Raw genomic sequence first — 144179 nt, forward strand, 5'->3', positions numbered from 1 at the left:
TCTGGCAGACTTCTAAGGAGACAGCTATATCAGGCTCTTGTCAGCATGCACTTCCTGACATCCACATCAGCGTCTACCTTTGGTGACTGTACATGGGATGGATACCCAGGTGGAATCTTCTTCCAACGGCCCCTCCTTTCAGTTTCTGTTTCACACCTTGTCTCCATATTTGCTCTCTTGAGTATTTTGTTACTCCTTCAAAGAAAAACCAAAGCATCCACACTTGGTCTTCCTTCTTCATGGGCTTCATGTGGTCTGTGAGTTGTATCTTGGGTATTGCAAGCTTCTGGGCTAATAATATCAGTGAGTGAATACCGTGTGTGTTCTTTTGTGATTGGATTACCTTACTCGGGATGAATTCAGTCCACTATGTTCATAGCAGCCTTATTTATAATAGCCAGAAGCTGGAAAGAACCCAGATGTCCTTCAACAGAGGAATGGATACAAAAAATGTGGTACATTTACACAATGGAATATTACTCAGCTATTAAAAACAATGAATTTGAGAAATTCTTAGGTAAATGGATGGAACTAGAAAATATCATCCTGAGTGAGGTAACCCAATCACAAAAGGACAGACATTGTTATATCAAACATCTACTGCCATGACAGTCGGGGATAGATGTCACTTAGCAGACAACTGGTATTATAATGAAATTACAAGCTACAGTAGCCACTCTGGCAGCTTATTACACTCTCTAGTTTGTGCCAGCCAACCTGAAGAGGAATTTCTAGTTAACATGTATAGCCAAGCATGGTTGAACTTATTTCCTGCTCTCAACAGGATAAACTTAAGGGATAGAAACAGAATAGATAGAAGAATCAGAGGTTCAGAATAAGCCTGAGACATAACTAATTTTGTGTCATTCCGGGCTACACAAAACCTGTCTCAAAAAAATATATAGGCATTCTGTTCTCAAAGACAAATAAAATCATGGCATAAAATATAATTGTAACACGGTTACCTGGGCAATAAAAGACTGGAGAAGGCCTTTATACCAGCCCCACTTCATTCAGTCATTAGAAATTGTAAGGAGCGGGTGCGCTCGAGGCCGCATGAACGCGACTTTCCCTAACTGAGCCACAACTGCAGAACTACTGCGCAGACTTGCTGCCATGCAGAATCAGGCTGTTTGAGGTGCACCAATGAGGCATGCCCACGTGGCAGGTGGTGATTGGGACAGGCAGGAGTATAAAAGGATGGCCATTAAGGGGCTGAGACAGAAGGGCTTCCAGAGAGAGGGGAGAGAGGGGCTTCCAGAGAGAGAGAGGACAGAAGAGCTTCCAGAGAGAAAGGACAGAAGGGCGTCCAGAGAGAGAGAGGACAGAAAGGCTTCCAGAGAGAGAGAGGACAGAAAGGCTTCCAGAGAGAGAGGAGAGAGGGGCTTCCAGAGAGAGAGGACAGAAGTGCTTCCAGAGAGAGAGGACAAAAGGGCTTCCAGAGAGAGAGGACAGAAGGGCTTCCAGAGAGAGAGGACAGAATGGCTTCTAGAGAGAGAGGAGAGTGGGGTTTTGAGAAAGAGAGGATGGTTAAGGATCCTGAATAAACTGCTTTGAGAAGAACTCCAAGTTGTGTCATTCCTGTCTGCTGGTCGGATAGAGAAGCGACAAGAAATGGGCTGGATAGTGAAGATATGGCCCTGCGCAAGAGCATCATCTGCTCCCATGACAGCTCTGAAAACTCTGGCAACAGAAGATGTTACTAACTATATATAGCCTTTCTCTTCACAGAAAGTCCCTAGAAGACTGCTCCTAAGAAGGGATGTCTACATTGGTGAATTTCAGCCTCTTGTCAGGGCCAAATATACAAAGACAAATAGTTACCCTTACTTACAATCTTTTTGGAAGAATATCATTTTCTTAAGTGATGCTGACCACAGCTCACTGTTGGTGAAGGGATTTAGGGCAATCAGAATCAAACATCTAAATATCAGAATCAGAAAACTCACAACACTGATACACAATGAAACAGGTGGGTCTCAGCTCTTCTGGGTGGTCTATGAACTTGGTTGTGAAAGACCCTTCCCAGTTAGCATGAATGGGGTCTAGAGAGGTAACTTGCTGATTCAGAGCACCAAATCATGCTAGAGGGCAGAGACTGAAGGGACAGTAACTGAGAGGATGAGTGCTCAGAGCAGCCAAGCCGGGGGAGGGATGATGAGGAATAAGTGGTAAGGACAACCTTCAATCTAAAACATCTACAATCTACATCCTGCTCTGAGAACTTCCCTGCTTGAGCTTCACTCCCTCTACTACAAAATCTTGAAGCCCTGCAAAAAAAAAAAAATGTACCTGTGTGAAGATTCTGGGAACTGATTTACTGATTGGGATTCACTGTGGAGAACTAAAATGTTACAGAGCCAAAGTTATCTTGAGCTGTTTTTAGTCCTTTTAATAGCCTTTTATCACTGTGCTCTGCATCGTACCTAAGACTTCCTATGACTATCAAGGAAGACCTTTGAAATATGCTCTCAACAGAAACTAATATCCACCAAGCCAAGAGTTAAGAATGTCATCAGATAGGCTCTAAAGCTCTAAATCTAAGGCAGAGATTTCCCGCACTTTGCTGTAACATGTTTACCTAATGTGCCTACCAATGTATTTGGTACATACATTGGTCTTTGACGTCTGACTTTTATTTGTTCTGTGACTAACAAAAGCTCATGGTAACCACTTACAGATTTATAAGAAAAAGAAACTTACGTAGTTGTTTCTGGCCCGGGATCTCTCATATTTGCTCAAAGTAAACACTTCTATTTCCTTTGAAGCAAGAACTGTTTTCTCACTGAAAACCTCATGCCAGTGTACTCTGACCCAGGTAACTAGAATAGAAGCTAAATGTTACACATATATGATAAGTGCTTGTAGTTGCCTGCAGTCGTGATGAAAGAAGTTTTGTACTATAAAACTAGGAAACTAGATAGACACGTACCACCAGTATTTTCTAACCTTTGATACCTGGTCCCTGAGAAGAGAATAGTGAATGAAACAAGTCCTACTGCCACCTCAACTTAGTGTTAAGATCAATGCATAAAAGGTTGGAATAGCTGTATAGACATCTCAGTGAACAATGGAAACAAGGATTCAAGTATGATGAGGCTGACCTGTCTGGAAGTGGTACTGCCGAATACTAGAGAGAAAGAAACAATACCAAAAGAGAGATCCAGTGGCCTGTATAGTGCTGTCTTGGATATTTTTTTTCTTTTGAGACATTTATTGAGACAGTATCATGAAGCCCAGGATATCCTGAAACCCAATATGTAGAAAAAGATTAGCTTGCACTTCTCTTTATTCTATCTCTTCATCCCAAATGCTGGAATTACATGTGTAAGACACCATAAAATAAATTTTAAAAAGAGAGAATACTGCATTATTGTGAGTGACAGACATAGTAGATTAGACTAGGTTGGTAGCAGTGAATGGTTAGCAGTGAAAAGTTAGAGGCCATGAATGGTGAAAATTTTTGAGATGATAAATGAACAGAATATGTTTATGTTTTCAATTTAAAACTAAGAGTGCTGCCTATGTCTGTACATGTATCTTTCAGCCACTTCTTAGGGCCAAAACCTAGGTGTCACTTAGCACAGAATTTTATGTACTGCAGAATTGCATGCATTTATCTGTTTCGTATATCTGGTTAGACCAAGGCTCATCAGTTTCTCATCACTCAACTGGACACCTCATGAAAGGCAACTTTAGGGATGAAGAATTGGATTTGCTCCTGTTTCATGGAGATGAACGACACCTGGGGTGTTATCAGTGGTGACAGGACTTTGCAGCTTGATGTGTACATCTCAACCTATCAGACAACAGAGATGCAGAGAGGAGCCAGACGTGGGCTATAACTCTCTAACCCTGTGTTATAACCTTGAGTCTCTGTGGCCCTACATCTGTCAGGCTTCATGTCCAAAAGGGTTCACAATCAGCTTCATCACTGAGGACCAAATAAGCACATGAGCCTATGAACATTCAAACCACCTTGTCAACTTCCACAAATGATTTCTTTCCCCATTTACCTTGTCTTTTCTAGTCTCAAGCTTGATGCTGTACTTCCACATGTAATGTCAGTTCCCAAGTCAGCAGAAACAGCAAAGGGACAAAACAAGTCAGGCCAGTTAACTGTGTTTTTACCCAAAACACAAAAAGTTTTCTGAAAGCTACAACCAGTTTAAATTCCATTATATTACACAAAAAACTCAGAAGAAAGATGTTAACATGTTTATTTAAAATTACAGTATTCCAGAATAGTGTGGTGGTACACACCTTAACTTCCAGCACTTAGCAGGCAGAGGCAGGTGGATCACTGTGAGTTAAAAGCCAGCCTATTCTACATAGTGAGTTCTAGGTCAGCCAGGGTTAGATAGTGATGTCCCGTCTCAAAACAAACAAATATACAAATAGATAAATAAAATTACAGTATTCCATAAATTCAACTAAAATACAGGCCCTAATAAAACAGTATAAAAATCAAAATGAATCACTCATAATAAAATTCCAAAGGAACCTGAGCTTTTTACCAAACTTCTAAGAAATCAGAAGAGAAAGGCATTAGATGCAAATCCTCAAACGTGTTAGCTTCTTTTTTCACAGCAATAAAGTCTCTCTGCCTTAAGAATTACATAAAATGACAACCAAAGTCACTAATGGTAATACAGTCAGGTATTTTGGTACTGTTATGTCTTGTTCACCCTGTCTTGTAAGGAAAATAACGCTGAAATGGCCAATTCTCTTTTTGTTCCTTTTCTGCTTTATGCTTCTGGCTTTAAAAGTAGTCTCTTCTGCCAGCCCTTCTGTTTATTAAAATGAAGTACTTCTGGATTCTAAACTGAAAATGAAGCCAACTAGGATCTATCCACATAAACTATTAGCCATGCTTTACAAGAAATAAGACTATTATTCTGTGCCAATATAAGTGACATGGCCTAGAAACTACCATAAAGATCAGCATTCTATTGTAAAAGAGATGATTCAAATTGTTGAAACCACAAAACAAAATAAAGTCATAAATGCATGTATTTACAGAATATATCAGGAGAGTCACCAGGTAGATAAGCTACAATTTAGGATAATCTCTCCTATTAGATTCAGGTGTTTTTAACATTCTTAGCTTTAGGGCTCATGGAATCTGGATGTCTTTCAGGCTTAGCTTTGTAAATGTCAGTTAAGAGGAACTAAGGTATGTTTGGAGACACATTAAGAGCCTGGGCAGCAGACAGTTATTATGAAATAGTGTTTTCCACCTACAACAGGGCAGTTGCATAGATGAGTTCACTGCTATTGAGATAACATCAACAAGACCTTTGCAAATACAAGGTCAAGCAGATAATATCCCAGCCTGGAGAGTGATTTCTATCATTGGTTAATTTCTTTAGTCTATTACAAAGTATCTCCTCCACCCCACATGTTCACAGGTATGTTTGTTGGATATTGGCATAATGGCATCTTTGTAATTATCCTAATGTTGTGAATTAGGTCTGTTCAACATGCCACCTAAAGGCTACACACATCCCAGGGCAGCTATAAATGTGTCCAACACATTTGAAGATGGCAACATCATGTGGCAGTGTAAATAAGAAAAACTGAGAGTTGTAAAGAGACAGTTGTGCCCCTCCTTTAGGCTATCACATTAATGAAACAAGAGACCTTAAGGAACTGGAATTTCCTCACGAATATTTTTGTTTCTTTTTTTTTAATTTATTTTTATTGGATATATTTACATTTCAGAATTTATTCCCTTACCCCCATTCCCCCCACCACCCAGGGACCTCTTATCCCATCCCCCCTCCTTATGCTGCTATAAGAATGTGTCCCCACCTACCCCCCCCACTCCCACCTCCTCACCCTCGAATTCCCACTCAGTGTTCATTCTTCATGGGACCAAAAATCTCCTCTCCCACCAATGCCCCACAAGGCCATCCTCCCCTTCATGTACAGATGGAGTCATGGGTCCCTCCCTATGTGCTCCCAGCCTGGTGGTTTAGACCTTGGGGAGCTCTGGTTGGTTAGTATTGTTGCTCTCCTCATGGGGCCACAAACCCTTTCTGCTCCTTCAGTCTTCTCTCTAGCTTCTCCATTGGAGGACCCTTGATCAGATCAGTGGTTAGCTGAGAGCATTGGCCTCTGAATGTGTCAGCCTTTGGCAGACCTTTAAGGAGACAGCTATATCAGGCTCTTGTCAGCATGCACTTCCTGCCATCCACATCACTGTCTACCTTTGGTGATTGCACATGAGATGGATACCCAAGTGGAATGGTCTCCAGATGGCCGCTCCTTAATATTTTTGTTTCAAGAAGGGAAAAGCTGATGCCCTGGTGCCAGCCAGAAAAAAAAAAAAGAAAAGAAAAGAAAAGAATTCGTGTTTCAGGAAAACAGTTCACAGGGTTCTGCAATTTGCCAGACCTGTTAGGAAACTGGAGCTGAGAAACAATGAAGGTCAATAGTGGGTGAGACCAAACTTGGATCATGTTTGCTTAGCTATGCATGTCTCTGGCCTTCAATTTAAACGAAACTTCATATCAGGACCCTGGGGATGACTTTGAAGGACTTCTCTGTTCCTCCTCCAATGTGTCCACAGTGACTAAATCTCCTTTTTTACTTACAGTATTACTCACTGTTCTCTTTAATTGGCCCATTTAGGACAGGAGGTTGAATCTAGGTTGTGAGGGCTGCCAGGACCCAGCCAACAACTCTGTAAGTCTAGAAGATTTCATAAATAAGCTGATAGAAATACTTTGGGAGGGACATGGAGAGGCACACCATTTCAAGTTAGAATGCAGTGGCATTATAACTATGGAAAGGGCAGTCTGCTGTCCTTATCACTCTCTGATCCACGTAGAAGATGGTAGGCCAGTTTAGTTATCCAAAGAGACAAGAAAAGTACAAAGTGAATAATGTATATAAACTGGTGGGAAATGGTGTGTATTTCAAAGCTGAAAGGAGAACCCATCTCCTCATACCCCCTCTCTGTCTCTGTCTCTCTCTGTGTCTCTGTGTCTCTGTCTCTGTCTCTGTCTCTGTCTCTCTCTCTCTCTCTCTCTCTCTCTCTCTCTCTCTCTCTCTCTCTCTCTCTCTCTCTCTCTCTCTCTCTGTGTGTGTGTGTGTGTGTGTGTGCGCGCACACACACATACATGCATTTGGAAAAACATTTGAGAGATCACTTAAATTCTGATTAGGTATCAGAATCTGATTTTGAAAAGAGAAAAAAAGACAAGAAACACAATCAGAATTTTAAGTTTTGTTTGGAAACAGGAATACCAGAGGAAGGATAAAGCAATCCTGGAAACTGGAAAAATGGCAGAAATTAAAATGAGGATGTTATGACACCCTTACAGTCAGTAGCCATTAAATTCTTCCCATTTTACAGGGAAGAAGTTTCCCAAGAAGGTTTCACATAGCAGACCAGGATTGAGCTTCAGCAGTTCTTGACCCAACACATTGTGTTCTATCTTCTTTTTGCAAAGCTTGCTCTCCCCTCACCCCCAGTCAGCACGTAGCTCAAAGGCAACATGAGACACAGTTGGTTGATCATTCACAGTCCTTCTCACCTCTCCATCTGTCTTCAGAAAGATTCAAGTGAGGACTCACCTCTGTCACAAACTGCTCCATCAGATGCAACAACCGGAAGTCTCACAAAGACCTTGAGGAACAGACAACTTCCTCTGGTTAGTGCTGTGGTGAGCATTCCACCTCCTTCTCTAAAGCAGGCTACTAAACAACCTTAGACCCCACTTGGTGCCCATCCTCTTGCAACAAGTCTCTAATTTCTTGACAAAAGAAGACTGAAAACCAAGAACTCTACAAAATGTAGCAATTTGCATTTGGTTTCCTCTAAGTACTGCAGACCAACACCACACACCCACTCCCTATGCCTCTTTGTAAAAAATGCACCTTCACATACACCCTGAGAACTTGGTGCTCATGTTTTCTCACACTGCCTGCAGCTTGACTGCTACTCAGACCTCACATCCTTCATGTGTGTGGTCCACCAGCTGCTGACTATTACTCTATCCTGCTTCCTCTCATGCAAGGACACTCATGAGCTCTGTTGTGCAAACTAACATTTGTATGGGGATTATTTGGCAATAACATTAGCTCCAATACTCTTATGTAAGCCCTGCTCTTATCAACCGTTTCCCTTGGTCTTTCTAAAATCTGGGGGAGTCGTGTTGATTATGAAAACTCCTTGGAGGCTGAGTTCAGACAGGTCCATGTTCAGACAGCCCCCAAGACCCATCAGTAAGGCACTAAGGAAATAACAAGCAGTGACATGAACAAGTCTCAGAATGAGATGTAAAGATGTAAAGATAAAAGATGGAAAAAGAGGCAGATGCTCATGTATCTCCACCAGTCAAAGATAGTGGTTATATCTAGGTTGGGTAGTGGGTTACACCTCTGATTGAACAATACCAAACTTATAAAGCCTATGATTAACATTTTTTAAAAATGTATAAAGGCAAAAAGGAAAAGGGGGCATGGGATAGGGGTTTTCTGGGGGGGGATGGGGAAAGGGGATGGCATCTGAAGTGTAAATAAAATATCTAATAAAAAAAAGAAAGAAAATTGTGGAGCTGGAGAGATGGCTCAGTAGGTTAAGTTATTTTTCACCAAACATGACAGTCTGAGCTCAATCCTCAACCACTTGGTAGGAGGAATCAAAGAACTCCTGCAAATTGTCTTCTGACCTTCACATATGTACCTGTCATACATACATCCATACTCACCCATAAATAACAGTGATAATTTTAAATTGTTAAAGTTTGCTGAGGAGGCTACAAAAGGAGATTAGGGGTAGGGAAGGGTGGAGAAGATGGATGGGAAGAATCTACTAAAGCTCACTTTGAGAATACTAAAGTGGCATCTAATATTTTGTATGCTAATTTAAAATATAAATTTACATTTTAAAAGGCTGAAATAAGTGATTTTTAAAAGTCTGATAAGAACAACACTTAATGCTTAATCCTTTATACATATATTATTGGGATGTGTTATTTCAAGAATTCAAGATACTCAAAGTAGCTCTCTATTCACCAGAGTTCCTTTCCATGCATCGTGTGTGTGTGTGCGTGTGCTCGTGTGTGTATGCGTGTGCGTGTGCGTGTGTGTGTGTGTGTGTGTTTAGGACAGAGAACTTATTTTGGTAGTTGGTATTTATATCCATCTTGTTGAGGGTCTTTCAAGTATTCTGTTCTCTAGGCTAGCTGGGCCTTGTCTCTGTCTCTCATCTTGACATATGAGCGCTACAGCTTAACATTTTTTACATGGGTTCTAGGGATTAAATTCAGGTAGTCATGTTTGTGAATCTAGAACTTTTAACATACTAAGCCATGTCTCTGGCTCCCAAGTTTAAGGACAGGTATTGGTATTGGTACACTACTACCAGTGAGCTATGCATCCTGAGAAGAGCTCAGGCTGGTTTTAAGATCACTATGTAAAGGGAAGCGCTGTTTGAACCCCTGACTCTCCTCTCTCTACTTCTCAAGTGTTTGAATTACAGACATGTTCCACCATAGCCTGCTCTTTCTTGTTTGTTTTTATTGATATGTGTTTAGCTGTGTCTGTGTGGGGGTATGCACACATGAATATAAGTGTCCATTGACTACTGTAGAGGTCATCAGATCCCCTAAATCTGGAATTACACATGAGTGAAAGGTGTCCAGTATCGATGCTTAAAACTGAACTCAGATTCTCCTCAAGAGCAGCAAAAATTCTTTTTTAAAAAATTTTGACATTTACTCACCATAAAACAAGAGTGACAACACCAGCAGCAAGAACACCAACACCAACAATAATAATGATGACGGCAACAGCAAATGGCAACAACACAGTTTTAAAATGGATACTGGAAAATGTCAATGTTACAAAAAAATGCTTGCCCATTGATAAACTCATATGAGTTTTTGGTTTCATTTTGTTTGTTAAACAGCTACTCCATGGTGTGATGAGATGCTTGCTAATCCTGGAGCTGCATGCAGTTTGAAAATGCATTCTATTGCTTTCCAAATGTATGTGGCACGAAAGTCCTAGTTCCCTCCTGTGTGTGAGTTATGGGTAATTTTATGGCCAGATGTGCCAACATGAGAACTCATTTTTCTTTATAATTGAACCAAGTTTGTCTTTTTACAGTATCCTTATTTCTATAGAAGCAGAAAATGCAACATTATCAAATGTGGGTAAACACAGGCACATTTCTCATAGTCATTTTTTGATAAAGGTGTCCAATTAAAGACTGTCTCAGATTTCTGCTGTCCTCTTGCCTTCTTATCTTTGAGGCCACCTTTGCTTCTCATCCTTGACTTTTTCATCCATTCTGTTGAAGGTTACTGATGCTCCTGCAGTTTGCACATTGGTTTCTTGTCAATGCCTTTTTCAAGAGCAGGTGAATTGTGTGATATTGCATTAGGACATTGAAGATACACACTTATAATACAATAGTATTCTAAAGATGCTGGACTTTTGACCTGAGGAAAGAACTCAGATTCTCTTCAAGAGCAGCAAAATTCTTAACCATCACACTGAACAATATCTCCGACCATTCTTTCTTGTTTGTCAAGATAAGTTCTCATTTCATAGCCCAGGCTATCCTGAAACTCACTATCAAGAGCAGGCTAACCTCAAACGCATAACAATCCTCCTTTCTCAACCCTAGAAAATGCTGGAATTAGAAGTGTGAGTCATTACACCTATCACAGCCAATTGGGTTGACTTATGCTGCAGTAAAGAACTTCAAGACAAGTCAATATGAAGCAAAGTTGTAGTTGTAGTCTATTATACACAGCTCAGAGAAATGGCCTTGAGACCAGTTGTTAAGAGAGAAACAAAACTGGAAAATCTGGATGAAATGGACAATTTTCTAGACAGAGACCAGGTACCAAAATTAACTCAGGAACAGATAAATTATCTAAACAGTCCCATAACCCCTAAAGAAATAGCAGCAAAAATTCAAGGTTTCCCCACAAAAAAAAGCCCAGGACCAGACGGGTTTAGTGCAGAATTCTATCAGACCTTCAAGGAAGACCTAATACCAATTCTCTTCAAACTATTCCACAAAATAGAAACAGAAGGAACACTACCCAGTTCATTCGATGAAGCTAAAATTATGTTCATACCTAAACCACACAAAGATCCAACAAAGAAAGAGAACTTTAGACCAATCTCCCTTATGAATATTGATGCAAAACTACTCAATAAAATACTCACAAATACTTCAAAACAATCATCTATCATTATCAAGTAGGCTTTATCCCAGGAATGCAGGGATGGTTCAATATGTGGGAATCCATCAATATAATCCACTATACAAGCATACTCAAAGAAAAAAAAAAGCCACATGATCATCTCATTTGATGCTGAGAAAGCATTTGATAAAATTCAACATCCCTTCATGATAAAAGTCTTAGAAAGATCTGGAATTCAAGGCAGATAACTAAACATAGTTAAAGCAATATATAACAAGCCAGTAGCCAACATCAAACTAAATGGAGAGAAACATGAAGAAATCCCACTAAAATCAGGGACTAGACAAGGCTGCCACTCTCTCCCTACCTATTCAATATAGTACTAAAAGTCCTACCCAGAGCAATTAGACAACAAAAGGAAGTCAAAGGGATACAAATAGAAAAGGAAGAAGTCAAAATATCACTATTTGCAGATGATCTGACAATATACTTAAGTGACCCCAAAACTTCAACCAGAGAACGCCTAAACCTAATAAACAACTTCAGCAAAGTGGCTGGATATAAAATTAACTCAGTCAGCAGACTTCTTCTACTCAAAGGATAAACACACACAGAGAGAAATTAGGGAATTGACACCCTTCACAAAAGTCACAAATAATATAAAATACCTTGGTGTAAATCTAACCAAGCAAGTGAAAGATCTGTATGACAAGAACTTCAAGTCTCTAAAGAAATAAATTGAAGATCTCAGAAGACGGAAAGATCTCCCATGCTCATAGATTGGCAGGATTAATATAGTAAAAAATGTCCATCTTGCCGAAAGCAATCTATAGATTCAACACAATTCCCATGAAAGTTCCAACTTAATTCTTCATAGAGATAGAAACAGCAATTTGCAAATTCATTTGGAATAACAAAAAAACCTAGGATATCAAGAACTATTCTCAACAATAAAAGAACTTCTGGGGAAATCACCTTCCCTGACCTAAAGCTTTACTACAGAGCCATAGTGATAAAAACTGCATGGTATTGGTAGAGACAGGCAGGAAGATCGATGAAATAGAAATGGAGACCCAGAAATGAACCCACACACATATGGTCACATAATCATTGTCACAGGAGCTAAAACTGTCCAGTGGAAAAAGGACAGCATTTTCAACAAATCGTGCTGGAGGTCAGCATGTAGAAGAATCCAAATTGATCCATTCTTATCTCTTTGAACAAAGCTCAAGTCCAAGTGAATAAAGGACCATCACATTAAACCAGATTCACTGAAACTAATAGAAGAGAAGGTGAGGAAGACCCTCGAATACTTGGGCATAGGGGGAAAGTTCCTGAACATAACATCAATGGCTTATGCTCTAAGATCAAGAATTGACAAATGGGACCTCATAAAATTGCAAAGCTTCTGTAAGGCAAAGGACACTGTCAATAGGACAAAAAGGCAAATAACAGATTGGGAAAAGATCCTAACCAATCCTACATCCGATAGAGGGCTAATATCCAATATATACAAAGAACTCAAGAAAATATACTCCAGACAACCAAATAACCCTATTAAAAATGGGGTACAGAGCTAAATAAAGAATTCTCAGGTGAGGAAACTCAAATGGCTGAGAAGCACCTAAAGAAGTATTCAACATCTTTAGCCATCAGGAAACGCAAATCAAAACAACTCTGAGATTCCACCTCATACCAGTTAGAATGGCTAAGTTCAAAATCTCAGGTGATAGCAGATGCTGGCAAGGATGTGGACAAAGAACACTCCTCCATTGTTGGTGGAAATTCCAAGTACATACAATCACTCTGGAAATCAGTCTGGCAGTTCTTCAGAAAATTGGACATAGTATTACCTGAGGACCCAGTTATATTACTCCTGACTATATACCCAGAAGATGCTCCAACATATAACAAGGACATATGCTCCACTATGTTCATAGCAGCCTTGTTTATAATAGCCAGAAGCTGGAAAGAACCCAGATGTCCTTCAACAGAGGAATGGATACAGAAAATGTGGCACGTTTACACAATGGAGTATTACTCAGCTATTAAAAACAATGAATTTATGAAATTCTTAGGCAAATGGATAGAACTAGAAAATATCATCCTGAGTGAGGTAATCCAAACACAAAAGAACACACATGGTATGTACTCACTGATAACTGGATATTAGCCAAAAGCCTGCAATACCCAAGATACAACTCACAGACCACATGAAACTCATGAAGAAGGAAGATCAAAGTGTGGGTGCTTTGGTCTTTCTTAGATGGGGTAACAAAATACTCATGGGAGAAAATAATGGAGACAAAGTGTGGGACAGAAACTAAAGGAGGGGCCATCTGGGGACTGCTCCATCTGGGTATCCATTCCCATGTGCAGTCACCAAAGGCAGACATTGATGTGGATGCCAGAAGTGCATACTGACAGAAGCCTTATGTAGCTGTCTTTGTAGAGGTCTGCCAGAGCCTGAACTATACAGAGGCAGATACTCACAGCTAACCATGAGGTTCCCAATGAAGGAATTAGAGAGAAGACTGAAGGACATGAAAGGGTTTGTGGCCCCATGGGGAGAGCAACAATACCAACCAACCAGAGCTCCCAGGGTCTAAACCACCAGCCTGGGATCACGTAGGACCCATGACTCCAGTTGTATTTGTAGGGGAGGATGGCCTTTTTGGACAAAGGTAGGATAGGAGGTCCTTGGTCCAGTGAAGGCTGGATGCCCCAGTGTGGGGGAATTTGAGGGAGAGGAGATGGAAGTGGGTGGGTAGAAGCACATCCTCTTAGAAGCAGAAGGAGGGGAGATGGAATAGGAGGTTTCTGGGAGCGGGGAATGTGGAAAGAAAGGGGATAACATCTGAAATGTAAATAAAATATCCAATAAAAAAGAGAGATGCATGCTCTTAGGATTTGGATGGTTTGTTTTATGAACACATTTTAATGTATGGAGGATTATTCAAGTAATTAGAAATGGCCAAGCATGAAACTCTAGACATGGGTTGAGATTTTCTCAGAATAGTGCTTATTCCTGTTTTTCTGTCCTTACATAGTCTTTTCTAGACATATCACAGTGTCAGATGCATGATGATAGTGGATAGTTTTGCAGGTTTGATGATATAAAGATGCCATTATAATTAATCAAGGAACAATTAATAATCTTCTAGGTTAGACATGTTGGTCCCAGATAGTTATAAAAGCTCTGAAAGTTTACTGTTGTGGTGGTTTTATTAGGGTCTACTGAAACACAGCTCTGCCATGGCACCAGACTTCAGACAATATGGAGTTTGCCTCTTGTTTTCCCATGCTATTAAGCCCACCTTATTTGCTTAGAGCATGCAGTTAATAGACATAGGGGCACACACACACACACAGAGAGAGAGAGAGAGAGAGAGAGAGAGAGAGAGAGAGAGAGAGAGAGAGAGAGAGACAGAAACAGAGACAGAGACAGAGAGACAGAGAGAGACAGAGAGAACATGCTCACATTTATCATTTTACACTAAATGACTTTAAAGTCTCAAATTATAATGAAACAATCCTCTAGCCACCAAAAGGGAAGCAAGAGAGAACAGTTTTTGAGGCCCAAATGGGTGACACAGTTGCAATCTAGTCTTGCCCTAGACCTTTACACCCAACTACCTGCCCTCAGTGACCTTTCCTCCTTCCTGTGGTTACATTTCAGGGTCTTTCATCATTTCCTTGGCTTCCTCTACACTCTGTGCTCACTTAGCAACAGCTTTTTTGTATAATTCATTGTTCTTTCAGATACTTCTAGGCCTAGGCAGAGGCAAGAGGGTGAGAGAAAGAAAATCACAGGGACATATGTTTAATTCTTTCTTGAGTTTTGCCATAAGAATGAACCCAGAGATGTTAGAGTCAGGTATGAATCAAATAATGCAAACATACTAATATCTGTGTTCTAGGACTGTTTGGGACATTCACTATTCAATATTGTTTAATTTTTCAATATGAAAAAAACAGGAAAGTAAAAGAGAGTTATCTATCAGCTCCTTTTCTTACATTCAAGACAAGAGCTTATAAAAGAGAGATCTGCTAGGTTTGGGTTCTGGCAGCTTTTAGTTGGCTGTCTATGAAGAAGACTTCAGCCCAGCAAGGACCAGGGCTGGCAAAAGAATTATATAGAGATTTTTCTCACTCCTAGAACTGTCTGAGTTCCTTAGGCACTGGCAGCATCCGCCTGTCTGTGACATATGTGTGATTTTAAAATTGTCCCTTCTAGCTGGATGTTCTACAATTACAGATTCTCCATGTTAATAAAGGGCAAGATAATGGATATTAATTAGATATATAAGGTATAGAGGAATAAATAGGATGTGGAAACCAACTGTGCAATGAAGAGATTTTATTAAAATTCAGACAAAAGGAAAGAATTTTAATTTATATTTGACAATTCATATATATATATATATATATTAAAGAGATAAAGTAGTAGTTAATAATAGGTGCTACTCTTGAATATGACTCAAGTTCAATTCCCAGTATCTGTATCAGGAGGTTCACAGCTACCTGTAATTCCAGCTATATAGTGATACATTTTTATGAAAATATCTCTAACATTCAAAAAGATGAGAAATTTTGTGGGCCTCACAACCAAAGTTAATATGACTTGAGGTTATATAAGACAAGATAGATATCCTACTGTGTATTCAGCCCCTATGTTTAACTTATCTTTAACAATGTAACAACCAACTGTATTTTCCTTGGGGTTCCCATGTAATTATCTTTCACATTCTAAACTAATGCATAGCATTAATCTTGTTACTTTGCATGCTGCTGGCCCAGAAAGCAAAGCATGTATGTATATGTACGTATGGTATGGTATGGTAATCAGTTGTTAATTGAAACTAGTAGCTCAAAAAAATTATAAAAAATATTTACCATAAATGCAAGAAGCAGCATTTACATGCTGTGTGATAGTAATTCTTTATTATCTGGGTCAGTTCAGGTCAAGTGAAGTCATTAGAGTTTCATCCCTTGTAAAATTCTGTTAAAGATTTCTGTGAATTATTTGTCTGACATAGAGTTACTAGTGCTGTGATGAATCACCATGACCAGAGCAACTTGGGGAAGAAAGGGTTGATTTGGCTGATGGTTTCATAACAATCATTGTCAAAGGAAGTCAGGACAAGAACTCAAACAGGGCAGGTGTATGTTAAAGTGCTACCAATGAGAAAGAAGAAGAAAGAGGAAGAGGAAGAAGAAAAGGTAGAAAAGAAGAAAACCTTACTAAGAGTGTTATAAAATATTATTGTCTTAAATATTTTTAAACTTAATCTTTAAAAACTAAAATTACTATAAATATAAAAGATGCATTACATTGTATAAAAGGGTTTAGGGTTAACAATTCTTACTACTGCATGTGTTCATTTAATTGGTTTATATTTGCTTGTTGTAGGATGGAGTATAGCCCAGTTGGTAGAAAGCATGCCTCACATGTACAAAGTTTTAGTCCTTTGATCCTCAGTTCCAAATAACATAGGAATGGTGCTGCACATTTATAATCCCAGAATTTAGGGGTTGGAGGCAAGAAGATAGAAGGTCAAGTTGTTCTTAGCTGTATAGCAAGGTTGAAGAAGCTTGGGCTACACAAAACCCTGTCTTAAAAGAAAAGAAAGTTTATTGCTTGATTTGCATTATTTTAGAATTCTCAAACCTCATTTCCCTATTGCATTTCTGACCAAATTCTGAATCTTGATATTTTAGTTCCTGTAATAATAAAACTAATTGATGTTTAAGTTTCCCTTTCTCAAATAGAGAGAATTTGCTGTTCTAGTAAATTGTACAACTAAGTAGAAAGATGATTTTTAAAAGTCTCTCTCTCTCTCTCTCTCTCTCTCTCTCTCTCTCTCTCTCTCTCTCTCTGTGTGTGTGTGTGGGGGGGGGGGGTGTTTTGTTGGTTACAGTAGTCTTGGCACCTGGGCAACAATTATAGATCTAAATGCTGAGTTCTGGATTTGTCTTTATTGGGTGGGTGTTTTGTTTCTTAAGTCTTGTTTCCTCTCTGGATCTTATGAGAGTGTAATGGTGATGTGTTGTCTGCTTTCCTGGCCTGCTTAGCTGGTGTGTTCATAGGGAATGCATACAGGGGTTGGAGACTGGGATGCTGGAATACTGAGGCAAGTTGTAGGAAGAAGAATTGAAGAGAAGGTCTTTGTGGTCCCCCTGAAATCAAGTCAATGAACAAATGGAGACCATAGCAGTTTTCCAGGTACAGAGACATGGAGGACATTGGGGATTGGCTCTCAGGAGCAGTAGGAGGGCTATGGGTCTGTCTTCAGCCTATTTGTTTGCCCTGAGTGACATAGCTCTCATGTTAGCCAGGGGTGCCTACTGTTGTTGGTGTCCGAGATACAGCAATGACTGGCAGGAGTGAGGTTAGGAGGGAATGGTCTGTGTGATGCATGGAAGATGTGGGCAGGAAGGAGGGAAAGCTATAGCTTATGTTCTGTTGCAATGCTAAGGATCAAAGTGTGGATTATTTCTGGGGTACCAGACAGATGGGAGGTCTCTGACAGGCATGGAAGCATGTTTTTAATAACAACATTCAGAAGGGTGAGGCAGAAAATTGCTGTAAATTTCATGCTAGCTTGTTCTACATAGTAAGACCCTGTCCTAAAAACAAAAAACAGAAAGGAAAGCAAGGAAGGAAGGAAGGAAGGAAGGAAGGAAGGAAGGAAGGAAGGAAGGAAGGGAGGGAGGGAGGGAGGGAGGGAGGGAGGAAAGAAAAGAAAAGAAAAGAAAAGAAAAGAAAAGAAAAGAAAAGAACTGGATATATACCTTGTTGTGTGACCCTCCATCTCTGCGACTTTCAGGAACTGTGATACATGTCATAAGGAACAAAACAACCTCTATAGTTCTGGAGGAGTTCTTTGGTGTGGAAAGAGAAATGGGCAAGGCCAGGTTGTGGTGGTGTTTACCTTTAATCCCAATACTTGGGAGGCAGATGTAGGCAGAGCTCTGAGTTTCAACCTAGCCTGTTTTACAGCATGAGTTCCAGGAGAGTCAATGCTACATATAGAAACCCTGGCTTGAAAAAAAAGTAAGAAAAAAAGAAAGAAAGGAGAAAGAAAGAAAGAAAAAAAGAAAGAAAGAAAGAAGGAAGGAAGGAAGGAAGGCAGGACGGAAGGAAGGAAAAAAATAAGAAATGGCCAAGACAATGAGACAAAATAGAAAGAAAGAAAGAAAGAAAGAAAGAAAGAAAGAAAGAAAGAAAGAAAGAAAGAGAAAGAAAGAAAGAAAGAAAGAAGAAAAGAAAGAAAGGAAGGAAGGAAGAAAGGAGGAAGAGGAGGAGGAGGAAGAGAAGAGGAAGAAGGAGGAGGAGGAAGAGGAGGTAGAGGAGGAGAAGGAGGAGGAGAAAGAAGAAATAGAAATGGGCAAGACAATGAGACTCGCCTGCTGCCATACAGAATGTCTGTATGAGGATAACATGGCAGTGCAGAAGACTGCTCCACTAATTAACCCCACGTGAACCTATCAAAATGCTTCAAGTAACAGGAGATAAAGTTCCTATCTGATCATTAGTTTGTTTTCTTTTGAAAGAAGACCTTATTCTGAAGCCCAGGCTGGGCCACAATTCACTATACATCCTTAAACTCTCAACAATTATCTTGCCTCAGTATCCTGAGTGTTGGGATTACAGATCCCAGCCCATGTGATGCCCAGACTGGTTGTGAATTTAAAGTTCACTTCACATGCTACCGAAATTTGGGCAAATTTCTCAACTTTGCTGCATTTGTTTCTTCCTCTGTTGTTGGAAAAAAAACAGTAAATATGTGTCTCAAAGGATTCTTAGCAACAGTGATTTGAGATAATATTTGTAAAATACTTAGCACAATCCGAAGAGCACATGAAGTGATTAAGCCCTAAGAGCTATCTCTTAAGTGAATGGTCAAAGAGATCCACCAGCTCCCTAAATGTAATGGAGACAGTAAGACTACAGTTTAGTCCAAGTGTGCACTGGTCATATGCTAGTGCTGGTCTCAGTGTTGGCTTTATTTATTTCTTCAACAAATTATTTACAATGCTGATACATGTAAAGGAACTTGTTTATATCTACGAATTGCTAAAAACACCTAATACATTCTCCAATCCTTTCTTTATGAATTTATTCTGTATCCAGGGAGACTTTTAAAAAGCTAAATAGATATTTCCAAGTGGAAGGAGCCAGTCTGAAAGTGCTGAATACAATGACTCCAACACTATGACAGTTTGGAAAGGCAAACATGGAGACAGTACAAGGATCAGTAATTGAGATGAGGAAGGATAGAAAAATTCTATATGAAACTGTAACCAGGAGAAAACTCATCATACATTTATCAAAATTTGTAGACTGCACTGATGAATAGTTAACACTCATGCAAGAACTTCAGTAAAAAGATAGTGTATTAGTATTAGTCCATCATCTGAAACAAGCATACCACACTAAAGCAAACTCATTATAATCCAAGTACCTCATTCCCACCGAAATGTCAACTCCATTAGGCTGAAGACAACTCTCCTCCTTTTCTTCCCCTTCCTTCTCCTTCTCCTTCTCCTCCACCTTCCCTTCTTTTCTTTATCCTCATTATTTTCTTCTGCCTCTATCTCCTCCTTAATTTGCTTTAAGACAGAATCTCAGTTTGAAGTGCAGGATGGTCTAGAAGTCACAACATAACACAAACTAGCCTTAAACGTGTATGAATCCTCTTCCTTCAATCCAAGTGTTAGGATGATAGGTGTGTGCCACCATGTCTAGTTGCTTCCCCATTAATTTCTGCAGGATTAGTTTAGTCCTGTTTATAATATCTCAGTAACCTTAATATTACAAATGTCCTGACCCCAATAACAATGGCTAGCATCACAAAAATCAACAGCAAATGTTCATAAGAATGTAGAGAAAATGAAATATTTATACATGGTTGGTGATAATGCAAATTAGTGCATCCACTATAGAAATCTCTATGGTAGTTTCTCAATAAAACTATTGTATGATCCAGATATATCACCCTTGGGTATATATCCACAGAAATCTAAGTCTGTGTATCACAGGAGTATTTCCACATCCATGGTTATTAATACATTATTCAAAATAACTAAGATATGAAGCCAGTCTATGTGTCCATCAATAGATGAACAGACAAAGGAAGTATGGGAATAAGTACTTTTGCAAGGATACCCTCAACATGGACTGTATTCACACCAAAATTGTGAAGAAAGTGGCCCAGATCATCACTGAGAAGTGGTACACATCCTGGACATTCCAACAAGTGCATATGTGAAGAGACAGCAGTTGTCTACAACAAGAAGCTCCCCAGCAAGACTGCAGATGTATCACACATCTGCAGCAAGGTGCACACAGTGAAGCATATTCAGAGAGGCCTGTGAGTAATATGCCACATTACAATAGTAAGATCCCACCATGTAGTTCTGTTCCATCAAGTGCAGCATGGGGGAGAAAACAAAGAGATAATTATGTTCCTGGGGTCATAGTCTATGATCCAATCATAGAGGTAGATCCTTTGAAAAATACTAAAGCTTTTGCATTTCAGCAGTCTCTCAAACCAGTCAGACATGTAGATATCCATGTGGAATGAATTTTCAAACATACTGTATAGCCATATGAATCTATCTTGTCATGTTGTATTATTTTCTGTAAACCTGGGAGGAGGAGGAGGAAGAGGAAGAGGAGTGGATTAGACACAAAGCTATCATTCACAGTACCTGTAATACAGGCATTTAGCAACAGGACTAGGAGTTCAACTTTTGTCAAGTTCAACTCTAAGTTGTGCTACATAAAACTTAGTGCCAGATAAACCAAAATCTAGGTGTGGTGCTATAAATCTGCAATGTTAGCACTTAGGAAGCAGAATCAGAAGGATCATTATAAATTTGAAGTCAATCTGGTCTGTATAATGAGTTCTAGGCTAGACAGAAACATAAAGCAAGATTTTATTTAAAAGGAAAATCTGGTATATACACATAGAGGAGTTTTATTCCGCCATAAAGTAAAAGGAAATCCAACTGGAGTGATGGCTCAAGTCATTAAAGGCTAGGTTCACAACCAAAAATATAAGAAAAAAAGAAACCGTGTCACTTGTAAGAAAATGAATAGAACTGGATGTCATAATGCTAAGTAAAATAAAACCAGACTCAAAAATGTCAAATAGATATTTTATCTCATATACAAAATCTAGATTTAAATATATACAATTACACACACATTATATGCATATATACATATACACATACACACACATATACATATACAGCCATCTCTCCAGCCCTCAAAATGTTGCAAACTTTCCCTAATATATAAATCAAGATTTGACCATGCATATTATATATAGATAGAAACCTGTTTGGGAGGAGAAAGGAGACAACAAGGGGTTTTGGGTAGGATGCTTGGGAAAGGATGGTGAGAGATGAATGTAAGCAAAACCAAACAATAATATGAGACTTTCATAATGAAGTATCTCTTGTGCAGTAAAGGATTAATTAAAATTTAAAAACATGATTTGTATATTAGGTTACTTAATCATTTTAAAACTATGAGATTAGGTAACAATACTATTCTCATCAAATACTAAGAAATTAAATTTCATAGAAACCAAAAAACTTATCTAATGTAATAAAGTAATACCTGGCAGAGCTGGCATCCAAGTCAAAGTAGTGTGGACGAAAAGTCTGCAGAGAAGTTGCAAGCAATCTCGAGTGCCTTAGATTTATTTTATTTTTAATTATTTCAATGTCAGGGAGGATGCACAGGTATTATCAGACATGAGTGACATTGGATGCCCTGAAACTATACTGACTGAAGGCTGTAAGCTGTCTCATATGGGTGCTTGGACTTGAAATCCTGTCCTCTGGAAGAGAAGTAAATTCTCTTAAACATTAGACCAACTCTTCAGTCTTCTCAGCATTTTTAAACTACAGGTTACAACACATAATTGGGGTGGTACAAACATTATTAAAAACAGGGTACAGTGATGCATACTTTAGCCCCTATACTCTGGAGACTGAAGCAGGAGCATTGTCAAGACATTTGAAGCCAGCCTTGGCTATGTAGTGAATTGCTGTCTCAAGAAAGGAAGCAAGAAGCAATCACAGGGAAACAAACGGATATTTCAGACTTTTTTTTATGCAATGATATTGATGCTCATTCAGAGTGGCAGTGGCACTGAACTGTCAAACTTCTATTACTGTGTATTACATGGGCATTTGTGTTAGAATGCTGTATAAAATACATTTACAACCCAAACATCATAGCTCATACAAACAATACCAGCACTTGGGAGGCAGAGCAGCAAGATTAACCTGATGAGTTTGAGTCCAGCTGGGACTATAGAAACCCTATCTTAGAAATAATAACAACAAAAATATAACACCTATAGTCAAGCATTTAGAAAGCTCACTGTCAAGTTGTAAGTGGGTTATAATCTCAAGTAATAAGAGGTGAGGCAGCTCATGCTAGCCCTATTCTGTTAAATATGCTGGCTTCATCTCAGCAGTTTCCATAATATTTACAAAACTCAGTGGTACTTAGAACTGGCAAAATACCATATATTGAGAAACCTATCCCAGAAGTCTCCAGCAGATCTCTCTGTTCCCTTACTAAGGTTGACTTTTCCTTCCCTCTTGATGGCCAGAGCAGAATCACATGCCCAGTGAAAGTCAGCTGGGAAAAGGAGAGCAGGACTGCCCTGGCCACATTCCACTGACCAGATACAGCCCTGAGCATGCTGCCAGAAGGATGAGAGAGAGTAGACTTTAGGTACTAAAGTGTTTGCCCTGAACAGAAGAAGACCAAGCAAAGCGGTTCAGTTACTTTTCTGTCTCCCTTGAGATAGAAGCTTAAGCAGAATACTTACCCATTCATTCATTCATTCATTCATTCATTCATTCATTCATGTGTTTATTGATTGTCCAACATGTGTCTGGCACTGGGGACTTAGAAGAGAGCAAAAATGGCATAGCCCTCTGGAAATCCAGGAAAGTGGAGAGTGATTTAATAAGCAACCTCAGAATTATGTGTGTAATAATTAAAATAGTCTTGAAAAACAATGGAAATGGTGTGATTTCGAGTTGTAACAAGAAGCTCTGATTTAAATTGAGAAAAAAGTTGTTGGGGTGATCTTTTGTGCACAATGTAAAGATTCTGTATTATCCCAATGCTGATTTCTATAAGGGCCAAGATCTGACTATATGCTGGTCTTTGGTAGTGCTAATTTTATGGCTGTATCATATTTTGTAAACATTCCTTTCACCATCTTCTGATTGGTTTAATAGGAACTGATGGCCCATAGTAAAGCAGGAAAGGAAAGGCGGGACATCCAGCAGAGGTAGGAACTACAGGAAAGAGTCTGAGGCAGGAACATTCACCAGTCAGACATAGAGGAGAGAAATTCAACAGCAAAATGCAGAGGAAGTCAGATGTATAAAACCAAGGATCAGTAATAAGCCACATGACAGAACATCAATTAATATAAATGGGTTAATTTAAATTATAAGAGCTAGTTGGGAGCAAGAGTAAGCTAAGGCCTAAAGCTTTCATAAAAAATATATAAATTCAGGAACTGGCCCTTTGGAGACTATCCCCAGTTATAGAAAGTCAAAGAAATCTTCTCAAGAAAAGCCATTTAAGCAACATATAATAATCAAATAAAGTCACACATGGTTCTATGTGCTGTAATTCCAGTACTCTGGAGACAGAAGTAAGTGGATCAAGAGTCCCATGCTGGCCTCGATTATTGTGTTTGAAGTCAACTTTGAGATACATGATACCCTATTTCAAAAAAAATAATTTAAAACAAACAAAGTAAATAAATAGAACAAAAAGAAAGAGGAGAGGTGGAATAAGGGAGGGAGAAAGGAAAGGGAGGGAGGGAAGAAGGAAAAAGGAAGGGAGGGAGGAAAGAAGGAAAAAGGAAGGAAGGAAGAAAGGAAGGAAGGAAGGAAGGAAGGAAGGAAGGAAGGAAGGAAGGAAGAAAAGATTTGCGGTAGAGGAAAGTATGAGGAATATATGAAGAATGGTGTGAGGAGCATCAAAGTGACCCAGAATGAGACCAGATCGGAGAATAAACTGAGGCTAAACCAATTACATGAGATCTTCATTCAAGAAGAGGCGTCTCCAAAACTAGGAAGGAGCACCCTAACAGGTTGTTTATTATCAAGTATGGGGCAGATGCCTTTGTCTGGAACAACATTTGCAAAGCTGATTTCAGGTGTTCTCTGTCAAAGATTGTCTTTGTTTAATGTGTTTAGGCAGATATGTAGAGTATTGTTCAAATTATTTGTAACAGATCAGAAGCCAAGAATTTAGAAGGCTATTCGGCTTGAACTTCTGTTTATCTCGTCGGGAAGGGAATACTTTAGGACGGTAAGAAGTTAAGATGGTATTATTGAGCCCTGACAGGTTTATTATTGGGAGAAGGCATATTGCTTTCATTATTCTACTTGCTTCTTTGCCAAAGGATGGGATGAGAGCCTATGTATGGAGTTGAAGGTAGAATCCTATCTTCAACTGAGTAAACATTGCTGTGAGTTGTTCTGGAATACGTGATACATGGCATCAGTCAGGGCATTTCCCTAGAGTAGCTCAGCTGATCCCTGCCGTGTACAACTAGGTCAAGAGGTAAAAAGGAAGGCATTCAGGAGGGGGACATCCGTGCACCCCTCAACAGCTGCATGACTTCCTCTTTAAGTTCAGCTTTCTGCCAGCTTCTCTTATCACGAAACAGACTTAGGTCCTCAGCAAAGTCTATGTAAAACGTAATTGCTGATCTCAGCTGTCATGGTGTAGAATTGAAGGCAAGGTCAATGACCAAGTTAAGCAAAGTGTCACAGAAGAGACAATTAGCAGTCCATCTTAGGACAGATGTGCCAAATTGAGAGAATAAAATTCGTTTGGATCTCTATGGGTTCTTAATGACAACTTCCAGAGCTGGAATTAGGTGCTTTTGGGGGTTTCTGAGAGATGTCCAGAGACAGGAGTGTATCATATCTTCTGTTTTTAAAGTGTATTGAGACTACCCTGAGTTAAGGGTTAAAATGTGAATAAAGAAAAGAACCTGGGTTGCATAAACGTTCAAGTATGTTCTTTCTACTCTTCACTACAGCCCTGCAAGGTGGCTTTATTTTCTCAGGAAAATGAGGCTGTGAGCCTGCCTAACCCAAGAATGAAGTGTGAGTGGAAGAAGTGGGACTGAAGTCCACGTTTGTGAATCTCAGATGTCGAAGTTCATTCTATCATGTTCCACTGCATCCCTCAGTGGTGTGTGTGTGTGTGTGTGTGTGTGTGTGTGTGTGTGTGTGTGTGTGTGTTTGCTTGCAAGATCCTCCAACTTCTCCACACAGGAAAAAAAGAAGACTTTTCTTTCACTTAAAAGCAAGACTGGAGGTGAGTGGGTGAAGAATAGAGGGGGAGGAGGAAACCTTTGTCTTAACAGAAACTAAGGTCTCTCATGCTTTCCCTTCTTTATCTGTGAACTTATCACGTCTATATTCATCTCTTTTGTTCCCTTTCAGTTTAACTTCCATCCAATTAAAGCAAAACTCTAGACTTTGGGGATAAGGTGGCTGATTAGAAGCTTCCTATGTATGACCAGTCAAGACAACAAAGCACAGATCCTACCTTAGAAAAAGAGAAGAGCATAGGTATGCAGGCAGACAAGATGATTCCTCCATCCAGCAGGGAGACACAGGAAGGCTACACAGAAAACGGCAGAAACACCTTTGCCTACTCTGACTCCCTGGGAAGGAGCAATAAGGACTGAATGAGTTTTGCACTATGAGATTGCCATTAGCCTCTGAGTATCTGGGGTAAAATGCAGTGCTTTGAGTCTGAAAATTTCTAAACAGGCTCATGCGTTTAAACATCTGGTGCTCAACCTTATGTGGGGAGCCTGGTTAACAGAAGTGGGTCACCAAGGATGGGTCTTTAAAGATGTGTAGTTCAGATATGGCGATGGTCTAGCTTTTGTTGGTGCTTGTTTATTATCTTTTGAGACAGGGTCTCATGTAGCCCAGGCTGGCTTCTAACTCCTTGTGTAGTTATGACTTTGAAATTCTGATCATCTTGACTCTGCCTCCCAAGTGTTGAAATTATCGCCAGTGTTGATCTCTATTTCAGATAGTTCTCACATGAAGAAATGTGGATTATCAAAGAATACATTTTTTTTTAGTTTCAAACATTCTTAGTCATAAAGAAAATTCTAGTCAAAACTATACTGAGATTACATCTCACTTCAGCTTGAGGGTAATCATCATCAAGAAGACAACAGTAGAGAAAGCAAAGAACGTAGGAGAAATGAAACACATCTGATAGAAATGTCAACTAGCACAACCACTATGGAAATCACAGTGAAGGGTCCTCAGAAAACCAAAATTAGAATTAGCGCATAATCTTCTTAAGCCACTCTTAGGTGTATACCAGAAGGAGCAGAAATCAACATAGAAAAGGGATGTATCAGCAGTGACAGCCCCACATTGCACCCTCACCAGCTTCAGTTCTCCTAGACTTGCAAGAACCTCGACTCAGACCAAATTGGAGTTCAGGGCCTTGACATTGAAGAGAATTTTGAGACTGGCCAGTATAGTGAAGCAGAGTTAAAAATCTGTTTGATGATGATTTTAATATAGGCTTAAGCATTATCGTTATGAGAATGAGAAGTGATCAGAAGAAATGATGCCCAGGCTGGGGTCTGTGCTTCCCAAGGGAGAAGAGGGGGCGGTAAGAGGCACCTGTGCATACGTGAGCCTCAGGGGAGAATGAGCAACTGTCTTACACACACACACAGAGAGAGAGAGAGAGAGAGAGAGAGAGAGAGAGAGAGAGAGAGAGAGAGAGAGAGAGAGAGAGAGACCCTTGTTGACTCTTAAGCTACTTCTTACTTCTCAAAAGCTTACTTGGACTTCCTCTCCTTTTTTCTCCTAGAAAATCTGCTGGATTGTGGCTGAGAGGAAGATGGCCTTAGGCACTTGGTAATTGGGCTGGAATTCTTGCTTACCTACTGGCAAAAACCTCTACCAAGTTCCCAGCTGACAGGTTTTTTCTTTCTGACTTCTCATGACATGAAGCCCTGGGGATATCTATACACATATGCCCATTGCTTGACTATATAAAATAGCCAAGTTATGGAATCAGCCTAGGTACCCATCCATAGTATGAATGTATAAAAGTGTGGTATATACACATTGGAATATTATTCAACCATGAGGAAGAGAAAAATTATGACATATTCAATAAGATGAATGCACTGGAGATCATCATAGTAAGTAAATAAGCAGGCTTAGAAAGATAAATACTGCATTTTTCCCATGCAAAACCTAACTTTAAAAAATCCATGAAAGTAGAAACAGGAATATACGTAGGGAAGTAGGCTGGTTACAAGGGGAAGAAAGACAAGAGACAGTAAAAGGTGATGAATACAGTCAAAGTAGATTTTGTACATGTTGGGAAATGTCAAAATGAAACTCATTTTATAAAGAAATATACATTCCTAAGAAAAATATAATTAAGCCCAAAGTCCATGAAGCCTGTTCACACCCACCCTCCTCTCCTCTCAAACCTTGTTTCCTCCGCTCACTCTTTTTTGAGCTGTCCCACTCCTATCTGCCCACAAATGCTTGCTTGTCTCTCTCAAAGAACCTACCACATTAAACACAAATATCCCTTCAATTCTAGAACAATGAACTTTTGTTCTGCTGTTATTCATACTTCTCAGAAATGTAGTTTTACTTCCTCGCATTTCGATAATTTTTCATTTCATTCTTGGCCCGTTTGCACCTCCATTTCACTGCTGTCATTAACTGACCTCCTGACATTACTCTAAGCGAAAGTCTCATACAACTGTGCAAAGTTCCTAAATCTTTAGTGCAAAGAATGATCACCTCGTGAATATCCTTACCCTCCAGTCAGGCACAGGCATGGTCAACCTAAACCCTCACCAGAGGTCTGATGGTATTCCCCAACCATCATTTCCTCTTTCCTCCCTGAAAAATGTACTATCCTGACTGCCCATCCTGTGGGTTAGCTTTGTCTGTTTCAAGCTTTATATAAACTGAAGCTTATCTCTTTTGTGTCTGGTATCTCTTGTTCATACTCATAAGTATGGGCATAATATTGCAAGCACTGGAGGATTATTTACTTTTATTGTTGCATAATACACAGTTGTATACATATGCCACCATTCACCTATTTTCATATTAATAAACATGTGAGGTTATTTCCATGTAAGGTTTGTTCAACAGTTTCCATTAGTCTTGTCCTTGACTTCTTGGTACACGTGTATTCTTACTCATCTGGGTTTTTTGTTTTGTTTTGTTTTGCTTTTAAAGAAAGAAAGCTCTGTCTGTAAATTAGATTGGACCAATTAAGACACAAGAGCACAAAAAGTGTCAACAAGTTGGACAAGGTTTTCTTGAGCACCTTCTCTTATGAGAGATAGGGAAGCTGCAAATCTCATAAGGGAAGGCATTTGGGACACCCATGTCCTTTCAGGTAATTTCATGCAAGAATCCAGAGAATAGGAAACAACACTAAACTATATAATTAAAATTAAGTGCAAGTTGCTTGCACCTAGAGTAAAGGCTCAGAGTGGTCAGTTTAATGCAAGGGCTGGTTGTCTAATTCCTTCTGAACTATAGAGCTGAGGACTGTCGAGTCTCCTGGGGATGAGGCATGGGGAGACTGAAGAGGACTGAGGATCACGGTCATCTTTGTGGGATTTTGCTTTCATTTGCCTTTCACTCCTGAAGTCAAGGTTAAGAGCTTGGTGAACATAGAAGGTTCAAACTGACTCTGATCATCCCTCTTACAGTGCCCTGCCCTGCCCTGCCCTGCCCCGCCCTGCCCCGCCCCGCCCCGCCCGGCCCCGCCCCGCCCGGCCCTGCCCTGCCCTGCCCTGCCCTGCCCTGCCCTTTAAAACCTGGGCCCATTTAGAAGTCAGTGAGACGAATAGGTGGGTGGCTGTGCTGTTATCTGGAACTAGGAGTGGGATGCAAGTGGTTACAATGCTGACCACAGGAATCCTTTACACTCATATCATATAACAGTTTACAGAAAGTTTTTTTAATCCCACTCTCTGACATTCAGAAATGTTTATGGTAGCCAGGCAGGTATTATCCTCATTATGTTCATCTGTAGACTAACAAAATGAAATGAAAGGCAGGATCATTACCTTAACCCATCTCTCCAGTCTCTTTTCAGGAGTGCCTAGGTAGAGAAGACAAAGGAAAGAGATCTGGAAGTAGCCAGTGCCTCTGAATAGTTGCAAGGACAGGCATGGAGGAGTTGGTTGGAAGGGCATGTGGTCTGAAAGTTCTACACCTCAGGATAGTTTGGAAACACCCTGGAGGTGCGTGTTCCAGTCCTTGCCCTGGAGGTAGGGATTTCTTTAGGCACCTACCAGAGTATTTCAGAAAGTGAAGTTTCACAGAGGATGACAGTGAGATGGTACCGCCCCTCCCGGATGGACGCGCGGGCGCCCTCTGGCACCCTGAGCCTAGATAGGCGCAGGGGTGTAGGGTGGGGACCCGAGAAGAGCCGCCAGCCCAGGTGCGCCAGGGGTTGGGCAGAAGCCCGGAAGGTGCGCTGTCCAGCCCCACCCCCTCCCTGCGCCTCCCGCGTGAAAGTGAAAGTTCCAGGGCCCCAAGAAGGTCAAGGATTTGGGGGGCGGGGCTGGCGCGGACGTGGTTGGTGGCGCCGGGCACTGGAGGGGCCATGGATGGGCTCGGCCGCCGCCTCCGAGCCAGCCTGAGACTGAAGCGCGGCCAGCGGGGTTAGTGCGGGCCACAGCGCGCGGGGGAGAGAGGGCGTGGGACCCCGGGACTATAGGCTCGGTGCGGCACTGGGGTCAGGAACGTGGAGCAGTTTAGGCGGGATCTGGGAGGGCTGGGCAGGAGGCAGGTGAGCTCAAGGGAGCAGGTAGAGGTCAACAAGCGGACAGACTTGCTGGGTGAAGGGGGAACCTGGTGCCCAGAAACCTACAATGGTTGTGGGGCCCCAAGGGCCACGTGTCCTTATATCCAGGAAGCTTGTGGTGCAGCCACTTTGGGGCTAAAGAGCTTAGGCCATCAAGCCCTCCAGGAGGTGCTTCCCTTCCCTACTTAACTGGCATTTTTTTTCTAGTTCCTGGAAGCCAGCCTGTTCCTGCCTTGCAGATAACCGCGCCACAAAAACTGGTCTCCCCAAGCCCTTAGTACTGACTTCATTAGGGCAGCCAGGTAGATCAGATCAGCTGTTGCCTCAATCCTGACCTTGAGTTCTAACCTGTAAAATGGGAATATTTTCCCTGTCCAGGGTGGATGGTAGAGATGAAATTAGATGTGTCATCGGTTTCTTTTCTCCTTATCTGGAGCACTGGAACTTGGAAGAAGGACAACTAGAGTTCATTAATGTGTCCATTCATTCAACAAACATCTGTTGCTCTTTATGTCTGGCGAGTGCTATGGCTGAGCTGGCACCGTCAGGTTTGATCAGACAGAGCTCATGCTTCTGAAAAGAAAAGAAAAGAAAAGAAAAGAAAAGAAAAGAAAAGAAAAGAAAAGAAAAGAAAAGGTTTTTAAGGGTCATTCCCAGAGAACTCACTCCTTCCTGCATTTGCAAGTAAAGACATCAGTGACCCCCTCTCAGAAGAGGCCTCAGAGCTGAGGTCTGTACTTCCTTCTCCGAACTGCAATGACTCGTGACTGATCCGCTCTTTGTACCTTCTGGCTTCTGCCACCCTCCTTCTCCAACGTGGTTGTCTGGCACATGACTCTTCCACCTGCATGCCAGGGAGAGGGGCTACAATGGCGGGAGCAGTATGTAGGGAGGAGATAAGTCGTCTTTTTCTACAGAGTTCTGGCTTGGTTTTCCTGGACTTCCTAGACCTGGGTAATCTGCTGCTGAATGGCTGGCTCTGCTTCCTGGGGCTCGGAGGACACATTTCAGTTGTTCTCCCACCTCGTCCCCACAGCAGCATATGGCTAGCAATGCTACCTTGAGGACCTTCCTTGTGGTCAACGAACAGGAAGGCAGGCAGTTTATATGTACCTGGTCATAAGTTTAGCACCTGTCAGGTCATATGGGTGTAACTCTTTCATCTTTCTTGTTGTCTTCTTGCTTCCTGGGGTATTTCCCCTTCTAGTTCACTGGCTCAGGCAGTTTTGTCTGGGGTGTGTGTGTGTGTGTGTGTGTGTGTGTGTGTGTGTATGTGTGTGTGTGTGTGTTTTAAACACTGGTAGGGAAGACTGTTATGGTGATTCTGGGTTACTAGCAGTTCATCAAAGAACAAACAACAGCTTTTCAGATCAAGGTTCCCTTAAGTCCTCTTTCCTTCAGGTGGTTGTGGGAGGGGCTTCCTGGTGGAGGAACAAGTGTAACCAGACTCCTAACTTCCCTAGAAGTGTGGCTCCTCCCTCAATTAAAATTGAAGATAATAATCCATTCCAGGGCATCAGGATCAAGTGAGGTGTCTTCTATTATATAGGAATTTGATGCATATTGGTCCTTCTCATGCTTTTCTGTGAGAACCTCTTTTTGAAAGGGGGAGAAGGAGAAAACACTCTTCGTTGGATTTCTTGATCCTCAGCCCAAAGATCTAGTTACTCTTCTTTGGTCTGGGATTTCTAACATTGCTGGTCGCTTGTTTCTCCTGATAAAGCAGGAGGAAATGGAGTGAAAAGGCAGCCCAAGGACTGAGGAAAAGACATTTCCTGAGGTTCTCGGATGACCAGGAAGATGACTCTGGCCCTCCAAGCCATTTGCTCGCCACCCATCCCACTCCACCCTCACCCTGTCCCATGTTCACTGTGTAATACACCGGAAGGCCTGAGCCTGGATTTGGAACTTTTGTGGCGTTCACTTTGAAAAGATCCTGTTCATTTTCAGTCGCCTTTGAGTGACTTAATGCCTCGGTTTTCCCTTCCTTACTAGGCATGTGCTTGTTCCTTAAGGCAAGCAGTAAAGATCATGCAACAGGTCTGTACAGGATACAAGGAAGACACAAGGACTACCTGGTTCTCTGTTCTTGCTTCCCTGTTCTCATGATTCCAACTCTCATTATCTGTACTCTGATTGGCACTTCCCCCACAAGTCAATGTTGGGTGTCTGAGTCCTGCGTTTTACTGGTGCCACAGTTCCAGTGCTCTTAGAAGCAGGGTGACAGCCTTCCTTCTTACCCTAGCAACACGCTCCCTCCCAGGGGGCTGCTAATTCTTTGCAGGAGTGACAGACATAGGCACCAGATCTTTTTGCTTCTTCCCTCCCCGTTAAACGTTAGCTCCTGACAAAGGCTCTATCCTCTTATCCTCTACATTTCCTTATTCAGGACTTTCTGTGAGAAGCCCAGGTTATCTGCGACCACTTTCCTCCTCTTCCTCAGCCTCTAGACACAGTACTGTACTGGGTCTGCTGCTTAGCTTGTCCTGGCCCAACCAGAAGAAAGGCTGAGCAGGAGTGAAGATGCTCTGAGAAGGGTGAAGATGCTCTGTACCCCTACTGCTGCTGATGCAATCAGGCTCCTACTCTAAGCTGGAGACGATTTCCTGAGTCATTTCTTCCTTTTAGTAAAGCTTATGAGAGAAAGGAATCTGCTGGAACCTTGGAATAGTGAGAGAGATCTATGCCTCAGATTAAGACAGATTACCAGGGGACATGGGGGTATAGGAATCACCTTCACAGCTATTCTGTATATCTGGACCTCTCAGAGGTGGGCTTTGTTCTTTACAGCATCAGAAGAGGATCTATTGACTCCTAGGATTCCCTCTCTTGTTACAAGTTATTAGTACATTTAGAGAATGATTGGGCAAGTCTACTTATCTGAATCAGGGCAAGGCAGTGGCATCTTGACTGCAAGAAGTGTTCAGTCCTGTGTTCCTGGAGGTCCTGGATGTTTTAGAATTCGCCAGTTGACCTGGTGGGACTATGCAGCTCCGATGATTAGTTGAAAAGGTGATGGTGAACAATCCAGGATAAGGGATGTAAAATACCTATGCTGTGCTCCACGAGGTGCTGGAGTCCATGGTCTGATTTTTCTAGGCATCCCTCACTGCGTGGGGTTGTAAATAAACTCACCACATGGTTGGCAAGCACTGGAATTCAAAGCCCTTAGCCCAGAAGCAGCTGTGCCTTGAGATGTTTGCTCATGACCTTTTCTGTTACCACACCCTGGGGCTCTTGGGAGGAGCCAAGCGCTGAGCTGCAGTGCCAGGATGCTGCTTCTGTCAGTGCCCACACTAAGCTGACTTGTGGGTCCTTTCACATCCTTCTTGCTCAACTACGGAGTACACAGGATTGAAACTGCTCTCTGGCTTTGGGAGACAGCACATGCTTCAGCTCAATAAAGCTGTGATTGGAGACCAAAGCAGAAGGCGCTTTCTCAGGCTCTCTGTGGCCAGCCTGAAGGAGAAAGAACATTCATGCCCCCAAAGCTCAGAATGATGGAAGGAGAACGGGTAGGCCGAACCCTCAGGCTGCTCCGAAATCGCTTGCCTCGACTTCGAGCAGGTCAGAACTGGATTGCCTACTTCCTTTTTTCGGATGATCCTTTAATGGGCTGATTCTTCCTGTAGTGATCCTCTTTCCCCTTCATATGCTCAAATCCACATGGCGCCCATGTGATCAAGCCAGAAGGATTACTTTATCAGTTTGCAGAGCTAGTCATGTCTGCGTGGAGGTCTTGCTATGGTTAAAAAAAGAAAAATGCCCTATGGGCCTACTCTGATTATTTAGTACAAATTTACTCAGGGCTCATAAAATACCCAGAACTGCTACAGCAGTGTCAGACATCAGGCCTCCAAGAACCTCCACAGCATGGCTCCTCCGTTTCTATATCAGTGTTTTCTTTTCTTCCTGTGTCACTCCATGGTTTCAAGTTTCCCAGGGCAGGTATGGAAACTGCCCACTTGGCTCCTGTCCTGCCTTGTACCTGGTGGTGCCTGGTCAGGCTTGGCACTGTAGTAGCCTTGAGGCATGGTTGTTGCCCAGATTCTCACACACGCTACAGAATGGAGGAATGGAAAGAATACTCAAGGGGCCCCTGCATCTCCATTTTAGGACAATCTCAGAACAATCCTGAGGAAGCTGCCACAGAAGCGGAAAGGATCCAGGAGCATTCTCTGTCCAGCTTTGCTGGAGGCCAGCACTTCTTTGAATATCTTCTTGTTGTTTCTTTAAAGAAAAAGCGTTTAGGGGATGACTATGAACCCACGATCACCTACCAGTTTCCCAAGGTAAGGATGGAGGGAGAGGTGGGGCCTGAGGATGGAGGTGGGAGGATAAAGGTGTGTTTGAAAAGTAATAGAGGAATCCTATGTCTTACCATGCTGCCTGGGTCCTAGCTCTGAGCTCACTGCTTTTGTTTCCTTTGTAGCCCAGCCCTAGTTTTCTGTAATCACCCAGAGAATCTAGGTCTGACTGCTTTGTGAGGGACTGACTGAACCTCTGGAGCAAGAGAACAAGCCTCATGCTCTTGCCCCTTTGGGAATCTTCTAGTTCTTCCAAATTCCACCTCAGTCACCTTTCCTATAGAAAAACCCAGCTTCTGCTGGAACTCCTAAGAAGGTATGGCCTTCCTGGTTGTGTTGTGTGATAGAGAATCAAGCAGGCCCCAGACTCAAACACAGCCTAAGACCAGACTCCCAAAGTATTAGAGATCTTCTTGTCTACTCATGCACTGGGTGAGGTGCAATATGCCCTTCTTACCAACCTCTCTTGTTAGCAGGTGTAGCAACTGGGCAGATTGCTTTTTTCTATGATGTGGTTTCTCTCTGATGGCACCCTCTTGGGAGGTTGGTCCAGAGGACCTTTCTAACCTCCTTTTTGAATATGTAAATCCTCAGGATACTGAATTCCAACCCAAGGTTATGTTGATGTGGCTCAGAACAAATTCTTTTCTCTTTGGGGAACTAGAGTTCAGACTGTGTGGTACTAACCAAAGGCACCTTTGTACTTCATGCTGGTCAGAAAGAAAGATGACAGGCTTGTGACTTCTGCTTCTCTGCCTAAATTCCACTGTCTTGTCCTACAGAGGGAGAACCTGCTCCGAGGGCAGCAGGAAGAGGAGGAACGGCTGCTCAGTGCCATCCCCTTATTCTGCTTCCCTGATGGGAATGAGTGGGCACCACTCACAGAGTATCCCAGGTAACCACTCAGCCTGCAGGCAAGGGTATCAAATTTGGATGGAAGAGCAAATTGTGGCTCTTGTCGTCCCCTCACTTGGTATGAATGCTAAGTTTTTGCCAGGAAAATATTTTGCCTAGGATCCTTTAGACAAATGATTGAAGTTGTGACTTGACCTCTATCTGAAGACTTTTAAGAGTCTCTTACCTGTTGCTAGAAGAAATGGTCTTTTTTTTTTTTTTTTTTTTTCTCACTCTGGACTGCAGAGAAAGACTTTGGCCTCTACAATATGGAAAAGGTTCTTACATCATGAACACTGGAAGTAAACCATGACTTCAATTTTTAGTTAAGAAGTAACCTTCAGAACCTTACTTACCTGGTCTTTAAAGTGGTGATAATAATTGAACTTTCTTCAGAAAGGTTCAACTGAGTCTCAAATGAGGTGATGCACTAGAGCTTGACACCGTCAAGTGGCTGCTGTGATTATCCCCATGATTAGTTAGTCAGCAGCTCCCCTTTGTCTTCTCCACTTCTCTGATGCTGACTCCAGTCTTGTTTTACGTCTAGTGAGCAAATGCACATCGTTGGTCTGCTCTCTCTTAGGGAGACCTTCTCATTCGTCCTGACCAATGTGGATGGGAGCAGGAAGATCGGATACTGCAGGCGCCTCCTGGTTCGTGCTACTCAGAACTGCCTCTTCCTCTCTGCAGACTGGTCAGCTTCACCCTTTCCTCTCTGCAGACTGCTCAGCTCCACGGCTGAGCTTGCCGAAGCCTCTGCTACCAAAGCTCAGGCTCCGTGGGAGTAGTGCTTATAAGAGTACACGTCAGCACATGCCGCCATGTTAGTGTCCCTTCCTGAATCCCACAAGAACAGGGACACACTGCCCATCCCCTCTGCTGCCACAAGGCTCTGGCCTGTGTGCTCCCAGCTGGAACAGTTCAACACACAGTAAGAGGCTCCAGTTGGACCCTCTTGTAGTTTTCTGTCCCCAGTCATGCTTTGCCTTGTTCCATGGAGCCTCCCAGACACTGAGATTTAAATGATGAGGTTTAATTCTTGGCTTTCAGGACAAGGACTCTCTAGAGACCTTTACAACCCTTTCCTCTCCAGACATTTCCTCGTGGCTAAGACAAACTTGTTTTTGTTCTCACTGAACTTAAGCTCACGTTGGCCATGAGTCAGTGTTTACCATTGGGTTTCTAGCCCCAGAAGGCTGCCACTACCACCTCCTTCCTCCTTCTCCTCTTCCCCCTCCTATCCCTCCTCCTCCTCCTCCTCCTCTTCTTCGTAGCATATATCCATTGTATAAACAAATAGGCTTTGGAGTTTTTTATATGTAATTCGTGTACTTGAATCATATTTACTATGCCTACCACACCAGTTCTTTTTCTCTTCCCAAACACTCACCTCTCTAATTTCATGTTTTTAATCCTTTTTCTTTACTTTTTAAAAGTCTATGAGTGTTTGACTGTATGTATATAAGTGCACTGTGTGCATGCCTGTTGCCCATGGAGGACAGAATAGGGAGCTAGATTCTCTGGAACTGAAGTCAGTTTCAAATGGTCGTGAACTGCAGTATAGGTGCTGGGACCCAAACCTGGGTCTTCTGCAAAAGCAGCAAATGTTCTTAACCATTGAACCATATATCCAGCTCTCCTGTCTCTCTTTTTTAATGACTTATTTTATTTTTAATTATGTGTGTATATGTGTGAGTGGGTGGGATATATGTATATATGTATGAATTCCTTATGAGGCCATAAAAGGGAAATCCCCTGAGCTGGAGTAAAAAACAGCTGTGAGCCATCCAATGTGGGTGCTAGGAACTGAATTCAGATCCTCTGGAAGAGCAATATGCACTCATAACCCCTGGTGCAAATCTCCAGCCCCTCATGTCTTTTATGTATGTCTTATTTTTCTAAAATCCAAATCCTGCATATGAGATAGAAAACACATCCTGTGCCTAGTTTCTTTTGCTAGCTATATCCATTTGTTATAATTTCATTCTTCTTATTAGCTAAATAATACTCCACCTTATATAACACACTATCTTTTTTTTTCATTTGTTGAAAGACACTTGGACTGGTTGCACAATGTGGCAGTTGTAAACTAATCATTGTCTTTTGACTTTGGTGGTTGTTTTGACCCTTCTCCTGTCTATTCCATGTACAGAACCGTACAGACCTTTCTCCATCCAACCCATTGACCAGTCACATCTGCAGCACTCCACTTGTTTCCCCATTAGTCTCAAGTGGGAGAAACCCTGGGGGAGGCTGCAACTCTGAAGGAAATTCTTGTCCCTCCCTAGCCTGCCGGTCCTGGTCCTCGCCTTCCCAAAGTATACTGCATCATCAGCTGCATCGGCTGCTTCGGCTTGTTCTCCAAGGTAAGGTTAGGACAAAACTCCTTGGAGCCTGTTAGGCAGGCCTGTTCAGCTCTCTGGCTCTGCCTGGCAGCTTGCCTTGCAACTTGAGCTCTTGGTAGAGTGCCTTCCTGATAGCCCCGTCAACATCAAGGATATTGGGTAAAACTGAGACAGGAGAGACCTGGGCTCAACCCTATTTCAAGGAAATCTAGAAGGCTGTTTCTCCTGCAGAAAGAGCTATTGTCTATTCTTCCTCTTATCTTCCTGGTGGCTATGTGGCTCAGATGATGTATAACATGTGGAAATTTTTCACAAAAGGGAATGCACCCTACAAGTGTGAAGGCAAATAATATACAGCAATGATCCCCATAGTTACCCTGATTATGATGAGGTTTGAAGAGAAATTGTTGATTTGTGTTGCTGGGACTATGATAAAGTCAATCTCTCAAAATGAACTTGACCTATCTTGGTGGCCAGAAGAATGCTGGGTGTAGGAGAGAAACTCCAGTGGCTTCTCCTTGGGTGGATCTTACTTCTGTGAATTACACTGAGGACTGATGTCAGCCTCACCCTGATGACAGTCCAGAGAAAATGGGACAGTGATAACCAGAAAGTTAGGTTTCTAGGCTCCTAATCCAGCCATTCACAACATGGGAGATGACTTGCTAGGCTAAGTAGTTTCATGTCAGTATTAGGAGAGAAAGGAATGTGAGAGAAAAGCAAATGAAGTCTTTGAAAAGTAGGTTTTGTCCAGGAGATGGAAACCAGTTGGTAGAGGGGCCTAGAAAATACTAGAGAACAGAAAGGACCAGTGTGATAGTCTTGGGTACTCAGTAGAATTCCTCTAAGCCTTCCTTCCTGTGGTCCTTCCCCTGCAGATACTAGATGAAGTAGAGAAGAGGCATCAGATCTCCATGGCTGTCATCTACCCATTCATGCAAGGGCTCAGAGAGGCGGCCTTTCCTGCACCTGGAAAGACAGTTACCCTTAAGAGCTTCATTCCTGACTCGGGCACGGAGGTGGGTTAACAAGTGTGCAGTCCTCTCCCTGGCTGGTTCCTCTCAACTTGATTCTTTCATTCACCAGGTTCAAGTATAGGAAGCTGAGCCAGGCATTAGAAATATTGGCAGAGCTAAAAAAAAAAAAAAAAAAAAAAAAAAAAAAAAAGTCACCCAAATGTGCTGTACCTTCTAATCTGATGCCCACCAGTACCTACTTAGTACTGTTCAGTCTGCTAAATTTTGCCTGTGCTCATGTATGGTGCTAAGTTTGTTTCTAGTCTCCAGATGTCCAGTTGCTCCTACACCATAACTAACCTAAGTATCCTCTGTATGTGTCCTGTATTTCTATCCTGTACTTTCCATCTGTTTTACTTCTTATCATTCATCCCCACCCCTAAGTCCACACCCATCTCACGAAGTACTATTGATCTAAGTTACTAAAGAGCTCAAGGCAGCAAGTAGAATTCCATTCAGAATCTCTGACACCAGAAATTCCACATGCACCTTTGAATCTGGTCATCCCCACAGAAGAATAAGGGAGTCATTAGGAATTTTCAGTTGCTGGAAAAATATTGAAGGAAAAATGAGTACTGACGTACTCTGTATCAAGGTATGGATTGTCTGGTAACAGTGGTAAGCAAATGGCTTCTATCCTCATGTAGCTAAACATTTCATGGAGAAGGCACACCAAGAAGTGTGGAAATAAGTAAACATACTGGTGAACATACAGTTAAAGATTAGACAGTCACACAAAAAAAGTAAAAGCAGTGTACAACATTAGAAAAAGACGAAGCCTTAAGATGACCAAGGTGGGCCTCTGGAGTTGAAGGATAATAATGAAGAAAGGAAAGCAATACATAAGAGGCCTGACCCAGGCCAGGCTTTAGACAGGAAAAGCGTTCTGCTTTAGAGTCTACACACAGTGAAGCATGTGTCCTAGACTGGACCTCATGAACACTACTGAAGATTCTATCTAGCTGTCCTCCCAGCAGAAGTCACGGGTGGGTGAGCTAGGATCAGATGATCTGTCCTGTGGAAAGAATTGAATAGGCCTGGCCTGGGTCTATGATTTCTTTTATTGCTGAACCCCTTCTCTCTGGTTTTCCTACAGTTCATCTCACTGACACGGCCCCTAGACTCCCACCTTGAACATGTGGACTTCAGTGTTCTGCTGCAATGTCTCAATTTTGAGCAGATTATTCAGATCTTTGCCTCTGCAGTGCTAGAAAGAAAAATCATCTTTTTGGCAGAAGGTCTCAGGTAAGCTCAGCCACTCACTGGCAACACTAAGCTGCATCCCTGGGATAAAGGGTATACTGGGACTTCTTGAAGGTAATCATATTCTAGGGCCCATGTGTGTACTTTGCAGCTTCCAGTTCCTGGATTGCATTTTAGGCCTAGAGAAACAGCTAGTCCAACTTATTCCAGCCATCTCCAGACTTGAACTTGATTGCTGCCTGACTATGATCTAAGAAGGACATGGAGTGTTCCTGGTATTACACAGGCTTGGCCAGCCAGGTTGAATGCAGACATGATTCTCCCCTTTCAAGATTAGGCTGAGGGAGGGGAAAGGATGTAGAAGAATACAGGAAGTTGTATAATGGCACTGAGGATATGCTAATCTATCCATTTGTAAACTCACTGAACAAGTATTTATTGCATGTCAGCTATTTGCCAGATGCCAAGCATTGAGGAGATAGCAAGAAGACTGTGTTTACCCTTAAATAGATGAAGGTTTATATATTGGTTTTCAGCATATGTACCAGCATATGTACTGAAACCAGCAGAATGACTTTCAAATCTTGTTCTTCCACCTTTAGCTATGGTTCCCCTTAGGTCAGCTTCTTAACTTTTTGAAGTCGAGATCACATTTTTTTTTTTTTTTTTTTTTTTTTTGTAGCGTGGAAATGATGTGGATGTGCTTTGTAGGGTTGTGATGAGGACTAAAGGTGACAACACACAGTGGTAGACACTCAGGACCCCACCAGGTGCAGATAGGTGAGGACCAGTGGCTACTCTCCACAAATTCTCAGTTGAGTATATACCCATGTGTAGCAGAAGCAGGAAGTTGTCTTGTGTTGCGCTGCTGCTTTTGAGAGGATTTGAGTCTGAAAAAGGATGTGAAGAGACATGTGGCAGGCAGAGAAAAGAAGCTGATAAAGTCAGCAGGGGATTATGAAACCCTGGCTGGCTTGGAGCTCACAAAGATGTGCCTGCCTCTACCTACTGAGTGCTGGGATGGAAGGTCTGAGCAACCTCAGCAAGAAGCTGAGCCCTCGTACTCAGAAGAAGAAAAGGAAGTTGACAAACAACAAAGGATCAAGGGAATGACATGAGTTTCAGAAGAAAAGAAGCTTGGCCAGGGATCAGGGGTCTGTGTGTTTAAAAAAAAAAAAAAAAAAGTAACATCATCAATAACCAAGAAGAAAATTCTCATAGGCTAAATCTTGTGGGAAGGGGTATCGTTTTTGTTTTGGAGGTGGTTCTTCTACTCTGGACCCTGTGTAGAGGAAGTTTCTGTGGTAGCTGGGGCTCAGTTTCCAACTAGGTACTTCTTCACAGTATTTAGGAAGTTTCCGGAACAAACTTTCTCCAGGAAATATTACAACTTCCTACTTTCTTCCCGCACAGAGTTTTCAGATCCTGGAGGCTGGAGCTGGGAGGGGACTTCCAACTAGCCAAGTTTGTTAAGGAGGCATTCAGAGTCTCCATCTTTCTAACTCAGGAAGTGCTAGCTTGATACCAAGATTTCCGCATCTGTGTTTTTATTGGCTTTGGGTGTGGGATAATTTGGCTGGAGAAAAATTAAAATCTATGAGAGCTAGTGGAGAATATGAAAGCTGGAGACTGAAGCTGGGTATGGTGTGGGTAAGGAAGGCGGCTGAATTGCGACTGGGATAGTAATGGCAAGAGGAATCCATGTAGCAAAGTCTTGAGGCGTCACCTCTGTGGGACTTTCCAGAATCTCTGAGTATTAGTTCCTGGAATGGAGGAATTTCCCAAGCTAACTCAGGGACTAACCTGGCAGCTTTCAAATGGCTTCAGAGAGGCATGGGCGGACATGGCTGTGCATGGAGGACCTGCCTCTTCTCCAGAGCCCAGTGTTAACTGGCTTGTTGTTTCACTGTGTTGTGAGTTTTTCAAAGAAGGGCCAGTGTTATTCTTCTAGTTAGCTCAGTCCTTTGCAGAGCAGAGGTTCAATCATATCCCGGTTTAAATGCAGGCATGTCTTCCTCCCTCCCCTCTTCTGAGCCACCTTTATTTTTATTATTTTTTTTTAGCCAGTAATGACTTGAGAGAATTAGCTGGGAATAGAGATTAAAGGGGGCCCCACCCTGGTTAGTGGAGCCTTGCCTATCCTGATTTCTACCTTTCTTTTAGCAACAAGTAGCTACAAGCTCTGTGATTGGCATGGCTTCCAGACTTGGATTTTTTTTTTTTTTTTTTTTTTTTGCCGGTACAGGAACATTGCCAGTAGCTACTGTAGGTGTGGGGCTCTGAGCCAATGGCTAGGAACAGAAGCCTTGCTGACACAGTCTCTGCTTTGTGTTCCAGTACCCTGTCTCAGTGTATCCATGCTGCAGCTGCTTTGCTTTACCCATTTAGTTGGGCACACACATATATCCCTGTGGTCCCTGAGAGCCTTCTGGCCACTGTCTGCTGCCCTACCCCCTTCATGGTTGGGGTACAGATGCGCTTCCAGCAGGAGGTTATGGACAGTCCCATGGAAGAGGTAAGCTGCCGCAAAGAGAGCCCATGATGTAGAGATCGGTGGGCTTGGATTTGTATCCCAGGTCTGCTGTCAGCAACTGTGTGATTTGGGGGCACATTGCATCCCTTGAAACTTGAATTTCCTTTACCAGTAAGATGGGGATACGTGTCTTCTGTTGCTAGAGACTAGGGAAAATGACTTGGCTAAGCTGCTAGCTTAGCACCTGACACATATTAGTGTTCAGTCAAAGTTGGCCCTCTTCTCTTGAATGATTGCTCTTTGGGCTTAGGAAGCAAAATATTGCTTATTCTGAGCTCATGAGACCATCTTACTAGGTAATGATTTCTATTGAACAGTCACTTGGGTGAACTCTCAGTTGAATGGATGACCACAGCTGGCTTGTACAATGCACACCCCACTAGTATTCAAATTCCTTGGAAACCCTTTTGTAAACTGTTAAGTTTGGAAAATGATGATATTTGCAACAAGTACCATCTTTCTGAGCTAGCTCAGAGCTCAGTTGAGTAATGAAGGTATATATACAAATCCTTTTGAATTTGTTGCTTCTTGTTTCTTGGCAATTGCCCTGACATAGAAGAGGGTTCAGTTGTGTAAATGGGCAGTAATTACATACATCTACCCCCAATGTTGGACCAACAACTCAAAACATATCTTGAACTAAGGCTATAGACTATATACTATATACTCTTGATCTAAGACTATAGCTGAATACAGGACAGATTGAAAAGCTCAACCCTAGCTAACCATTAACTCACAATGCAGAGACAGGTTACCTTTTGAGGTATCTTGATGCAAGCACTAAAGGAGTGGGGGAAGTTATCCCAGAAGGAGGATTTCTCCTTTTACAAAAGAGATTGGTGAGTTCTAGCAAATCTACTGCTTAGATAAGGCTGCAGTGGAACTCAGAGAAAGGCCCTTCTTTAGACAGTGGTGCTACTGGCTGGGTAAGAAGGATGTTTCCTTTTGTTTTTCCAGCTCTCGGGTTGAGTACACATGCCCTGTGAACAACCCTTACCCCTATGACTAACTAGAGCAGGGTATCAGCCCCACTTTAGCAATAAAAGGTAAAATGTCTCAACTACAGAAGTTATGTAACTTCTCTCCTCCAAAGCTGGGGCTCCTCCCCTGATAGCCAGGCAGGAAGACAAACAGGGCCAGTAAGGCTCTGGTTCTTGCTAGTTCAGCTCTTTTGCTTATTTTATTTCTTTGCAGCTGCTCTGAGAAATGGGCAAGACTGATAAAGGAAGAATTCCATATGGTGTATGTGTTGTGGGGTGGGTGTGGGGTGTGCAAAGTTTTCTGATTGTACACTTGCGCTCCCTGAAAGGACTTACTCCATACACAATATGACCAGGATGCTGAAAAGACTTCTGGGAACAACTTCAAAAAATACTTATACATATTTTTCTCCCCACCCCCAAAAGAACAGCTTTCCTTGCATCAAGGCATTCGAACATACAGATACATGTGGCTTCAGGCCTGGACTAGTTCAGCTCTTCCCCTCTGATGATAGATAATTACAGAGCAGGTTATGTTTTGGCAAATTTTCCAGTTTCTTTTTCCTTACATTTGGAAGTAGGAACATGTAGGGATCCTTCATTCTATTATCAAGACTCAGGTTAGAAACTGAAAATAGGGACCCAAAATAGACATTAAATGCCAACACAGAATTTGGAGAACTATGTTTCATTGGTGAGCAAGTCTCTGTCTATAGGTATTATTTTGATAGTGTCATTGTTGCTGTTTTTGAGTTTGTTTTAAAATTAATACAGGGTGGTGGTGGTATCTCTCTCTTGCTTAAAATCGCAGAACTCAGGAGGTGAAGGTAGGAAGATCAGAATTCACAAACCACCCTAGGTTACGTACGATCCTCTCTCAAAGAAGAACCAAGGAATAATGTCCAAGTTTTTGAGTTTTCAGATGTCAAAATCTAATCCTACTTTAAAAAATTTAAATATTGGAAGTTGTCCAATTAGCTAACAATACTCTGAGGAATCAGCGACACGACTGTCTCCTCATGGTCTAAACTGCAGGATTCTCAGGCTGTGTGGAGATTATTCAGGAACTTGGTCTTGTGCTGTCTCATTTGCAGCCTATACATGCTTCGTTTCCTGTCCTCTTCCTGTTGACACTGGGCTCATGTTCTTCCCTTGCTGAGTTTCTAGATGGAAGTTTCAAGGCTGTCAGTTTTTAATTAGGCAATGGTATGCTAAACATGTGCACCACTACTTTCCTCTGCTCTCAGCCAATTTGAGGGAGATTCTAATAGACCCCTAGGCAATTGTACATATGGCTGTTGCAAGTGTCAAAAGATCAAAACATGACTTCCTCTCTCCTTGAACCGACCAGAGGACAGGCTGAGGACATGTTGAAGGAGAAGACCACAATTTAGCCCTGGAAACCAGTCTGCTTTTTCTCAGCGGCATGACCTCTGGGAATTGTACACCAGGGGACACACTAAAGAAATTGCTGACATGAGTGTTCCATGATATGGTTAAGGTTTTTATTATAGATATGAGAGAACTGCCAGAGGCATCTGGATGATACTCAAACAGAGACAGAGAGGAGGAGACTGAACAGAGCCAGCAGATTGGACATGGCCAGGGCTAAGGGAAGCAGGAGAGAATAGTGGAGCAAGATAGACAGCAAGCAATAGATAATAGAGCATAGCAAGAGAACAAACATTAAGAATGGGTGGGGGTGGAGAAGAGTGAGAATAGTGAGAATAGCAAGAGCAGAGAATGGCTAGGTTATATGAAGGATGAGCAGATGGGAGCATAGGGCAGAGTTGTGAAGGGCTAGTCTATTAGTGAAGATTTTGAAATGTATAACAGATACCAGTGATACTGAGGGAGCATGGAGGTCAGCATGGGCTTTGATAGGATGATAGGTACCACAGGTAGCCATATGTCCCTTCTGCTAGAAGTAATGGAGAGGACTGCTTTCTGAGCATGGGATTAGGTTTCATTGTTTTCTGAGGAATGCTGGCTTTTATCTAACTACCCCAAATTCTGTAGTCTAGGATGAGCTCATGTCTGGATATCTGGACTGCCTTTTGGAGTTAGGGAATTGGAGTTTCCTTTGGATCTGACAGGAACTTCTCTAGGTTTATCTCATCTGCAAAATGAAGTAGTCCCTGCTTTACAGAGAACCACTGCTACAATTAAATAAAACATGCAAAGTAAATACTGTGTGCGCGCCATGGGTGTGCTCTGAATTAGGAAGTAGTTTCTATAAATCCTTTGTTTTTACCCTTTTTACTTTATTTATTGATGATCATGACTAATGATGACAACACAGGGTCACTCTGTGTAACCCATTCTAGGCTTGAAACTCAAGTCCAGGTTTGCCTCAGGATCCCAGAATACTAGGGTTAAAGGTATGCAGCACCATGTCTGGCATTCTCACTGCATTGAATGAATGACTATAAATTCTTTACATTTACTTCCTTTCCACCTTGGGTCTTTCCTCAGCTCCTTTTGCACACACACACACACACACACACACACACACACACACACACACACACACACACACACACAACTTCCTACCTGGGGACTCCGGCTTCTAGAAAAAAAGATGAAAGCCAGGCAGGAAATGCTAATTACAAATGCTTATGTTGCTACTACCTGGGCTTCCGGTATAGTCATGAGCAGAAGAGGTATTGACAGTTGAGATTTATGAAGACATAAAGCCGTTCTGTGTTTATTTCAGGTCCTGTTAGTGAATCTTTGTGAAAAAACCTTCTTATTATCGGTAAGTGTCTACATTCAGGGCATCTGTGGGCCTACCATTAACAGTCTCATGATGTCTCACTGATCTCAACAGACACTTTGAGAAAGACTTGTGCTGTCTTTCCCTCAAGAGGAGGCCTCAGAAAAGTTCCAGAGGTCTCTATTAGGCAATGAGGCACAGTGTCTTTTGAGCAAGCAATATACACTGATGGGAAACCCTTGCTCATGCTTGGGTTGAAACTGGAGGCATAGGAATGGCTTTTGTTCCTGTGGAGCATTGGTTTGGAGTAAGGCATGAACTCATATACTCTTCACATTCTCCTCCTCTTTCTGACCTCATGACCAGACTGCTTGACCTTGATCTAGCTCTGTTCTCTCCTAGGTTGGTGATGAGAAAGACATCCTACCACCAAAACTTCAGGATGACATCTTGGACTCTCTTGGTCAAGGGATAAATGAGTTAAAGAGTAAGTTCTAGGCTACTCTTTTAAAGATTTTAGGCTTTTCCAGGGAGTTTGAGGAAATTATTCCCAACTTGTTTAGTAAAATGAACTTGTTTAGTAGCTTATGTGAAGGGACTAGATCCTCAATATGAAATTTTGTACTTTTTTAGAGATCTTAGAGAATCCATACCCAGGTTCCTAGACTCCCCTCCTCTCCCTCCCTCTCTCCCTCCTTCTGTCTCTCTGTGAAGCATGTGCTTCAGACTTGTAGCAACCCTTCTCTTAGTCTCCTTTAGGATTGTAGGAATGAGCCATCTCAGGCTCACACTCCTATAAAATTAGTTACTTACCCTGGTTATATGCCTCTCCTGGGACCATCTAGACAGCAATGAAAACCAAAATTAGAGGTGAACCTGGGTAATCTCATCCTTCTATTGATCTACGGCTTGTTTGTCTCCTGTAGCTTCAGAACAAATCAATGAGCATGTTTCAGGCCCTTTTGTACAATTCTTTGTCAAGACCGTGGGCCACTATGCCTCCTATATAAAACGGGAAGCCAGTGGACAAGGCCATTTCCAAGAACGATCCTTCTGTAAGGCTATTACCTCCAAGACCAAGCGCCGATTTGTGAAGAAGTTTGTAAAGACACAACTTTTCTCTCTATTCATCCAGGAAGCAGAGAAGAGCAGGAATCCTCCTGCAGGTACATATAGAGCCCACTAAATCATGGGCAAATGTCTCCCTTAAGAGGAGTCCCAGAAGTATTTCTCTATAGTGGCAGGCAGACTAGAAGGGGACAGGAGGAGGGGACAAAGCATTCAAAAACCCCTATTAAAAGTATGCTTCAAAATATCTAAGCATACATACAACAGTTGTAACTTCCATCATTGAGGCTAAATAACCGGAGGAAATGCTTTCACGGGCTGGTATTTTGTAGGGATGTCTGGTTATCGCTCAGCAGCCTAGGCACTCATTTGTTTTATTCTGGAGCTAATTACTATTTGTAGATCACCTTTTGAATGCTGTGAGGGCCTAAATATGCTGGAGCTTGTGGGCAGGGCAGATTGTGGGGGCTGTTTTTTGTTTGTTTGCTTGTTTTTAAGACAAAGTCTCATTATGTAGCCTCAGAATCCCAATAGCTAGGATTATAGACATGTAATTTCACAGATTAGACTTCAGAAGTACATTCACTCTGCACTCATAGCATCAGTCTGTCTAACAAATTTGATCCCTCTAACACCTGTTTGAACCCACAGGCTATTTCCAAAAGAAAATACTTGAATATGAGGAACAGAAGAAACAGAAAAAATCAAGAGAAAAACCGTGAAGCAATAACTGTGGTGAGCAGGAGTGTCTAGAGCTACAGCTAGTACAGGCCAATCTGGACTTTGGCCCTTCTAGTGTGACAGAATCAGTGAGGCTCTCGGCCCTGGAATCCATGGCCTTCTTCCAACTGATAACCCAGTCTTACTTCAAAGTGGTGTCTGAATTTGGGAGCCTTGGTGTCAGAGCTTCTCAGAACTTTGAAAGCTCACATCCAAACTCATGAACTGTACTCAAAGCTGCACTTTTGGCAGAGTGGACACAGTGGGAGATAGTAGTACAGGTGTACAGCTGTTGTGGGTGCTTGATTCGAAGTTGCTAGCACTGTCTCCTATGAACCTATTATAAAATCCTCAGTACAGAACACTGTGGCCCAATGACCCATGTACAAAATAGTGGTCTGACGTGAGGATGAGAATAAAGATGAATACCTTGTTGTTTGTCAATCTAGGAGGCACTGTATGGGAGAAAAAAACAAACTAGACATGAAAGATGACCTGATCATGCTAGGCTATGTGGAATCACAAAATCGGAGGTCAGCAGCTCCACCTCCAGTAAGAGTAAGAAATCTTGATCATAATGGCCACAGCAGAGCAGTTGGTACTAGTCAGGTGTGTTTCCCAGAATCCTAAGCAGAGACTGCTCCAGGAGGGACTGTGGCCTAGGACTGCTTAATAGGAGAATTCCTGGTTAACGAAGTCCTTGAAGGCTACTCCAAGCCTTCCATCAACAGGTCAGACTACCCATAACCTAGCCAGGGCCAGTCCTTTACCTTTGGGCATCTCATCAAGTGTTTTTTAAGACTTCAGTTCCATTCTCTAGCTAAAGGTGGAATGATCCCTGCACTGCCAGTTTTTCTGCATTTCAATCAAAAGTATTTAGTAGTTACCTATGCTCTCTTTTTTCTATACCTCTTTTTAAACCCTGCAAGCAATGGCTAACGTCTTTAGAAGCATCTTGTCTTCTAGAATTCTACCTTTTAAATGTTTTCCCTATTTACTGTGGCCTTCACATGTTTCAGAATTCCAACAAAGAATGCAGATGACATGGGGGTTGGAATAGGGCTACAAAAGGAAAGCTTAAAGAATACACTCTGAACTGGAGAACACAGACTCAGAAAACTGGAGGGGTCAGGGACTTGGGATATAAAGATAACCTAAGACAAAGCAGGAGGGGGAAAGAACAGATAATCCTCCATTAGGACAGTTATTTCTATTATTTTAGATAGACAGGTATTTCTATTGTTTTAGATATCCACATGCCATGCCTAACTTCATGCTTCTAGGAATCATTACATCTTTTTCTATAGTTTATAGAAGTGGTTGCTAAACCTACTTAGATCTTGAAAAGTTTCAGACTGAGAACCAGAATCCTGTTAACGCTGTGAAAATAACGAGGCTCCAATATAATTTACCAAATTCTCTATAGAGATTGAACCTGAACACATTGTGGTGGCACAGTCTATAATCCTAGCATCCAGGAAGCTAAGGCAGGAGAACTGAGAGTTCAAAGCAAGCCTGAGCTACTCTGGGACCCTGTTCAGACCCTCACCCCCACCCCTCAATGTCCCGGGGATATGTTTTCCAAAAATATCCACAATGTTGAATGATTCTGATACTTCATTAGGTATGTGACTTCAACAACCACGGCCAGCTGTGGCTTTCTACAAAGAAACCATTGGCCTGATGCTGATAGTATCTATGGCCAAAGGAAACATACACAGTGCTTTTCAGATTCCCTCTATGCTAAAAACAAATCTAGAACACATGTATTTATTTCAATTATACCTCCGTTACAGCTTTAGTACCTCAGTTTATAGCTTTGGCATGATACAGAAAATAGCTAGAATAACAGAATAAATTCCATTCTCAAATGTAGCAATACTGTGTGACAACTGGTAGCCAAGCCAAGTCTCAATTTCCACTAGCTATAAACACCCGTTAAATCTGCTGAAATAATCAACTAAAACAATAGAAATAACTGTCCTAATGGAGGACTATCTGTTCTTTCCCCCTCTTGCTTTGTCTTAGATTATCTTTATATCCCAATTCCCTGACCCCTTCTATTTTCTGAGTCTTGTATGGCCCAGACAGGCTTAAAACTACAGTCAAGGCTAACGCTGAACTTCTGATCTTCCTCCTGCTTCTACCTCTGAGAGCTGGGATTCACTATCCTTTATACAAAAGAAACAGAAAATATGTATACAATGAAAACAAATGTGCTTCACAGAGGAAACCTGGCTCCTATCTAAAAGTATAGTCTAAATACCAAAATGTAGAGTGCAAAGTGACACCCCACCCCCACCCCCTCTGGACAATTACTAAAATAATGGGGTAATGACTGCAAAATAAAGACCCACAGGTTGGAAAAATCAACATTTTTCTTTTTAAAATAGTTTCTACAGTACAGAGTGATTAAAGGTACACCATGACAACATGGCTAACCATATTTCCTTAATTGTTAAAAAACAGAAATAAAATTTGTTTAACTTTAAAAAAACAACCATGACAACTTAGTTTACATTTCCCCTGAATAAAATTGCGAAAAAAGCTGGTTCTGAGATCATATATTTATTTAAAAAAATAAAATGGATTGACAAAGTTACATTATCTGCATGCTAGCGAGATTTCCCAAGCCCGTGAGAAACACCATTTCTTGATCAATAATAAAATCACTTCTTCAACAATGTACAGACAAGAAACCTTCCATCCAAATTTAAGGTCTTTATCACTGCTCTCACCTCACAAGCTAGTAAGATGTATGTGCCACAAGCTGAGCTCCTTACAAAAGAACATCTGAGAAGACAATTAACAAGGTGTTACTAAAAGATGATTTGTTAAAATCATAAAGCAACCATCTCTTGGCCTGCAAAAATTTTACATTAGATTCACCACCACTGGGGATGTGCTCCTATGATAGTGATATTCTGAATAATCACAAACACATGGTATTTTCCCTGCATGCTTTCTGGAGCCAAACCCTGTTTGACAACATATTCAGTTTACAGGATGGGACCTGAAATTCCCGTTCTAAACAGAACAGTTAGGGAGTGTTACCAGTGACAAAGAATGAAAGTTATATGACATTGATTATTATAAATTATATTTGTTCTTATCCACCTCTGTTCCCCTTAATATGTTCGAATTCCTTCTTGCAGAAAACATGAGCTTAGTAGGACCCAGACACATCCTTAGTGATGATTAGAGTGAGCTGTAGAGGCTTTAATTCTGAAGACATGTATATGCAGGTGAGAGGCAATCTGATTGCAAACACTGACACAGTAACGAATCAAATCAAAGAAAGAGAAGACCTGAAAAGAGAAGAGATTTTGGTTATTCTCAACATGGACACAGGTCACCCTAAACTTTCCAGAAGGACAGAAGGTGACTTCTGACTTTCTTCTCTCCAAAGTCACCTTTTGATTTCATACAGTTGAGTAATTAACTAAGGATTAACAAATCCTTCCTTAGAAAGACAGTAATTATGTCAAGCTTTTTATTATTTATTTTAGTTTTTGAGACAGAGGCTTCTATAGCACAGGCTAGCCTCACAGTCAGTATGCAGCCATGGGAGATCTTCAACTCCTGATTGCCCCCCCTGGATTCCACTTCCCAGGTGCTGGGCTCTCAGGCTTTGCCATCATGTCTGACTTTTAAATACAGTACATGCTAGGCAAGCACTTGACTACTAGGCTATAAACTCAGCACAGTATCTCAAGCTTTCTGAGTTCCATTCTCTATCACAATTGCTCAACTCTGCCAGTATAGCAGGAAAGCAGGCACAGATAATTTATAAGTGAGTGACTATGACTGATCATAGTCTGAACTTCTGTTTTACATACAACCAGAAATTTGGAATTTTTGAGTCTTAATGTAGGTATAACTAGTAAGAATAACATACATGCTGGCTAACACTGATGTCATAATGAACTCTCAATACACCATAAATGTGGTTTCTGGAATTCCTAGTCATTATTACCATTCTATGATCTCTATGATCTATGAAGACTGGTTCACTCAAACAAGAAAACAAGTAGCTTACAAATGACAAAATAGGACAGTACAATACATACCAGGGCAATCCAAAGTACTATATATTCATCAATGAAGCTGTTAAAATACTGGTCCAGAAACAAAAGTGCTGGACCTATGAATGCTGTGTCATGCAAATGCATTTCACTTTTCGTCATGTGTGCAACCTGAGAGTAGAACAAAATCAGTGAAATAGGCACTTCCATTCTAGAACTGCCAGCAACACAGTAAATCAGCATTATGATATTATGCGCAAACACCAAGCTTCAAGATTGATTTAGCAATACCTGTTGAGTTTGTAAAACTAAAACCATAACAATGTTAGCATTGTATGAGAAAGAGAATAACCATGCCAAATATGCTGGTGGAAAACACTTCTGTGCAAAGAGGTTCAATGTGTGTCCATGATGAGACCAGAGAATGTTCATAAACTGAATGACCAAATTAAGGAGTTGATAGGACACTAAAAAGATATAGAGCTTGCTCAATATGGAGTGTCAGGAGAGAAAAAATAGCTCCTTCATTGATATGAAGAGATTTTTATTGCAAACTCTTGGACTACTTAGGAAGCCACAGAATGAAGTCCAGGTCCACAAAACCAAAATAAGATCAATATTAAAAAGGTAAAAACTGAGGTGCTTACCACAAGCTTATTCGTGATCTTAGCCGACACAAAACCAAATGTCAGTATATAAAGACATGGATGCTTCTCAAAAAGCTGAACTGCTGACTTCTTGTAGATCATAACAGCTAACGTGATCACTGAGCCAATGTGCAGAAAAGGAGAAAGGACACTTGTTCCCTGTACAAAGCAGAGATAAGAACATTTAATGCTGTCAGACACTACATGGATCTACCACAAAACACTTTTACCCAAATTTCCCAAAACCTCACAGTGGCTGCTAGCGAACTGCAAATGAAAAAAAAAAACTGCAATGAACCATTAAGGTACAAACAGGTCTGCACTCGGCAACTGTCACTTATTTTTATATAGCATGCTGTACTTTCTAAAATCATGTGTGTTGTGCCCATAAACACAAAACATGTACATTTATCAGCATATAAAATTTTGCATAAATATATAAATTTTAAAGGCTTAATAGAAATCCTAAGTTGATGAATGGTTATCTATCTTTTAAATTAAAAACAAAGTAATGGTAAGAAGTCATCTTGGTTTAGAAATCTCTGGAAATCTTGAGGTCTACTCACTGCTATGGTTGATCCATTTTTGCCAACACCACCTGTGAAGATTACACGGAAGTAATTTGTACAGGAAAATATGGTCCCTGCCACAGTACAAAGTGCAGGCAAAAGTTTCATTTGGATATTCAGCACTGGAATCTTTAATGGGTAGAGAGAAAAGGCAATTAAAATATATACACACTCAACTAAAAAAAAAAAAAACAGTATAATCAAGTATTTATTCATACTTTCAAACATTCTCTATTCCTTACAGTTAATACTAATGTAATGAAAATTTCCCTTTCTTCTCATTATGAGCAATAGAACAAGTCTTAAAAGATGAGACTCCTAACACAAAAACCCAGTGTTATTAATTTGCATTGTAAATTCAGTAAAGCTCTGTGAATACATCCAAGGTGTGGCAACAGTGAACAGTGAATGAGGATGTCTCATGGAACTGTTCTGTCCTTTTCCTCTCCTTTTTTTTGTTTTTTCCCTTCCTTTCTTCTTTTCCCTTCCTTCTCCCTCCCTTCCCTTCTCCCTTCCTCCTCCCCCTCCTCTCTTGTGGTGCCTTTACATTTCTTTGCATATTTTCTGAATTCCACCTATAAATATGTAGTACCTTCCAACTTGTTAGACAGTATAGAGAATAGAAATATTTGTAAATTATGTTTGAAATAGGCTCAGGACAGAATGGAAAAAAAGAAAAGTTCTATGCAAAAAAATTCCAACTCTGAACTTTGGGATATAACCCATTAGTGAAAGCTGAGGGCAATTGAAGTGGCATTTACAGATAAAAGAAAAAAAAAAGTCAAGTATACCTAAACTGGTGCAGCTTTACAAGTGTCCTCCCAACTGTAATATGTAAAGCTTACTTTTCAGTAAATAATACATTGCTATATGACTGTACACTAAAAGTGTGGTTCACTAAAGTAAGGTGAGGGATTCTACTGAGTGAATTTATCATATGCATTTAATCTTGCAAGCATAGTATTCTTTATTTAAAATGGAAGGCATATTAAATGTTTGAGGTCACCAAAGCATTTCTTCTTTTTTATATCCATTCTTTTGTTTTTCTAGTTTTAAAATTTGTCAAAAGGTAAGAGGAATTAAGATATACTGAAGAAGTTATAAGAAGGAGATTACAAAAGCCTGCAAGGCTTTGATAGGTAATATGGTTTTACAATGAAAACATTTAAAAACAGGTCTATTTGCACTATTTAAAACAGCCATTTGCCTATATTTTAAAATAAAATAGGATATAAAACGTTTCTCTTTGTAATATAAAACTCCAATAAAATTGGAAAACAAATCTAAAATGTCTAGATGGGGTCCATTTCTTTAAAACTCTCAAGATCTTACCTAGTTTATACAATTCTATTCCCTCTTGTAAAACTGCAGCTCTACAAAGAAAGTGAAACCCACTATTTGACTCTCAAGTCACACTAAATATGTAGTACCTTCCTAGTTGTTAGACAGTATAGAGAATAAGTAACAGAAATATTTAATCATCTAAATCCACTTAACATAAAGTCCAGAAATCTGTACAAAACCCCAAACTCTCCTCCTTGCCTAATTCCTGCATTATTGTCCTATAGCCCCATAAAATTCAAGCTTTTCAAGAGAGGAGATAATAAATAATAATGAGCCTTTGAACTACTGTAGATTTTTGTTCTAGTTCAGAAAACTAGGGACATTCCTAAGTCTGCTGCAGCTGTCCATAAATCAATATTCTGCTCCTTTCCTCCTGCCACCCCACTCCTGTCCCCTTTCTCCCTCCACAGAGACAGTGGGTGCTTCTGGCAAAGGAAGAAATATGATACTTGCCTAGTAAGACTATTACTCTACTACAAGGGGTATCCATATTAGAACCATGGTATCAGTACCCTGTATGTAACAGTCACTCATGCCACAACTAACCTGATCAAACATCACTTCTTGTATTTACAACTTAGGGACATTGCTTTAGGATCATACATTTTTATGTCCTTTGGAAGAAAGAATAAATACAAATACTAGAATACAAGGCTGGATTATAGAGTAAGTCAGAAGCTTAAGACTCTGGAGCAAAGTATCCTGAACAATCCAGGGCTATCATCAATTCTGTCATATTAACTACATCCATTAAAATGGAAGTTCAAGTGCAGGGTTTAATTTGAATTGATTTTTTAAATTATGAATATTTATTGGGGGGAAGCAAGAGTCCTGTGGAAATCAGAGGATAACTTGTGGAAGCTGTTCCATCATGTGCATCCCAGCATTTGAACTAGGCTATCAGGCTTTAGTGGCAAGTGTCCCTACTGTCTGAGCCATCTCTCATCCTGGTTATGGAAAGTAACCAATATGTATTTCTGAATGAAGATTCAATCTTGCCCCTTCCTCTGTGTGTGTTAAATTCATGTTTTATGACAAAACAAAGAACTATCTTCCTTTGACCTTAAAGACCTTAAAATGGAAAGGGTAATGCACACAGGAAAATGTGAGGCAAAGCACAAGGAAGATTCAGGTGAGGTGATCCCCTATAAACTGGCACCGCTAATCTACTTAAAAACAAAATCTGTTTTTAAGGGAGGTATGCACACTTTGTCTGTTATAACCTTTCCACCCACTACCAACTCACTCATCATTATCATTTCTCAAGCTGTACTTACTCTATAAAATAGCCAAGGAACTGTCTGAAAACATGCTTACTTCGAGCCTGCCTACAATTTCAGTACTCTTCCAAACTTGGGAAGATTAAGCATTACTTTAAGTTCTGATGTCTTTTCCATTATCAGGAGAAAATTCATCTGGCCTTGTGACAGGCGGTGTATGTATACACTCAAATAATATCAACGTATTACAACCGATTTTAAAAAGGTTAGAGTGAAAAAAGTTTTAAATTCACAGCTCTTCTACCAACTTATTCCTTTTGTTAGATTTTGAAGATACACAGTAACTGAATAGGTTTTGTGGAAATAAAGCAATGATTTTAAGAGTAGATATTTTATTGCAAAGGATGTAGAAATTCTTGTTTATAAATCATAGAAATGATTTTTTAAGTTTATTTTAATAATGCATACATGTATATTTGTACATGTGAATTCAATGCCTGTGGGGGCCAGAAGAGTGTGTCAGACCCTGAAGCTGGAATAACAGGTGGTTATCAGCCACCTGTTGTCGGTGCTGGACACTGAATCTGTGTTCCTACAAGAACAGCACATGCTCTTAATTACTGAACTATTTCTCCAGCCTCATGTAAATTATTTTAAGTGAATTCTATGAAAATAATTAAAAACATTAACAATAATTACAACATCCATAATTTAAAAAAAATATTTAAGTGTAAAGGCACATTCTTTTAAAAGTCTTCCAATTTATGGTTGGGATTGCAACTCAGTGGTAGAGTGCTTGTCTAGCAAACCTGAAGTACTTAAACTCCAGCACCGAAAAAATGCCTTTTAGTTCAAAAGGATAAATTCAATATACTACAGAAAATATTCACTCATTCAAACAATCTCAAACAATTTAGCTATGGTAGCATTTACCTAATTGCTTAAGATAAATTCTAAAAGGATGAAGAAATATTTAATCAATGACTGCACTTAAAAGAGTCAAAAGTAGGTATTCCTTTAATCCCAGCACTGGGGAGAAAGAGGCAGGCAGATCTGAATTCAAGGCCAGCCTGGTCTAGAAAGTGAATCCAGGACAGCCAAGGTTATACATAGAGAACCTGTCTTGAAAAACCTAGCAGCCAACCAATCAAACAAACGCAAATGTAAATAACCATGAGGGAATTGCACGATTAATTTATTTACATATTCATATCCAGACCTGACTCTATTTCTAAGATAGATAGTTCCAAAGGAAAGATGTTTTAAGAAGAAGCAATAAACAAAAATTTACTTCTTGAAATGCATTAATTTTTGTGAATTAAAGCATTCCTTTCCCAACAAAAGAAAACCCCAGGAAAAAGCAATAATATCAACTATAACCTTGAGTAAAAACTCTATTTTTAGTAAAAAATGTGGCAAAGAATGGGTCATCCAAATGTAGGAGCTGTCAATCACTCACCTTTGCAAAACAACATTCTGAAATCAAACTTATTTGCAATGCTTCTGTTTGTTTTCTTTTACCATAAATGTGACTGCTAAACTTATGGTAAAAGTCTGATAATTTAACAAAGATTTGGAAAATAAAGCCTATTTTATGGGCAGAGGTTTTTAAAAAAGATGTAAATTTCCTATGTGAGCCCTAAATAAACACATTTCCTCCATTTTGACAAAAAAGATGGGATCACTACATGCAGTCACAGTTTCTGAACCAAATATAATAATAATAAATATATATGTATATATTCATTCATTCATTCATTCATTCATTTATTCATCCATTCATTCAATAGTAAACTTTTGAGCCAAGTAAAAAGAAAAGAAAAATCAGTTTGGACCCTGCTAATCCTAAAATAAAAAATGCTGCAAAATTCAAAACTTGATTCTCAAATTTATATTTTAGAATATGTCTGATTTCAGATTTTCAGACTAAGAATAAGTAAATGCTGATATATATTTTGAAATACAAAATGACCTACAACTTGAAACACTTCTGGCCCCAAGCTTTTAGGATAAAGGATAATAATCTGGTAGCAGTTTGAGATTTTTGAGAAAAAAATAATTTCACTAAGAATCCAATTATTACAAGAAGTCAGGCTTTTCCTTTTAGTTTAATGATTCGAACTTCACAATATACAGATAATAATAGATCAGGAGATCTCTTTTCCTGGCACATTCTAATTATAATAACCATATTAATTCTAAAATTTGACTGCATGGTCTAGAAATCAAATTTCAAAATATACTAAGTCAGTTTCACAACTTTAGAAAATATCTTGATAAAACCAGGCAAGGTGCTAAACTGATCTAAATCCCAGAACCTGGGAGCTAAGGCAAGGGTATCATGAACCTGGGGAATATAAATAGTAAAATTTAGCCTTAAATAAACAATCAAGCAAATGCTATTAAGAAAAAAGCCACCCTCCGGTGTGATTAAAAACACAATTCTATTATCTTAATTACAAGAAAAGATAGGATGAACATTTGAGATTTGTCGCTATTGTGACGCTGGGCTAAGGTCACTGTGTAGATGAGGACTTTCAGCTTCTGATCCTACTGCCTCTGACGCCCAAGTGTTAGGATTCTTTGACCTTTGGAAAAAGATAGTTACATAGCTTACTTGTATAAAGTGTACTGAGAAAGGTAAAAGTATATCTGAATCAATTTATTGCTAGGTACCCCCTAATAAATCAAATATGGGTATACCATATTTTATTCAGATGTATAGAATATATTTAAAATATATGTGTATGTAATATAGTTCCATATTTAATGATTAGTTCAATAAGCCAGGTGCTAAAATTGTTTTCAAAACACCAAGCAGAATTCTCATTTTATGAATATTAAAATACATTTAAAAATTAGGCATTTTAGGTATTTTTAAAAATATTCTGGAGAAAAAATTTTATGTAAAACAAAGTCTATAAAACTAATACTCTATGGTCACAAGTGAAGGTTGTGTAGACTTTAGGCTTTATGATGTAGTTTTAGGAAAATAAATCTACTTTTCCTTCCTAAAAGGCTAAGCATTTTTTTTAAAGCATGAACAAAAAGCATCTCTCATCTATGAAAGGACAAAAGTAATACAATTTCTCTATATAATAGTCACAGAAACCAAGAGATGCCTACAGTGACATCTATGGCACACAAATGCTATTGTGTACTGAAGAATGCTTTCAGAACTTTCCTGGCTGACTGCAAATTGTTTTTATTTTTTTATCTCTTTCTTTAAAAACCCATCCCTTCAACAAAAGGCAATTAATAGACAGGGAAGTACCTAATTTACCATTAGGAAGTAAATTGGGTAAAGGGAAAGTCTTAGCAAACTTCTTTTATATTTTGAAATTAATCTGACTTCTAAAAATTATATTAATTTTGGGTTACTAACCATTTTGGTACAGTCACATCAAGTAACTACTAAAGGGGTGGTAATGAGCAGCAGCTAACTGGTAACTAGGGAGAACTAACTACCTGGCCCAATTTTGAACTTTAACAAATTGTGAAGTGGAAGTGTTCTCCTTAATCTCTGAAGTTGGGAAACTAAGGCAGAAAGATAATTTGTATAAGGCTGGCCTGATTCATCTCCCCAAACAGAACACAGCAAAGCAAAACAAAGCCCCAACCAGAAAAGGAAGCAATCACACCAGGAGCATCTGCCCTCACTGGGGGCTTCTCACCGACTGGTACTACTGCCCTAAGTGCCAGCACATAGGAACACATTTGTGTAGTAGGTCTTGCTTGTCATTACCCCACACTGCACAAGAGAAAACTAAGCTGGACAGCCAGCTAATCAGCACAAGTTAGAATGAGGGGCAATGGAGCCTGGATCAAACAGCCAGTCTGGTTTCAGAGCTTGTGTCTCCAGACCACACATACTCTCTCAGAGGCTCACAGCATGTTAAAAGGAGTGGGGTATATATAAAGTGCAATATATTTCAGGGCAGGAAGAAAAAGTACTGACATTTAAAATACTCCCATAACACAGAAATAATTTGGCAGTATTTATCCCTTTTTATCCTGTGCCAGAGAAATTTAAAATCTTAAATCCTACATTGTCATTCAGCTTTAAGCATGTGACAGACACCGAATAAAGTCATATAAAGGAGAAAAGAGAAAAAGTGATTTAACTGTGTCACCACTTAACTTACTTGTCACATTACCTGTTGTTTCCTTGAACGTAAAATAAGATGTCACTAAGGACTCAAGATTCTCAATGGCCTTCAAAGCACACTTAATGTACACAGATTCCAAAGAGTATAATTCTCATGTTCTAAAAAGAAACTTCCTAATCTTTGCAGTAACTTTCATTCTCAGAACACAGTAAACATAACTTTGAACATTACCCTTTAACTGGATTATCCTATATTAGAAACACAAGCAGAAGACAACATGCATTACGTAGGATACATGATGTGAACGGAATTACCATAGATTGCCAAAAAGGTGGTCCTCCAATCACTGCCAGCAAATGCATGATTATTATGAAGATTTGCACTTCAGTCACATCAATTCTGATTAGGTACAAAAAGCCAAGAGAGCAGAATTACTCAAAACACAATTTCCAGTTAATTACTTGCAAGCAAAGCAGCATTCCTCTATCATGCACAACAGAAGATAAATTTCACATATGGAGCAAAAGGGGAAAAGGAAGTATCAAAATTTTGATATCAATAAAATCAGATAAAATCCAGAGCCTTTTAAATTCAATTTGATAAATTTCAGAGCAATAAAAACCCCCCTCTCCAAAGCAAATTTTCTATAACTTTACCTTTTCCACCAAAAAGAAAAGGTATATGTATGTACTAAAATTTGAGCATCAAGCAGAGAATTACGCTGCATAGCTACACAGTATGAAACCCTAAAGTAAGCTCTCTGCAGTAGCAACTGAAATGGTGAACATTAACTGAAAGAAAATAAATGTATTGCCCCCTAGATATATTCATGTACCGTCCACTGTGCTACTGGTGTGAAAAAAAAAAAAAAAACAGTTCTGAATCAGACTCTTATTCTCACTAGGTGAACTAGCTTCACATTCAGGAAAGGAGATCAAAAGCACCTGAGCACGAGCTTGGAGATGATTGAAAGTGACCTTGTGGTCAAGAAGAGACAGTGCAAAGGAGGGAGGTGTGGGGAGTGGGCAAGAGAAATTAGGAGCCTGAAAGTTTGAAGAAAAAGAAAAAAAAAAAAAAAAAGAAACAAAGGGGGAAAAAAAGAACCTGGGCAGAGAGACTGAGAAACAGTGCCTCCGTGGGTACGGGCACTCCTCTCCTGCACACTAGCACTTCCCATTAGCTTGGGACTGACAGTCTATTCTTACATCACGGGATCCAAACACTTTAAGGGAAAGATTTTATTCTACAGGTACCCTTTTTACAAGGTTACTCGTTACAGATGTAGTTATGATAGAAACAATCTTAAATCCCTTAATGAATGTGTGGTTACCTAAGCTCCACAGTTTGTGCTTTTCAGAAGTCGCATGGCAGCACCCTGCATACTGAAATGGGAAAGTATCAAATATGAAGTGAAAAACAAGTTCCAGAATGTGCTAAGCCTACATTTTTGGGGGAGAGGGGAAGGGGACTAATAAAGACTAATAGTTTCCTTTTGTTTTTACCAGTAATTACACAAGGCATTTCTGGTAGTGCATCAGAAACTAAGAAGTGTTGCCTACTTGGGCAGGACAGTGTGGGGACTTCAAGGCAGCTGGGGAGGAAGGGTATTTCCCACTCTACACATTTTTATAGTGCTAGTTTTCTAACAAGGTGGATACTTTATTAACTATAAAAAAAATCTACGAAAACTAAGTATCAACAGCAAGGAGGTTCAGTTTGTGAAGAACAGAACCCCATTTATACAATTGATACTTAAAGCAGGTAATCCACATGAACTTAGGACATGTAAGTTCTCATACACAGAACTAATTGGCTTGAAATCAGTCCTTTAAAATAAGAACTATTGATCTTTATTTGCTGGTAAATGATTTTTAAATAAATGCATAGTTGGCAGTAAATAATAATGTAATCATTTTGATATACACATTTACTGAAAAAAATCTGTACTGAAATAAGCTAAAAAGAGTCTGTAGAGCTGACCTGTGAGTGGTGACGCCAATAGGGGAATTACACTCAGTAGCAGACTCAGAGGGCTAAGCAGGTAGGTGTGTCAAAGATGATCGGTTCTGTCTTGGGTGGAGGGTAGACATCTTACATTTTGCTGGACATATGAAGTTGCCTTTTGGAAGGGGAAGGGCCAGAAGTATAGAATTACAAAATTAAAATAGAGAAACCTCACACACTTAGTCTTTGTACTGTGGATGAGTTTGAGAGCAAAAGGAAACAGAAAAGCTTTTTAACATCTCAAAGTAGGGTATCTAAGACAAATTCTGGATGATTTTCTACTATTTAGATATTGGCCCTGGATTTGGGAGAGAGGGCCAAGAAAAACTTACCAGTTAATAGATAGGTATATTTTTTTCCTATTTGCTTACGGGATTTAGAACAAATGTGTGAACTCCCTTCATAAAAACTGCTCATCCTTGCTCCTGGAAGAATTAGACACAATCCAGTGCAAAGCTATCAAGGGGTTGTGAGCTAAAGGAAGCAGGCAGCAGAAATGATAGCAATAAACAACTGCTACTGATGTTTTCAGAGACAGCAGTCACACGGCAGGCAGGCTACTATACCACCTTCCCAGCAAGTCTCTCAGTGGGGCTAAGTTTGGTGACGCTCAACAGGAGAGGCCTCAACTTAGTATACTGACAATGCATGGGAGACTAGAAGAGGTATTTGACTAAGTAGCAATCTACGATCTCTGTAATCAGTTTTTGTTTGTTTTTAAGATTTATCCTATTTGTGTATATCTTTCTGTGTGATTGGGTAATGTGTGCACACCTGTAGACAGGTATGTGTACAAAGGCCAGAAGAGGACTTAAGATTCTGTTACATATGGAATCACAGGCTTTTTTTTTTTTTTTTTTTTTAAATGCCTGGGTTGTCACATGGGTGCTGAGATTGAGAAGCAAGTGCTCTTACTTGGCCACCGCTCTAGGTCACTCAAAATTTTTTTTCATTATTATTTTCAAAATGGAGACAAAAGGTAATAATGTTGCTGAATTAATGACTAGTGTTCAAAATCAAGGATAATAACTGTCATTTAATAAAAAAACATTCTTGAAGATAGTGATCTATATATATCATAATTGCACCTAAAATAAAAATCTATTAATATAAAATTAAAAACAAGTTTCTGTAGTTTTCCACAACCTAAAGCTTCAGAAAGAAAAAAATAAAATTTTCCTTATCTTTGAGATGGTTTGAGATCTTTACTTTATTACAATCAATACCTTATCTGTATTTATTTAAAACAATTTACTATTTCTACCTACTTTTAACACAATGTTAAAGGACAAGAATTTTCTCAGGGACTGTGAAAAATACAAAATGTAAAACTCTCGTCAGACCATATCTAACCTACTACAAGCCAGATACACAAACACTGTTCAGATGGCTACCACTGAAAAAGGATGGAAAGAAAACAAAAAACAAAACCTATAGATTGTGGAGTCTAAACTTTCCTAGACTCTGGATGCAGTGACTATGAGGGTGGCAGTCCAAGGTCAAAGTTCACACTAAGCCCGTGGATCAATCACTTCTTCAACATTTCACCATTACTTTATTTTATAAGTATAGATGTTTGGCTGCATATGTTTATGCACTCTGTGTGTGTGTGTAGTCTGCAGAGGCTAGAGGAGGGTGTCAGATCCTCTGAAACTAGAGTTACAGAGAGTTGTGAGCCGTAATGTGGGTGTTGGGAATTGAACTTGGCAAGAGCAACTAGTGCTCTGAACTGCTAAGCCAGCTCTCCAGCCACAGAAAATTGTTTCTAACAACACAATTCTAAAGGTATATTCAGAACAAACTAAAGAGAATACAATGTCCTTTAATGAATATGAGCCATTATAACCTCTAAATAAAGGAACAGGGAATTCTTTAGCTGACATCAAAATCTCAGGAGCCACCAAACAGTACAGGTTGGCAGCTTAGAAAACTATCAGGGAAATTATTACATCAGAGAAAGAAAATGCCTTTACAAGTAATAAAGTGTAATAACCCAAGCTATTTAAGTTTGCTAAACTATGAGGCAATTCCCTGACCTCTTACTACAGTGCTGGGGATAAATTTAGGCCCTACCACTGGGGGACAAGCACTCCACCACTAAGTTACACCCCAGCCCCTGACTATTTTCCAAGTTTCATTTTTAGTCTCATCTTCCAGAGAGACAGTAAATAATACACAAATGACTTTAGTTTGAGTTCTAATTCAATTTGTAATGAGGGCTACCAAGGGATCCATAAGAGATGGTAACAATACTCATCGTATTTCCTTAACACAGTTTTCCCCTCCAAGATAAAAAGATAATCTAATCTACCTTTCTTTTGTATGTGTCATAAGTACTTTTAAAGATAACACTTGTAGCTAATGTGTAGGCATAACTATTTTTATTACTGTAAAAACTAAATATAACTGTTTTGTAGCTTGGGCTTACTATTAGTATGCTTAACATAGAATATGCAATAGGTCTAAATTCACAGTAGAAAAAACAAAACAAACAAACAAAAACAACAACCAAAAAAACCTTAGTTTGTACAATCTGACTTAGTTTACATTAACTAAAAACAAGCTTTTCCCTTAAAAAATCATCACCTTGACAGACTCATATTCAAATGAACCATATACAATGATTAGGGTATTATTAACTACAGATCTGTTTATAAATGAATGCAACAGTCAAATGCTATGGGTGAGATGCAGTGTTAAGGGACTGAAAAGATCAGCTGAGGTATTTTACTTTCTACCCTCGATAAGGGGAGAATGGTACATGACAAGCTTTGATTAATACTCAATAATGTTAATCATACAGCTCAATGATAACTAGAGTATTTTTAATTCAAACACTATATATAGAGAAAACAAACAAATCTGTTCCATTTTTAAATAAGCAAAAATATTAAAAACAGGATTACCTACCACATGAGTATGGATCCTCAGATTTTCTGAGAAAATTACAAGAGAAAACCCACTGGAAATTGTAAATAGAGACAAATATAGCCAGAATCCTCTGAAGCAGAGCAACTTGGGTAGGCCCAGACTTAAGGGGCAGCCTTAGAAACAGAAGAACAAAGGGGTTTCTCAGCTTACTTAGCATTGTCAGTATGCAGTTAAAGAACTGCTGTCCTACTGAAGAAACCTGTATAGTATAGGAAGTTGCTAAAGCTTTAATATAAAGATTCTCTATATGTCATGTATACTGCCACTAGTGCATTATGTGTTTTTAATACTTTCCATCTTTACAGCTACCCTAGGAGGTGAGAACATTATGATTTTATATATGTGGAAAGTCTAAAGTGACTTTTCCAAAGTTACAGAGAACATAAGTATGAACGTGACAGGTAAGAGGAGTGTTGTTATTATGCCATTCTGAAACTCTTTAATTTTTTAATCCATCAATCAGTTGAGATAAACTTTTGTCCTATGTTTATATTTTTAACTATCACTTCAGGGTGATGTTTCTGTAGTACAATTTTAACAGACACTACACTGCTAGTATACACTACACAATAGAGGATAGTTTAAAGGCTAGTAAATTCATTTAGAAAAAAAATAATAACAATTTTTCTAAAGTGTTTTTCCTCTACCTTGAAACAACTAAATGAACATACCTGGTGATTCAATTTCAGTGATTAACATCACTGATCGCTAAATGAATGATCAAGTAAGACAAACTAATAATCACAAGGAAGAAATCTTTAAAAGTATCTATAAAAGTAAAAATAGCATATCTGGAGAAAATAGAACACATTTAAAATTTTTAAATCATATTTAAATGTATTAGTTTCCAAAAACATTTTAGCATAGCACACAGGGCTCTGGTGCTGGGGGTCAAAGTTATGGCTCTAGGTATCCTAGGCAAATACTCAAGTACTGAGTAAAATCCTGAACCAAATGTCTGTTATTTTTATCTCATAAAAATAATATGGAAGTAAATAATGCTGCCTCTTTTCTGATTGTTGGTCTCACTGATAATATAGGTAAAGATATGTGGTTAGCCATAAGCAATAATAATGAACCATCAAAAACAACTTGTCTAGACAATTACAATGAGCATAAAGCTACAGTCTTTGGTGTGAGAAGGGTGAAGAGGGGCAGAGTGAGGTCTAAATAATTATGCAAACACACTGTAAACTCAAGTCAAAATGGCTTTTGTTTTGCTCCTGGAACCTACTAATATGTTTCAGAATTCTCCATGTCCCAAGGATGTTTTGTCTCTATGAGCATCCTTGCTGTCACTGAATAACTGGGTTTAGAATGCTGTAATGTGCTTTTCAGAAAGTTCTATGCTGACAAAGTGGAAGAAAGGTAATGAAGCCTTGATAGTCAGAATGAGTTGTCAGCTTTTCACATGAACAAATGTTCCCCAATATTCTTGAATGACAAAATAAGATGAATGCAAGTTCTAGTCCTGCTTGTAAATAAACTTTCCTGTTATAGTTTAAGGGATTCTGGATTACCTGACCAGGGAAACATTTCCTAAAACTCACAATGTCAAAACTACAATCTAATGTAAGAGGGGGAAAAAATCCCATATATTAGCAGATAGTACTTCACTAGGGAAATATAGATCTATTGGGGAAAAAAAGGAGAAAGGGAAGGCATTCAAAGTATGGCTATAGTAACAAAAGAGCTGAGGGTAATTTCAAAATCACAAGTAAGAGAGGAAAATATTAGAAGAAACAGAATTGAGACTAGAAGAGTCTAGCTTCTAACTTAAGTGTGTTTGTTTTGCTTTGTTTACACTAAGATTATTGTTAATCCAAGCAGAACTACAACAGTGAAAGGACATGTTAAGAAGTTAAGAAAGTAAGCAGAATGTTGTTTTCTAAATGAATATGGAGGTCACTCAATTATGTGAAAAACAAAACTCTGCTTGCTGTTTCCAAATAGCAATATATGTATATATAAACAATCAATCAATGTATATATATTTCTTTCATATGTATGAAAGAAAAAATAAATACGATAAAAGATAAAAATGGTGGAAAGGAGTTTGTTTTAAAAAATATCACATAGATTGCCAACAATGTTAAGTACTATAGGTAAATGAAGACAAAATTGTCATCCATATCAGAGATATTGCTTTTTGAAAAGTTTTGTTTTATATATAGGGTGGATTTTTATTGCCCTATAATTTTAAAATCATTTATTTTCTAATAACATTTATCTGTAAAATAACACCAGAAACATTGGAATTTTCATTTCTTCAATTATTCTGTGCATGACAAAGGTGCTGTCTTAATTGAATCCACGCCACTGTTCATTAGACTGCATTAATATTCTAGCAGTTACCGTGAAGTTCCAGAACCAAGGCCCCACGGTTCCTGAGAGAAGCTGGAATAATATAATTAGGATCTGGGACTCTGTAACATCGAATCTATGTATAAGGAAACAAACATTTCAAAATAACTTTACTCAGATATTTTTCTAATGAGCCCTATTAAAACAAGTAGCAAAAACTAGACTCTAAAGGAAGCATTCATTTAAAAAGACATTCAGACTAAATGACACAATTTATGTGCTCTTCTAATATCCTTGTACATACACAAATATTTCTTATTCAAATCACATTAGTAGTTTAAAAGATTGAACTATAACACACTAAAACAACTTGTAAGTAGGCACTTGGAAATATTAGTATTAAGAATATATATAGTCAATTACTGACGAGTGGCAAATGTTATTTGCTATACAATTTCATTGCATCAAAGGTCTTTCTAGTAATAGAAACCATGCAGACTTTCTTATAGATAGCTATATTCTTAGCCTCTAACTTCTGAAAGTTTCATTTTTATTTCTGAGTTGAAATACATAAAAAATACATTTGATTTGACTCTACTACATTATTTAATGAGATATAAACGGATTTAAATAACAGTTTGTGATATGCAAGTTATTCATCTTCCCCCAGAGTAATTTATTATGCCCAATTTTGGGAATCAAACCAAGATCCTTCCTAGTGCATGTGAGGAAGCACTTTACCATGGAGCTAGTAGTACATCTTCAGTCCCTTTGCCTAGGATTTATTTATTTTAGAGCTAGAGTCTATACAGCTTATGGCAGTCTAGACATTTCTATGTAACATAGGTAACCTTGATCTACCTACCTCTGCTTACCCAGTGTTGTAATTCTATGCCTGTAGCAACACAGAAAACACTTAAAAAAAAAAAAAAAGAAGAAAAACAAAAAATAAAAAAACAAAGTCCATATCTCAGCTGATCTCAAAATCTGTATTTATCCAAGGAAGACTTTAACTTTCTGATTATAACCATGTACCATTAATCCTGTTTGTTAGGTTAAAAATGCAACCCAGGTTAGAGATGGAACCCAGATTTTTGTGCATGCTTAGGCAAGCATTACACCAACTGAATTACATTCCACCCCACTGGCACTCAATTTTAAAAATACGTCTTTTATCTAAAAGATTGGAAGATAATCTTTCTTTCTAGTTGCTGAAATGAACATTTGAAAAGCCACAAACTTGTGCTAATTTTCCTACTTCTTCTATCTCAAAACATTAGGTAGGTCCATGTGGAAATAAGAAGTGAGAAACAATAATATAATAAAGACCATTTATCTATTCTGGACAGAGAAAAAAAAATCAACTAGGCAAGCTGGATATGGAAAGTGCCTGGCAGGTATAGGCAGGACAATCAGGAGTTCAAGGCTAGCTTTCGCTACTCAGTTTGAGATTTCTCTGTCTCAAAAACCAAATCAAATTGGCCATCGTGTTCTACTGTCTGATAATTTCTACTCTAGAATCTTCCTCTTCATTCTCTTTCTCCTCAATTCCACACCAATATCCTAATTACCAAGAAGTAAGCGGGAATTGCCATTCTAATAGCTAATAAAATAGACTTTCAACCAAAAGTTACCAAGTGAGATAGGGAAGAACACTTAATATTCATCAAAGAAAAAATTCACCAAGAGAAAGTTTCAATTCTGAGCATCTATGTTCCAAATATAAGGGCACCCACATTAATAAAAGAAACTTTACTAAAATTCAAAATGCACATTGAACCACACACAATAATAGTGGAAAACTTCAACGTCACACTCTGACCAATGGACTGGCCATTGAAAGAGAAACTTAAACAAAGACGCAGTGAAACTAATAGAGGTTATGAACCAAATGGATTTAAAAGATATCTAAAGAACATTTCCCCCTAAAATAAGAGACTATACCTTCTTCTCAGCACCTCATGAAACTTTCTCCAAATTGATCATATAATATAATCAGTCATAAAACAAGCCTCAACAGATACAAGAAGATTGAAAGAATTGCATGCATCCTATCCGATCACCATGGACTAATGCTACACTTAAATAACAACAACAACAACAACAACAAAAACCCCAGAAAACTCACATACCCATGGAAACTAAACAACTCTCTACTCAATGATAACTTGGTCAGGGAAGAAATAAAGGAAGAAATTAAAGACTTTCTGGAATTCAATGAAAATGATGACACAACATACCCAAACTTACAAGATACAATGAAAGCGGTGCTAAGAGGAAAATTCATAGCACTAAGTGCACTGGTAAAGAAATTGGAGAGATCCTATACTAGCAACTTAAGAGCACACCTGAAAGCCTAGAACAAAAAGAAGCAAACACACCCAAGAGCAGTAGAAGCAGGAAATAGTCAAACTCAGGCCAGAAATCAACCTAAAAGAAATAAAGATAAAGATACAAAGAATCAACAAAACCAAAAGCTGGCTCTTTAAGAAAAACCACAAGATACATAAACCCCTAGCCAAACTAACTAAAGGGCACAGAGACGGTATCCAGATTAACAAAATTAGAAATGAAAATGGAGCCATAACAACAGAAACTGAAGAAATTAAAAAAAAATCATCAGATCCTACTACAAAAGCCTATACTCAACAAAATTGGGAAATCTAGATAAAATGGATGATTTTCTAGACATGTATTACATACCAAAGTTAAATCAAGAGCAGGTAAACTATCTAAACAGGTTCATATCCCCTGAGGAAATAGAAGAAGTCATTAAAAACCTCCCAACCAAAAATAGCCCAGGGCCAGATGGATTTAGTGCAGAATTCTACCAGACCTTCAAAGAAGACCTGATACCAACACTCCTCAAACTATTCTATAAAATAGAAACAGAAGAAACACTACCTAATTAATTCTGATACCTAAACTACACAAAGACCCAACAAAGAAAGAAAATTTCAGACCAATTTCCCTTATGAATATCAATGCAAAAAACTCAATAAAATTCTAGCAAAATGAGTCCAAGAACACATCAAAACCATTATTCACCACAATCAAGTAGGCTTCATCCCAGGGATGCAAGGTTGGTTCAATATAAGAAAATCTATTTATGTAATCCACAATATAAACAAACTCAAAGGAAAATAAAAATCACATGATCATATCATTAGATGCTGAAAAGGCATTTGACAAAATACACCATCCCTTCAATGTTAAAAGTATTAGAGAGATCAGGAATTCAAGGCCCATAACTAAACATAATAAAAGCAATATACAGCAAACCAACAGCCAATATCAAATTAAATGGAGAGATAATTGAAGAAATTCTACTAAAATCAGGAACAAGACAAGGATGCCTATTCTCTCTCCCCTTATCTATTCAATATAGTACTGAAGTTCTAGCTAGAGCAGTAAGACAACAAAAGGAGACCAAGAGGATACAAATTGGCAAAGAAGTCAAGGTATCACTATTTCCAGATGATATAATAGTATCAACCCCCAAAATTCTACCAGAGAACTGCTACAACTGATAAACAACTTCATCAAAGTAGCTGGATATAAAATTAAGTCATACAGATTAGTAGCCTTCTTTTATAGTTGTAAATTTATTTAATAGAAATACATGTTTTATGGTTATCATTTGTAGTTAAAATGAATGTAAAGTCTTAGTAGTACAGACTTAAAAATAAAATAAAGGTACTGTAGAAGGCAAAATTCCACTTAGTTCTAAGTCCACTAGAAGTAATACCATAAAACAAATACTTTCAGACTTTATAGATGGGGAGATTCTCAGAGATCACCTAACATGGAGAACAAGTTAGTGAGAACTCCCTGACTGCTTCTGCTTCAGTCTCTGCCTCCAGATTCCTGCCTGGCTTTGTCTTCATAATGAATGGACTGAGCTATAAAATTAAATAAACCCTTCTCTCCACAAGTTGTTTTAGTTATGGCCTTATCACAGCAATAGAAAATAAAAACCATGGCCTGAGTTCAACTTATAATCCCATCTCATAATTTGAAGTTTTTACTTCTTTCTTTGTTCCCTCAAAATAATTTAGCAAATGTTCCACCAAATGTGGTGCTGTACTTCTGTAATCCCAGCACTTGGGATGCTGAAGCAGAAGGATGGCCATGAGTTTAAGGCCTGCCTACTCAAATAGAGATCTAGGACAGCCTGGGCTAAAAAGAAACCCTATCTCTAAACAACAAACAAAAACCCCCAAAGAGTTCTGACTGTATATTGTGGGATATTGTTTTAAGGCCATGGTTTTGCATAAATATGGTTTTAATTAAAAGATAAAGACAACTTAAATTATTTATAAGCATATTTCATTTAAAAACTGATTTTGCTGGGCATGATAGCATACACCTTTAATCCCAACAATCAGGAAGAAGGATAAGTGAATGTTAGATTTTGAGTCCAGCCTAGTCTACATAGTGAGTTCCAAGTCAGTCAGTGTAGTCAGGGCCACATGGTAAGAGCTTATCTCAATAACAAACTAAATAAAATTAATTCTATATATACACCTGTATGATATCAATCTAAGAACACCTAGATATATAGAGGGTTTAAGACTCAGAAGCAGAAATAAGAACTTTCATGTAATCTAAACCATAGTCATAGATGATTGATTACAAATGAGCTTCAAATCACAACAGTTCTCTTAAAAAACTACGCTGTGACAAATGGGAAAGGACAATCTATCTCACAGCACACAATACTCCTTTCTCTCGAGACACAGAATGTATTCTATTCACTGTCAGCACTTCTGCTGTATCTGGCACTACCCAGCCCCAGGTCATTTGAAGGGACTTTGTATTTCTGTCCTTCTATGTCAGCTCATAACACATTTCTTCTTTCACCAGCCCAGCTTTTCTATTGAGTTCTCTGACCTTATATCATTCCCCAATCCTTCCTATTAAGGCCAGTAAAACGTAAAGGGCTGGAGCAGCACTGACTCCATCTCCAGGACTGTGAGACAGGGTCTCAGTAGATGTCATACTCACTACCATTTTCTGTGGAAGAAGGTTTTTAGCTCCACAGCAAAAAGATATAGCTCATAAACTTCAGAAATACGTATCCAAAGCGTATTTGTTTTCTCAAGATGCTAAATTTTAAATAGAAAGTATATAGCCACAGATGAACTAAAATTCTTTTAAAAATGATTTATTATATGTAGAGGCCAGAAGGTGTCAGATCCCGTGGAGCTGAAATAAGAGGTGGCAGTGAGCTGCTGGCAGGAGTGCTGGAAATAAAATTTGGTCCTCTAAAAAACAATATACACTTTTAACTACGGAGCCATCTCTTTAGCCTTTATGAACTAAATGTTTTCCCCATTTGTTCAAGATACTATGAACTTAAAATAGGAACTAAAAACAATGAGACTAAGAAGAGCAAGAATGTTTTTTTTCTTTATTTTTTTGTTTAGTTTTTATGTTGCCCAGGCTAGCTCTGTGCTTCCAATATTCCTTCCTCATCTAACAAAGTTCTGATATGCACCACCATGTCCATCTCCCCAAACTTCTTATTTGGCAAACATTCTATTTTATAAGAGTACTGAGAGCATAAACATCTGAATTTATTACATGTAAAATAGAAATGTTCAGGACCCCTTTCACTCATGTATAAATTACACTAAAACGATTCAAATAAGTGTTCAAAAGTAATAACATTTCTCAAGTTAAGGCAGTTTTCAATTTCCCTAAGAAAAACTAGAAAGAAGCTATATCTAAAAATGTCTTTACTTAAACCATAGCTGAGAACTGACCTTGTCTTTGTTAGGCAAAAAAAGTATTTTCTCTTTCATGTATACAAAATTGACTGAATTTAATCTATTCTATACTTAACTATATATGGTCATGAGAAAAACATATGAACTCTTGTGAACTCTAGTAGTACTGGGGATTTATATATTCTCTATCCTCTAGTGTTTTTTATTAAATTAAATTAATTGTTGGCAATATTAGGGACTGAACCTGGGCCTTCAGGTATACTAGACAAGCTTTCTCCCACTCAGTTATATGCCTATCTAGAATGCTTACAGTCTTGCATCTCTATGTATCTTGCTCCACAAATCATTCTTATTTTCTCTTGTTTCTCGATAATTTCCAGTAATTTCTACAGCATGCTTAATTTCTGTAGTGTGTGTGTGTGTCCTTTGTCCTTTCCTCTATATATTTCATGAGTAATGTGATGGAGACTGTAACTTCACCACTACACAGAAACTACTACGGATCATTCACATTGCCAAATTCAGAACACACTTTTCTGTTCTCGTTGTGAATCCTGGCAGCTCCAAGAATTATTTGCTCTTGAAATTCGTGAATCTACTGGCTTTTCATTTTAATAAGAATCTTCCCCATTTTGGTTCAAATATGTTCACAGCCTTCTTTCCAAGTCCCCTCCCTAAATTTTCTGTCATTCTAATTCTACTTATAATAATAACATCCCTTAAAAACATTTTCCTAGATAGAATTTGCCACTTAAATAGGTTTCTTCTCCTAAAGTGCCTTTCCCCACTTTCCATACAATCCCTCAACGAAGGGAAGTTGTGGAGACATCAGTGTAATATCTGCACTGTTATTCATTCCCTACACCTAAACACTCTATCCTCTAGTGTCTACCTCTGAAGTCTTTCTCCTATCCACCCCCTTCCCACAAGAATACTGCCCCTGTGTTAGTACAGGCTTTGCAGCGCCTCAGGTTAATCATGCTGATGTTTACTACAGGGGCTTTTGGCTTTTGTTACAGTTAACCCTAGTTTACTCTGTCACACTGCCAGATACTTCTAAAAGTATTTCTTGTTATTTCCTAGCTTTAGGTCTTATAAGTTCCTTGCAGATCAGGATAAAAGCCAAATTTCTTGGCAAAGCAGAAAAAGCAACAGGTTTTCTGAGTCTTCGTCAGTCTTATCTCTGCTACTCCCTTACAGTCATCTTATGATCCAACCACATGGAACTGCACAGCTTTCCAAGTCAGAACTTTATCACAGGCATTTCTAAGACTGCAAGATATAAAGCTGTGTTATCAGAGTGTTCCCATGACTATTGTCTATTACTGCTTTTTGTTTGTTTGTTTGTTTTATTTTTTTTTTGCTTAATTCCCGCTCTCTTCACACACCATATAGCTGGCATAGCATTTCTTGGAAGGGAAAGAGAAAACTGAACAGAGACTGATTTGTAAATGAAGTTGAAGTTAAATCCAACAGAGATTCAGTACCCAAAATACCCTGCCCCCCAAGTCCAAGGGTCCAAACAATACCAAAAACCCTGAAGCCATAAGAAATGAGCCATGAAGGATGTGAGATCTAGACAGAAACTATCACGGATTTCTGAAAACCCAGCAGCACTACAACTGGATTATGAAAATCAAATGATCTTAGAATTTTTAACAACATTTTGTGGTTTTACCTAAAGACAAACACTATGAAACATTACTGAAAACAAAGCTACTATAAAAATTCAATCCCTGCTTTCTTTAAACTAGAATGCTAACATTTTCTGAGTATGAATTACTCCATGTGACTGATGAAGACATAGACAGAATATTAATATGTACATCATGCCACTGTCTTCTGATAGATCTTAAAAGACCTTAAATATATTCTCTAAACTCTTTTCTTTGAAATTACTCAGAGATTTCTTCTAAAAATTTAACACCAAAATATTAGTAACCATGTATTTTATTAAGTTTATTTAAAAGCTGTCTACAAATTTACTCTTACTGCATGTTTGGCCTTTACTTGTTTAGCTATCTCAATGGTCCCTAATTCTATTCTTAAAAATTTAGCAAAAGTAAGCAAGTAAATTTCTAAGTAGTCTAGCCTTTTGAGGTCTATTAAAACAATTCTTGCTAGTGCTCTAAACAAGTAAGTAAATAAGTAAACAAATAAATAAATGAATGAGACCGGTCATTAGGGATCAGGGACTATGTTAAAATGTGTTGCAGTCACACATTCTTAGTTTGACATTTCTTGAATACAGCCTTTTCTTTTAAAATTCTACATTTATTCCAAACCAAAAGGAAAGAATAATAGGCTCTATTGTAATTAATTAAAAACCAGATGGTGGGGGCTGGAGAGACGGCTCACCTAGCACCCACAGGTGTCTCAAAACTATCTCTAACTACAGTTCCAAGAGACCTGATATCCCCTTCTGTTTATGAAGACATTTAATAGATGTGATTTCGTTTTATATGCAAGCAAAACATCCATACAAATCAAATAAAAATAAATCTAACAAAACAAAACAAAACAAACAAACAAAAAGCAAAATCTAGATGGTGAATGCCGTCCTTAATCACATTCTAAGACTAGCTGACATTAATCATTGGGAAAAGTACTGATCGACAGGTACAAGCTCTCCATTCACGTCAAAAATGTTCATATGTATTTTATTTGTAAATTCTCAGATATTTTGTTGTCAGAAAAAAATTATAGTATTATATAAATTATTAAAAGATTATTCTTTTGAAGAATTGTAAATAAAACAGTATAAAATACTAAAATGTAATTAAACCACAGTATTTAAAGAAAAAGTTAAGTTTCTTGCTTTCAAAAACTCTCTTCTAAAATCAAAAACCAAAACTCTATTTTTAATCATGTGATGATTTACCAGAAAAGAGGTTCAGATCTGCTGGAACTGTACATACAGGCGAGTGCTAGGAACTGAACTCAGGCACTCTGTAAGAACAGGCATGCTCTTAACCACCAAGCCCATTGCTCCAGTTCAGAAACTCTTTCTTGAAATAGATATGGAATTAAGGTCAAAAGACACTCAGGTAAAAAAGTAAATTTAAAAAGACCTGTGAAGATGAGTGAGGGCCTACTGCCTTTCATTATCCATTCAAAATGCCTACTGAATGATTCTGGTACTTTGTTCCCAAAGGAATACAGAGAGACATATGACAAAGAGAAAATAGTTTTAAATAGTTTACTTTATAACCTTAAGTTAGTTTAGTGATTTGATTAATTCTTAATACTTAATATCTATAAACAATATTCTCCATATTTGAAAGCAACAACAAAATCTCCATTAAGTATTACTTACATTCCAAATCGCAATGTTCCGGAAACATATGTTTGCCAGTGTGCACAATAGAACATGAATGTCCCAGCAAAACAACAAAAAAACATCCAGTCAGGATTTGTCCCAAGTTGCACTGCAATACAAGTTCCAAGAACCACAAAAACTGCAGAAGAAAAACAAGGGTGAAAATTGAATGGCATCAATGAAGCTAAAAATCACCTTAGATGAGATACAGATAATCTCCTTTCAGTTATGTGATAGTTATGCATTTTTACACCATAATTTCAATGTCTTATTTCATTTCACTTTTATGATTTTTAGATCACTTAGCTGAAGCAAAGTTCTTCAAAGCAACTAAAACACTTTAACATCTTTTTGAGAATTTTGCTTACTTAGTGATAGTAGTAAAAGGTTTTAGGGTGCTTTGCTGCAAATGCTACTAAGCACAGACCTCTCTCAGCACTCAGGAAGCTGAGACAGGAGAAAGAGTTTAAAACCAGCCTTAGTTACACTGGGAGGCCATGTCTCAAAAAATAAAATAAAATAAAATAAAATAAAATACAAACAGGGACTTGAGAGATGGTTCAGTGGTCACAACCTAGTGACAGGGGTCTGATTTCCTCATCTGGCATCTGAAAGCAGCTGTATTGGTGTTCTCTCACATGAACACACACACACTCAGTTTATAAAATAAAACAGGCAAACACCACCTCCCCCCAAAAGCACAAGCCATTTAAACAGAGAAAGTCAGAAACAAAATAAAGAGAAGAGAAGAGAAGAGAAGAGAAGAGAGAAGAGAAATCTAGAGAGCTTTAACAAGCATCAAAGGGGCCTACTTGCTTCAGAGTAGAAAAGGGTCTTTTCTTATGTACAGGCATCATTATGTATCATATATAGGAAAAAGATTTCCTATTAGCTTGAAACTCAAACTACAATGTGAAATGACTATCATTTCAACTTTCAAGAATAAGATACTTGGCATCTTACAGTTTCCTCATTAAATTCTAATAGTCTTTCAAGTTACCCAACCAGTTTTCACTCAGTGAAAAGTTAGAGTTTTCCTTAATCTGACTTAGCTGCTTTTCTTCCTTTAACATGCAGGCTACCATCAGAACACAATGAAGTAATAATTCTGAAATGGAATTCTGGACTCAAGACACAAAACATGCAAGAATTCAAAAAATATTTTAAATGCCATGCCAACCAGTACAACAATTGAAGAATAAAATTAAAATAAGGAAGGAAACACTTCTGTTAGGAATACTAGTTAGGAATTCATTCTGTTTGTGATTTTGAGAGGAACTTACTAAGTAGCCCAGGCTGGCCTAATGCTTGCCACACAGCTCATGCTGACCTTGCACTTATGTTGTTTCTACGGTAGCTTCTCAGGTGACAGGACTGTTACATGTACACCAAAATGCACACCTCAATTTCATTTACTTTTTTTTTTTCTAAAAAACACACTCAAGTATTATTTGAAAAACTCACAACATGTTACAAATACAGACATATCACCTACATATCAACTATGCCAACCAAAACCACTACCAGCACTTTTTCTTCTAGCTTTTTAAAAAATTATACAACAGGATGCTCTGATGTGTGTACACATGGTGAATTAAGAAAATTAATCTGAGCCGGGCAGTGGTGGAGTACACCTTTAATCCCAGCACTTGGGAGGCAGAGGCAGGCAGATTTCTAAGTTTGAGGCCAGCCTGGTCTACAGAGTGAGTTCCAGGACAGCCAGGGATACACAGAGAAACCCTGTCTTGAAAAACAAAACAAAACAAAACAAAACAAAACAAAACAAAAACAAAACAAACAAAAAACAAAAAAAAAAAAAAAAAGAAGAAGAAGAAAAGAAAAGAGAAAATTAATCTGCACATTACCATTGTGGTGGAACACCTAAAACCTATCCTTAGTAAATCCGCAACACACAACACAGTATTTATTATTAGCTGTAATCCTCATGTTGTACATCACTTCTCCAGCCTTGATGACATCAGTCTTTATCTAGGCCCTTACTGCATATTTAAAATTCAAGTGTATAATGTACTCCTAACTATCTACACTTAGGATTCATTTAAATACAAGGACATGGACAACCAGTCACCCACTGTTGTACTTTTATCTAAAACTATGAGATCTGTGATAACAACAAGTATACTCTAACATTTTAAAAAGAAAAGGTCCTGGAATGGAGATGGTAGTAGAGGTAGTGGGCTTGCCTAGCTGAGCATATGCAAGGCCCTGGGTGTGAACTCCAAGCACTGGAAAAAAAAATAAAATAAAAATAAAAATAAATAAATAAAAAATAAAACAAACCAAGTAAATAAGTTTCCCAATAATGCCAACATTGAACAAGCACTAACCAGAACGTAAGTCTCAAAAAATACACTAAAATTTAATATAAAAATCATCTGTTTAAGAACTAAATTTATTTATCACAACATTGATTATTATATTGTTTCAATCAGTTAATAATTCTCAGCATTAAAAAGTAACAATACCTGTTGATAGTGAGTCACAGCCATGATCAAAAAGTTCTCCCAAAGGAGAGCTACTGTTAGTTCTTCTGGCTTGTTTCCCATCTATAGCATCCAGAGACTGGTAAATGAAAAGGCCACAAGCACAAGCAATATAAGCCCACAGAGGTGCCTGAAAAATAAGACAACGGCAACAACACTCAGAGAGTTTCATTATTAGGTTTGGCTAAATGTTTCTTAACATCAGATATTTAATCTTCATGTCAATCATGTTTACTTGGTGTGTATGTGTGTGCATGCTCGTGTTGAACAAGCACAGAACATGTCGAGGTCAGAGGTTCTCTTCTTCCACCATGTGAGTTCAGGAATTAACTATGAGTCCATCTTGTCAGCTCAATTTTCTCCTTATTTTCTACAAGTATTCCTGGTTGAAAGCTGTGGAAGAGATGACTGAAACACTAAGTAACAAAGAATTTACTGATGCCTGAAGTAACTGGGATTGTTAGCAATTCCCTGTTTTGAAGGGTGCTTAGGAAGGTCTCCATTAAGTACAATAGATCCCCTGTGTCTCTGGGTTCCCCTGTATCTCTGGGTTCCCTAACCAGGGATTCAATCGGCCCAAGTTCTAAAGTATAAAAATCTGCATCTGTACCAAATACAGACAGACATATTTTTTACTTTTTAAAATAATACCACACATACTTACTTAGGGGTATGTACATTGTATTCAACATTACAAATAATCCAGAGATTCTTTACAGAATATGGAAGGGTGCATGTGGATTATATGCCTGCCAGACAATTTTAGAGAAGGGATTTAAGCATCTGCAGACTTTGATTTCTGTATGGAAGTTGTAGAATCAATCCTTTACAAATATTAAAGGACTGTACTTTGCAGTAATTTTTCAGAACTCTCATGAGGAACTACACTGTCTCCTCTAAATTCTTCCCATAATTTAATCATCATACTAGTCCTGAATGGTAGGATTACACTGTCTCTTCTAAATTACTCCCAGCATGTAATCAGCATACTAGTCCTGCATGGTAGGATTACTTATAATTCTAGCATTTGGGAGGTGAAAGCAGGAAAATCAGGCATTCAGGGTTAACCTTGGCCACACAGCTATCATGGCCAGCCTGGGCTCTTAAGTCTGTTTTCATTTTTATTGTTTTAAAATAAGGAATTATGTAGCCTAGTCTATCCCCAAACTTTCTATATAGCCAAATGTGGCCTTCAAATCTTTCTGCCTCTGCCTTCCAAATTCTGTACATACAGACCTGTAGTACATGCCTGACCAAAAACTTTATGAGTAAGAGTCATATACAGTCCTGGCTGCTGGAATCAAAATTATAGGTAGCTGAGGCTAGCCTAGAATTCCTGACTCTCCTGCCTCTACCTCCCTCCCAAGACCTGAGATTACAGGAGTATGTAAACAAATACTCCTGATTACAGGAGTATGTAGACAATCAAAACCACAAAAGGACTAGCCTAGCTTCCCGTCATTTTATTAAGGACATACTAGGTTCAACAGCACTAAACACATTTCTCACTTCTTCACTGAAGGACTTCTGGTGCCCAATGTGCTGAATGCATACTGAGAATGTTTGAGAATAGCCAACAACAAAAATATTTTCCCATTTCCTGTATCAAGAAACTTGTTTTTAACATGTTCTTATAAGGGTTTATAGAGAAACACCAGGACAATAATGCTCTGGTTCACAGAGGCCTTGAACATTATTTTTCAAATGTTTATAGATATATCATTAAAGAATATTTTGTCATTTCTTAAAAATTGAACCACTGATATTGATTTAAATGTTGTGTATTTTCCTGTCTAGACTATGAATAAAATGTTATTATCACAAGATTTTCTTAGATAGTAGTTTTCCAGTTATATGATATTAATATTTAAGATTTATAAAATATTCAGTATATACTATACTGGAAAGAGATTTTTCTCTGATAGAAATCTATTTATAACTTAGTTTTTAAACAATAATGATCTTCCCTTAAACATTTTCTTGGTGCTACAGACTTAACATTGAGGCTATAAAAAGGACCACACAGTACATACTTCTCTGAAGCCAACAAATCCTAAAGTCAATACTTTGTGTGTAATATGATGTGCATGTAAGCAGACTGAAATGGCCAAGGAACCCTTTGTGATTAAGGAACCCCTCTTTTGGACTCAGATCTATTATTCCTTCTTCCTGAAGGACTCAGCATCCTGAATTGCTCTGCTTTGGAGAACTAAATAAAACACAGGACCTTCTTGGGGCCTACTTAGGATTTTAGTGAACTAGAGTATTACTATGAAAACAGATGTCTTCAACTATTAGTGTGTACACAACGCCAGGAAAATGCAAAATAACAATTATAAGCACAAAAAGTAGCGACTAAGGTTTTCTTGGTTTTTATCTTTCCTTTCTGTAAATCTGTTAAAAACACCTAATATTTAATCACTTTTTCCTCATTCCCATTACTTTACAACTCTCAGTGTTTTTTTGTTTTGTTTTCAAAATAAACCTCTTACTCCAAGTGTGGTCTTAGCTTAGTTAAAAGCCTAGCAAAGGAAGGAGTGCATGTACCAGTAAGGTACTATTAACTCTGACAGGAATGAAAGAAAGACAATTTGTCAAATCTTGTAGAAATGCAAGGACAGTAAGGACAGTAAGGAAAGGTGAGTGTGATGGTTGATCTTCATTGTCAAAGTGACTGGATTAAGAATCGTCCTAGAAACAGATCCCTGGGTATATATCTATGAGGCTGTTTCCAAAAAGGTTAACTAAGGAGAGTAGACCAGATCCATCCTGGATATGGGTGGTACCATCCCAAGCACTGAGATCCTAGACTGAGAAGGGAAAATGGAGGAAGGTGTCTCAGCAACAGCATCCATTTCTCTCTGCTTCCTGCCTGCAGATACAAGGTGAACAGCTGCCTCCTGTGCCTCCCGCCACTGTCTTTTCTGCTACTTTACAAGCATCCTTCAAACTGGCAAATCAATAAAACTAAGTAGTAACAGAACAACTCAGTTTTAGTATTTAGTATTCATGTGTATAAAACATGCAATATTTTGAGATGGCTCAGAGGTTAAGAGCACTGGCTCTTCTTCCAGAGGACTCAATTTCAACTCCCAGCACCCTTATGGCAGCTCAAAACTGTCTGTAACTCCAGTTCCAAAGGATCTGGCACCCTTGCACAGACATGCAGGCAGAATACCAACATACATTTGTAAAAGAAACATTACTAAAGCTCAAAGCACAAGTTGGACCTCACACAATAATAGTGGGAGACTTCAACACCCCACTCTCACCAATGGACAGATCATGAAAACAGAAACTAAACAGAGACACAGTGAAAGTATTTCACTATTTGTAATTATGTGTATGTAAATGTGTCTATGTGTGGGTATATGCATGTTAATGCAGGTGCCCATAAAAGCCAGAAGAAAATGTTAGATTCCCCTGGAGCTGGAGTTACAGGTGGTTATAAGCTACCAGATTAGAGTTCTAACAGCATAACTCTACAAGAGTAATATCTCTTAACTACTAGTTATCTCTCTGGACCATAAAATGTAAAACTAAATAACAGCAATTAAACAAAAGCCTAGTAGGCATGGTAGCACATGTTTATAATCATAGTTATAGAAGATTCTGTCTCAACAAACAAACAACAACAACAACAAAAAAAAACCAACAACAAAAGAAACAAACAAAATCTAAGCTCCTAAGGTGATACAATTTAAATATTTTAGTAACAAACATATCAAAGGGATATTTTGGCACTCCATTTATAAACGAGGTCACCATTTCTATCTGAAGAATTTGATTAATTTAGTTTTTTTTAAATCCATCTACTAGTTATCTTTTCCTAAAAAACAAAACAAACAAACAAACAAAAAAAAAAACCTCAAAAAAACAAAAAACAAAAACAAAGCCAGTTAAACCATTCAAATAATGTACTTCATTCTATTAGTGTGACTGGACTCAAGATGCAGAGAGGTTGGAGGGAGGAAAAAAGAAAAAGGATGTGATTATATAGTAATCTAAAAAAACGATTAAAAAACCAAAAAGCTTAAAAGATCTTTAGCATAAAATTGTATAGCATGCTCATAACACATGTACACAGATCTTTGCCATCATTTCTGGTAAAATACCTAAAAGAATCAGATACAATAAACTGAATCAAATTTGGGTGATACGCTTACAGAACTTTAATTTTAAAGTATGAATAAAAAAATACAAAACCTCAAGGAGGACTTAGATGTCTGTTCTACATAGTATATATCATAGAAGAAACCAGGAATGGGAGGGAGTTGTAGGGAAGAAGTTATATACTCAATCTCTTTGACCAAATGAAACAACAATCGGCTTCTATCTACTGAGCACTGTATGCTAGACATCCTGAATACATTCTCACAACACTACCAATAAGACTTAAAAAAGGGTTAGACTTAGGAATTTTACTGCCACCACAGAGATGACAGACTTATCACAGAAGATAGCTGTGACTTAGTTTAATGTATCCTAAGCTAAGTCTAACAAGTATTTCTACCACGCAGCTTTGAAGAACATCATCCCTTCTGTGCCGAGCACTAAAAGAGTGCTGAAGTCATTTTTCACTTTGATGTTTCTGCACAGCAATTTTTAAAACTTCCCTGAGATGAGAGCATTTTCTACTCTGTACTCAAGTAAATCCAAATCACTTGAGAAAACTGCAAGAAAAGTATCACAGGGAACCAGGGTTATCTAGTGCATTCTGCAGTGTCCAGTAAATTATTAATGTTTGAGTCACTCTTAAACTCTCTTACTCCCTGATCCTCCTTCTAGTGTGGTTTAGGATTATTAGAATCCTTCATTGCAACCAGCCACCTCCCTGCTGTTCCCTTTAAGGATACATAAACCTAGACCAAATCCTTTGGAATCAGGAGTTCAGGCTTCAGACAACCCAAAGTGAAACAGCTCAAAGGACATGTGATGATATCATTATACAATTGTATTGGGTTTTGCTCTGTAAGTATCCTGACTGAAATATAGCAAGCTATTTGAGAAAATAAGCCAAGCATGGTGGTGTGTGTTTGTAATCTCAGCACAATATTGGAAGTTATGAAATCTGAAGCCAACTTGACCTTTAGAGCAAAATTCTGTCTCCAAAAAAGAAGAAACTAGAAATGTATCCACACACTCTGTAGTAATCATGTATGCATAATAAAAGAGGAATTTAAAAAGCTATATAAAATGTATGTGGAAGCCGAGCAGTGGTGGTGCATGCCTTTAATCCCAGCACTTGGGAGGCAGAGGCAGGTGGATTTCTGAGTTCGAGGCCAGCCTGGTCTACAGAGTGAGTTCCAGGACAGCCAGGGATACACAGAGAAACCCTGTCTTGAAAAACCAAAATGTATGTGGAACAAGTCACATTTGTCTCAAACTTGCTAGGAAGCACCACTTGCTTCCAACTCATAATCTCGCTGTCTCAGCTTCCTTAGTGCTGTGGCATGGGCATCTGACACCATACCTGGCTAAGAAATGAGAAAGTATGTTTGAGAAGCCTTGCTTACACCCATGCCATCTCAACCCTTTCTTTGTGTTTCTGTTAAGCAACAGCAGTATATAAAGTCGGGAGGACTTATGCAATTCATTGAAGTCTTTATAGGATATTTAAAATCGTTAGCAAATAGCCTTGAGAATATTTTGTCTTTATATAAAACAACCTAACAATTCCAATTACAATATTTCTAGATTATAACAAACATTCCTATTGTTACTCTTACCTGCTCTGTAGCTGTAGGGCAGTAGAAGACTAACAAAATAGTTGTACAGATATTTATTGATAGTCCAATGATGGTGATGAGATTTGGGGCAATCCATGAGGGTACTCTTCCAACTAGCCATTCCCAGTATCCTTGCATTAAGGGCTCCAGAAGGGACCGTCCAGCACTCTGATACCTGTGTTCTTCTAGCCGTTTTAATTGGTGTCTTGACAGTGGTGGTGTTGGTAACTGAAACAATTTATTTAATACACACCCTGTAGTACTCATATGCCCAAAGCCCACAGGGGACTCTGGGTGGGAATCTCCACATCGTTTCCTTGTTGACCGATGCCCACTCATGGATCTTGGTTTTCTTCTACTTGGAGACAATGATCTATCTTGTTTGGTAGCCTTCTGTGGTTATTTACCTGGGGGCTGGAGGAGATATATTACCAGTAAATTAAAATTCAAAAGTCGACTAACAGAACTAATACCAAACAGGAAGCTAGTGTAGGGACCTAATTTTAGTTCTAGCTCTTACTAAGAAATATATAAACTTCCTTCAAGTGAAGTCATGGGACTTTAATAGTCACACACTTCCATAAATTTCTGATTCTGAAGCTCACATTCCATCTTACACTATTTCTAGTTAACAATGAGATCAAATGTTGGAAACAGGCTGCTTACTTTATACACAGACACACACACAAATACACATGTATATGGAAAATGAGGTGATAACTTAGCAAATCAATATTAAATGAATAATTTAGCTAAAATGATACATGCATTTGCATGTGTGCTTGTATGCATGTGTGCTTGTGTGTGTGTTTGTGTGTGAGTGTTTCTGAGGATTAGACCCCTAGTCTTGTAAACAAGTGCTCTACCACTAAGTTACAACACCATCCTCTTAAATTACATTTTTAAAATGATCATCGGTAATATTTATTAAATACCTATACCCTGCAAACTAAAACCCTTTTATAAATTAGTTAATTTTATCCTCATAACAACTCTAGAAGTGTGGGAGTATGTATGTCAATTATCCTAATTTTTACAGAAAAAAAAAATTAAGGCACAGAGACTAGTTAACACTTTCAAATCACATAGTTGTTACGTGATTGTCAAACAAATATAAGAATTTCCATTAAAACTAAATCCAAAGATAAAACTCTTATTGGTGAAAAGGGATATGGATGGCATTACAGGTGATACTGTATACAGAAAGAAAAATTACAAGAATAGCACTATATACACATGTATCAGCAGGTGACCTGATGAAGTCAAGTAGTAAGAAAACAAAGGAAGTGGATGGAGTGACAGCCATAAGGATCTTGGAGTATTTCTTCCCTGAAGTACTGTACTTGAATTAGAAAAGACTAGAGACAACATAATTATTATAATTAAGAATATAAGAAAATAATTATAGGAGTCTTCGATATTAATAGGATAGTTATATATTTATTAATCATAATGGACAAAATAGAACAATTACAAATTAGCTCATGATCTCAATGGTTTTAAGTGATGATGCCTTATATTAGGGAAAAAATGTTAGTGCAAATGACAGTCAAGTCTACTAGTAAATTCTATTTAGAAGGGAGAATCAACATAAAGTTCTTAGATATTGAATGTAAGAGATGGAAGAGAAGAAAAGAGTCAGCAGCTAGACCACTTATGTCTTAAAAAGTAGCTGAGAAGTTTCTAATTTGTTATCTTTTGGGGTGGGGGTGAAACGGGAACCAGGGAAAATGTCAGCAAAGGAAGGAATACATGCAACCTTCCTTTTGGAGGTGCTATGTATTAAACCCAGAGCCTCCTATTTGATAAGCAACCCATCCACTACTCAGAATACACCCATAGTCTAAGAGATTTTGTTTTGCTTTGTTTTTTAAATGGTATTTCATTGTTTTGCTGTAACAGTGGCACAAATATAGTAGCAGTAGCCAACCACTCTCTTACTAAATTTAAGGTCCACTCCATGAGATGCTGCTTGACATTGCTAGGTTAGCCAAAAACTTAAGACTAGATAGACCATGGCACTAGGAAAAACAAAATACTATTTTTCTGATAAAGCAGTAGTTTTGGTCTGTGGGTCTCAACCCCTTTGGGGTTGAATTACCCTTATACAAAGGTCACGGAAGACTATCAAAAACCATAGATATTTATTTATACTATAATTCACACCAGTAACAAAATTAGTTATGAAACAGCAACAAGAATAATTTTATGTTTGGCGGTCACAACAACATGAGAAACTCTATTAAAGGGTTGCAGCATCAAGAAGGTTGAAAATTGGGCTGGAGAGATGGCTTAACCGTTAAAGGCCAGGCTCACAACCAAAAATATAAGAAGGTTAAAACTCACAATGATTCCTAATGACATTCTGCTATATAGATGCCTTGCTCAGCCATCATCAAAGAACTTTCTGCAGTAGATGGGAACTAATACAGAAATCCACCCTGGGCAATATGCAGAGGGTGAGATATTTGGAGCACTCAGTCCTAAATGGGATGCGTCCAAGGAAAACAACGTCCTCTAGATACAACATAACTGATGCATATATGAATCCACAGTGACTGTGACAGCACATACAAGCCTGCACAGATTCAAGCCAGATAGGGTCCCAGTGCTAAAAGGTAGGCATGAAGGCCAACCCTAACCAAGAAGCTATCTGCAAATGATACTCACTTGTAAAGGAAAAATTAGTTTTCTCTGATGGCATCTCACTGGGTATATTAACTACCCTTCAGGGTAGAACCAGGAGTAATTGGTCAAGACAAAATGAACGGTATTTTTGTAGATGTTTTGTCTCATTAAGCTTTGGATATGTTTTGTCAAATTGGCCTTCTACTTGCATATTTTGGTTTCCAATTTAGTGGTTTTATGGATTTATTTTTTTGTTTGTGTGTGTGAATTTCTTGAGTTTTTGTATGCTTTTCAAAGAGAGAAAGAAAGGCCCTGGAGTTGGGTGAGTGGAGAGGATCTGAGAAGAGTTGGGGGAGGGAAAAAGTATATTGTGCAAAAAGTATACTGCATGATTTTTTTTTCAATTAAGAAAAAGTATTTTGTTATGTTTGCCTTAAGTACTTGCACACATACATCTTGCCTCAGCCTCTAAAGTAGCTGGGATCACAGGTGTATGCCATTATGCCCAGTTGATACACACAGTGTTTAGTTTGAGAAGTTTTCAGTGAAATCAAAAGACTCTAGTTTGGGTGAGAGATGTAATTTCATTTAAAGCAAAGTCTGAAAACTAGAAAACAGAAAGTTCTTGAAAGGATTAAATATGAAGAGAAAAGGAAAAGAATCTCATGAGGAACCCACCATTACTGAATAAGAGGAGTATAACACAAGATTAACAACAAAACAAAGCAAAGATAATCTTGCTTGATGGAACTACAACGACAGTGGCAACAAACCAACCACACCAAGAGGTATACTGTGTTCTTCTGGTTAAAACTATCCAGAAAGCAATATGAAGTTCCCAGAAACAGTGCACTATGGGAATTTATAACGTGATCTGGGATCTCAGGTATCTTAACAATGGAACTAGTCAGTTGTCCTCCTCATGTTGTTTTTGTTGACAAGATCCAGTTTATTCTGCCTTGGCAGGGTAGTCCTGAGAGCAGTAGGTTCTGCCTTATAATGAGGAAATATGGCATAAAGCTTTATAATAAAGGAAGGGACTAAGGCAAAAAGTGGAAAAAGTTGAAAGTAGTTGTAACAGACAGGAAGAACACCCTTGCACTGAGTACAATGTTAATATCACATACATAGCAGGGTCTCTCCTGTATATTCATATATATATATATATATATATATATATATATATATATAAAATCATTCAATTCCAAAAATTTTTAATGCCACCTATATGTCTAAAATCTCTGCCAATCATGTATCTCCATCTTTGGTTTAAAAAAAATTAAGCAAATTTCCAAAGAATCTCCAAAGAAGAATCAGAGATATAATTTAAGCCACTTAGGTGTTGTGCTACAGCAATGTTTAAATAATGTTTAAAAGCAAACAACTATGTTATCACTTTAGACTGACAGACAAACAATCACCAAAACACCCACCTTTATAGTAGTTAATTTCCTTACTCTTTCCTTCTCCCCTCATATTCTAAGATAGGATTTCACTGTGTATGCCCAGACTGGCCTAGAATTTGCTAGTAGTCCAAGCTGACCTAGAACTTTCATTGCTCCAGTCTCAGCCTGCTGAGTGCTAGTATTATAGGCATCTGTCATCACATATGGCTATAGTAGCTAATTTTTCTATAACTAAACTGGATGATACTTTTTTTTTTTTATATCTAGCAATCTTAGGGAATTCCTCTTGAAAAAGAAATAAAGGTTTAGTAGCTTCCATTTTTATTTGTTGGCTCAGTCTGTTTCACTCTCTCTCTCTCTTTTTTTTTTTTTTTTTTTTTTTTGTTAAAGATAGTACACAGAGGGTACTAGCCTATTTTAGCACTGAATAGCTACAAGCAACTGATCCTAATGGTTTTAAGTTTAAGCATTTGGCAGGACTATCTGACAAACTGATACTTTCCTTTTAAGTTTTTCCCCTCATGACCTAATTTCTTTTAACCTTTTATGTGTTCATTAAAAAAAAAAAAAAACATTGTGAAATAATTGTTTCTGATCTAGCCATTATGTAAACCATACATTTTAAAAAGGCAGTGAGTTTTTGAACATTTCAATCTGGCAACATTGTCTCTCTGTACGGCTACTAGTAACAGTACTGTTAATGTAAATTCAGGCACAAGCAGCCCAGACATATTGATGACTGCTTTACTTTCAACCAATGCCAACAGCCAGAGAAGTTGCTGACACTGCTCCACGTCATCTCTACCTTTCCTTCTGCAATCCCATGGGAGAGGAGCTAGTGCCAATGGGAAAACAATAACAGACCATGGGCATCTGAATTTTACCAAATGAAAATCTAATGCACGCCAATGAGCAGACAACAGCAAAAGGAAGCTTAGGAGAAGAATAAAAAGTGTGAGAATGGAAATTTGGAAGACATTACAAATATTAACAAAAGTTATCTCAACTGCTTAAATTTTTTTGTGTGGAATCAGGCCTATGTCCAATAAGGATGCAGAAAATAGCTTTCCTTACTACACAAGAAATTAAAATCATAACAAAATAAAGTTAAAAATAACCCAGCAAAGTAAAAGTTATTGCTGACAGCCTAGAAACATACCAGTCAAGTGTTTATCAGAGGAAAGTTCTAAGTTCCAAATGTGCCTACTATACAAGACAGGAATGGCCAATCTCCCACATCCAGCAGGCACTAAAACCCAGTAAGCAAGCAGGAACACCAGACAGCATGACAGATACTATACAGAAAACAAAGTGCTGAGACAGAAAAGAGTTGCGAGAACATGTTTTAAAATAGGGATCGAAGTCACCAAAGAAGGAACTTTTCTACCCATCACAGAAGAAAAGAGGGAACTAGGTATTGTAAGAGCAGGATAAAGAATAGTCCAAGAAATGAAGAATGAAACAGTAAAGTGTGCTTTATTTAGGCACCTAAGAAATCACAACGTCACTGGGCGGTGGTGGTGCACGCCTTTAATCTCAGCACTTGGGAGGCAGAGGCAGGTGGATTTCTGAGTTCGAGGCCAGCCTGGTCTACAGAGTGAGTATCAGGACAGCCAGGACTACACAGAGAAACCCCGTCTCGAAAAAACCAAAAAAAAAAAAAAAAAAGAAAGAAAGAAATCACAACGGCAGAACAAAAGTAAATCAGACAGGAAAATAAAGTGTGAAGCATCACTGAATGCAGAGGTTCACAGGCTGTGGTTAAGCATTGAGATTTTACTTAGATTGAATGGAAAATTACCAATGAGCTTGTAACAAAGCCACAGTTTTAGAGTACAGCCTGTTAACCGAGAACAGGCTTTCATAATTATGAACGTAATTTTAAACTGAAAAGAAAAACTGGCTGCCTGTGGAAATTCAGTTTACAATATTGACCACTGTGGTAACCTTTCCACTTGTACTCAGTAAACACCCTCCCTCCTGCTACAACCTGACTCTAGTGCTCTACTTTCCTGTAGCCCTTATCTTACTTTGAAGATTTTCTGTTTGTAGAGCTTTATTTTGTCTTTATCCCCAGTGCTCTTTAAAGTTCCAAGACCATGGGCCCATTCCTGTCTGGTTAATATTCTTTCCCTCACAATCTCACACCATAGTTGACAAGAAAATCAGTATTTACTGAGTATGTCTCTTCTAGTATTTAAGGACACTTGGTTGCTCTAGACCTAGAAAGATATCCCAGTCTACACTCTCAAGAAATGCAAAAGGGTATGTGAGTGGGGGTGAGTGGGTCTTGTCCTCAACTATGTTATAGTATGTAGCATCCAATAACCTTTTTGGAGGCATAAAGGGGCCATTATCTGACAAAAGTATTTTCCCATTAGTCACAGATATATATGTTTGACAAAGAAACAATAGTTAATGAATGCATTTACTAAAGTCCACCAATTTGTAAGTTTCCAAGTCTTCCATGAAGAACACAGGTTAACAGTGTCTGACCCACCTTATTCCTGTCACGGATGGGGGTGGGGGGAGGGGTTGAGCAGAAACAAAAACAGAAATAGAAAACTCAACTACTGAACAGATCATAAAGTAAACTTACACAATATCCAACTTGTGTGAAATTCTAGAACTTCCCTTCTGTCCCACCCCCGGGGGCCCCACCCATGTACAAGGGTGCCAGGTTTTTATCAGCACTGATTCAGCAGTCTGTTAACAAGCTTTTCAATGGGCTCCAGTTGTACACAGCTTTCTGACCTCTGCCACTACTAAAGTACTAATGGCTGAAACTATTAGGGAAAGGACCATAGAGAAAAGAGAAAGAAAAACAAGAGCAAGAAAAGAAAGAAAATTAATAGGATCACAGGATTAAGTTCAGCATTACTTAACAAATGACACATAAAACATGTTTGTTGGGAAGGGAACTTTTTCTGTACTTAGAAGCAGACAGTGCTGAGTAACACTGCTTAGATCTGGTGTTTTGCTGAAGTGAAACTGTGTGTTCCTTAAGGGGGGGAAAGAACTTTGGAGGAGGAGGGACCAAAAGTCTGGAGCCATATTCATTTTTATGTTCTTTTAAAAACAGTGCCTCGTGGCCCTCAAAATGAACACCACCAGCATTTCTAGTCAGTTGAAGGAGCAAAAATGGCGGTACACACCTTTGATCCCAGCACTCAGGAGGTAGAAAAAGGCAGATGGTTCCCTGAGTTGTATGGGATTTGGTCTACAGACTAGCCAAGAATACATAGAGAAACTATATCTAGAAAAAAACCCAAACAAACAAACAAACAAACAAAAACCACATACAACAACAGAAAACAAGCAAACAAAACCAACAACAAAAAGCAAAATATGTAGCTTAGAAAAGAAAGTGACATGCAATAAAATGTAATTGGTAATGTGAGAGTCAGATTTATCTGTTTCTTAGAAGGGTTGTGTTGCAATTCTCAGCATAGAATAAATATGTAGCAAAATGCTTTTAAAGCTTCAAATCTCATCAAATGCCAATAGTTTTAAATTGGTAATACTCCAAACGCCTTCTACAGTTTCCTTGCGTTTGAGCCAGTCAATTCAACACACACATATCTGAACACATCCCTGACAGTTCTAAACGAGAAAGAAAATATTCTAACAATTTACAAACGAAGTCTTTCAATACTTGTTGAAAAGTGACTACAGATTTGCCTACTGTTGTAATAGAGGTTGCCTGGTGAGCTAAAGAGTTTTTAGCAAAGCCATATATTCAACAGCAATGATACAACGTGGCAAAAACTGGTATCAAAATGCCAAGCACCGAACTGGAAAACTCAAAGTCGGTAAAATGTAAAGCTTGAGGTTCAGCCAAGCATTCCTAGGAACACAGGCAAACCCCAGAAATCTCCTTCTAAGAACGCGACTGAAATAAAACTCTAGCTGGCAATCTCTGAGCCTGTCAATATGGGTTGAAATTTCTAGAAAAGTTGCCCAACAAGAAGCGTGGCCCAAGCCAGGAAACATCACTGCCGCCTCCCAAAAGGACGGCAAAGACCGCACAGGATGCTGCATGGTTCGTGGACTTGGCAACACCGGGCCAGGAGGGTGTGGACCCGCCAAGCAAGGTCGGTTCCGCGAAGCCAGCGCCCCAGCTCTCGGCTCACCGGGGGTTAGCCTGGGGTGCTCCCTCCCACGGCCACAGCTCGCATACCGCGCAGGCGCCCCTCCACCTCCGACTCCAGAGCCTTCGGGACAGCCAGCGTCGCCCCTCGCCGTCCCCACAACCCCGCGCGCGAGGCCACCCATCGCCAGCAAGGACGGCGTTCCCCTTCAGCTAGTCCGTCCGCAGTTACCCGGCTATGTCCAGCCCAGAGCCTCCCGCCCTCACTCCGCTCCTCCCGGGAGAAAAGCGCCCCGCCACGTCCGCGACATCCCCGCCCCTTCCCTAGGCCGGGCCCCCGGCAGCCTTACCCCGAACCCAACAAGCACAAGCCTAGAAATAGCAACTCCGATTCCAGGCGACTGAGTGACTGATAGGCGGCAGCACGTTCACGACACTTTCACGATTGCCGTAAAGAGGGGGACTCAGAAAAGGCTGCGGCGCGCCTCCGAGCTACTCGGGAGCGCGCCCCGGGGCTCCGCCCATATTACGGTGGGCCTGTTCTGCACTTGGAGGCTGGAGCTGGCGGGTCCAGGACAGGAAAGAAGGTGAGTGGGAGGGGGGAAATGGCTGGCCTAGCGCCAGCGGGTTGTTTAGTTAGGTGCTGGATCGAAGGGTGGTTCGCAAGCCGAGAGCGAGGGCGCAACATGAGTCCCCTTAGTCTCACGGGCGCGCGAACCACGCGAACCGCGGCAGCTCCACTTGGTTCCGTGAGCTTCGTGACACTCACGACCAGAGTTGCGGGTCAACTCCGGGAACCCACGGATCACGGGAGATGACAACTAAGCTGAGGTCTCTGCCGTCCTACTTTTTCTTTCTTTGGTACCTCTACCACCAGCTTGTCCCCAGCGGTGCTTCGTGCCAAGCTTGGAGTCCCTTATATTTTCCTGGTGCCAGACACAGTGAAGCTCTAGTACTACAAGACTCAGGGGGTTGCTTTTTAAAGAAAAAAATCAGCTAAGGAAACCTTTGCCCTAATTCCCTTTGCCATTCCTGTGCCCTTATTTCTACTTGGTGGAGGCTGGGGAACTTCAAAACGAAGATCAGTGGTGACCTTGTGTTTACACAGAGCGCAGTCTTCATCCCATGATTGTGTTTCAGGGAGTGGTCCCTAGTTGAAAGGAAATTACAAGTCCTGTGAAACCTAACAGCGACGTTCCTTTGAAAAGCACTGAGACAGGGATAAATTCTCCAGCTTTCCCAATTTTAATTTATAAAAAAAAAAAAACCCAAATTCAACAAATTTGTGCTGCTGCGTTATCAAATTTTAATTTATCGACTGTGTAACTAGATGATTTGAGATTAGCCATTGGAAAAATGTTACATTTGTCAAGAGGCCATATTAGAATTTAGGAAAATTGTCATTGCTATGCTTTGTTTTCCACCTGATGTTTGTGTGGACCTCTGAAAAATAGCCTGAGGCCACCTGTTCGTTCACTTGGAACATCCAGAGTTTACATTTTTACTATTCTTTTGTTGTTACCACTTAGAAGAGACAACATAAAAATGTTCATTTTATTACCAGTGGCTTTTAAATGCTTGTGGGAAAAAAATGTAACTGGATTTCTGACTCTTGGAGCTTCAGAGTAAGCAGAGAAGGTGGATGAGAGATGCAAAACAGTTTGTTAAACATTCCTACTGTTGTGTAAAGTTTCTTATATATTTTTAAGTAATTCTAAAGATTTTATTATTATTATTTTTTTGGTTCTGGAAATTGAACTTAAGGCCTCTTGTTTGCTATGCAAACACTCCTTAAAAGAGTTCTTGAATGTTTTGACCTGTAAAATAGTTAACCATTATACTTCTAATCCACTTGGTCTGAAATCGCTCCCGTACGTACTTCAGTTTTTGGAGGGGAGGTGCTGGACAGTTGGTTGGTAGTCTTCCTTATTACTCATCCTGTCTACTTTAGTTTTTCAGTTGTCTCTGAAAGACTTTAACAGTATTTTAAGCCCAGCCTTGCTTCTAAGCAGTCAGTTTAAACAGCTAGAATCTTTAAAGCATAAACATAGAAGTATATCATACCTCAAAAAAATTCATACACAGCTGTGTATTGGTAGTTATGACTGCAATTTATGAATTGTTATAGTATTTTATACTTATATTTCAAGTATAATACTGTATTTCAGAAATTCGAAATTTGCCTGAAACCCAATAGTTAGAAAGTGATAATTACGGAATTTACAAAAATGGATAATGTTCAGGGGTTAGAGAAATGTGTCTGCTGTGCCAAACAATAAGAAAACTGACTTCCTACAATTAAAACTTTTTAAAAATTACAGCTGGTAGATCACTATTATAAGAAATCTCAAGCACCAGGTCCTTAAAGGAAACATTTTGCTCACAATGGTACATTCTAGTGTTCAGGCCACAGATACTGTTGGTTCATTGGCTAGTATTTGTGTGCTGCTTAAAATCATGTGGTTGAATTGATAACATATCTTCTTTGTTTATAGATTTCAGGATTTGAAAAGGGAACTGGTTGGGACAGTTCTGAAGACTGACATTTTGAAAACTCTTAAAATACGTAGTTTATCTTTCACATTGTGAAAAGGGGCACATACTTACTGACCACTTATGAAGGAACCTAACATGTATTATCTCATTTAGTATTTGAATAAACCTCTCTGAGATATATATATATATATATATATATATATATATATATATATATATATGCATATATACATACATATATATATACAGTTTTTTCGAGACAGGGTTTCTCTGTGTAGTCCTTTCTGTCCTGGAACTCACTCTGTAGACCAGGCTGGCCTCGAACTCGGAAATCCGCCTGCCTCTGCCTCCCAAGTGCTGGGATTAAAGGCGTGTGCCACCACTGCCTGGCTGAAACAGCGATTCTTTTAGAGGGTTTAACAAATGTGAGATGGCTCAGCATGTGAGATATTTGCTAGCAACGCTGATGACCTGAGTTCATTCCCCTGGACACACATAGTGGAAAAAGAAAATCGATGCCTGGTCATGTACACCCTCACCTTCACCACACGCCATCCCACCCCCATCCCTACCTCCCGTTCCCTACCTCCCATACTTATAAAACATATAAATAAATGTAATCTAAAAATACTAGACAATATTAATTATATATCACTTGTGTGTTAGGGTCTTTCCCTGCTGTTACTATAACTTCTGTGACTCTCGAGCAGAGTCTGCTGGAACTTTACCATGATAAGAAAATGTCCCATACTTTGTCTAGTTGCTAGTCACTAGACTGGGTCTGAGCATTTGAATAGTGGTGACTACAACATAGGAACTGAAATTTGAAATTTTATTATATATTAATTTAAATAACTGTACCTTTCTAGTAACTACTGTATGGTACAATCTGTGCTGGTAATATTTGCATTTTTCAAAGGAAGAACTGGCTCAGATAAATTTTGAAGCTTGCTCAAGATTACATAGTTTTACTTTTAAGAAGGTTTTACGAAGGGAAATACTTATTAATTTGGAAATACAGGGTTGAATGGGTGGAGGGGAAGAAAAAAGCAGTTCAACCAGGAATAGAGAACCTAAACAAGAGTGGTTACAGTAGGTAGAACGGGAGAAGGGAGGACTTACAGAAGTAGGATTGCCATCATTTCGTGGTGGTGTGTGAGTGTTTTGGGGAGAGAGCCTGCTCTGCAAGAGTTACTGTGATGTGCAGGAATCTAACACTGCTTACTGAAATAGAAAATCCAACCCATTACTGGAGTTAAGATGATTTGGTGTCAGTTTTATGTTTATTCAACAAGTACTGAGTGAGGATGGGTGAGTCCCTGTGTTTGCAGTTGGTGAAGTAGCATCTCTCTCATTCGGTTCATTTCCCTTCCTAAATGTTCACACTAAAGAAGTAAAAAGCTGTAGACATGCAAGTCCAGTTCTCTCAGGAACTGCTTACTTCTTCACACCAAAGAGCTTAGGAATGGCTGTGTGTAAAAGAGAGCCTTTCTTCTCTCTCTCTCTCTCTCTCTCTCTCTCTCTCTCTCTCTCTCTCTCTCTGTGTGTGTGTGTCTGTCTGTCTGTCTGTCTGTCGTCTTTTTCTATCTGTGTCTGAGTGTCTGTCTGTAAATGCAGGTGTATATGTATGCCTGTGGTTGTTAAGAACAGAGGGCAGCCTCAGGTGTCATGTACCTTTCCAAAAGATAGAATGACTCAGTGGCCTGGAATTTGCAATGTGGGGAGGTTGACTGGTGACCCTTATGAATATTCCTGTTTCTTCTGCCTCTGTGTTAGGGTTATAGGCACTCTTGTCACATTTGGCACACTCTTGTCACATGCTCGAGATAGTATTTTTACGGTTTATGCAAAAAGTATCACAATTTCAGTGAGTAATATTTTCATAAGCTAAAAGCAAACATTTTCCTTAATTATGTAGCTCATTTCCTTTGCACTACCTTTTCTCAAACTGTCAGAATCTCAAGACTCCATACACACTCTATGAATGGAGGGCCAGAAAACTCTCTCCCGCTTAGCCAAGAGAGATCACTTAAATATGACTGTTTTCTCCACATATCCAGGTGGTGGAATAAAGATACCATCAAGATCTAGACTCTGTATGAAGTCTTTCATTACTGATTCAAGGTTCACACTCACAGTCTACATGCTCTGAAAAGCTAGAAACCCAAATTAACCTGAAGTTGGCCCAGGTTAGTAAGTCAATCATCATTCTCTCTCTCTCTCTCTCTCTCTCTCTCTCTCTCTCTCTCTCTCTCTCTCTCTCTCTCTCTCTCGTGTGTGTAACCTGAAGTTGGCCCAGGTTAGTAAGTCAATCATCATTCTCTCTCTCTTTCTCTCTCTCTCTCTCTCTCTCTCTCTCTCTCTCTCTCTCTCTCTCTCTCGTGTGTGTGTAACCTGAAGTTGGCCCAGGTTAGTAAGTCAATCATCATTCTCTCTCTCTCTCTCTCTCTCTCTCTCTCTCTCTCTCTCTCTCTCTCTCTCTCTCGTGTGTGTGTGTGTATGTGTATGGATGCACATGCAGGTTCCTGTTCAGATGTATTATGGTCCATATGTGGAGATCAAAGAACAGCTTGTGGGAGTCAGTTCTTTCTTCCTGCCATGTGGATAAAACAATTCTTTGGCATACATATAGTTTTGTCATTTATGAAAGATCACAGCAAATTTGAATGCTAATGAGGTAAGTGTACTTTTCTAGTTATACATTAATTTTTAAATCACTGAATATTTGACCCTCTAGGGCAGTGGTTCTCAGTGTGAGTCTCAACCCCTTTGGGGTAAAAGAACTCTTTCACAGGAGTCACCTAAGATCATTAGAAAACACAGATATGGCCATCCTCCCCTACATATATAGCTGGAGCCATGGGTCCCTCCCTATGTGCTCCCAGGCTGGTGGTTTAGACCCTGGGAGCTCTGGTTGGTTGGTATTGTTGTTCTCCTCATGGGGCTGCAAACCCTTTCAGCTCCTTCAGTCTTCTCTCCAACTTCTCCATTGGGAACCCCTTGATCAGTTCAATGGTTAGCTGTGAGCATCTGCCTCTGAATATCTCAAACTCTAACAGACATCTAAGGAGACAGCTATATCAGGCTCCTGTTAGCATGCACTTCCTGACATCTACATCAGCATCTACCTTTGGTGACTGCACATGGCCTTGTCGGCATAGGTGGGAAAGGAGATCCTTGGTCCCATGAAGGCTGGATGCCCAATAGGGGGGAATTTGAGGGTGGGGAGGTTGGAGTGGGGGGTTAGGTGGGGGCACATCCTCATAGAAGCAGGAGGAGGGGTTCCTGGGTAGAGGGGGTAGATTGGGGTAAGGGGATAACATCTGAAATGTAAATAAAATATCCAATAAAAAAATAAATAAAAAGAAGAGAGTATATACTTATAGTTATTCTTAGAATTTTAATCTTAATATATTTATTAAGCAAAAGAGGCCATACATAGTGCTTTAGTATGGTCATATGTGCAGTTATTTTAATAATGACTCCCTTTTTGGTCTTTACTGCATCTTTTTATGTATCTATGGTATTTTAGATGTTTTTCATTTATTTTTTAAAAAGAGTAATTTTTATCTTAAAGATTATTCATTCTTCATCATGTGTATTGTGTGAGCATGTGTGTGTTTATGTACGTAGTGTACATGCAGGAATGCACAGAAGTCAGAAGAAGTTGTTAAAGCCCCGGACTTAGTTAGAGAAAAGTGTGACCTTTTATGTGTGTGCTGGGCACTGAGCCTTTGTCCTAATCAAGAACAAGCACAGTAAGTTTTCCTAACCTCTGGTCCATCTCTCCAGCTCCTGTTTCTCAATTTTTAGGTTGTGTATGTATGTGTGTTAATGTGTGGGGCTGTGAACATGAGTGCAGGTGCTCCCGGATGCCAGAGGTTGTGTAATGCCAGGTGTATATACTAATAACTGAGCTCAGGTCCTCTGGAAGAGCAATGCATGCTTTTAACCTTGAACCATGTCTCCAGCCCCAGTGTTTTTCTTACAAATAATCATATTTCAGGCATCATTACAGCTTATCAAGCAACCAAGAAAACCCTTTTATAGGACTGCAGTCTGAAGCACAACACAGTTCATGCTTACCTATTAATACAAAGCATTCTTTTAAAAATGTAAAAAAAAAAACCCCACTGATATTTACATTATGATTCATAACAGTAGCAAAATTACAGCCATGAAGTAGTGAAAATAACTTTATGGTTGGGGGTCACCACAACATGAGGAACTGTATTAAAGGGTCACAGCATCAGAAATGTTGAGAACCACTGCTCTAGGGCAAAGAGCATCTACCATGTTTCTCAGAGTTGACAGATTGTATTTCTCCTATTTAAGCAGCTTTGCATAAATATGTAGTACAAAGTGGGAGAAGGTACATTTAAGACCATTTCATTTCCTAACATTTTTTCCCTAGTCACAAGCTGAAATAATTTAATGAGGGGTGTGTGTGTGTGTGTGTTTGAATATTCTAACAATTCAATCAAGATATAATACTTTGATTCTTAATTAAACTATTATGCTTCTTAAAGAACAGAAAATATTATATTAACACGAAAAACTAACTCCTAACACACAGTAGCTTTGAATCTGAGCTGAGATGATTCAAGCAGTATTCACTGATGAGTGCATGGTGCAAAGTGTACCTTGTATGATCAGAGCCAAGGTTGTACATAAGTTGTGCAATATAAGCCCAGGCAAATACCCTCATGTATTTCTGGATTTGTTACACTGTTGGGTTTGGATTACTTTCTCATTATATGTCCAGAAATCCTTTCCTCTTATTTTTATTCCTATTATTTTTCATAAGCCCACGTTCAGTTACATGACCCACAGTTTAAGAAGCTAGATTTTAGAATACTTTCAGATTTAATGATCACACAAATTCAAGCTCATAGTTGGAAACCATAAAACACATTCAAGGGGTCTGAGAGGATGGTTCAATGTATAGAGTGCCTAGCATATAAGAAAACCTGAGTTGGATTCCTTGTACTGATTAAACTGGATGTGATGTCACATGCCTGTAATCCTGGTGTTTGAGTGATGGAGACAAAAGGATCATGAGTTCAAAGCCCTTCTGGACTACATAGGGAGTTCTTGGCCAGTCTAGGATTTACATACATACATATATGTGTGTGTGTGTGTGTGTGTGTGTGTGTGTGTGTGTGTTTCTTGGTTTGGATTTTTATAGTTAATATAGTTTTGTCACTTTATTGAGAGTTCTATGGTCAATTTTGAATTGGTCTATACAAATATAATGCATGGTTTACTTTTTCATGCACAGGACAAGTTGGTCTAGTACCTTTTAGCCTTTGCTTTATTATATTGCCTTTATTTCTTTGCTAAATAAAGATTAGTTGACTCTGTCTAACAAGAAAGAAAGAAAAAAGAGAGAAACTTTTTTTAAAAAAAGTATTGCAGAATATATGCTGTCACATGATAGGTTTCTAAGAGTTCCGTCTCTAAGAAAACGTAAATGTGAGGCTAGACAAAACCAATAAATAATAGAGCTGAGTTCCTGTAGTCTTGAGAGAAGAATTATTGGAAACAGGAATTAAAGTAGCATTCAAGAGCTGACTAAGGAAATGTACCCATCAGGATTATTCTCTCAGCAACCTGCTATAGAGAAAGTGTCTACCTGACATTGACAAGAAATTGCCAAGAATAATAAATAAATCTATAAATGAAAATGTTATGGACCTTTAGGAAAGGGAAAAATGTTAGGAGATTATGACAAGTTAGGCAGGAAATTGCTTGAATCAACTTATAATGGTAACTTTTTAGAACAAAGGAAAAGAAACTAACTTAGCACTGTAAACATTCTTGTATTGCAACATGTCATATGACTGAAGCAGATAACAAGTCACAAGTGGCTGAGATTTCATTATTGAGAAAGTCAGCCTGAGACAAAGAAGTAGAAGATTGTGAAGCATTATTCAAACTCAAGGAATTTGATTTGGTATTTACATAGTTGATGGGAAATACTAAAAACAATTACTTTTAATTTTAAAGTATTTATATTCTTAACAATTAATTTCAAAAAGTAAGTAAATGAATTCATTATTCACATTCTTAACTTGTTATTATGTATCATCTTCAGTCTAGAGTTTAAGGAGAAAACACCCTGCGATATGTATTTAGGTGTTTTTTTTTAATCTCTTCATATTACAATCAGAAGTATAATAGAGACAAAACAAAAAACAAAAAAAAAACAAAATAACTGTTTCTTGTTCTCTTAAAACTGAAGGTTTAATGAAGAAGGAAAACCAAACAAGATACTACTGTTTAGTGTGATCAGTGTTCTTGTTGATGAAGTACAGGATCCTGCTGGAAACAGCAAGGACACTGAGCTAGAGCTACACTTGGAAAATGTGTGGGTTGGAGCAGGAGAGCTGCACCTTACAACCACTTAGCTGTAACTCCCAGCTCTAGGGAATCGGACACCCTCTTCTAGCTTCCCAAGGTGCCAGGACACATGTGTACACAAACATATATGTAGCATTACACCCATACACATAAAGTATATTAACAGTGTGTAGAAGAGGTGTGAGGGTGATGATAGCCACATGGCAGAAGGCATGCTGCTCTGTGGTGTGCCTGTGGGTGCTGAGTCCACCTCTATAGTCGTATTCTTCTGACACTCAGTTCACTGAGCACCTTGGGGCCCAGATGGCTTGTTTTTGTATCTTCCATGGGCATATTACTCACAGGCAGGTCCAACAAGTAGTTCTTCTCTTGTGTGGGGAAGTAAAGAAAGTTTTCTTGAAATAGCACAGCAGCTATAAGTCAGTCATGAGAACTCTGGTGTTATGCAAATATTCCTCTACTTCCCCTTTGCCAACATTGCCTTTTACTCTGTCTGTCTATCTATCTATCTATCTATCTATCTATCTATCTATCTATCAATCAATCAATCAACTTTCCATTGCTCTTCAGGCTACTATAGATCACATAGTGGAAGCCACTGTGCTTGGTCTGAGTTACTAGGCATGTCTTGCTTGTCATCCTGTTCCTTATTGCAGTGCTCCCAGTCATTGGTCTGGATAAAGGAACCTAAACTGTGATCAGGGTTAACCCTATAGTGGTCTCGTTATCGTGATTTTTCTGAATCTTTGCATTTTGAAGCCCTACATCCTTTGCTGTCTTGTTCCTACCATTTATAGTCACAGCTCAGACTCTGTGGACCCTATCTTCTTGAGAAGTTGATATGACTTAGTTGGTAGATGGCTTATCTAATACACCTGAAGCCCTGGGTTTGATCATCAGAACCACATTAACCAGGTATGGTGTGGTATACACTTGGAACCCCAACAGTTAAGGTAGCCAGCCTGGAATGCTTGAGATCTTGTTTCAGAGACAGAGAGAGAGAGAGGGAGGGAGGGAGGGAGGGAGAGAGAGAGAGAGAGAGAGAGAGAGAGAGAGAGAGAGAGGTAGAGAGAGGTAGAGGTGGGATGGGGATGGGGAAGGCACAGAAGAAGGGAAGCCAGGGAGGGAGGGAGAGAAGAAAGGAAGGGACAGAGGCAGGCTGACCAAGACTGAATTGGAAGAGTCCTGACCTCAGGATTTCAAGGTTTTAGGATCAGACAGAGTAAAAAAAAAAAAAAAAAAAAAAAAAAAATCTAATTTCAAACACCACATTTCTTGTTTACCATGAGGGCCTGGGTGAGAGGGTGTGGTCCAGAGAGTCTGACCACTGAAACTATGGCTCTGCTGCTGAATATACCACTTGCTTACTATAGCTCAAAGGCCTCACTCTTCATATCTAGATACCTCTTGTGGTGGCATTGATGCCAAGGATTACACATATCCTCCATGACATCTTTTGATCATCTGATTTATGTCTTTTGAATTTTGAAAAGTCTTCATTACAGAGACATGGAAATGTCAGTCCTCTCATCATGCCTCAGTCTGCCCAGCCAGCTCATCAGCATACCAGATACTTGTCAGGTCAGAGAGTACAAAGAGTGTAGTGTCTCCCCTTCCCCACCAGGATACAGAAGACCACATTCACTCATCTGACAAATTGTAGATTGAGAGTATTAGGGTCAAAAACCAGCTGTATTGGAAATGTAAAGATATTTTTATTATCTGAATGATACACTGTAACAGCTATCTCATTGATTTACATTATTGTAATATAGACATGACTTAAATTGTATGAGAGAGAGAGATTGTGTGTGTGTGTGTGTGTGTGTGTATGAAATGATAAGACAGAAAGCAAGTTAGTTTCTGGTCATGGCCAGTGAGTGAGTCTTAGTTCTAAGAAGGGAAGAGGTAGTACAGGGGCAGTTCAAGGAGGATGTTTGGAGGGTAAGATCAGAAGTTCGTGGAGTGGGTGGCTAACATGGAGTGGAAAAACTTACCCATTACTGTTTCTCATTTGCTTTTTTTGCTTCAGAAGACCTGTCTGAAATGTGGTGGTTTCAGCAAGGCCTCAGTTTCCTTCCATCGGTCCTTGTAATTTGGACATTTGCTACCTTCATATTCTCATATATCACTGCAATAACACTCCACCATGTTGACCCTGCATTGCCTTATATCAGGTCAGTAAAGTATATTGTTCATATAGAAGTAACACCCACCTTCAGTACTGGGGACTGAACACAGGCCCAGGTAAGTGCTACTTTCCCTAGACAGTCTTTAGGACTAATTCATAGTTTACATTGAATCTGGCATCTCAATTTTTTATTTGAAATTCACGTTTTTTACTGCTATTGTAGCAAAAGAAACATAAAATAGAACTTGCAGGTAATTCTTTCTATGAAATAGAAAACTCTGGGGACTGTAGGGTAAGAGTCAGTTAATTAGTAGATTCTAAACTCTTAGTGTCTAGTCTTCTAAGTAAGTGCTTGAGCTTGCCTCAGAACCTGGAATTAGAATTACTTTCCTTGTAAATTTAAAAAAATGTTCCAAACAATACTAATGTTAGAAAAACATAGTAGTATTGGCAAATGTTTATTAATTTATTATGTAACAAGGTAATGTTCTAAGTTTTCTTCAGGCCTTAGGTAGTCCTTGCATTATCCATGTGTAGAGAAATTTATCCTCATTTAAGTAGACAGGAGCTAGAGTAATCTTTCTGTTACTGTAATATATATCTAAAATAATCAACTTATATCCGTATACAGTGGCTGTTCTGGCTCACTCTTGTAGTGGTTTCAGACCATGATTAATTGGTCCTACCTCTCTGAGCCTGGGACAAAGCATACATGATGTCAGTAGTATATAGAGAACAAAAGCCCTCACTTCAGGACCTGAAAGCAAAAGCAAGCAAGGAGATCAGAGGTTTGTAATTCCCTTTAAGTGTATTTATCCAGGAACTTAAAGACCTCTTCTAGGCCTCACATCTTAAAGAACCCACAACTACCTATAGTGCTATCCTATAGGCTAAACCTCCAATACATTCAGTATCTAAATCACAGAAGGAGTATGGTCCTGGAATAGTATGTGATTTGCTCAGTGGTACAACTCAGTAAGTGATGAATCAAAATTTGTACCTGCAGTTTTACTCTAGGGACTGTGTTCTTACTCTTCTTGACCTACTGGCTAGATATTTCTGACAAAATAAATATTATCAGTTATATTTTTGAAATTTCAAAATTACCGACAATTTAATTGTTGGGTAATCAGTTCCATGTACTGTGTTCATAACCACTTTTAAACTTTATTTTTCTGAGTGTTTAACCTGTACTGTATATGTACCACATGCATGCTTTGGTCCCCTTGGAGACCAGATAAGAGCATCTAACCCCTGGAACTGAGTTACAGAGGGTTGTAAGCAGCTGTCAGGTCCTTTGTAAGAGCAGCAAGTGCTGTAACTGCTGAGCCATCTTTCCAATTTACCCAACCCCATCTCTTTCAACTATAGAAACAAGAGTAATTATTCCAGCAAACTTTTAACAAAAATGATACTGCTTACAGACAGGAAGACATTAGGGCTGACTCAGCCATTAAGAATACTTCCTCCTATTGCAGAGGACCTGTTTGGTTCCCAGTACCCACAGAGTGTCTTCAACTCCCTGTAGCTTCAGATCTAGGAGACTTGATGCCTTCTTTTGACCCACACAGGCACACATATACATAGTCATACATTAAAATTGAGCAAATCTTTAAAAATAAAGTAAAAGTCCCTTCTTCACTCCTGAAGTTCGTTCTTGCCTCTGAAGGTGATAGGCAATTTAGTGGCTTTCCTTCCAGAATTTGTTTTGTCATCTGTCGTTTTAAAGGATTCTTACTCCCTTTCTTTTTCTCACAGTTAATATATTTTGCTTAGCAATTTTTAGGTTTAAACATAATGAGTAATACCTCCCTCCCTGCTGGATGTTAGAAATAATGTGATAATAAAGACAAGTTGTCAGATGGGGAAATACTCTATGCATACTCTTGCGTACTTTATGGAAATGTTGGTAAATTTTTCTATGTGGTATTGCTGAATAGACAGCAAGGTAAGACTTTTAATTTGACACTGCCAGGAATGTTTATACCTTCACAAAGAGAATATGAAAAAAACTAATAATTATGAATGGTTTCTAAGATACTAATTTCATTTTTATAATGAAAGGGAAACTAACCAGGGAGAGGAAGAGTTAGGGGAGTTAACTAGGATTAGAGGTGGTAAAGACACCATCACTGAGCACAGTGCAGCTGTCAGTCCATGTATTTTCATCTAAATGATTCTACCTAGAATATAGCTGAAGCCTTTGAAACACCAGCCTGGAGACACTGAACCAATTGCTTTTTCCCTTTGTCCTTATCTAAAGAGTATATTTTATTTTATGTTTGTTGCAGTTGTTCCATTTCCTCACTTACTAACCTTCTGATAGATAACCTTTCTAACACAAAAAATGGCAAACTTTTAAAAGTGATAAACCTGAAGGCTTAGTTGAGCCATCAAACTGTCAGATGAACTTCTGACAAGTTAAGTATCCTTTCAGAAGGGGCACCATGTGATTGTGGCTTCGGTAATGGAGATACCATACAAAAGTCAGACACAGATTGGGTGTACTAAGAGATGTTTGTAAACCCCCCCCCCCCAATTTTTTATAATTTTAAGTGTTCACTTCTGGTAATAATAATTTGACAAATGATTACCCTTGTATTAAGGAAATGCATGGCTCTAGGAGCCAGACAATTCTTTGCTTCTCTGTAAGAAGATGCATATTTAAGATTGATGTGAGCTTGTCAGCATTTTTATTTCCCCATCTGACAACTTGTCTTCTTGCATTCCAGAGCTTTCTGTAACTTAGGAGTTACTAAAGTCTTTTGAGTGTTTCAGTTCTCTGCCAGTCTCCTGTGTGGTCTTTCCAGGCACTCTGGACACTTCCCCCAACCCCATCTCCTTCTGCTTTTAGTTTTCTAATGATAAGCTTTTCTAATGATAACCCTGAGCTCTTTCTCTGACACTAGGATATTTAAATTGTAATATTATACTTATCTTAGGCTCATTTCTTTGATATTCAAGATATATAATTAGGTTAAACTAAATATTCTGCCAAAGGATTTTTCTTTCGGTTTATAGGTGCTATCTAAAAAGTTACAATCCCAAAGGATATAAAGAAATGCAAAATTCACTTCAAAACTGAATTTATAAGTACCTGCAGTTACTGTTGATGGTATTGCAGGAGAATGTGGCTACTGGGAAGTCAGAATTCTTTTTTCTAAGTTTTAACTTGAAATTTTTTTATTGGATATTTTATTTACATTTCAGATGTGATCCCCTTTCCCCATTCCCACCCCACCCCCAACCCGGGAACCTCCTATCCCATCACCCTCCTCCTGATTCTATGTGGATGTGCTCCCACCCACCCGTCCACTCCCACCTCCCCACACACGAAATCCCCCACACTGGGGCATCCAGCCTTCACTGGACCAAGGACTTCCTCTCCCACCTATGCCCAACAAGGCCATCCTCTCCTACATATACAGCTGGAGCCATGAGTCCCTCCCTATGTGCTCCCAGGCTGGTGGTTTAGATCCTGGGAGCTCTGGTTGGTTGGTATTGTTGCTCTCCCCATGGGGCCGCAAACCCTTTCAGCTCCTTAAGGCTTCTCTCTCACTCCTCCATTGAGAACCCCATAAGCAGTTCAATGGTTAGCTGTGAGCATCTACCTCTATATTTCAGGCTTTGGCAGACCTCTAAGGAGACAGCTATATCAGGCTCCTGTCAGGATGCACTTCCTGGTATCCACATCAGCATCTACCTTTGGTGACTGCACATGGGATGGATACCCAGGTGGAACAGTCTCCTCCTTCAGTTTCTGTCCCACACTTTGTCTCCATATTTGCTCCCATGAATATTTTGTTACTCCTTCTATGAAGGACCAAAGCACCCACACTTTGGTCTTCTTTTTTCATGAGCTACATATGGGTTATGAGTTGAATCTTAGGTATTACAAGCTTTTGGGCTAATATCCAATTATCAGTGAGTGCATACCATGTGTGTTCTTTTGTGATTGGGTTACCTCACTCAGGATGTTTTCTAGTTCCATCCATTTGCCTAAGAATTTCTCGAATTTGTTGTTTTCAATAGCTGAGTAATACTCCATTGTGTAAATGTACCACATTTTCTGTATCCATTCCTCTGTTGAAGGACATCTGGGTTCTTTCCAGCTTCTGGCTATTGTAAATAAGGCTGCTATGAACATAGTGGAACATATGTCCTTGTTATATGTTGGAATATCTTCTGGGTATATGCCCAGGAGTTGTGTAGCAGGGTCCTCAGGTAATACTATGTCCAATTTTCTGAGGAACTGCCAGACTGATTTCCAGAGTGGTTGTACCATCTTGCAATCCCACCAACAATGGAGGAGTGTTCCTTTTCCTCCACATCCTTGCCAGCATCTACTATCACCTGAGTCTCTTACAAAGCTAAAATGCTTTTTATATGACCCAGCTATACCATTCCATGGACTATTTCTCAAAGGACTCGACATTCTCCTCCATATATATTTGCTCAACCATATTCACTGATTGGACTATTCACAGTAACTGGGGAATTGAACCAACCTTATCTCCTTCAATTGAGGAATGGATAACAAAATAATAATACAAATACACTACAGAATGTTGTTAAGCTGTAATGAGATTATAAAATGTTCAGGTAAATGGATCGATCTGGAAAAGGTTATATTGAGTTTGGTAAGCCAGACCCCTAAAAAAGTGCTGCATGTTTTCTCTCGTTTGCAGTCTGTACCTCCAAACACTAAGGATGTTTGAAAAAACCACGTGGAATTATACTATTTCACGTTTACCTGAACTTACATATAATATATGCAAGTGTTTGTATATACCATTATGTAGTTTAAATAAAAATTTGGCACTTGGGGTGTTAGAATTTTTCCTGCAACAGCCATAGAGAAACTAACAAAAGCTTAAGTACTAGGCATGAGAAACTTATTTTGTTGGTCAGTGGAGTCCGAACAACTCTGTAAAGAGTGTAAACTATTGCTGTTTTTCTTGTTTGCCTCACAGAATTTGAAGGTAAGTCCCTATTGCTAAAGACACAAGCACTTTAAACACAGGATTCAGGGATTCAAGCTGAGTCTGACCTTGAAACCTCCCTGATGACTAGCTTTCGTAATATTAGAATGTGCTTTGCAGCTGCTAAAAAGAAGGACAGTCAATAGTTCTACCCAGTTGTGATGCCTACAAACTACAACAGTGAACTACAAGGCAAAGACATCTCTAAAGATGCAGTAGTGACCCATATATCAAGGCAGTAAACAACAGTTGTATATTCTGTAATGCTTTACTTCAAGACTAACACTTCATCTTTTTAATCTTTGTAGTAGGTGGTTTGTAGAAAAGGAAAGGCAGTAATGCTCAGTGGATGTCTCCACCATTCTATGCATTACCTCACATTTTATTTCATCCTCGTATTGATTCAGCAAAGCTGGGAACAAATGAATAGTCCCAATTAGCAAATAAAAAATATTTTAAGGAGATTAAGAGCATGTATCTAAATATTACAGTTTTTAAATGATTTGTTTTCTATATGGATCTGTGTAGTAGACCATAGTGCCCTGGAGGACAGGAATGTAAACAGACCCATTGCATTTCAGTGTGATAGTTGTTTTGAGAAACCTGGATAGTTTTGTCAGTTACTGTCTACTAAAAGAATCATCCAAGATTAAAAGTAAGAGGGCATTCAAAATGGGTCCTAAATGTAACTTCCATGAATGTGAGAGTTACATCAGATTTGTTTTCCTTTCTATTCCTGTTCAAGAAACAAGGTGATCTGAAAGTGGCCCTTATGGGTCCACAGGGAGTGGCACTGTTAGGAGATGTGGCCTTGGTGGAGTAGATTTGGCTTTGTTGAAGGAAGTGTGTTAGTGGAGGGCAGGGAGGAGTTTGTTTTGAGGTTTCAGAAGCTCAAGGTAAACCCAGTGTTACTCTGCTGCCTGCTGACCAGACATAGAACTCTCAGCGTCTTCTCCAGCATCACCTCTGCCTACAAACCTCCGGACTTCCCACCAAGGTGATGAGAGACTAAACCTTTGATCCCATAAACAAGCTCCAAATAAATGTTTTCTTTTGTAAGAGTTGCCATGGTCATGTTGTCTCTTCACAACAATAGAAACCCAAACTAAAACAGAAGTTGGGACCAAGATCTAGGGTATTGCTGTGATAGGCTGGACTATGTTTTTGTTTGGAGGAATATGGAATACTTTGGGACTTTGGACTAGAAAAGCATTGAACACTGTAAGCAGGGCTTAATGGGCCATAATAGCAAGGGCATGAAATACAGTAGTTCTGAGGCCCTTGCTCAAGAGTGTTCAGAGGTAAAGAATAGTAACATGTGACCTATAGATTATTCTTCTGATATTTTGGTGAAGAATGTGGCTACTTGCTGCCCTTGTCCAAAAAAAAATCTGCCCAAGGGCAAACGGAAGACTTATGGATTAATAGCATTGGCAGATGAGATTTTCAGACAGCCTAATATGTCGCTGGCTGTGTTGCTTGGTAATTAGTGGCTACACATAGTGCAGATCTATAATGAAAAGAAGCAACCTGAGCAAGGAAAAATGCAAACTGTACAATTTGAGGAGAAAAGGGGTACGAGGAGTGTAAAGGAACTAAGTCCTCCATTCAAGGATATAAACAAATTAAAGAAAAGCCTGAGGCCACATGTAATAAAGGGAGTGGGAACTTCTTGGCAAGATCCCACCCAGATAAATTTCCAGGTTTGGAAAGGAATTAAAGAAAAGTTTAAGGCAGATTGTAGTGATGCATACCTTTGATCTCAGAGCGCAGAAGCTGGCAGATCTCTGAGTTTGAAGTCAACCTGATCTACAGAGGGACTTCCAGGACAGCCAAGCTTAGGCAGTGCGGAAAACCATCAAAACCAGGAAGCTGGTGAAAATGTTTTTGAAAAAGTGGAACAATATTCCAGCCCCAGAATTGGGCAGCTTTGGCCACATGGTTCAAGCCTTAGAGTCAAGGATACAAGAAGGGAGATATGGAATCTTCCCCCATGCTTAAGGAAAGCCACTGAGGCCAGGTGTATGTCAGGGCTGTCCCTGCATGGAGGCCCAGAGGCCATTGTGTGAAGCTATGAAGGTGAAGATTGGATTGCCTTGGAGACCCCAACGTGTTGGAGATGCCAGAGCTGTTAACAGGAAGTGAAACCATCCCAAGAGAAAGAATTGTTGCAGTCAACAAAGCTGAAAGGAGTAGGAGATCTGAAGAGTACTTTCACATCAGGCATGTTGTTGCAGTGTTTGGAGTTTGCCCAGCTGGATTTCAGTCTCCTTTCAGGCTGTTATGTCCTCATTATGGACCTTTCCTTGCTTTGGAAAGGTACATCCTGGGCCATTGTATGTGGGAATTACGTGTTCTACTTTTTGATTTTACAGGGGATTATAGTTAAGAGATTGCACAGATCTCAGAAGAGACTTTGAGCTTTGAACTTCTAAACAATTTTGATACTGAAGTAGACTATAGGGACATTTGAAGTCGAACCAAATGCATTTTTCAAAGATACACTACAAGCTTATGGAGGCCAGCAAGTGGATTGTGGTGGTTTGGATGAAAATGGCCACCTTAGACCCAGGGAGTGGCACTAATGGTCTTGTTAGAGGAAGTATGTCAGTGGGAGTGGGCATTAAGGCTTCAGAAGCTCAAGCCAGGCCAGTGCCATTCTTCCTGCTACCTGCCCACCCAGATGTAGAACTCCCAGCTTCTACCATTGATGATAATGGACTAAACCTCTGAACTGTAAGCCAACCCAATTACATTCTTTCCTTTGTGAGAGTTGCCTTGATAATGATGTCTCTTCATAGTACCAGAAACCCTAAGACAATAATGGATGAATGGTGATTGATAAGTATTTTTAATGATCAATTGATGGACAGTTGTTAATTGAAGTCAACAGCGGGTACAGAGACAAGAGCTGTGAAAGGGCCAGGCCTGCTTGTAGAATATTCTAGTGAAGTGGATACACTGATACTTTTATGGACTTAATTTTGGGTAAATGCACAGCATACTGTTAACATATCAAAGATAATCTGTTTTAAGTTGGTTTTTGTTGATTTCTGCTATGTGGAAATGAAAAGATCTGATAGTCAATAAAGAGGTAGCTAAATATTTATATACTCAAATTATGTTCTCTCTCTTTCCCTACATACACACACACATACAAACACACACACACACATGTACGTTGTTCAGGGGCTTTTAAAGGATAAAATGTGTTAAAATAGTTCCTGTTATGGTAGGGTGTCTAGTGTAAGAACCCTACCCTACATACTTTTTCTTTGTCTTTCAGTGACACCGGGACAATACCTCCTGAAAGATGCCTCTTTGGAGTAATGCTAAATATTGCTGCAGTTTTAGGTAAGTAATGGAAGTAGGAGTGGTTTTAGCATACAAAATGAAGAGTCAGAATGCTGATTTCTTCTTTAAATATTGTATCACTACTTATTTTCTAGTTGTACTTGAGAATATGTTGTTACTAAATTATAAGTTATAATTATGTTCCTAAAAGAAGAAAAGGAAAAAGAAAGAAAGAAAACTCTTGGTTATATTGCTGCCTTCCAAAGGGATAGGGTGGGAAAAAGCTCCAGTAGAAATATCAGTTTATAGAAATACACTTTGAAGAAATATTTATATGGCTGTAGTAGACTTCTTAGTTAAACATGAGTTGCAAGGACAACCAAACATTCCTTGGAACCTTAGGTAGATTTCTTAAACAACTAGTGCGATATAAAGAATTGAAGGCAAAACTGACCACGACTAAATTCTTTCATGATAAACAGTTTAAAAGTTTAAGAGTAGAAATGGAATTGTGTTTTCATTTTTGAAATAATCTCATGCTGCAAAACTTACCATACTGTATTATGTTCAAGCTCCTCTTTTGTGTGTGTGTGAGCCTGACTTTTGTTAGTTTAATAAAATATTTACTAAAATATTAAATATGCTTTAAAAAATAATTTCATTCATCAGTTCAATACATACTATTTGCTTCCATGAAAAAGAGAAACTAAGGCTAACAAGATGGTCTCGGAAGTAATGATACTTGCTTACTGAGCCAAAAGACCTGAGTTTAATCCCCAGTACCCATATTGGGGAAGAGAACCAGCTCCAAAGGCTGGTTAGTGACTTACATATACTCTTCTCTCTCTCTCTCTCTCTCTCTCTCTCTCTCTCTCTCTCTCTCTCTCTCTCTCTCTCTCACACACACACACACACACAGAGAGAGAGACAGACAGACACACAGACAGACACACGCACACAAATAATTCATAAATGAATGTGAAAGAAGTTTGAAAAACTAGAAATTAGAAAAAGTAATTTATAATCATGTTTTCTATTTACACTCTTCAAAACATGTCTACAAAACATATATCTATGTTTATTATACTTATATGTTATCTGGCAATAACTCTGCAGTACAAAGTTTGATTTAGAATATAAGTATGTAAAGCAGGATCTGGTTTCTTTTGTAATTAACTGCTGTGTGTTCTTGAGCCTAACTGTGGTAACATGAAATAAAACAATATGAGATGAGGGGAGATTTTGTTGGTCTTTCCTATGCGTGGCCCATCTAGATTCTACTGTTCACTTTGATGCTGATCCTAAAACTATTGTGGGTTTATTGTAATAAGAGTATCATGAGAGCTTTCTTCAGAAGATATCAAAATTATTATCTAAATTTAATATTAAGTAGTTGTAGACATGAGGATCGTGGATAGTAATGGCTTACTCTGGCAAACAGGGATTCAAGTAGTTCTATGATGTGACTAGAAGAAAATTCTTTAAAATCTGTAGGTTCTTTTCTTTTCTTTTTGTATTCAAGTTAATGTTAAAAAGACAGTTTGTGTTTCTGGGTAGTGACCGACCTTGGTGAACATTTCATGGACACATTATTCTCTTGGTTATTCATTACTTGGTTGTTTTTCAAATTCTCTCTTCCCAGGCATTGCTACCATCTATGTTCGTTACAAGCAAGTTCATGCACTGAACCCTGAAGAGAACCTTATCATCAAATTAAACAAGGCTGGCCTTGTACTTGGGATACTGAGTTGTTTAGGACTTTCTCTCGTGGCAAATTTCCAGGTTTGTTTGTTTTTTTTTTAACCCAGTGAGAGTGTCTGTCTGAAATGTTTTGGGTATCTATATTAAAGTGGAAAGCTCAGGTCTTCCGTCATGTGCTGTTCCTGTCTCTGCAGCCTACAGAACTCAGCTTTATCATTTGAGCCTTGTAGAAACAGCTTCTTTCACTATTAGAAAAATTCATATTTGGTGATCTAAATAAACATAAATCATAAGAACTCTTTCTTGGGTACTCAGAACAGTTACTTATAGACTTCATTATATACTTACTTGGAAATTACTTCAAGATCAGACAGAACTGATATTAAGAATAAGTAATAGATTTTAGATCTAAACTTTATTTTATACCTGATGAATCATAATCATTTACCTTGTGTTCTTGTTTGTAATCAAGAATTCTTGTACCTGTGATAGGATGGGAGAATCTGTTCCTTTTTCAGCTTTTTCTTTAAAAACCATAAAGGCTGGCCACCATCCATCTCTGTCATAACTGTCTTCCTGTTCCTGCTGACTAACACAGCTAATAATAATAATAATAATAATAATAATAATAATAATAATGAAATCACACCTCTTTCTTAAAAATTTTAACCTATTTGAAAATTATTATTAAGTAGAATTCATTCACAAATGGCTTAGAAAGACTTTCTTGAAGACCATCTTTATAGCTACAGGATTATTTTAGTAGGGAAGAGAAATTGTACTCCACTTTGAAAAAGTAGGGGAAAAAAGATTATGTATAGCCAAAAACCAGAGTGATGCTCAGTGGATGGAAAACTCCTAATAGAAAACATGAGCGATAAGAAGGTATATTGGCTGTTACTTAAGATACTTAGGTTAATTTAGGCAAGATTCTTTCTGAAGTTAGACAATGTGAAGATGAAACTTGAACCCCAGAAATCAGGCCCAGTTGGCAAGAGCTCAAAGGAACCTAAGCAGAGTTTGATCAAGGAGAAAGCTTTCCTCACTCAGCAGTGAATCATCATTTTAACTAATTCTCATTTGCTAGAAGTGTGCAATATGAGTTGTCAAGATGACTTCTTAAAAAATAAATAAATAAAGATAGTTTTGCCAGGCACTAGTGTCAAGAAGCACAATGTCCTTGTGCCATGGAGAGAGACCTAAAGTTGTATAGGACAGCTAGTAAGCTGTGGATATTATAAAATGAACTCTGATTTCCCTAGTCAGTTTCTATAGTTCAGTGTTAAAAATGTTACAGATGATTTTTAGGAGATATATATATTGCTATATTGCACACTACTTAGTACATGCAAGCTCTCACTTATTTAGGAACTTTTTGAAAGACATTGAAGGTACTAAAAAGGTTAGAGAAAAGATCTTATATGGTCCTTTATTTCCAGGGAAAAGACCAATAATTATAATCATATGGTATTTGAAACTTTAATTTAATGTACACTGAATACCTTTGTACAGTACAGTATATAGTGCCTTGTACAGTGTATATATAATATTCAACAAAATGAGTAACAGGAAGTAAGGGTCCTCAGTGCCACTTAGAGAAGTGTTTTCCTTGCAGAATACGCCCTCCTGTTCCATGAGCACTAGTCAGTGGGGGAAGAGGCTCTAGTTGAGCAGCAGCATGGCATCTTCATGTTCACTGAGATTTGTAGGCGTTGTCTTCAGCAATAGGGCCTTACAATCAGTTTGTAAAGAGCAACCAATAGCTTTGGCAGGATCCTGAATTGCTTAGAGGTTCTTGTGGGGCCCTTTTGGCCAACAGGTCAATTAGATATAACCCATTCCTGGCACCTGAAGTTTTGTTTGATAATAAGAGATGTCTTCTTGTGCTTTGTATACCCCCCCTTACTTGATTCCATTTACCTTATTTAATAAATATATATAGTTTAAGAAGCTTCTACTGCAGTAGGTTTCCATAAGACTCCTCAAATAACTGTTGGTGTCATCTGTCTGTCCTTACCCTCCTCTTTTCCTTCCCATTTTCATTTGATTTTATATGCCTTCATTTCAAGTTTTAATATTTCCCCTCCACTTTTTATTTTTACTTTTACCTCAATAGTGACATTTATTGGGCTATGTCTATGCTTAGTTTTATCAGATTCAAGCAGGGATCCTGCCCCTCCCTCTCTCCCCCCCTTTCTCTTTCTCTGAAAAGGAAAAGTTGTGCCTTTGAAAAACCAAAATCTCTAATTTCTGTATATTAAAAATCAGCTGTAGCAGTTAACTGAGAAATAGCACATCAACTGTGTAGATTGTTCAGCTGATACAAAATAAGAAAACTGAACCCTGCTTTTCCTTTGTTCTCTTAGTCATTATGTTCCCCCTGTGCCAAATATTGGCTGTGCCTTTTCTACAAAAGAAATACAAACACCACCAACTAAACAAACAAATAGAAAGTAGTGATTCAATCAAAATTTGGTTTTAAACATTGATTGTAGAAATTTGATATTGACGGTTGTCTGTTTTAATCAGATGTAACATATAATATTGGAATTTAAATATAAGTAAATAAGGGCAACATCATAACTTATAAACTACTAATGATTCCTGTGGCATAATCAATGCCTAAATAGTACCATGAAGACCTTAAATTCCATTTAAACTGTCCTGTCTGATATCCCAGATCTCTATCGATAACTTTCTTACTCTTCTCTATTATGACCACTAGCTACTTTACTATGGGATATTCTTATTTCTGGGGTTTATTATTTATTTTTGTGTACCTTCGCTAGAATATAAACTGTGAGAACTGAGTGTCTATTTTATTCATTTACATATTAATGACTTTAAAAACTGCCTGACACCTAATAGAACACAATAAAAATGTTAAGTAAATGAAACAAAATACATCAACATTTGTTACCATTTTTATTGTTGGCAAATGAAGTCATCTGGTTTTACTTTGGTCTTCCTGTGCTTTGGGGAAGTAGTTTGTTCAATCTCCACTTAGCCCTAGTGAGCTGTCTGCTTGCACTTTAAGTGATATATTGCCAATGCGTTCTTTGTTTTTCTCATTGACTGACTTTTTTCTGCTTCTCAGAAATCAACACTATTTATTGTACATGTATGTGGAGCTGTCCTTGCCTTTAGTATGGGCTCATTTTACATGTTTGTTCAGACCATCCTTTCCTACCAAATGCAGCCCAAAATTCACAGCAAACAAGTCTTCTGGGTCCGACTGCTATTGGTTATCTGGTGTGGAGTAAGTGCACTTAGCAGTATCCTTTGTTGTAATGTGTGGTTTACTATTGAAAGAGAATAGAATAACAAAAAAGTGAGTGCAGTTTGGTACAATGTAAGAACCATTTTTTTATTTTAATTTTTATATTGTTATACGCACACTCACATACATATGTATTTTATCTACACTTATGTAAGTGCACCATGTGCATTCCTGGTGGCCACTGCTATCAGAAGAGAATATCAGATACCACGGAATTAATCTGCAAGAGTAACATGTGCTCTTAACTGCTGAGGCATTGTTCCATCTCCCTCAGTCTCTTTAAAGTCACCCTTAATTAAAGGACATTGTTCATTGGTACATGAAATTCAGACTGAAATTAAGTAACTAAGCTAGGAAGAAACATAATGTTTGACATAGTCATACTTCAAAGAAAGCAAGAAAGAATAATTATGCTCACTACAGAAAATTACTCAGTGGAAATTTATGGTAGAGCTGCTAGTTTTTGAGTAAAGAGAAAAGGATATGATATAAACCATTCCTGGTTACTCTGGATAGATCTTTAGTTTTAGGGCTGCCCATGACATTAATTCTTTAAAAAAAAAAATAAGATTGGATCATAGTAATAAAAGCTAGCCTTTAAAGTTAGCCTTTAAAATGATTTGTTGTTGTTATTATAATGTACAAGTTTAAACTTTCAGATCTCTAAGAGTCTTCCTTGACTTACTTTTTTTATAGTGATGACTTGCTCATCAATTTTGTACAGTAGTGATTTTGGTCCTGATATAGTACAGAAACTACACTGGAACCCAGAAGACAAAGTAAGAGCTTGAGGTCTATAAAATATTATAAGCTTGTGTGTGTGTGTGTGTGTGTGTGTGTGTGTCTGTGTGTCTGTGTGTGTGTCTGTGTCTGTGTGTGTGCTTGTGTATGTGTAATTACTTTAAAGATTTATTTTCATTTTAAATTTATTATCACTACATGTGTCTGTATCATGTATACATGGAAGCCTGCCAAGGCCAGAAGAGTGCATTGAATCCCTTGGAGCTATATTAATAGGTGGAAACAAACTGCCCAACATGGAAACTGGGAACTAAACCTGGTTCCTTTGGAAAAGCAGCAAACACTCTTAACTATTGAACCATCTCTCCATACCCTACATAGTTAATGTTGTAAGTTAGTACACAAACTCTAAAAATAGCCATAGGGAGAATATCTTGTATACCGTATGGATGTGTTGTCTGTCAATTAAAAAGCCTATGACTTGTGGCATAGATAGGAAATAGAGGTGGGACATCAGGGAAGAGAAAGGATTGTTGGGTAGAGCCAGGCACAGGAAATAGGCCTAGGATGATACGAGGAGACAGACAAATGGAACCTGAGCACAGGTAACCAGCCACGTGGCAGAATGTAGGTTGAAATAAACAGGTTGTCTTTAGTTATGATCAAGTCAAAGTAGACCCTAGCTATATGGCCAAGGCATTTGTAAATATATTTTGAGTCCAAGTCTTATTCTTTGAGCAATGGACTAGGAGAAAGAACCAGGGTTCAACTTCAACAAATAGCCTTTATAAAAGTTTATTAAGAGTATTCTTGAGCTTTCTAGAGGCATTTCATGAATTTTATTAAGATGCATGGTGTGTGTGTGTGTGTTAGTGGGTGGGAGTACTTTTTTTCATTTCACTCAGTGACCCAACTGGCCTTAAATTTGTGATCTTCCTTCAGCCTCCTAAGGATGACAGATGTTTTTTTATGAATTTTGTGGCTGGAGGGGGGTGGGTTGTAACTCCTTGGTTGTAGAATGTAGGTTTTGTCTTCGTTATTTAGTGGAAATTATATTTGTTGTAAGTGAAACAAAAACATCTACTGTAGGTCAGGAAGGACTCCTAGTAGCTACTGCAATTTTCAAGACATGTTCAAAAATCAAGGAATGATCTTCAGAAGGAAGATTGGTCTATAAGAATTTGATGTTGCTTAATTTAAGTACTAACATAGATTATTTGAATAGGATGTAACAAAGTGGCCTTTGTTTTTTTTCTTTAACTCCAGGGTTATGTGCTTCACATGGTCACTACTGCAGCAGAATGGTCTATGTCATTTTCCTTCTTTGGATTTTTCCTGACTTATATTCGTGATTTTCAGGTAATAAATAGTTTTAATTCTGTTCAATAGAACTTCATTCATGTAGAATAACAGAATATTTCATTGACAGATTTTCTGTCTGTTTTTGAAAATTAGCATTTTAAAATCTGGCACCAAAGAAAGGGATATAAGAAGAGTAACTTCTGGTGACATTGTACCTGGATTTGAGGGAGTTGTGTGTTACAAGTAAACTTCAGCCTTGATAATGGAGTTGCAGAGCACATCTGAAGAGATTCTGTAATCTGTGTTTATTCACCTAGACCCAGCCCTAACACATGGCTTTACTTGGGAAAAAAAAAAAAACCTACAAAAGAAAAATAGGAAACTTAATGAGGCATGGTTTTTTCATTTCACTGGATGCTCAGGATGTCACTGTGACAGTGACTTCCTGTTCCTCATTAGATCAATTTGTTTCTCTGACTACATAAGGGATCTTGTGCAGCATAATGAAGAGCTAGTCTCTCATAAGGACAAAACTTCTCTATATAATTTTCTTTTCTGTTCCAGAAAATTACTTTACGGGTGGAAGCCAATTTACATGGATTAACCCTCTATGACACTGTTCCTTGCCCTGTTACCAATGAAAGAACACCACTGCTTTCCAGAGACTTTCAATGAATGGATAAAAATCTTCTGTGATGATTGTGATTCTCAGGGACTGAGAAAAGATGCACAATAGTTGCTTGTTATACTGTGAAAATTTGAACCAATCAAGGCTGACAGTAACATTAATAAAAGATAATATCAGGAGAAATGTAATAAGCCATCTGATAAGTTTTCTTAAAGAATGATGTTAAGACTATCTAAAAACATTATGTCTAGACTTTTTTATAATCCAGAAAATAAAACCAAAGGATAATACTATTATAGTGTTTCCTACTTTATCAAAGAAAGACTGAAGTATATCGAGTAGTCTCTATACTTGGCCTTAAACATGTTATATTATTTTAAAAGCACCTTTTTGTTAGGAGTACTTTTATGAGAGAAATTTTCTATGACCCAGTAATCAACATTGATCAGCAAATCATTTAGAATCAGGGCTTAAAACTGAAGTTTTACTATATTAATACATTTCTTGTAATACTTAAAAATGTGTTGTTGTTGTTTTTGTTTTTGTTGTTGTTGTTGTTGTTCTGGAAGGAGCGTGCCTGAACTCATCTGAGTTCTTTCATGGCTTAAATTTTGCCTCACTGCACCCCCACAAACAAACACAAAATAATGGATATTTATTTGATTCTGGCCACATGATTATTAACAGATCTATCATATATGCTTATAATAATTTCATCAAATCTGGTCTCTGAGATTAGAATTTTTAATTGCCAGTGAGAGAGGAGAGAGAGAAGTGGGGGGAGGGAGATTTTATTTGCAAATTTTATATATATATATAAAACCATTTTCTTCTTTATAAAATAAAGGTTAAGGCTGATGACATTGCTCAGTAGTGTAAATCACTTTCTGCCAACCCTGACTATCTGAGTTCAATATGTAGGATCCACATAGTGGAAAGAAAGAAAAGACTCCTACCCTTATCCTCTGCCCTTACTTCCGTATGCACATACACAATAAGGAAATGTGATAATAGAGATAAACATTAACATTCCTAAATAAGATTGCGAAGCCTGTAAACAAAAGGAGATAGATTAATAACATAACATTTATTCTACATTATAGTTAGGATCTTCTTTGATTTTCGTTTAGAGAAATAATTAGTAGTAAAATTAGTTTTGAGCAGATGTTTAGCCTTTTTATTGGAATATGATCTTTTTAAAACCTAGATCTTAAGAAGAGATGAAATCTAAAGTACAAATCTGAATCTTTTCTCTTGTCATGTAAATGCTTATAAAGTTTCAATTTAGATCTCTGTATAGATAAAGGATGATTATAAAGTACGGTTTCTAGGTGCCGACTAGGATTCAAAAGAAGGAAATATTGACCTAAATAATATTCAGGGTCAAACAAGTTTGTAAAATAATTCTTGATGAATAATAACATAGTTTTTAGTTTTAGAAGAAATGGAGCTGAAACCAGAAGAAAAGATGGTAAGAAAAAGTTTAAAAACATATCAAGAAGGAATTTAAGGAGAACTGTTTAAATGGTGGAGCTTTAGACTTCAATTATAAGTTGTTGAATACCAAACTCAGTAACAGTATTTGAAGAAATAACTTAGAGTAATAGAGAACTAGAGTATTTACCTGTGGGAGCCTACAGTCAACAAGATAGACATTTTAGTAAATATTGATTGATTGATGTTGCTACTACTAGAAAAAAATGCATACAGATCATGATTAAATGCTTTAAAAAGTACGATATAACCACATATGGAAAATATCGTTTCCTGTAGTTTCTCTCTACCAATAAGTCAAGTTATGGAGTAGCCATGGTATTATAAGAAGTAAATAATACTAAGTAATAATTTATAGAATTAAAGTTCATGAAAGCAAATGTGGAGAAGACAGTTTAGAGAAAAATGTAGACTCGCTAAAATTACCTCCTCAGAATATTAACCTTAGAGATATAGTTGCAAAATGATCTAAGGTGAAAATTAATATTTTGAAGATATTTATATTCCACTAGTTATCCTTTCAAGTAACCAAGACTGAAAACAGGAGTAGGATTAAAGGAGGGATTGTAAACTAAGAAAACATGGCCTATTGTTTCCTAACTAAAGTCTGAAATGATGACAGTGTCCATCCTCAGTCCATCATTCCTTGCCAGTTCTGCCAAAAGACAGTAAAAGTAACCGATGAGAACGTTTTTTGTTTTTTTGTTTTTTTTTTTTTTTTAATTTCAGAGTGCTTTCAGAATTCTTTCAAGTATTTAGGTTATAAGTAAAACTAAACTGTACATAGATGCTTTAAAAAAAGAAAACACACAGTCAACTGTAGTCTAAAAACATTAAATGAAAAATACCAGAACTCCACAATTGGTAAGTTTTACATGAGTCATTAAATGAAACCTTGTATCATGTCACCTGTCCTGTGAATCATCCCTTTGTCTCTGAGTCATGCTATGTATTCTACCTTTAGTGACTGTCCCATTTGTCAAATGCAATGCCTGTGATTGAGAAACTTTTCTTTACTGGATGTGGCTCAAAACCACAAGTGCAGTAATGCTGGAAATTTAGATATGCTAAAGAAAAGCCATAAATTAAATCTTTCATATAAAATCTCATGTAAAGTTCATGACTTAATGATGAAGAAAAAAAAATCATGTGCTGAAGTTGGGAGGAACAAGACTTCATGATATTGTGAAGAAGAAAAAGATTCAAGCTAGTTTTGATTTTAATTCAGAAGAAAAAGATTCAAGCTAGTTTTGATTTTAATTCAAACTAACAGTTATAGCTATATTACATGACTTTAGAAAAAGCTGTAAATTTGTGTGCGTATGTACACATACACACACAGACATGGTTCAGTTATATACTATTTTCAGTTATGTAATGAAGATCTTGAAATGTATCCCTAAAGGATGAGGGAAGTTACTAATTAAAAGATGAAAATGGCTTTTATTTTGTTTTTTGCATTTTTCTTTATTTTAAACTTTTTGCTTTGAAATAATTATGTACACTGTAGGAAGTTGCCACAATTTAATTAATTAATTAATTAATTTTCACCTGTTTTTTTCCCATTGTAATACTTTATGTAACTATGGTAAAGTATTAGAATTAGGAAATTGCCAATGACAATATAATCTTATGTAGGTTATACATTCCTATGCACGTGCGTTTTAGTTTTGTGACATTTTATTACATTTGTATGATGTATAACCACATTTAAGATACAGAAGTTTGTATTGTCAGAAAGAAAATCCTTCACACTAACCCTCTTTATTCATTCATACAGTCTCATATCTAACCACTTAAAACTTAAAAAACTAATCTCTTCACATCCATAGTTTTTCATTTTCACAAATATAATATAGAATTATATATCATATAATCCTCTGAAATTGACTCTGCATTACACATAGTGCCTTTTTATTCATCAACCAGTTAATGTAGCATTGGTTCTTCTTGTTTTAGTCACAAATGATATTCTATTGTATAGAAGTATGCCAGACTATTTAATGGTCGCCCATTGGAGCATATTTGGGCTACTCTCAATTTCCAACTTTTATTGGTACAAGGTTTTGTGTCAGTGTCAGCTTTAATTTCTTTAATAAGAAATACCCAAGACTGAGCATTAAAATATATAACAAGTGTACATTTAGTTATTTTTTAAATTGCTGGAGTGTTTTCTTGAGTACTAACATGATACCATTTTATATTTCATTTATATTACATTTTTCCATTCTAGTGTTCATTTTTTATTATTGTTGCTTTTTATCTATTTGGATTATATTAGTTCTACTGAGATTTGCACATGTTAAAATGTTCTGTATTCCTGATTATTTACAATGGCTGGATTTATTTAAAATGTCTGTTTCTTTTCTTAATTACCAGTCAAATTGTCTTGCTTTGTGTATCATATAAATATTTATATTGGAGATGGCAAACAAATCTCTGTGTGTTCCAGGCCAGCCTGGTCTACATAGCAAAACCCTGTTTGGGAAAAAAAATCTATAACTACCAACCAAAACAAAAAAGCATAAACAACAAAAAAAGCTGGAATTATAGGCATTTGCCCACCAAGTCTACCTCTTTTGGGTTTCTCTTTTGTTTTTATATTTAGTAGTTTTGAAGCAGGGTCCTATTTTTTACATATTGCCTAGAACTCACAGTGTAGCCTATGCTTCCCATCTGTTTTTCAGTACTAAAATTGCAGATATGCATGACCATGCCCAGCTTTTACATAGGTGCCAGAGATACTCATGCTTGTACACCAGGCACTTTATCAAATATCCCATCTCCCCAGCCCATGAAATGTGAACTTAATATTTTCTCAATTGCTCTGAATTTGTGCCCTTTGATAAGTACCTTAGGAATTCGGTAATTTAGAAAATGAGGCATTTCATGGAACCTTTATACCTAGCCATAACCCCCAATTTCTATTTTGGGGTCTAGCCCTATGAGTCTCCATGATATCACCACCCATGCATTCTCCCAGCCTAACAGATCTAGCCTTGGTCCTACCTCTAGTGCCTGGTCCTAGACTTGCCACCACTTACCTGCACCACATTCCTAGTTAGGGTTTTATTGCTGTGAAGAGATACCATGACCACCATAACTCTTAAAAGGAAAACATGTAATTGGGACTGGCTTACAGTTCTATAAGTTTAGTGCATTATCTTCATGTCAGGAAACATCATGGTGTAGGGGCAGACATGATGCTGGTAACAGAGCTGAAAGTTCTACCTCTTGATCTGCAGGCAGCAGAAAGAAATTGCCACCTTTCCACCCAGGCAGATTCACCCCACACTACAGGCTTTGACCAGGAGATACATCCTTTATAGCAACCCAGTCCCCTCTGTCTACCTAACTTCATTGCACACAGGCCATTTCTAGCCTCTAGGCTGAATTTACCCATGCAAACAAAAGAAATCAACATTCCCAGATTTCATCACAAAAATTAAAATACCAACAATATGAATGATTAATCCTATTAATCCTGTAGAAATATTTTCTAGTGAGAATTGCCTAAATGAACACTAGGACACAGACTTTGAGATAACAATCATAGATTTCACCAAAGAATCCAAGGAGTTTGAAGAAAACACAAACAGTTCAGTGAAATTAAGAAGAATATATGCCTATGTGATCTTTCCTGCCCCCTCCCAACAAAAATAAGTATGATAGAAATGAGGAAGGCAATCTAGGACTAAAATTTAGGGATGACTTTGTATCCATATTTTTGGCTAATTAATTGGATTCTACCTACTTCCCTTCTCTACTCTTCCAACCTCCCCCCACCAATACTAGGCAGGAGAGAAAGAAGGTCAGAGGGGAAATGGAGTGTCAAACTCAATAGACTACTTCCTGCTGTTTAAGGGCATCAAGTTCCTTGGGGCAAGTCCAAATTTTTTTATCAGGATATCTCCAAGGAGCAGCAATACTGGCAACAACGGCCTCAGCCTTTCATGCTCTGGCATTTCTATACCCTGTCAAGGATCCCAAGAATTCCAAAAGTAAGCTTTCTTCAGGTGGCAAAATCATGCGTCTGCCAGAGCTCAAGACAAATCAAAGTTAGGTGCTGTGGACAGTTTAAAGCAGTCCTGTATCCTACACCTGAGAAGAAAACAGTTCAAGGCATGAAAGTGGAAACTGATTCAATTACAAAAAAAGTAAAAAAGCAAAATGAGGGAAATCTGGAAATGAAAAATTCAGGAACCCAAACAGGAACTTCACTGGCAAGCCTCACTAAGAGAATACAAGAGATGGAAGACAGTATCAGGTATCGAAGACAAGATAGAAGAAATGGATACCTTGGTCAAAGAAAGTGTTAAATCTAAAAAATGCAGGCACAAAATATTCAAAATATCTGAGACACTGAAAAGAGCATATCTATAAAAAATGGGAATAAAAGAAGAAAACCATGTCAAAGGCACAGAAAATGTTTTCAAAATTATAGAAAAAAAATCCTAATCTAAAGAAGTTGTCTTACAGAAGTTTTGCAATTTTATGAGGTCCCACTTGTCAAACTTGATCTTAGAGCATAAGCCATTGGTGTTCTGTTCAGGAACTTTTCCCCCGTGCCTAGGTATGTGAGGGTCTTTCCCACCTTCTCTTCTATTGATTTCAGTGTATCTGTTTTTAAGTGAAGATCTTTTATCCACTTGGATTTGAGCTTTGTAGAAGGAGATATGAATGGATTGATTTGCATCCTTCTGCATGTTGACCTCCAGTTGAACCAGCACCATTTGCTGAAAATGTTGTCCTTTTTCCACTGGTTGGTTTTAGCTCCTTTGTCAAAGATCAAGTGACCATAGGTATGTGGGCTCATTTCTGGATCTTCAATTCTATTCCATTGATCTTCATGCCTGTCTCTGTACCAATACCATGCAGTTTTTATTACTATTGCCCTGTAGTATAGTTTGAGGTCAGGGACAGTGATTTCCCCCAGAAGTTCTTTTGTTGTTGAGAATAGTTCTCGCTATCCTGGGTTTTTTGTTGTTCCAAATAAATTTGCAAATTGCTCTTTCTATCTCTATGAAGAATTGATTTGGAATTTTGATGAGGATTGCATTGAATCTATAGATTGCTTTTGGCAAGATGGCCATTTTTACTAAATTAATCCTGCGAATCCAGGAGCATGGGAGATCTTTCCATCTTCTGAGATCTTCTATTTCTTTCTTCAGAGACTTGAAGTTCTTGTCATACAGACCTTTCACTTGCTTGGTTAGATTAACTCCAAGATATTTTATATTATTTGTAACTATTGTGAAGGGTGTCATTTCCTTAATTTCATTCTCAGCCTGTGTATCTTTTGAGTATAGGAAGGCTACTGATTTGTTTGAGTTGATTTTATATCCAGCCACTTTACTGAAGTTGTTTATCAGGTTTAGGAGTGGAACTTTTAGGGTCACTTAAGTATACTGTCATATCATCTGCAAATAGTGAAATTTTTACTTTTTTCCTTTCCTATTTGTATCCCTTTGACTTCCTTTTGTTGTCTAATCACACTAGCTAGGACTTCCAGTACTATATTGAATAGATAGGGTGAGAGTGGGCAGTCTTGTCTAGTCCCTGATCTTAGTGGGATTGCTTCAAGTTTCTCTCCATTTAGTTTGATGTTGGCTACTGGCTTGCTGTATATTGCTTTTACTATGTTTAGGTATGGACCTTGAATTTCTGATCTTTCCAAGACTTTTAACATGAAGGGATGTTGAATTTTGTCAAATGCTTTCTCAGCATCTAGTGAGATGATCATGTGGTTTTTTTTTTTTTTTGAGTTTATTTATGTAGTGGATTACATGGATGGATTTCCAAATATTGAACCATCCCTGCATTCCTGGGATAAAGCCTACTTGATCATGATGGATAATTGCTTTGATGTGTTCTTGGATTCAGTTTGTGAGAATTTTATTGAGTATTTTTGCATCAATATTCATAAGAGAGATTGGTCTGTAGTTCTCTTTCTTTGTTGGGTCTTTGTGATGCGTAAGTATGAGCATAACTGTAGCTTCATAGAACTAATTGGGTATTGCTCCTTCTGTTTCTATTCTGTGGAATAGTTTGAAGAGAATTGGTATTAGGTCTTCCTGGAAGGTCTGATAGAATTCTGCACTAAAACCATCTGGTCCCGGACTTTTTTTGGTGGGGAGATTTTTAATGACTGATTCTATTTCTTTAGGGGTTATACAACTGTTTAGATGGTTTATCTGCTCCCGTTTAACTTTGGTACCTGGTATCTATCTAGAAAATTGTCCATTTCATCCAGATTTTCCAATTTTGTTGAGTATAGGCCTTTGTAGTAGGATCTGGTGATATTTTTAATTTCCTCTGTTTCTGCTGTTATGTCTCCCTTTTCAGTTCTGATTTTATTAATTTGAGTACTGTCTCTGCGCCCTTTGGTTTATCTGGCTAAGGGTTTTCCTATCTTGTTGATTTTCTCAAAGAACCAGCTCCTGGTTTTGTTGATATTTTGTATAGTTCTTTCTGTTTCGACTTGGTTGATTTCAGCCCTAAGTTTGATTATTTCCTGAGGTCTACTCCTCTTGGGTATATTAGCTTCTTTTTGTTCTAATGCTTTCAGGTGTGCTGTCAAGTTATTAATGTATGCTCTTTCCATTTTCTTTTTGTGGGCACTTAGAGCTATGTGTTTTCCTCTTAGTACTGCTTTCATGGAGTCGCACAAATTTTGATATGATGTGTATTCATTTTCATTTAAATCTAAAAAGTCTTTAATTTCTTTCTTTATTTCTTCCTTGACCAAGTTATTATTGAGTAGAGCATTGTTCAGTTTCCACATGTATGTGGGCTTTCCATTGTTTTTGTCCATGTCAAAGATGAGTCTTAGTCCGTGGTAGTCTGATAGGGTACAAGGGATTATTTCAATCTTTTTGTATCTGTTGAGGCCTGTTTTGTGAAGAATTATATGGTCTAGTTTGGAGAAGATACCATGAGGTGCTGAGAAAAAGGTATAGTCTTTGTTTTAGGATGAAATGTTCTATAGATGTCAATTAAGTCCACTTGGGTCATAACTTCTGTTAGTTTCATTGTGTTTCGGTTTAGTTTCTGTTTCCACAATCTGCCCATTGCTGACAGTGGGGTGTTGAAATCTCCCACTATTATTGTGTGAGGTACAATGTATGCTTTAAGCTTTAGTAAAGTTTCTTTTATGTATGTGTGTGCCCTTGCATTTGGAGCATAGATGTTCAGAATTGCAAGTTCTTCTTGGTACATTTTTCCTTTGATGAATATGAAGTGTCCTTCTTTGTCTTTTTGATTACTTTTGGTTGAAAAACGATTTTATTTGATATTAGAATTGCTGCTTCTGCTTGTTTCTTGGGGCCATTTGCTTGGAAGATTGTTTTCCAACCTTTTATTCTGAGGAAGTGTCTGTCTTTTTCACAAAGGTGCATTTCCTGTATGCAGCAAAATGTTGGGTCCTGTTTATGCATCCAATCTGATAGTCTTTGTCTTTTTATTGGAGAATTGAGTCCATTGATATTAAGAGATATTAAGGAAAAATGAATGTTGTTTCCTGTTATTTTTGTTATTGGTAGTGGAGTTATGTTTGTATAGCTACCTTCTTTTAGGGTTGTTGGAAGATTACTTTCTTGCTTTTTCTAGGTTGTAGTTTCCCACCTTGTGTTAGAGTTTTCCACCAATTATCCCTTGAAGTGCTGGATTTGTGGTAAGATATTGTGTAAATTTGGATTTGTCATGGAATATTTTGGTTTCTCCATCAATAATGATTGAGAGTTTTGCTGGGTATAATAGTCTGGGCTGGCATTTGTGTTCTCTTAGGGCCTGTATGATATCAGTCCAGGATCTTCTGGCTTTTATAGTCTCTGGTGAGAAATCTGGTGTAATTTTTATAGGTCTGCCTTTATATGTTACTTTGCCTTTTTCTCTTACTGCTTTTAGTATCTTCTCTTCTCATAAAATTGCAAAGTTTCTGTAAGGCAAAGGATATTGCCAACAAGACAAAATGGCAACCAACAGATTGGGAAAAGATCTTAACCAATCCTACATCTGATAGAGGGCTAATATCCAAGATATACAAACAAGACAAGAAATTAGACTCCAGACAACCATATAACCCTATTCAAAAATGGGGTACAGAGCTAAACAAAGAATTGTCAACAGGAAACTCGAATGGCTGAGAAACACCTTAAGAAATGCTCAACATTCTTAGTCATCAGGGAAATGCAAATCAAAACAACCCTGAGATACTACCTCATACCAGTCAGAATGGCTAAGATCAAAATCTTAGGTGATAGTAGATGCTGGCAAGGATGCGGAGAAAGAGGAACACTCCTCCATTTTTGGTGGGATTGTAAACTGGTAAACCACTCTGGAAATCATTTTTTCATTTCCTTAGAAAACTGGACATAACATTACCTGAGGATCCAACTATACCACTCCTGGGCATATACCCAGAAGATGCTCCAACATATAATAAGGACATATGCTCCACTATGTTCATAGCAGCCTTATTTATAATAGCCAGAAGCTGGAAAGAACCTAGATGTCCCTCAACAGAGGAATGGATACAAACAATGTAGTACATTTACACAATGGAGTATTACTCAGCTATTAAAAATAATGAATTCGAGAAATTCTTAGGTAAATGGATGGAACTAGAAATTATCATCCTGAGTGAGTTAACCCAATCACAAAAGAACACAGATGGTATTTACTCACTGATATGCGGATGTTAGCCCAAAAGCTTGGAATAGTGAAGACTCAACCCGCAGACCACATGAAGCTCATGAAGAAGGAAGACCAAGAGGGGATGCCTCAGTTCTACTTAGAAGGAGTAACAAAAATACTCAAGGGAGCAAATATAGAAACAAAACATGGGACAGAAACTGAAGGAGGGGCCATCAGGAGACCATTCCACCTGGGTATCCATCCCATGTATGGTCACCTAAGCTAGACACTGATGTGGATGCCTGGAAATGCATGCTGTTAAGAATATTATATAGCTGTCTATTAGAGGTCTGCCAAAGACTAACACATTCAGAGGACGATGCTCCCACCTAACCACTGATATGATCAAGGGTTTCAGAATGGAGAACTTAGAGAGAAGACTGAAAGAGCAGAAAGGGTTTGTGACCTCAGGAGGAAAGCAACAATACCAAACAACCAGACCCCCCCCCCCCGGCCTAAACTACCAGCCTGGGAGCACATAGGGAAGGACCCATGACTCCAGCAGTATATGTAGGGGAGGATGGCCTTGTCGGGCATAGGTGGGAGAGGAGTTTCTTGGCCCCATAAACAATGAACACAGAGTGGGGGGGTGTGGAATCTGAGGGTTGGGAGGGGGTAGTGGGGGGATAGGTGTGGGCACTGCTTCATAGAAGCATGAGGAGGGGGAATGGGAAAGGAGGTTTCTGGGTGGTGGGAGGAAGTGGGGTAAGGGGATAAAATCTGAAAGGTAAATATAATACCCATTTTTAAAAAAGATGAAAAAACAAGGCAGAAAAAAAGGAGAAAAAGGAAAAAAGAAGAAAAAAATAGGAGATTTAATAACATAAAGGGAAGGATTTAGAAATTTAGGAGGCAATTTATGTTAATGGAAACAGCATCATAGAAACTGAAAAATCACACCCTCATAGAAGCACAAGGAGGGGGGATGGGATAAGGGGTTCCTGGGTGGTGGGGTAAATGGGATAAGGGGATAAAATTTGAAATGTAAATATTACAACCAATTTTTAAAAGGGGGAAAAATAAAAAAGTTGCTAGAACCAACATCTTTAAAAAAAAATGTCAACCCTCTAGGAAAAAAAATTTTTTTTCTTGATACTAAAACTTGTTCTGAGAATTCTGTATTGCAGAATACACAGCCTTGGTATATCTACTCATCAAGCATTCTGAGCAAACTTGCCCAAACCTCTGATGTCCTGAAATTCCATCTGAATGCAGTGAAGACAAAGCGTCAGAGGCTTATCAATTTACTCTTTCCCCTACCCCTCTTCTAATATCTCAACACCCTTAATCAGCTTGAAGAAGTTAAAGAAGAGTCAGCGTCCCTATTCCCTGGGCTTGGGGACTAAGGTGGTTAATATTAGTCTGTCTTTCTAGGAAAAATTAGTGGTTTTGTTGGAACAGGGAGGATTAGCTAGGACTCATTGCATAGCCATAACCTATTGATAAAAATCTGTATAATTAATATCAAGGTGAAGGTATAATTTCTTAAATGGTACAAAATTTACTTTGATTTCAAATTTAAGGTTTTCATTGGTACGAGCCTCTTATTAATATAAAAATGAGATGAATATTGATATTCTCATGGCCATTGTGCCAGTATAACACATTTAGGAATACAAGGCTTAGACCCAGTCCTTCTTTAACTTTTTTAACTGATTTGGGATGGTTAACCTATGAGTTAAGGGACTATAGCAAATTCATGGCTTTGAGTTTATTGTTAGGGTGTTTTCCATATTTTATATAGAAATAGCTGAGAGGAGTTAACAGACAACAGTCCAGATTACCTTACATGGATAGTTGGTTTTCAAAATGTCAGAAGTCCATAGAATTGACGTTACAAATATTTCTATATTAATGTTCATTTTGATTAGAGACCTGTCTGATCCTGACAGCTTCCTGTCATGGATTCTAAGAAGAAATTGAGCATCCTTGGAGTTACTCCAGTTGTGCAGTGACAGCCACTAGGCAAGAATTGCCTTTTTCCATCTACAGGCAAATTACTGTCCAGAAAAGGACACACTTGCAGAATAGTCAACTGATTATATCTGCCTAGACAGAGTAATCAGCCCTTAATAATTCTGCATCACTAAGGTCTGTCAGATGATCCTGGGCCAGAAGGCTGAAGATTTGATGCTCCAATGTTCAGTAGTATAGAGGCTTTCCAGGTGTTCAGCAGTCTCTATAAATTGTCTAAGTTTTAGAAGCTATGCTTAGTGCTTCCCATAATTTCAGTTAACTCAGTCATTCTGGTTTTCTGACGGGGTGAAGACCTATAGTCTCATAGCCAATCCTGGCTATTTACTTTGAAAGAACAGATCTGAGTAGACGGTTTTCAGCTGACATTCATTCTAAAGCCAAGAAAAAAGCCAGGTTCAAAACTAAGTGCTTTAGTTAGGACATATGACAGAGGTTCTGGTTAGTCAACAAAATGATGGACTGGGTATTAGGACTATCTTGTACCTCACTGGTACAATTAGGAATAACTATGCTCTAATTGCATGTTGATAGAAAAGTTTTATTTTAACAGGAAGGGTGAAGCTAGTTGATGAGAGAGAGAAAGAGAGAGAAAGAGAGGGGGGCATGGAGGCAGATGTTCACCTGTCTCCACCAGTTAAAGATAGTTTATATATCTATGTTGGGTATTGGGTTAGACTTCTGATTGAGCATTACCAAACTTATAAAGCCTTTGATTAACATTTTTTAAAAAAATGTATAAAAGCAAAAAGGAGGAGGGGGAATGGGATACGGCTTTCTAGGGAGGGGAAATGGGGGAAGGGGATGGCATCTGAATTGTAAATAAAATATAAAATAAATAAATAAAAAAAGAAAGGAACAAAAAGGTTTCAGAGTAGTTTCTCTTCCAAATGTTTTACGATACTGCACATCACTGATTAAAAAGTCAACATCCTGGCCAAAAAAGAAGAAGAAGAAGAAGAAGGAGGAGGAGGAGGAGGAGGAGGAGGAGGAGGAGGAGGAGGAGGAGGAGGAGGAGGAGGAGGAGGAGGAGAATAAGAAGAAGAGGAAGAAGAAGTTGTCTATTGAGGTGTAAGAAGCATAGACTGGAACAGGAAAAGAAATTCTTCACAGCACATAAATGTATAGTGGGGGGAAAAATTAAAAGTTGCAAGGGAAGAAGACCAAGCAACATATAAAGGCAGACCTATTGGAATTTAAAAAAAAAAAAAAACTCACTTAAAAAACCTCACTTTTCAGTGTAGATGTGAAAAGCTGGAAGGGCTAGATAGATGTTGTAGAAACTCTAAAGAGTATGGACAGTTGCCTTTCCAGACTACTATAGCCTGCAAAACTTTTAGTCAAATGGAGAAAGAAAAACATTCCATGATAAAACCAAATTCTAGCATTATCCACCTACAAATTAAGCTCTATGAGAGGCACTAGAAGGAAAACTTCTAAGAAGTGAACCACACCCAAGAATATACAGTAATAAAAGTGCCAGGCCAGTAAATCAAAAGAGCATTTGTGCTGATGCCTCTTTAGTTCCCTCTAGTTAACTAGTGTTCATGGTTCTAGATGATAATCTAGATACTACCAAAGGAGAAAGGGAAGGCAGAGGTGATGTAATTGTAGTATAGTCTCAAAGAGAAAATGAAAATGACAATACCTATTTCTCAAAAGAAGAAAAATAACAATGTAATAATATGTACAATATTTTAATTTAATTTGTTTTTTACTTACTCACTTTACATCCTACTCACGGCTCCTTTCCCAGCCACCTCCTCCTACAATTCTTGCCCGATTCTCTGCTTCTCCTCTGAGTGGGTAAGGATCCCCAAGGCTATACCCCACACCCTGACACTTAAAGTCTCTGTGATATTAAGTACTTCCTCTCCCACCAAGGGCAGACAAGGCATCCCAGGATGTGCTGTAGCTGAGTCTTGAGGTAGAACTATTCCCAGTTTTCTGAGAAAATGCCAAATTGATTTCCTGAGTGGTTGTACAAGTTTGCACTCGTATCAGCAATGGAGGAGTGTTCCCCTTGCTCCATATCCTTGCCAGCGTGTACTCTCTTGAGATTTTTATCTTAGTTACTCTGATAGGTGTAAGATGAAACCTTGGAGTTGTTTTGATTTGCAATTCCCTTATGAATAAGGACTTTGAACATTTCTCTAAGTGCTTCTTGGTCATTCAAAATCCCTCTGTTGACAGTTCTCTGTTTAGTTCTGTTCCTCATTTTTAAAATTGGGATATTTAGGTTGTAGGTGTCTAACTTATTGAGTCCGTTGTAAATTTTGGCTATTAGCCCTCTGTTAGATGTAGGGTGGGTGAAAGTTCTTTCCCAATCTGTGGGCTGCCAGTTTGTCCTATTGGCAATGTCCCTTGCCTTACAAAAGCTTCATACTTTCATGAGGTCTTATTTATCAATTGCTAATTTAGAGCCTGAGCTATTGGTGTTCTGTTCAGAAAATTGTCTCCTGTACCAATGCATTCAAGGGTATTTCCTACTTTCCTGTCTATGAGATTTAGTTTATCCAGTTTTATATTGAGGTCCTTGATCCACTTGGACTTGAGTTTTGTACAGGATGATTAAGTATGAGTCTATTTTCATGCTTCTACATGTAGACATTCAGTCCAGCACTATTTCTTGAAGATGCTTTCATTTTTCCATTGACTTGTTTATCAAAAATCAAGTGCTCATAGGAGTATGGGTTTATCTCTAGGTCTTCTATTTGATTCCATTGATTAATAGCATGCAGTTTTTATCACTACTGCTCTGTATTATACCTTGAGGTGAGGAAAAGTGATTCCTCCTATAATTCTTTTGTTGTGTTTTGGATTGATTTGGCTATTCTGGGTTTTTTTATTTTTCCATATGAAGTTGAAGATTGCTCTTTCAAAGTCTAGAAAACTTGCATTGGAATTTTAATGGAGATTGCATTGAATATGTACATTGCTTTTGGTAAAATGGTCATCTTCACTTTTTAATCCTACCTGTCCATGATTATGGAAGATCTTTCCATCTTCTAATGCCTTCTTCAAGGAGTTGAAGTTTTTGTCATACAGATCTTCTACTTGTTTGCCTAATTTCTTTCTTGACCCATTTATCATTTGTATAAATGAGGGCTACTGATTTCTTTGAGTTAAATTTGTATCCAGCCACTTTGCTGAATGTGTTTATCAGCTGTAGGAGTTCTCTAGTAGAAGATTTGGGATCACTTATGTATACTATCATATCATCTTCAGATAGTGAAACTTGACTTCTTCCTTTCTAATTTGTATCCCTTTGGTCTCCTTTTGTTGTCTTATTGCTCTAGTTAGAACTTGAGTACTGGAGCCTCTATGGCTTAACACTACTACTGATGCTACAGTCTGCTTACAGAGAAGAGCTTAGAATGCCTAGGTCAGAGGGTAGACCAGGAGGGGGATAAGGACTGAACTGTAAAAAAAGATGAAAGAAGTAAAGAAAAGAGTCATATAAACATAACTCTGTTGTTGCTGTGATAAAGCTGGGCATAAAATATTTATAATAAAAATCATGATATTTATTTTAAAAAAATCTCCTAACTAAAAAAAAGCCCAGTGACAGATGGTTTTAGTGCAGAATTCTATGAAACTTTCAAAGAAGTTCTAATTCCAATGCTCCTCAAACTATTCCAAAAGTATAAACAGAAGGAACATTGTCAACCTCATTCTATTAAGCCACAGTCACCCTGATTCACAACAGAATAATCTCAAATGGCTGAGAAGCACTTAAAGAAGTGTTCAAAAACTTAAGTGATCAGGGAAATGCAAATCAAAATGACCCTGAGATTCTACCTTATACCAGTCAGAATGGCTAAGATAAAAAACTCAGGTGACAGCACATGTTAGCAAGGATGTGGAGAAAGAGGAACACTGCTCCATTGCTGGTAGGATTGCAAACTGGTGTGGCCACTCTGAAAATCACTCTGGAGGTTCCTCAGAAAATTGGAAATAGATCTATCTGCTACTCTTGGGCATATACCCAAAAGATTCCCCACCATGTCATGAGGCCATGTGCTCCACTATGTTCATAGTGGCCTTATTTGTGATAGCCAGAAGCTGGAAACAACCCAGATGTCCCACAATGGAAGAATGGATAAAGAAAATGTGGTTCAGGTGCACAATGGGATACTATGCAACTATTAAGAATGAGAACATCCTGAGTTTTGCTGGCAAATGGATGGAACTAGAAAATATCACCCTGAGTTAGATAACTCAGACCCCAAAGGGCATGCATGATATATACTCAGTAATAAGTGGATATTAGCCAAAAAGTACAGAATATTCAGAATAAAATCCTCAGGACTCAAAGGGAGGGGCCTTAGATGAAATGCTCTACAGTGGGAAGAGAAAACTTGTAAAGTCTACCTCCAGTAGAAAACGGTAGTGGAGGGGTCAAGTGGAAGGATGGGGTTGCCATCCCACAGTCAAAAATTCTGACCCAGAATTGTTCTTGTCTAAAAGAATTGAGGAAAATGAGACAAAAATGCAGAAGAGACTGAGAGGAAGGAGGTTCAGTGACAGGCCCAAATTGGACTCCAGGTCAAGTGAAAGCTCCAAGGCTTGTTTGGGAAACTTTAAATGACTGTGTCTTTTTAAAAAGATGTTTTGAAGCTTTTAAATAGTTTATCTGGTCTTGATTTAATTTCTGCTTAGTGGTATCTGTTTAGAAATCATCATTTCATTAAGATCTTCCAATCTTGTGGAGTTCAGGCTTTCAAGTAAGACCTAATGATTCTTTGAATTACTTCAGTGTCAGTTGTTATGTCTCCATTTTCATTACTTATTTTGTTTATTTGAATACTGTCTTTCTGTCTCTTGGTGAATTTGGCTAAGGATTTGTCTACCTTGTTGATTTTCTCAAAGAACCAGCTCATGGTTTCATTGATTCTTTGTATTGTATCCTGAGTGAGGTAACCCAGACCCCAAAGGACATACATGGTATGTACTCACTGATTAAGTGGATATTAGCCATAAAAGCTCAGAATACCCATGATACAACTCATAGACCATATAAAGGTTAACAAGAAGGAATGTCAATGTATGGATGCTTCAATCCCACTTAGAAGGGGGAACAAAATTATCATGGGAGGCAGAAGGAAGGAGGAAACTGTGTGGAAGAGGGGAGAAAGAGAGAAAAAAGGGGCGGGATCAGGTATCAGAGGATGTCAGAAGCAAAGCCCCATTTTTAAATGCCAATTCAGAATCTGTATCAAATAGACTCCAGAAATTTTGATCGTTTCCTTTCACCACTGTATCAGCTATGTAAAAGGCCATGAGTCCCTTAAGGGAAGGATGTGAGAAAGGCTAATAATAAAAAATTAGATGCTTTAGTAAATTCCTCCCTCAGTGAATGTAGTCATCCTTTCATTCAAGGCACTCTAGCTCTACAAATTAGCTCATCTGCAAATTGGTTCATAGTCCAAAATTCTCTACTGTTAAGATCCAATGTGTCCTCTCTTTCATTTGTTTGAGAAATTTTCTGTTTATACAGATTGACCAAAAACAACATAGTTGGGTTATATGTTTCATTCCTGAAAGCACTGTGCCTGATTAACCAATGCCAACGGTCTAGCCTTGTTATGTCACCATTAGCATCACTTTTTCTATGATGTCCATTATGGATCAGGCCATTATCTTATAGACATTGCCTGTGCTTTTTATTACAAAAACTATACTCACTTTGCCTTTGGTGATTCAGTGATTCTCAAATAAATAAACCATATTTGATCCATCTAATTGAGAAGCAGTATTTCCAAACCTACATTTTGGGACAAAGAAAGAAACAATGATGAACACTTCAAATGTGCTGGTATCCCTCTGACCACTTTGTGAATACAGTGTTATGAAAAGCATATTTTTACAGCCTTTCCATTGTGGAAATTAGGTTTCAACCATGGTAGATATTGGGTTTTATTTGTCATACCTACTCTAACATTACAATTTCCCTGAGCCTCAAAATCCCTTTATCAGCACTGACACAGGATATCAAATATCTGCAGCTCCTATTTTCAATAAGACATCTTATGACAAATGCTTCTGCCAACCAATCTAACAAACTTACGACAGAATCCATTTTAGCTGTTTGAGCATCCATATTAAATTAAGAATTTCTACTCAGTGCACCTATCTTAGTTACTGTTCTATTGCTGTGAAAAGACACCATGACCAATGCAACTTATAAAAGGAAACATTTTATATAATTTTGCACTTGCTTAGAATTACAGAGGATTGGTCCATGAGCATCATTGTGGGAACTATGGTGGTAGGCAGGCATGGTGCTGAAGCAGTAGCCAAAGCTTACATCTGATCTTAAGATGGAGTCAAAGAGAGGGAAACATAGCCTGCCACACTTTCTTCAACAATACCATACCTCCTCTATCTTCTAAGCTTTCCTAATTAGTCCACCAGCTGGGAAATAATCATTCAAATATATGAACCTATGTGGGCCATTCTTATTCAAATCATCACAGGGCACACATTGATAAGCTCAGCCTGATCCAGTTTTATCTTCTTTCTATCATTTTCTCACACCTTTAAAATCTGTTTTCACATAGTTCCTAGGCTTCTGTTTCAATGAATTAGCAAACACATTAACCTCTTTAGTGGTAGAGTTACCTTCTTATGGACTACACATTCTACTCTCCTCTAGGACCCTGTTTAGGCTTGAGTATGGTTGCACATGTAGAGGCAACTATTAGTGGGCACTGAAGGATATTAATATTGTATTGCCTTGCATCTCCTAACAGCACACTCCCTCCTCTGGCTCCCTCCTCCAGCTGGCTTTATGTAGCCTGTTGTGCCCTCAGAAAGCAGAAAGTAGCTCCCCATCTAGCCAAGCTCAGGAAAAAAAGGGAAAGTTTCATTCCTTACTGTTTCCATGGTTTATGTCTGCATTTTAACCAATGAACTGCACAATTGAAAAATCTACCATTCACTGAAAAGAAAAGAAAAAACTACCCCTGGGTTGGAAAGGAGGATCCCTGCTATATAATTCCCCTGGATAAAATGGATTTTCCTTTCTGTCCAACACTGATCAAGGTAATGAGACTTTTGAACAATTTTAACTGGGCTGGCAAATTTTTAATCTTTTTAGGAAAAGATTAAAGACAGTTACTAAAACCTGTTGCTTTTGTTATACAGGCAGCCCCAAATATTAGGAAAACAATGTCAGAAGTTAAAAGGATATAAGAATATAAATAGGTTTCAGTTATTAGAGATTACTCAAAAGGTTTACAATATACAAGAAATCCCAAGGAGGGGAACTGGGACAGGAGGAGGGAGGTTCTCTGTCCTCCTTGCCCAGGCACTGAAACCCTAAAAGCAGCCAGTGGTTTGTCTGTCCAAAAGGCTTGATTAAGTTTTGGTCAGTTGGCTGGCTTGTTTGAGCAGTTGCCACAAAAGTCATGCTAATAAAAAAAAGCTTACAAACTGACTTCGAGCCAGGAACTGTTTCTACTACCCAGCACTGTGTACTCCATCCTTCCTGATGGAGACCCCAGAGAGATAGATGTATAGTACCCAAGTAACTCGTTGTCACAACAAAATTTCTATCCCCTCTAGCTCCAGTCAGCAGGAACTTGCAGCTCAGCTCATTTAGGCAGATGGCAGTGTGAAAGCACCAGTTGCCATGATAAAAGATGAATTCAGCTCTCACATCAAAGAGGACCCAGGCCCCTGCTGCTGCTTTTGCTACAGCTCTGCAAGGCCAGAGAAACCATTAGATGGCTATGGTGAATCTTCCTTCCCTCGATGAGCCTCAGCACCCTCCACAACCCTACCAAAGTGACTTGGCAAGTACTCTCAGCCACTGGGGTTGTGGCTTGGTCCACTACAGCGGCATGCCCACCTTGTGCCTGGTGGCCATACCTTCCTTGTCTTTGATCTCTAAGTTAGCAGTAGTCTTTGTCTCCTGGGATATCCCCACCCTAGAGACACAGGGGCATGGATTACCCGAATGTTGGAAACAAGGGACTTTTGAATCTAAACCGTGTCTCAGAAGCAGCCTTAGACAGTGGGGCTTTGTGTGCAGACACCTGAAGTTGAGAAGTGTCCTGTGAGAAACTCTCATATATGTGTGCCCCCGAGATGGGAGAAGCCAGTAGCAGGCCCACCAGTGTGTGTATGGAGAGGGAAGCTACTTTTTCTGTGCTATCTAAGGGTGTAGAAAATTGGGAGGCACAGACTGGAGACCATTCAGGGGGTGAGAGGAGGACAGTTAACAATTCAATGGCAAAGGTACAGGAGGAATTAGCCAAGAGAAAGAGAGGGAGAGCAAGTCCAAAGATAGTTTGAGTCTTAATTTAACAACTAACTCCCCTTCATTTACTACCTTGATTTCTACATTGTTACAACCCTGATAATTTTGTTCCCGCCTCTGACTTTTGGCCCTTATATTTTGAATCGCTTAGTTGCTTTTATTAGAGATTGCATAGGTGCAGTACAGTTGATGGTCCTGAGACAAAGGTATCAAGAGCTAAGTACAGAGGACCAGGAATATGAGCTACATAGCTATCCACAATAGCTTCAAGATTGAAGCATGCACAAGGATAAAGGGGAATGAAGTCACCTCAAGACATACTCTGTCTGGATAGGAGAGGCTAACTAGCATTCCTCCTTGGTCAGGAAACACTTGCTCCCCTGGAAGGGAGAGGCTGATTAACATTTATCAGACCACAGGGGAGGGGACCTACCCTTGGGTGGGGAAGGCCCAGAGCATGTAGATACATTCCTCAGGAAGGACTAACCCTTGCCACCTACAAACAAGGGAGGTCCTTGCCACCTTATTCCCTAAAGACCAATCAGTTTAAAAAGTCATACTTTTCTGCCAATCACATTGTGCCTAATGGCTGCTACACTAAAAACTATATAAAAAGTGGCCAAATGGGCTGCCCAGGGTTGGCACCTCTCCTTCAGGTGCAGGATGACCCCAGCGTGTTAGAACAATAAATTCCTCTTGCTTTTTGCATTGATTCTCTGCTCCCTGTGGTTCACTCATGGGGTCCCTGGTAAGCCAAGGCTCACCAGAGTCTTACATTTCACTGAAGGAAAGGTAACGTTGTATACACTTGACAGTATGCATTTTCCATAGGTAATGTCTATAGGGCCCTCTAGAGATAGAGAGAGAGTGCGAGAGCGAGAGAGAGACAGAGAGAGAGAGAGAGAGAGAGAGCGAGAGCGAGTATGCTCAGCCAGAAAGAAAATAAAAAGGGAGAATCTCTAGAGGCCCAAGGGAACAAGATAGCAGAATTCTTCCATAAGGAGGTCTTGTAACCAACCAGTGGGGCCTCTTCAAATCTTGGTCACTCTCCCTGAACCTAAATTGCTCCAGAGCCCACCCTATTCACACAGAAAGGAAGCAAGGGGAAAAATGAGATGCTGAACTGGAGGAAAATGGATGAAGGTTCTTGCCAGACAAGGGACTCATATTCCCTGCCATTTTTGGAAGACAGATAGTCACCAAACTCCACCAAGCTACACTTGTTGGAGCAATTAAAACTACTGAGTTACTCAGACCCAAATTATTCCTAGATTTGGATTGCCCCTCTACATGAGGTCTTACAATAGCCCAACTCTCATGGCCAATGTTTCCCTCAAGCTGACAAAAATCCTAAATGTAAATTTAAAACAACAATGTGCCTATAGGCCACACATCTCAGGACAGGTGAAAAGGATAATAAAAAAATTCTTTAAAATATATTTTGAGACTGCTAAAAATTGGACCAACCTCCGATATTTTTGTCAAGGCCCAAGCAAAATGTTGAGGCCTCGGCTGCCCCAAGTTTGGAGGCCATTGTATCCCGGCCCAAGCTGCCGCTCTGGTCCGCAGATCGGGGTTCAGCAAGAAAGAGAGTGAGGACGGACTCAAATAATGGAGACCAGACAGAGTGTGATTCAATCCCATTTATTCTTCAGTCTCTCTTCCTGGTCTAAGTCCCAAGTCTTGAGTTCCTAGTACCTAGTTCCTAGTGCCTCCAAGTTCCAAGTTACTTCTTCCAAGTTCTCTCCCATGTGCCTGCTTCTCTGTCTCCTCTGTCTGATTCTCTGATCCTTCTTCTGTCTGCCTCTAGCCTTTATATGTCTCATTTCTAAGCCATGCCTTTTGGTCACACCTTTAATCATGCCCTTAGGTCTTGTCTCTAAATCTGATCTCTACACTTCTAAGTCACACTCTTAAGTTACACACCTTTAATCTCACACACCTTTAATCTCACACACCCAAGGTATCTAAACCAAGATTATTAGAGTGTGCTCAGCTGTTGTAGGCTATTGTAATCCAAGTCTCAGGTCAAGGTATATGGCTCAAGATGGCTGCAAAGCTGATAGCCGCTTTCTGCTAAAAGTCGGCCCCCGACATATTTTGCCCTCCTATAGGGCACATGCACCCCATTTTCCAGCCTTACCTGGGTAAAGAAAATTCTAAGCTGGAACAATGATGAGGCTTGCTGATATCACTGGTGGATCCACAACTCCCAGCAAAGAAGGCTATAGAAGATTACAACAGATGGCTCATCACCAGGTCCTCCAACCTCCTAAAGATAGGTTAACAGAGATCCTATAATTGTGGTTGTCCTATTTTATCTTTTTGTCTCCACATGATAAGGGGTTGAAATCCCCATAAGCCAAGACCTTGGGTATAGAAATTAAGAAAGACTGGAACTAGGAATCTCATAGCAAATCCTTCCACTGAGACACAAGCCATTGTTCAGGTACATTTATGTAAAATATTGCATGCAGAGGCAATTGGAAATGGTTCTCTCACTTTGGGGGAAGAAACAGGCTCTTGGGGCAATGGGTATACCAATACAAAGAATGGGCTTATACCTATCTAGTATAATACCTGATCATCTGATGAGCCAACAAAGCCAGACAAATAACATTATGCCCAGTAGGGTTTCAAAAACAAATCCTCCTGGAAGCACATTGATCTGTGCTTGATCCATATATCTGTGGAGATAGGCAATGCAATCCTATATCCATAAAAGTTAGGACCTGGCAGAAAGCCCATCCGCCCATACTGACCATCTTGTTACACTCAGAATATGAGACCTCTAAGATGCAAGACACCAAACTCCAAATTTCCGATGAATTCCATTGGCAGCCTCAATGATAAAGGCCCAAGAGGCAGCGGAAGTCAGCTCTTCAATGTTCTGAGTGCTAAAAAGTGTATATCAATTCTGTAATCATTCTTTTTTTTTAATGGAAATTTTCTTTATTTACATTTCAAATGTTATCCCCTTTCTTACCCCCCCAGAAGCCCCCTATCCCATCCCTTCTGACCCTGCTTCTATGAGAGTGTTCCCACACCCACCCACTCACTCCCAACTCCCTGCCCTAGCACTCCCCTACACTGGGGCATTGAGTTCTTCACAGGGTCAAGGGATTCTTCTCCCATTGATAGCCCCAACAAGGCCACCCTCTGCTACATATGTGGCTGGAGCCATGGATCCCTCCACGTGTACTCCTTACTAGACATAAGTTAGAGCTGCTGCCTTTTCCAGAACCCAAAAATCCAGATATCATGTTGGAAAACAATCAAACAAATGATAAGCTCTACTTCCAACACTAATGGCTGTAAATGAGACTAATTCACATTGACTGATGTTGCAGTAGAGAGAAAAGTTCACCAAGGTACTAAGCTTTAATTTTTCTGAAGTAGCAGAGGGGCTAAGCCTTCTTGGAAAAGATTGACACCCAGCTAGCTCACTCCAGTTATTCTATTCAAACATTATACAAGGTTCATTGTAAAAGCAGATGGATCACACAAATCTCAGTCTCTTTTGACCATGGCTAGCCATAATAAAATGTAATAACTCCAGGTTTGTCAGCAGTACCTTAGGACCAAGGTTGGTGCAGCTACAAGTTCTCAAATAGCACCAAGTGTATATTCTTTAGAGAGACAACATTTCTTCAAGGTTCAGACAGTCTCAAAACAATTTCTCTGCCCCTACTAATTGACACAAGCATAGCAAAGATTTTGCTGAAATGGTTCACTTAAAGCCAGAAACAAAGGCTTTAAAATACATTTCACTTAAAGCTAGGCATATTTACAGATGTACTACAAATCCAAATTTACCCTAGAACCTCTGGGGGGAAGGGTACCTGTATTTTGTTTGTTTGTGTGTTTGCTTTTGTTTGCTTGGTCCCATAGACCATCTTTATTGGGTGGTTGTTGTTGTTTTAATCTTTTACTTATTTATTTCCATTTATTTATTTACTTATTTACTTTACATACTGTTTGCTCCTCCCTCCTCCAAGTCCCCCCTTATACTGTCCCTCCCTTCTCCCTGCATACTTCATCATTCTTGTGAATCAAATCTATGCAGGGCTAAGTGTGCCCACTCCTACTGAGGCCAGACAAGATTGTTCAGTTAGGGGACTGGAATCACAATCAGTCAACAACTTTAGGGATAACCCCAACTATAGTTGTTGGAGGACCCACATGAAGACTGAGCTGCACATCTGTTACATATGTGTTGGGGCCTAGGTCCAGGCAATGCATGCTCTTCAGTTGGTGGCTCAGTCTATGAAAGCCCACAAGGGTCCAGGTTATTTGAGTCTGTTGGTCATTCTGTGGCGTTCCTATCCCTCTGGGTCCCTCAATCCTTCCCCCAACTCTTTCACAAGACTCCCTGATCTTTTATTTGCCTGTGAGTTTCC

At 38.7% G+C, this 144179-nt stretch overlaps 3 protein-coding genes and 1 long non-coding RNA gene across 18 annotated transcripts; 2 read left to right on the top strand and 2 right to left on the bottom strand.

Annotated features, from left to right (window-relative positions):
* Positions 1-19719: 19719 nt before the first annotated feature.
* Positions 19720-30566, bottom strand: LOC143442090 (uncharacterized). The gene is made up of 2 exons (XR_013110009.1): positions 30439-30566; positions 19720-20828 (listed from the first exon to the last, which is right to left on the bottom strand). It is a non-coding gene; the product is annotated as an uncharacterized LOC143442090 (long non-coding RNA).
* On the top strand, positions 29670-48316 carry Dennd2d (DENN domain containing 2D). Of its 3 annotated transcripts, none has more exons than XM_034500823.2 (12): positions 29670-29947; positions 34207-34382; positions 35180-35292; positions 35875-35944; positions 37580-37657; positions 38515-38655; positions 39749-39897; positions 42193-42370; positions 46085-46126; positions 46487-46571; positions 47011-47250; positions 47804-48316. In XM_034500823.2, the coding sequence occupies exons 1-12, from the start codon at positions 29890-29892 to the stop codon at positions 47872-47874; spliced, it is 1401 nt and encodes a 466-aa protein (XP_034356714.2). In that variant the 5' UTR covers positions 29670-29889; the 3' UTR covers positions 47875-48316. The 3 variants fall into 3 exon arrangements, with proteins under 3 accessions (XP_034356714.2, XP_076789194.1, XP_076789195.1); XM_076933079.1 differs by lacking the exon at positions 29670-29947 and adding an exon at positions 32676-33657; XM_076933080.1 differs by lacking the exons at positions 29670-29947; positions 34207-34382; positions 35180-35292; positions 35875-35944 and adding an exon at positions 35985-36114.
* A 2105-nt stretch (positions 48317-50421) lies between these two features.
* Cept1 (choline/ethanolamine phosphotransferase 1) lies at positions 50422-92923 on the bottom strand. Of its 4 annotated transcripts, none has more exons than XM_034499786.2 (9): positions 92784-92923; positions 84310-84723; positions 78563-78710; positions 76074-76215; positions 60101-60185; positions 53111-53242; positions 52545-52703; positions 51943-52068; positions 50422-51180 (listed from the first exon to the last, which is right to left on the bottom strand). In XM_034499786.2, exons 2-9 carry the CDS (start codon positions 84646-84648, stop codon positions 51061-51063), a joined length of 1251 nt encoding a protein of 416 aa, XP_034355677.1. In that variant the 5' UTR covers positions 84649-84723; positions 92784-92923; the 3' UTR covers positions 50422-51060. The 4 variants fall into 4 exon arrangements, with proteins under 4 accessions (XP_034355677.1, XP_076789196.1, XP_076789198.1 ...); XM_076933081.1 differs by lacking the exon at positions 60101-60185 and adding an exon at positions 67077-67161; XM_076933083.1 differs by lacking the exons at positions 60101-60185; positions 92784-92923 and adding exons at positions 67077-67161; positions 92524-92684.
* On the top strand, positions 92869-119871 carry Dram2 (DNA damage regulated autophagy modulator 2). 10 transcript variants are annotated; one of them, XM_076933084.1, is made up of 10 exons: positions 92869-93020; positions 96990-97118; positions 97451-97606; positions 103325-103469; positions 111692-111759; positions 113342-113481; positions 116498-116675; positions 117377-117459; positions 118688-118780; positions 119288-119871. In XM_076933084.1, the coding sequence occupies exons 4-10, from the start codon at positions 103339-103341 to the stop codon at positions 119396-119398; spliced, it is 804 nt and encodes a 267-aa protein (XP_076789199.1). In that variant the 5' UTR covers positions 92869-93020; positions 96990-97118; positions 97451-97606; positions 103325-103338; the 3' UTR covers positions 119399-119871. The 10 variants fall into 10 exon arrangements, with proteins under 10 accessions (XP_076789199.1, XP_034355680.1, XP_034355679.1 ...); XM_034499789.2 differs by lacking the exon at positions 97451-97606 and adding an exon at positions 102090-102207; XM_034499788.2 differs by lacking the exon at positions 97451-97606.
* Positions 119872-144179: the final 24308 nt, after the last annotated feature.

This window comes from Arvicanthis niloticus, chromosome 4 (genome assembly GCF_011762505.2).
Source record: "Arvicanthis niloticus isolate mArvNil1 chromosome 4, mArvNil1.pat.X, whole genome shotgun sequence".
NCBI lineage: Eukaryota > Metazoa > Chordata > Mammalia > Rodentia > Muridae > Arvicanthis > Arvicanthis niloticus.

Excerpts from the sequence above, each read along its gene's own strand:
- Dram2 (XM_076933084.1), top strand. The coding sequence starts at position 103,339 with ATGTGGTGGTTTCAGCAAGGCCTCAGTTTCCTTCCATCGGTCCTTGTA. Across the intron at positions 116,676-117,376 it reads TGGAGTAAGTGCACTTAGCA|TGATGACTTGCTCATCAATT; the intron begins GTATCCTTTGTT and ends CTTTTTTTATAG. Across the intron at positions 117,460-118,687 it reads ACTGGAACCCAGAAGACAAA|GGTTATGTGCTTCACATGGT; the intron begins GTAAGAGCTTGA and ends CTTTAACTCCAG.
- Dennd2d (XM_076933079.1), top strand. The coding sequence starts at position 33,570 with ATGCCCCCAAAGCTCAGAATGATGGAAGGAGAACGGGTAGGCCGAACC. Across the intron at positions 33,658-34,206 it reads CTTGCCTCGACTTCGAGCAG|GACAATCTCAGAACAATCCT; the intron begins GTCAGAACTGGA and ends TCTCCATTTTAG. Across the intron at positions 39,898-42,192 it reads TTTTTGGCAGAAGGTCTCAG|TACCCTGTCTCAGTGTATCC; the intron begins GTAAGCTCAGCC and ends TTTGTGTTCCAG.
- Cept1 (XM_034499786.2), bottom strand. The coding sequence starts at position 84,648 with ATGAGTGGGCATCGGTCAACAAGGAAACGATGTGGAGATTCCCACCCA. Across the intron at positions 76,216-78,562 it reads CTGTGACTCACTATCAACAG|TTTTTGTGGTTCTTGGAACT; the intron begins GTATTGTTACTT and ends TTTCTTCTGCAG. Across the intron at positions 60,186-76,073 it reads GGAACATTGCGATTTGGAAT|AATTGATGTGACTGAAGTGC; the intron begins GTAAGTAATACT and ends GTACCTAATCAG.